The sequence below is a fragment of the Stegostoma tigrinum genome, chromosome 1 (assembly GCF_030684315.1).
Source record: "Stegostoma tigrinum isolate sSteTig4 chromosome 1, sSteTig4.hap1, whole genome shotgun sequence".
NCBI classification, from domain to species: domain Eukaryota; kingdom Metazoa; phylum Chordata; class Chondrichthyes; order Orectolobiformes; family Stegostomatidae; genus Stegostoma; species Stegostoma tigrinum.
The window spans coordinates 179,448,256-179,592,434 of NC_081354.1; the positions used below are offsets into that span (position 1 = coordinate 179,448,256).

At 45.9% G+C, this 144,179-nt stretch overlaps 1 protein-coding gene across 1 annotated transcript; it reads left to right on the plus strand.

The window, feature by feature from the left end:
• The first annotated feature begins 5,977 nt into the window (after positions 1–5,977).
• On the plus strand, positions 5,978–104,359 carry adissp (adipose secreted signaling protein). Its single transcript, XM_048544455.2, has 5 exons — positions 5,978–6,208; positions 33,070–33,212; positions 49,138–49,276; positions 71,930–72,052; positions 103,879–104,359. The coding sequence occupies exons 1-5, from the start codon at positions 6,127–6,129 to the stop codon at positions 103,977–103,979; spliced, it is 588 nt and encodes a 195-aa protein (XP_048400412.1). The 5' UTR covers positions 5,978–6,126; the 3' UTR covers positions 103,980–104,359.
• The last annotated feature ends 39,820 nt before the right edge of the window (positions 104,360–144,179 follow it).

A 144,179-nucleotide genomic window follows, 5' to 3' on the forward strand; every position in this document is an offset into this window, starting at 1 on the left:
TGGTAAGCCTCCTTTGCACCCTCTCCAAAGCCTCCACATCTTTCCTATAATAGGGTGACCAGAACTGGACACAATATTCCAAGTGTGGTCTCACCAGGGTTTTGTAGAGCTGCAGCATAACCTCACAGCTCTTAAACTCGAACCCCCGTTAATGAAAGCCAAAACACCATATGCTTTCTTAACAACCTTATCCATTTGGGTGGTAACTTTGAGGGAGCTGTGCACTTGAACACCAAGGTCCCGCTGTTCCTCCACACTGCCGAGAATCCTGCCTTTAATCCCATATTCAGCATTTAAGTTCAACCTTCCAAAATGCATCACTTCGCATTTATCCAGGTTGAACTCCATCTGCCATTTCTCAGCCCAGCTCTGCATTCTGTCAATGTCTCGCTGAGGCTTGCAATAGCCCTCGACACTATCAACGACACCTCCATTTTTGTATCATCAGCAAACATACGAACCCACCCCTCAACCTCCTCATCCAAGTCATTTATAAAAACTACAAAGAGCAGAGGCCCAAGAACAGAGCCCTGCGGGACACCACTCAGCACTGACCTCCAGGCAGAATACTTACATACAACCACTCTCTGCCTCCTGTCAGCCAACCAATTCTGAATCCAGACAGCCAAATCACCCTGTATCCCAAACCTCCTGACTTTATGAATGAGCCTACCATGGGGAACCTTATCAAATGCCTTGCTGAAGTCCATGTACGCCACATCCACTGCTCAACCCTCGTCAACCTGTCTCATGTGCTCCTCAAAGAACTCAATAAGGTTTGTGAGGCATGACATGCCCCTCACAAAGCCATGTTGACTCCCTTTAATCACGCTATGCTTTTCCAAATAGTCATAAACCCTATCCCTCAGAATTCTTTCCAAAACCTTGCTGACCACAGACGTAAGACTGACTGGTCTGTAGTTTCCAGGGATTTCCCTATTCCCTTTCTTGAAAAGAGAAACAACATTTGCCTCCCTCCAATCTTCCAGTATGACTCCCGTGGAGAGTGAGGAAGCAAAGATCTTCGCCAGCAGCTTAGCAACCTCCTTTCTTGCTTCCCGGAGCAACCTAGGATAAATCTGGTCTGGCCCTGGGGACTTATCAATCTTAACGTTTGCCAAAATTTCCAGCACATCAACTTCCTCAATCTTGATCTGTTCAAGCCTATTTCCCTGCTCCTCAAAGTTCTCATTCACAACAAGGTCCCTTACCTTAGTGAAAACCGAAGCAAAAAACTCATTTAGGGCTTCCCCTATCTGCTCAGACTCCACGCACAAGTTCTCTACGCTATCCCTGATCGGCCCTACCTTCTCCCTGATCATTCTCTTATTCCTCACGTATGAGTAACTTACTTACTAAGAAATCTCCCGGACATTCAAATACTGAACAATAATTTAAACTTTATTGCACAGTAAGACCCCTCAAGTTAAGCAAGTTACATCACAAATCAACTGGCTATTTCCTGATTAATGGTGGAATTTAGCTACTATTCCAACCAATAGTGTCTGTCTGTGGAAGTGACCAGGGTTCAATCCTAATGCAGTGTTGATCTTTGAAGTAACAAAGTGTGAAGCTGGATGAACACAGCAGGCCAAGCAGCATCTTAGGACCACAAAAGCTGATGTTTCGGGTCTAGGCCCGAAACGTCAGCTTTTGTGGGAAGGGTCTAGGTCCGAAACATCAGCTTTTGTGCTCCTACGATGCTGCTTGGCGCGCTGTGTTCATCCAGCTTCACACTTTGTTATCTTGGATTCTCCAGCGTCTGCAGTTCCCATTATCTTTGATCTTTGAAGTTCTGCTGCTGTATTGTTCCAGTGTTGGTTTCTAGCAGAGTTTTTATTTGTCCTTTAGGTCTTTGGTATGATGTTATTATTGACTCCTTAGATTCTTTCATCCAAACTATTACAATTCTGCGGCTTTCCCTATCTTCTGAAGTAGCTTCCTTGTTCCTTAACAGCTTATCCTAGGCATTGCTGCTTCTTCCCATGTGTAACAGTTTAACTTAATTGACTCTTTCAATCCATCAGCAGTTATTGAAGTTCTGAAGTTTACAGTATCACATTTGGGGAGATGAGGACTGTGTGGAGCTGTCAGGTGAGAGGAGTTGAGGCCTGGGCCAGATCAGTAATGACTTATTGGAATATGGATAATGTAGATGCAAAAGGGTTTTAGTTGAGAAAGGCATCACGTGTCCGTGCAGGGTTGGTGGATCGAAAGCCCTGTTCCTGTGGCAGTACTGTTCTTTGTCATTTGTGTTCATGATTATGAACAATTTTGATAGGGTGAAGAAGGATATTCTGTTTCCACTACTTGGTACGTCAGCAACTAGAGGTCATAATTTCAAGATTTGCCAGCAAGAGAGCTAGGTGTGAGATGAGGAGAAACTCCTTTATTGAGACAGTTGTTAAGATTTGGAACGTGCTGCCTGGGAAAGTGTTGGAGATGGACTCCATAGGAAGTTTTCAGAGAGCTATGTGTAATTTTAAAAGGAATGAAGCTACAAGGCTATGGAGATCGTGTTAGAGAATGGGACGAGCTGGGTAGAACAGACACAGTGGGTTGAATGACCTCTTTTATGTCCTGTAAAATTCTATGATTCTGTGTAAAGTGCTTTGAAATGTGACATGGCACTTTATGAAATGAAGGTTATCTTTGGTTTGGTTAACCTGGGTCTATACGCCAAGGATGTGGGTAATTAGGGTATATCTTTGCAGGGCACAGAATGCACTCAAGAGTTACCCTACAGACACATTTCTGGTACTTTGACCAGGAAGCTGTGAAGGTTGGTGATAATCTTCTGCTTATGCCAGATGCCCTGGTACAGGACGTGTCCCTTGTGTGTCAAAACACCTTGATTCTGTAACTTTCTCGTCTGTCATGCTTCACAGTAATTAGATCCGATCCATTTCCCAGCCTGCTAGCAAGTGGCCTGGGAATAATATGAGGTCCTGGGCTGGTTTAGCACAGGCTTTGTTCTCTGCCCCTCTGCTATGTGCTGATAAGAAATGAACATTTTGGGAAGTTTAAACAACCTTATCGGAACCAAACAAATATTTTGTAACGTATTTGCATTAGAAGAGTGTAGTAACGTAGTAAGCAGCTGAGTCATACAGACTCACTTTTGTCCCAGCTGAAATCCATAGGAGATCCGAACTTGCCATTTGAACAGCAGAGTTCAACAGGATTCACATGCATTTGGAAAGGCAAGGACTGATTGTGGATAGTCAGCATGGTTTGTCTGTGGGAAATTATGTCTCACCAACTTGATTTAGTTCTTCAATGGGGTAACAAAGAAGCAATAAAGGCAATAAAGTGTTAGATATTGCCCTTATGGACTCAAATTGTTTGACAAGGTTCTGCATAGTAAACTGGTTAGTAAGGTTAGATCATGTGGGATCCTGGGAGAACTAGCCAATTGGATGCAAAATTGCCGTAAAGGTTCTCTGATGGGAGGCCTTTGACCAGTGGTGTGCCACATGAATAGGCGCTGGGCCCACTGCTGTTTGTCAAGCCAACAATCTTAATTATCCTCCGAAATGGTCAAGCAGGTCACATTCATCCACAAACAATTAGGAATGGCTGACAATTGGCTCTGTTTATAAATTTCATGTTCTCTTAAAAACATTTTCTTTCTCTGTTCTTGTCATCAAAGTGAATAACTTCACACCTCCCACACATTAATTTCCATCTACCACCTTGTTAACCTGCACATTATGGCTTTGCAACCTCTTTGTGTCCTCCTCACAGCTTACACACCCACCCAATGTTGTTTTATCAGCAAAGCTAGATACATTACTCCCAGGGAAGGTGATGATTTCATGATATTATCACTGGCCTGTGAATCCAGAGACCCACATGACACAAAAGCTGACGTTTCGGGCCTAGACCCTTCATCAGAACAGGGTCTAGGCCCGAAACGTCAGCTTTTGTGCTCCTAAGATGCTGCTTGGCCTGCGAACAAATAGAAAAAAGACTCTTGCAAATAGGTGAGATGACACTTGCCTTTATCGGTCAGCGCACTGACTATAGGAGTTCGGAGGTTATGATGCAGCTGAACAGGACATTGGTTAGGCCACTTTTGGAATATCACATTTGTTCCTGGTCTCCCTGCTTCCCTGGGAATTGGGAATTAATTCCCAAAATGTAAGCTTTGCCAATATTTGTTGCCCACCCTAATTGGTGAGCTGTCAGCTTGAATCACTTCAGTCCATGTTGTATACACACAGCCACAGTGCTGTTAGGGAGGGAGTTCCAGGATTTTGACCAAGCCGCAATGAAGGTCCAGTTACATAGTGGAGGCTGTGGAGCTTGGTGGGGAAATTGTAGACAGTGGCACTTCTGTTTTTCTGCTACACATGTTCCTTTGGGTAGTAGAGGTCACAAATTGAGAAGATACTATCAAAGGAGCCTTAGCAAGCCCTATGAACAGGGGATGAGGATGGGACAGTTGAGACAAGGTCAGGACAAAATGGACATTTTCAAATTGGAAGGTTGCGACTTCTGGTGTGGATTTGGAAAAATGCATTATGTTTAAATAATTTATTAAAGTTCTTTGAAGAAGTAACTTCAAGTAACTACTGGAGAATAAGCCAATATGGTTCTTTTAGTGGTTGGCAAGCTGTAGGCAATGGAGTCCCACCGTGGCTATTACTGGGACCCCAACTAGTTACAATCGTTATCAATGACTTGGATGAAGGGACTGATATTTTGATTTGATTTTTTTTATTGTCATATGTACCTAGGTACATTAAAAAAAAGTTTTGTTTTGCATGCAGTCCAGGCAATGTTTGCTAAGTTTGCTGATGACTCAACAATAAGTGGGACAGAAACTTGTTAAGATGATGTAGAATTGGCAAACATTTGGAAGGTGAAGTGTAACGTGGATCTATGCGAACAGGAAGAATAGGAAAACCATTTACATAGCAAGAGATTGCAGGACTTATTGGGATCTGGGTGCCCCTGGTAAATGGATCATAAAATGTTAGGTGCAATAGATGATTAAGAAGGCAAGTATAATGGAAAGGAGGAATGGAAGGACTAGAAAGCGTATTGAAGCAGGAAATACAGCAATGTAGAGCTTAGTGAAATCACATAGAACATAGAACAATACAGCGCAGAACAGGCCCTTCGGCCCTCAATGTTGCGCCAACCTGTGAACTAATCTAAGCGCCTCCACCTACAGACTCCACATGGTTGCCCAAAGTTAGAGTCAAACTCAGGTCCCTGGTGCTGTGAGGCAGCAATACTGAGCGCTGAGCTGCCATGCTGCCATCTGTAGCCGTCGATTAGGAAGTGCATTAGAAAGCACATGTTACCAAAGCAACCTGGACTCCTTGAGTGAAGTATAACTGAATAAAATAAAGGCACCACTCTCAATGGTGAAGCGACACGCTGGTGGTGCCCTAACTTCAGGCCAGGAAGCTGGAAGTTGGGACATTTATGGTAATCTCCGCCAGCGTGGGAATTGAACCTACATTGTTACATTCAGAAATGGTCATTTCCTGAAGAAGGGTCTAGGCCCAAAATGTCAGCCTTCCCGCTCCTCTGATGCTGCTGTGTTCATCCAGCTCTACACCTTATCTCATTACCGAACCAGATGGACTTTCCCCAGACAATTGATTCACAATCATCATTAGACTCTTAATTCCAGGTACTTATTGGATTCAAATACCACTGTCTGCTATGAGTGGGATTTGAGCCCAGGTCCCCGGAACATTACTTCGGTCTGGATGAATGGTTCAGTGATAATACCACTAGGCTATTGCCCCTTCATTCTTAAGTCAGGCTTGTGAGACGTCAGATAATAATCAGTACCTGAGGACAGTCGTTCAATTAAAGATTAAAAATAAGAGGTCGATGTAAATTACAGGGGGAGGGGATGGGATTGAAAGGGGTTGGTGGTTAGGGAGGAATCATCCAGGCTTTGCAACGGCGCTAAGACCCAGAGGGAGCGCTTGGAACTGTTATAAACTGAGAGCGACCTGAAGCGGGATTTGCTAGAGTGATTACTCGCTCCTCAGTGTCCACGTTGTGCAGGTTTCTCCTCCTCCTCCTGGTGCTGTTGACACCCCAGCTCGATTCCTCCAGCCCCAGGCGAGCTCCTGACCCATCAAGCCCCATGGCTACATGCTGATGACTAGGGACTCCAAGTTGCAGACCGAGGATTGTAGCAAAAGTAGCAGGAATATGATGGATTCGGCTCGGAAGGGTGAGTGCAGTATAGCGGGGCTGTTTTGTGTGTGTGTGAGAGAGAGAGAGACAGTGCGGAAAGAGGAAGCACTTGTATAAGCAGGACTGTGTTACTGCTCCTTTTGCATGGCGCATTTTACAAAGGGCGTTTCTTTGTGTCTAAAAATAATCAATATTTTTTATGACATTGCATTTTTTTTGTTTCAGTTGTGTTTTTTTCGGGGTTTGGGGGGGGGGGGCGGTGGACACCTCGGGAACGTCCCAGAGCGCTTCACAGGCAACGAGTTACTTTTTGGATTGTTGTCACTGTGGCGAGTGTTGGAAACCAGTTTTTTTTTTGCAAACACACTCCACACAGCAGCCTGGATGGTTACTGCTGGAGGGGGGCTGACTGAAAAGTATGCATTGACCAGGGACTTCAGCGAGAACTCCACTTCACTGGCATCTTATTTTTAAAATACTGTGTGTTGCCTCTGTCACTGCAGCACTCAGCAGCTGAGAGTGGTGACCTAGATTGGGAGGTCCAGCCTGTGGATTGGAGTTGGTGTTCAAGGCTGGAGCTGCTGTCCCATGGCACTGTTTTCACCCTTGGGTGGATGAGAAAGATTCTGTTGTGCGGTGTTGAAAGGAAGAGGTGACCCTGTCATTTTTTCTTTTGAAGTTTCATGGTGGGGGGGGGCGGCGGGATTGTGGCTATGCAAATACCAAACAGGGTTGGACATAACATCCCCTTGTGCATTTGTGTGGCTGCCTTAAAAACGTCACGCTGTGCTCAGCCCAGGTCTCACAATGACTGTACATTGCAGAGAGCTGCGGACTCGGTCATGACCTGCATTTCTGGCCATTAGAGGTTGGGGATGGTGCCGGAAAGTGAAATTGAGGTAGAAGGTCATCTGTGAGGAACAAGGGGTTATGGTGATAGGGCAGGAAAGTGGATGTGCGAAATATCCAATGATCCACGATTTTGTTGAGGAGCCTTCTAGCCTACTCCTGGTCCTGTCTCTCATAGTCTTGTAATGTAGTCAAATAGTGGATCAGACTTGATGGGCTGAATGGCCAGTTGCTGCCCCTGTTTTTGTTCCCCTCCCCATTTACTTATGAACAACATGGTCAAGCAAGTTATCTGGTCATTTGAGCATGTGACTGTTAGTGGGATCTTGCCGTGCGCATGTTGTGTTTGCTATATCACGACAGCCAGCACCTGTTCAGAAATCCTCCTATCGGCTGGAAAGAGATTCAGACCAAGCTGAGATAACAGTGGAGCTGGAGGAACGCAGCAGGCTGGGCAGCATCAGAGGAGCAGGAAAGCTGATGTTTCGGGTCAGGACCCTTCTTCAGAAATTCTCAAACATCAACTTTCCTGCTCCTCTGATGCTCCTGACCTGCTCTGTTCCATCAGCTCTGCACTGTTATCTCAGACTCCAGCATCGGCATTTCTTACTATGTCTTCAGACCAAGCTGAGTTTGTTAAAGCCTCGGATAATAAAGTGCAAAGCTGGATGAACACAGCAGGCCAAGCAGCATCTCAGGAGCACAAAAGCTGACATTTTGGGCCTAGACCCTCAACCCGAAACGTCAGCTTTTGTGCTCCTGAGATGCTGTTTGGCCTGCTGTGTTCATCCAGCTTTACACTTTATTATCTTGGATTCTCCAGCATCTGCAGTTCCCACTATCTTTGTTAAAGCCTCAGTTGCTTCTATCAGGAGTCCCTTTGATATCCTGGGCTGGTATTTCTGAGTTGGTAATCGGGCTGAATGTCCTTTTGAGGGGACAACTGGGCCTTATGCCCTGTACTGTCTCATTCATTAACCGTTGACTCAGCAGATCTGGCAATGTCTGTGGAGAGAAAAATTTGAGATGATGTTTCAAGGCCAATGTGACTCTTCTTCAGAGCCCTCTTTGTTACCCAGTGCCTGGGAGCATGATTCGCTAGAGGCTGATACTGACTGGACCCAAGTCCAAGCTGTAACTATCTGCAGCTGTCTTGACTGACTTGGATGAAATCTGAGGCCTTGCTGTCTTAGATCCTTCAAGATGCTGACTCTGAGCCCCAGGCTGTAGGGGAAACAAAACCCCAAGGGCTAAAAATACTTCGGAGGACAGGCAGGAATCAATCACACTGCTGTGGGTCTGGAGTCGTATGTAGGTCAGATCACATTTCCTTCCCTAAAAGACACCACTGAACCAGATGTCTAACCCCAGTACTCGACGATGTTTACCATTAGACTAGTTTTTAAAATTTCCAGATATTTTCTGATTTGTTGTAAAGACTGTTGCAACGATAATTCACCACAACTGAAACTATTTCATATTCCAGATTTATTAATTGAAAGGCTTGGAGTCTTTTAACACTTGTAAGATTGTGGAAAGTGGGAAACACGTGGAGATTGCAAATGATTTTTTTCGAGGGAATCAGACACTTAATGTGTCAGAAGTCAGGATTTGAGTCTTGCTTTTAAGATGAAGGTGTTGTCAAGTGGAGATGTACGTTAGAAGGTGAGCATATGCAAGGAACAATAATTGCAGTTCTGCAGATTATAATAAACCACAACAACTTAGTCTTGCATAGTGTTTCTTAAATGTAAAAGAATGTTACAAAGTGGAAGGGAGGTGATGACCTTGTGGTATACTTGCTAGGGTATTAATCTGGAGACCCAGGTAGGGCTCTGGAAACCTGGATTTGAATCCTGTCGTGGCAGATGGTGAAATCTGAATTCATTGAAAATTTAGAATTAAGGGTTTAATGAAACCATTATCAATTATCAGAAAAGCCCTAGGCCCACAGCAATGTAGTTGCCTGTCTTTAAATGCCCTTTGGGTAATTAGGGATGGGACAATAAATGGTAGCCTAACCAGGGCTGCCCTCATCCCACGAATAAGAAAATGACAGAATGGTGTAAAGAGATTTAGAATTCACAAGAGGGTACAGTGGATTGAAACAAAAACAGAAACTGCTGGAAAAGCTCAGCAGGTCTGGCAGCGTCTAGAACATAGAACACAGAACATGGGTCTGTACTGTTCTTTCGGCCCACAATGTTGTGCCGAACTTTTAACCTAATCCTAAGGTCTATCTAACCTCCACCTTATACTGTCATCCATATGCCTCTCTAATAGCTGCTTAAATGCCCCTAATGAGGCCGATTCCACTATCTCCTCCGGCAATGAGTTCCATGCCCTGACCACTCTGAGTAAAGAACCGACCTCTGACGTCTTCCCGATAACTACTTCCTGTCACTTTAAAACGATGTCTCCTCGTAAGACCTACCTCCACCCGAGGAAAAATTTCCAGATATTTTCTGATTGTTGTAAAGACTGTCACAACAATAATTCACCGCAGCTGAAACTATTTTATATTCCAGATTTATTAATTGAAAGGCTTGGGGCCTCTTAACACTTGAGATTGTGGAAAGTGGGAAACAGATGTGGAGATTGCAAATGATTTTTTTTCTGACTGTCCATTCTATCTATATCTCTGATCATTTTGTATACCTCAATCAAGTCACCTCTCCTCTTCTTTGTTGTAAAGAGAAAAGCCCGAGCTCTCTCAACCTTTCATCATAAGACCTCCCCTCCATTCCAGGCAACATTCTGGTAAATCTCCTCAGCACCTTTTCCAATGCTTCCACATCTTTCTGATAACGAGATGACCAGAACTGGACACTATACCCCAAATGTGGCCGAAGCAGGCTTTTGTATAGCTGTGAAGGATATTTCAGGCCCAACATTAACTCTGATTTTTATGTTTGCCTCAGAGATGCTGCCAGAGCTGAGCTTTTCCAGCAACTTCTGTTTTTGTTCCTGATTTATAGCATCTGCTGTTCTTTCGCAGTTTTTCAATCCACTGTATAAAAGCTGAATCCGATGCCATCTTTAAAGAAAGGAGGGAGACAGAATACAAGAAACTGTAGGCCAGTTAGCCTGACATTTTGTCAATGGGAAATTCTGGATCCCTTTCTTTAGGAAGAAATCTCAGGACATTTAAAAACACCCTTAAACTGAGTCGAAAGCGTGGTTTTGTTAAAGGAGGATTGTGTCTGATAATTTGATAGAGACCTTTGAGGACATAAAAGCAGAGTTGTTTAAAGGAGAACCAATAGATTTAGTGTATTTGGATTTCCAGAAAGCATTTAATCAGGTGCCATATAAAATGTTTGTGGTTCTGTGTCCAATTTGGTCCCTGCATTATGATGGGAGGTACTAGCATTGGAGGCATTTCAAAAAAGACTCACCAGGCTAATTTTTAAAAAGTTTTGTTGTAGTCATGTGTACCTAACTACGGTGAAAAACTTTGTTTTGCGAGCAGTACAGGCAGCTCATAGCAAACAAGGATCGTACGGAGTACAGGACGCTTACACAGAACAAGACATGCAGGTTACAGCTACACAAAGCAAGATCAACGTTATTTGAAGTTGGAGAGATCCATTCAGCAGTCTGATAACAGCAGGGATTTGAAGGATCATGGAATTCTTACAGCGTGACACCCCTGTTTAAAAAGGGAATAAGGCAAAAGATGGAAAATTACAGCCAATTAGCCTAACCTTGGTCATGGGTAAGAGTTTGGAGCCCATTGTAAAGGATGAGGTTTCTGAATATTTGGAAGTGTATAGTAAAATAGGACAAAGTCAGCATGGTTTCATCGATAATACCACTGGACCATTGCCTCCCCTCTGACAAAGGTTGAGAAGTTCAATTTGCAAATTGGAGCTTTATGATGAGAGGAAGATCACTGATGGCTTTGATTAGTGTTGTGCTCCCTCTCTGTCTCGACCTCTTGGTCTCCTGTTAACCTCTCTCTATTTTTTTTGTTGCTGGCTCTCTTGCTCTTGCTGTCTCCTGATTACAAGGTCACCTTGTTTTAATGATTTGACAGATGAGAAGGGCCGGTACTGGGATAGGACAAACAATTTGATCGACTGTCAGTGTGTAGCTCTTGGGGAGTAATGTAACAGTTGCTGTTTTATCCAGTAGCTTGTGCTGTTCTGGACAGCTCCCAGTCTTCCCTTCCAAGAGGAACTGAGCTTCTGCTTTGTAATGCTGAGGCAAGGCACATGCCTGGGCGGAGTTCCTGCTCGTGGTTCGGAGCAGTGTTTGAACCCCTGACATCCACGAGTCACAGCTGATAGTGAGTCAAACTTGCTCCTTTTTATTTTTGTACCTTTTTAATTGTGGTCGTGTTTCTATTGTGTGTTTTTGAATGTCACTTGGAACTCCTCATGGGCAGCTCCTGTGGTTTGCGAAGTGACGCCCTATTTATAAAATCCTGAAATAACCTTTGTCTGTAAGGCTGCACTGCAGATTTCTGCTTTATTTCTTCACTGCATCCTCTTGGGGGCTCAGTCAAGCTCTGGTTTCCAGCCACGAGGGCCCACCCTATTGAAAATCCCTCACTCCAATTCGCTTTTGAGATGTTTTAAGAGACTAGGAACTGAAATGAGGAGCAATGAAAAGTTACCAACTCTTGTGCTGAGGCAAAAAGGATCTCTTGCCCGTGCCTTACAGCAACTTCAGAAAGAAACCAGTTTGTACTAACTGTTCTCGGCGTGGTTCTGTTGACTGGACGTGAGGAGCCAAACCCCACCTCTCTCTCTCGCCCCCATCCTGTAACATTTTGATTCTTCTGAAATTGGTTCAAGAAGAAATGAATTAAAATATGATTTTTTTTTCTTTGAAACCTAGATGGTTTGCCCATGGATTTGTAATCTGTTGCCCTGAACCAGTTTGTGCCACCACCTCTGCTTACCCGCCCCTGGTGGCTTTTCGTTTAAAATGTTTACTGGCACAAATCCCCTTTTCTGAGTTGATCCTTAAAGGTCTATTATCAGTCATAGAGGAGACACCAGGATGGAACTTGCCTTGCATAATATGGTGTGATTTATTGAATGATAGCAATGGGTACAATTAATGCAAAGGTATTAGGATCTTACGCAAGATTGGCTGTTTTGCCACCCAAGTGTATTTAGAACGTGGAACGTAGAACATAGAAAAGTACAGCACAGTACAGGCCCTTCAACCCACAATGTTATGCCGTGGATTAATTCTAATCCAAAAACAAAATAACCTAACCTACGATCCCCTCAATTCCCTGCTGTCCATGTGCATGTCCAGCAGTCGCTTAAATGTCACTAATGATTCCGCTTCCACGACTACCACTGGCAAACTATTCCATGCGCTCACAACTGTCTGGGTGAAAAACCTCCCTCTGACGTCTCCTCTATACCTTCCTCCTAACACCTTAAAGCTATGACCCCTCGTGGCAGTCAATCCTGCTCTGGGGAAAAGTCTCTGGCTGTCAACTCTATCCACGCCTCTCATTACCTTGTACACCTCGATCAGGTCACCTCTCTTCCTCCTTCTCTCCAGAGAGAAAGGTCCGAGCTCAGTCAACCTCTCCTTGTAAGACAAGCCCTCCAGTCCAGGCAGCATCCTGGTAAATCTCCTTTGCACCCTCTCCAAAGCCTCCACATCTTTCCTATAACAAGGTGACCAGAACTGGATGCAATATTCCAAGTGTGGTCTCACCAGGGCTTTTTAGAGCTGCAGCATAACATCGCGGCTCTTAAACTCGATCCCCCTGTAATGAAAGCCAAAACACCATATGCTTTCTTAACAACCTTATCCACCCGAGTGGCAACTTTGAGGGAGCTATGCACTTGAACACCAAGATCCCGCTGTTCCTCCACACTGCCGAGAATCCTACCTTGAATCCTATATTCAGCATTTAAGTTCGACCTTCCAAAATGCATCACTTCGCATTTAATCCAGGTTGAACTCCATCTGCCATTTCTCAGCCCAGCTCTGCATTCCGTCAATGTCTCACCGAAGCCTGCAATAGCCCTCGATACTATCAACGACACCTCCAACCTTTGTGTCATCAGCAAACATACTAACCCACCCCTCAACCTCCTCATCCAAGTCATTTATAAAAACTACAAAGAGCAGAGGCCCACGAACAGGGCCCTGCGGGACACCACTCAGCACTGACCTCCAGGCAGAATACTTACCATCTACAACCACTCTCTGCCTCCTTTCAGCCAAACAATTCTGAATCCAGACAGCCAAATCACCCTGTATCCCATACCTCCTGACTTTATGAATGAGCCTGCCGTGGGGAACCTTATCAAATGCCTTGCTGAAGTCCATGCACACCACATCCACTGCTCAACCCTCGTCAACCTGTCTCGTGACCTCCTCAAAGAACTCAGTAAGATTTGTGAGGCATGACCTGCCCCTCACAAAGCCATGCTGACTCCCTTTAATCACGCTATGCTTTTCCAAATAGTAATAAATCCTATCCCTCAGAATTCTTTCCAAAACCTTGCTGACCACAGACACAAGAGTGACTGGTCTGTAATTTCCAGGCATTTCCCTATTCCCTTTCTTGAAAAGAGGAACAACATTTGCCTCTCCCCAATCTTCCGGTACGACTCCCATGGAGAGTTAGGAAGCAAAGATCTTGGCCAGCGGCTTAGCAACCTCCTTTCTCGCTTCCCAGAGCAACCTAGGATAAATCTGGTCTTGTCCTGGGGACTTACCAATCTTAATGTTTGCCAACTTCCTCAATCTCGATCTGTTCAAGCCTGTTTCCCTGCTCCTCAAAGTTCTCATTCACAACAAGGGCCACCCTATTACAGTGGAGTCTTCGGTAAACTTGTAAATGGATTGGGGGTGGAATTTGTCTGGCTGCTCTGGGCAGACTTGAAGCAAAATTATTAAGATGTTCAAGATGAAAAATCTATCTTTTTAATTAATATTTCTATTTACTGTATATAGATGCTGGGGAGAAAATGAAAAAAGCCTTTTTGACAGTCATTCTGTTAAATAATTCTATTTTCTTTTTTGTTTTTGCCCTTACTTTGCGTAGGAAGGTAGATCTTTCTAAGGATGGATGTCAGGTAGTTGGTTGGTGCTCAAGGGATTGAGTAATGCTGCAAAAATATGCATTTTGTCAAAGCTTTTCCTCTCCAATTCATCGCATAATCTGCAAGATATATAAAGGCAGCACCAGCATTTATACTGTATGATGGGTCTGGACAGTGACCCCAGCTGAGCACTCAGATCCTGTGCGGACTGACTGGCAGAGGTATTCACTGACATCTTCAACCTGTTCCTGCTACAAGCCAATGTATTCACCTGCTTCAGAAAGCCCACCACTATCTCCCTTCCTTACAACAGGTTTCTCTCCATATAGCAGTCTAGAATCCTGAGCTTTTCTGCCGAGCAGCCAATGTAGAGAGAAATCAGAAACCTGTTCTGAGGAAGGGTCACTGGACCCAAAACGTTAACTTTGATTTCTCTCTACAGATGCCACCAGACCTTCTGAGCCTTTCCAGGAATTTCTTCTGTTTTATTTATTTGTTGCAGAGTGCATTTCTGTTCTTTCAGTCTGCAAAGAACAAAACAGATGGAAGCTATCACTTGCTGTCATTCTCTCTCCTCACTTGAGTTTGCCAGTGGCATTTTATAATATTCGGTGTGTTACATTGTCAGATATACTGCCTTTCAACTGAGATGATTTTGGCGTAAAATTTTGTTTGCTTCCAAGTCTGATGCTATGGAGAATGAATGAGAAGAAAAAAAAGTCCATTTATTGTGGCTTTTGAGGATCTCCTGAGTATCACAATCCAAACAGATGATTGATTTCTTTATTTCTTATACTATAATTATGATTGCTTTCTCTGTTTTTTTTAAGTTAATGTGCCTACACAAGTTTCCACAAAAGACAATGATCAGAGATTCAGTTCCTTCAGTAACGTTAGAGAATAACATTCTGAGGAATCGCTCTTAGCTGTGTCCAAATTGTTGTGCCATATTCTACTTTATTTGATCCTACAATGGGACGCAGACACTCGAATGAATCCAGCATTTATTGCTTGTCCAGAATTGCCTCTGACAAGGTGGGAGACCTAGCTCCCTGTACTGCTGCAATCCATGATGTAGCTGTGGCCACAGTGTTAGGAAAGACATTGTATAATGGTCATGCAGTGACACTCCAGGAACAATGATATATTCCCAAATTGGGATGATGAATGTCTTGGAGAGGAATCTGCAGGTCATGTTCTGATGCATCTTTTAGATGGTTCTGGTTATGGGTTTTGAATGTGCTATCCAAGTTGTGGTGAATATCTGCCATGTATCTTGTGCATTATAGACATTGCCATCACCGATGTAGTAAAGTGATTGCCACTCTATTCACCATCTTTGAATATTCAATCACGTAGGCTATCATGTGGCCAATTTATTGAGTATCATTAAAGTTGCTCTCAACCAGGTGAGGGGGTATTCCATCACATTTCCAGCTTGTGCCTTTTGGACAAGCTCTGGGGAGTCAGGAGCTCAGCTGTGTGCTGCAGAATTCCCCAATTCTGATTTGCTCTTGTAGCCACAATTTTATATGGCTGATCCAGTTCAACTTGTGGGCCACATTCCCACTGTTGGGAGCAGATAGGATTTCACTTTGACGTTGCTTCTGACATCAACAGAATTACAGCTCTAGTAATAACTGAGGTATCTCTCATTTAGTTATGCGGTGGTGGTGCTACAGCTTCAAGAGGTAAATTTTTAGTCTTGGTTCCTTTTTTGTCAGAAAAATGAGCAGTCTGCTCCAAAGCCAATAAAAATGGACAGCCTGTGAGGTCATGTGTTTTTCACCAAGTTAGAACAGTAGAAGCAGCCTGAATGGGAGGAGTCAAGCTCCCACAGAACCAGGATTTTCAGTTTTAGCTTTCTCTAGTTACTGGGGTCTTGAAGCTGGGTGTGGAAGCTGTTATTCCTCAGTTGCAGCAAAAAGCTGGGGTTCCCTTCCCACTGTTAGAATTGCATGTGAGACAATCTGTTTTACTGATTTGCCTTGGCCAAGGCTGTGTTTATGGCATGTTACTATGTTGGAACAGTTAATTAGTAGTTAATACATTATTTTGTTACACATTTTGGTAGCATTACATTTAAGCAGATTCTTTATTTTAATTTTACCTGTATTTTAACTGTGTTGTGAAAAAATAATGTTATGCTTAACATTGACCAATTGAATTGCATTTGGAACGCAATGTTTTACACTTACATTTAAAATAAGAACAAATTGGAGTCCCACACTATCATCTTCATATATTTTGAGGAGGGTTTGGTCTGGTCCGTGAAGTTAAGATGCAACTCATGCTGTGATCAAACCACATCTTACTTATGCCTAGCAGATATCCTGTACTGCATCTTTCCTATGTCAATTCTCTCTTCATATCGGAGCAAGATTAATTCATCGGGAATGCAAAGACTGAATTTAGAGTTGGTGGATTGACTCTGTAATGGGATTGATCCCTGTGGGGCAGGAATTGAAGGGTCAAATGCAAGGAGCTAAGCTTGCTAAATCATTGGAGTCTAACTGTAAGTTGCAGACTGTTTGGTCCTCATGTCAACTTTCTCTTGAGCACAGTATTCCCACTTAGTCACTGATTTCAAAGGAGCTGGTCAAGGCCGTGTGAGTGCAGAGCTATGACTGTGATCCCTAGCATCAGAAGGTTGAATTGTAGACCACATTTTAAAATTGGATGAGGAATTGTGGGGATGAGATTTCAGACTTTTTTCTTTGCAAATGCCCTATTGGACAGCAATTAAAGACTGCACTGCACAAAATTGAGGCAGAGTAATTGGGTTCTGCTTCAAGTCCTGATCAATATTTGTGCTTCTTCAAACTTCACAAAAAGAGCAGATTATTCGTTTGGTCACATGCAGATGTTGGTGGGATGTTTTCACAATGAGAGCAGATTACTGAAATATCTCCACCAAAGGCTGGTATCCCGTCACCAAGTCACCCTTTATTCAAGATAATGGGAACTGCAGATGCTGGAGAATCCACGATAACAAAGTGTGAAGCTGGAAGAACACAGCAGGCCAAGCAGCATCTCAGGAGCACAAAAGCTGACATTTTGGGCCAAGACCCTTCTTCAGAGGGGGGGAGGTGGACCGAAGATGGAGAGAAAAGAGGATAGGCCAGTCCAGGGAAGACTGACAGGTCAAGGGGGTGGGATGAGGTTAGTAGGTAGGAAATGGAGGTGCGGCTTGAGGTGGAAGGAAGGGTTGGATGAGAGGAAGAACAGGTTAGGGAGGCAGAGACAGGCTGGGCTGGTTTTGGGATGCAGTGGGGGGAGGGGATGAGCTGGGCTGGTTCAGGGATGCGGTGGGGGAAGGGGAGATTTTGAAACTGGTGAAGTCCACATTGATACCATTGGGCTGCAGGGTTCCCAAGCGGAATATGAGTTGCTGTTCTGCAACCTTCGGGTGGCATCATTGTGGCACTGCAGGAGGCCCATGATGGACATGTCATCTAAAGAATGGGAGGGGGAGTTGAAATGGTTTGCGACTGGGAGGTGCAGTTGTTTATTGTGAACCGAGCGGAGGTGTTCTGCAAAGTGGTCCCCAAACCTCCGCTTGGTTTCCCCAATGTAGAGCAAGGCACACCGGGTACAATGGATACAGTATACCACATTGGCAGATGTGCAAGTGAACCTCTGCTTAATATGAAAAGCCATCTTGGGCCCTGGGATGGGGGTGAGGGAGGAGGCTGGGGGCAAGTGTAGCACTTCCTGTGGTTGCAAAGGAAGGTGCTGGGTGTGGTGGGGTTGGAGGGCAGTGTGGAGCGAAAAAGGGAGTCACAGAGAGAGTGGTCTCTCCGGAATGGAAAAAATGTCTTGGGTGGTGGGGTCGTATTGTAGATGGCGGAAGTGTCGGAGGAGATGCGTTACACATGCATAGTAATTGACAGACGCCTGCCTTCCTCCGAAACAGCTGAGTGAACAGAACCTCTGAGACTCCTGTCAGCCAGGGCTCCCTGATTGGACCAGATTAACAGCCCCAATCAGGTAACTCATTCTGAGGTCCAGCTGGCTGAACTCATTAGTTATTAGACTATTCATCAATGAGAGGGTGTCTATGGTATCAATTCAGTCATGAGGTGCTGTTGATTGGTCCCCATTGTCTGTTGGACCTTTATAACATTGTTACATTATCAAATAGAACTAAGGTGTGGATCTGCCATGTGATTAAATAGAGAGCAGGTGATTGGGTTGAATGACCTCCATTCAAGTGAAAAATTCCCTTAATCTGGATTGGGTTGTTGAATCAGCAAATGGAGGCGTGATCCTCCAGCACAATTTTAAGTGACCTTTCCACAAGTAAACAAGAGGTTTTTCTCTGCATGCACTTCATCCCTATCCTGCATTGGGATGGACTGACAGTTTGTACTTTCTGGGAATGTGATTTTACAGGACTCTGATTAATTTAAAAAATATATATATTCTGGTCTAATTCTTGAATGCATCCAAAAATCGATATTTGTTTATTTTTCCAATTTCCCCTGTTCATGAAAGAATAAGCGTGTGTCTGGCACCAGTTTGTTAGGCACCTTCTAATGGCTACAGGTTATTGAATGTTCCATGGTCAGGGGTATTGCACATTCACTGTCTCAGCAGATCTCAAACACTTCTTCACAACCAAAGTACAGTCACTGTTGTAATGTCCTTCAGCCTTGGCACTGTTGTTTTCGTCTTGCACATTTTCAATGCTTTCTGGTAGCAGATTGAAACAGAAAAGCAACAAGGGCATAAGATCTCTCCAATTCAGTCTTGTCTTGCTCAATGGCTAGGTGATTTTCTTTTAAACTTAAGAGTATCAGCGGGGAGTTCTGACAGCAGGACTGCTACGTGTTGGAGCAGGCTTGGCCAACTATATCTGTGATACTTAATTTCTGCTGCAGGCAGTGGGAGTGTGTGGATATTCCAATATGTAGAACAAAGAAAATTACAGCACAAGAACAAGCCCTTCAGCCCTCTGAGCCTGCACTGACATGCTGGCCGTCACAACTAAAACCCCCAGGCCTTTCAGGGACCGTATTCTCCTCTTCCCATCCTACTCGTGTATTGTCAAGGTGCCCTTTTTAGAAGTATCTGTCACTACCCCCCCCCCCCCCCCCCCCCCAAACGGCAGTTGGTTCCAGGCACCCATTACCCTCAGTGTAAAACAAAAAACAAACTTGCCTCATGCATCACCTTTTAAACATTGCCCCTTGTGCCTTAAACCCATGGCCCCTGGTAACTGACTCTTCCACCCTGGGAAAAAGCTTCTCACTGTCCAGTCTGTCCATGCCCTTCATAATCTTGTAGACCTCTATCGGGTCGCCCCTCGACCTCAGTCATTCCAGCGAGAACAACCCAAGTTTCTCCAACCTCTTCTCATCGCTCATGTTCTCCATTCCAGGTAGCATCCTGGTGAATCTTTTCTGTACCCTCTCCAAAGCCACCACATCCTTCTGGTAATGTGGTGACCAGAATTGACTGCCGTATTTCGAGTGCGACCTAACAAAGGCTCTGTAAAACTGCGACATTACCTGCCAATTTTTAAATTCTGTGCCCTGGCCGATGAAGACAAACGTGTTGTTGTGTCTTGTGGCAACACGGGTGGAGAAGGTAGTCAACTTTCAGTGACCTGTGTACCTGTACACCCAGATCCCTCTGCCTATCAGTACTCTTAAGGGTTCTGCATTTACCTGGATTAAATCTTCCAAAATGCATCACCTCCCATTTTTTCCGGATTGAACTCCATCTGCCATCTCTGCGCAAACCACCAACCTATCTGTATCCTGCTGTATTTTTTTTGACGGTCCTCATCGCTATCAGCAATTCCACTAATCTTTGCTTCTTGATGAGCATTGTATATTTCTTTTAATCAGCTGCCACCTCTTCAGAGCGGTATGGTGGCTCAGTGGTTAGCGCTGCTGCCTCACGGCACCAGGACCCAGGTTCAATTCCATCCTCTGGCTGATGACTGTGTGGAGTTTGCACATTCTCCCCATGTCTGCATGGGTTTCCTCCGGGTCCTTTGATTTCCTCCAACAGTAACCAAGATGTGTACGCTAGGTGGCTTGGCCATGGGGAAATGCAGGGTTAGAGGGATTGGTAAGGAGGGGTGCGTCTGGGCTGGATGCTCCTTGCTTTGGGGCGAGGGGGGGGGGGGGGCGGTTGGTGAGAACTCAATGGGCCAAATGGCCTGCTCCCACACAGTAGGCATGCTAGGTTTCTAATCTAATATAGAATCCCTATAGTGCAGGTAGATCCAATCCAGTCTGTTGAGTGATAATGTGAACTGCAGATGCTGGAGAATCCAAGATGCTGAGATGCTGCTTGGCCTGCTGTGTTCATCCAGTTTCACACTTTGTTATCCAGTCCGAGTCTCAACTTTCAGTACTGAAGGGGTGCTGCTCTTTCAAATTAGACATGGAGGAGACCTATCTGCCCCTGTGGGCTGATGTTAAAAGTCCCATAATGCTTTTGGAGGGGATGAGTCTGAGGGTTCAAGGACTGCATCAATTTAGTTTGAGAAGAGGTGCAATTACGTTGCTTATCATATTCAGTGCACCACTGTCTAGTCAGAATGATCTGGGAAATCAGAGCAATGCCATCTTCATAGATTAATTACTTATGATAGGAGCCTTTTCTTAAATGTAGACCAGAACAATGGGAAAATAAAGGGTGCATTGGTCGGGGGGAGGGGGGAGGAATCATTCCTGTATTGTTTCCGAAAATTTTTTCCAGCAGTATGTGCCCAATCCAACACAAAAGAATACACTGTTCGCCCTAGTTAAATCTGTCAACTCGATCAAGTATCATTAGGATGGGTGTGTCGTTTTAAGAGACTGTGATTGTTTGTATTGTAAGGTTTAGAATGGATTGCCTAGTGTCATTTTTAATCAGGGCAAGATGACTGAACTAGAGAGAGCCGACTTCAATGGGATAGGAGCAGAGCAGTGCCAGATTGACTGACTGGAGCGAGAGATTGAGCCACTTTCCAAAAAGCATTATTCATCTTGTTTTTTTCCCAACACCTTCAAGGCCTCCCCATTCACGAGGGAACAGAAGGGCGAACAAATCCAAAGCCTCTTGGGTGCCAAAGGAGATAGAAATGAAGATTAAAAAGTAAAGGAGTGTTTGTGACCGCTGTCAGGTGGAAAGTGAGTGAAAGCCAAGAGGAATACAGTAGATTCAGAGGGGAGGTGATGAAGTATGTTTACAGATGCAAGGAGAAACTGAGAAACTGGGGGGCAACTTGAAGGGAAATAGTTTTTTTTTCCATAGGTGTATAACTTAGTAAGAGTGGTTTCAAAGGAGTGGTTCCAATTTAGGAACCAAAAAGGGGATATATCTATGGAGGCAGGGCACTTAGTTGATGTATTAAGTGAATACTCTGCATCTGCCTTTACCCAGGGAGCCATTGACAATGGAAGAGGAAACTGTCTCTAGGTGGGATCAACACTGATCAGAAGGAAGTGTTGGATAGACTCAGTGCTTAAAGTTTCCAAGGCATTGGGACTAGGTGAGGTGTATCCAAGGATTCTGAAGGGAATGAGAGTGGGAACTGCAGGGGCACTGGCTATAATCTTTCAGTCTTCTCTATACTCTAGCTAGGTGCTGGAGAATTTGGGAATTGCAAACTATTCCAGCCCATTCAAAAAAAGTGACAAGGAAACACCCAGTAATTACAGACCAGTCGGTTCGACCTCAGCAGGGAGGAGGCTTCAAGAAACAATTTTATTTGATGTCGGATTTGTAGTCACGTAGAGATAAGTAGGCATATCAGCATGAATTTGTAGAAGGGAAAATAGCATTTGACTAAATTGCTGTGTGCATGCACTTCAAAAGGTATTTGATATTGTGCCATACAAACAGAATTTTGAGAAATATAAAGAGTTCTTCGGACAAAAGGGACAGTAGCAAGCTGAATGGAAAATTGTCTGGGTGATAGGAAGCAGGGAATAATGGTCAATGAACCATCTACCTGGGGCTGTGGATTTTTTGTGTGGAATCCCCCCTGTTTGGTCTTGGGACAAAGCTTCCCCTGATAAAAGGTGTTCTGGTGTAACATCATAGTTGAATTCCAGTGCAACATTGCATTGCAGAAAATATCACTATATAAGTAATGGGACCTTTGGGGAAAAGCGAGAATGGGTGCGGGCCTTCATCCAATCTTCAGCGATAGCATCATCCAACCACAAGTAGCATTATTGACTGCCTCACTTCTATTGAATTAATGAAGTGCAAGCGTTCAGATTACAGCTAAAAGCATCATGGTTTGAAGAAGCTGAAAGTAATGAGCAGATTTAGATTCCTCTCCACTGCAGCCACACACCAACAACAGTGTGTACGTTAGCACCCAAACTCCAATGACACACCTCACCCGGTCACGATCACTAATAGCAAACACTCAGCCACATTCTGCCACCATCGGCAGCATTAATCACCAAATAGTTGTAACCCTGACCGACCACAGGCAGCATCGTTTCCACAGTGAAATAGAACCTGCGGCAACAACAGCATCCTGCTTCCAACAGGAATACTAGGGCATCAGCAGTATCCAGCAATTCCTGGAATAACACCATCCAGTGCCCATCACCAACACTATTCAGCAGCATCAAACCCCAGCAGCAAAACCAGTTGCTGAGAATAATTATCTCCACTCCAGCGGCATCACTTGGTGGTTGGGATTTTCTCCCAGTGACCTAACTTCACAAACACCAGCAACAGCAAAGCCCAGTTAGAAACAATATCAAGCCACTTGCCAACAGCGTCGCCCAGATGCCAGTAACATGGTTAGGACCATTAAGCTGCCAGAAACGTCAACAACACTTTGGCCACTGGCAATCACGTCACCTGCCTGCTGGCAGCGTCTCTTACAGTTGTGTTTCTGCTTTACTGTCACAGCTCTCTAATGTTAAACATTGCAGGGATCATGTTTGTGGCCAACACAAAGTTCGCGTTTGACAAATGCTGTTCCCCTATTCATCAATCACGTTATAGCCAATTTGTGTTGCCGGAACATGCATTATAGGAGAAACCCCCTGTACCTATTAATGGCCCTTAACAACAGAAGTTGCTGGTAAAGCTAAGCAGGCCTGGCAGCATTTGCGGAGAGAAAACCGAATTAATGTTTCGGGTTCATTGACCCTTCCTCAGAGCTGATCTTGATCTGTAGTGTGCTGGAGACTGTTTCAGTGTTTGTGGATGTTACAAAACTTCGAAGTGTAGTCAAGGAGGAAAATGTAAAACAAAAAATGGACTTGGATAAGTTGGTGAAGTGAACAGATGAAGTTCAGTGAAGTGGAGTGTGAGGATACGTTTTGGCATGAAGAACATGAACAGTATGAAATCAGGGACATAATTCTAGTAGGAGTGCAGGGACAGAGGGGCTGAGCACCTGGGTGTATATGTGCATAAATCGTTGATAGCAGGACAATGAGAGAGAGCAGTGGAAAACCTATTCGGTATTCTAGGTTTCACTTAATAGGGGACAGTACGAGAGCGGGGGGCTTTATACTGAACTTGTATAAGACACTAGTCAGACCTCAGCTGGAGCATTGTGTCCAGTTGTGGACCGAACACAGGAAGGATGTGAATGCATTGGGGAGTCTGCAGAAGAAGTTTACAAGAATGGGTTTCAGTGAAGAGAAACTTCAGTTTATGAAGGTAGGTCAGGACTATCCTCCTGAGAGGAGAAGGTTATGTGAAGGTCTGATGGAGACAACACATCTGGACAGAGCATGTAAAAGGAAGATTTGTCCTGTAAAACAATCGAGCAAGAGTGTGTAACTTGGAACTAATTTTTCAAAAAGGCAAATGTGATGTCAGGAACGTATTGATGCAGTAAGTGATCCTGGTATGGAGTGCGCAGCCTGGAAATGTGGGGGCGGGTTCAGATGAGCCCATCTCATTGGGAGGATACTTTGAAATAATGTGTGTGGCAACAGCAGACAGGAGGAGAAAAGATGGCCTGAATGGCCATTTCTTGCTTTGTCTTGTTTCCCTTAGACCCTTATGGTGCATAGTGATTCAATCATTGACACTACTACCTCACGATGCCTGGGACCTGGCTTTGAATCCACCCTTGGTGACTCTGTGCAAACTCCACCCAGGTAGATGTTTTCCTTGTGTCTGCCCAGGTTTCCTCCAGCCGCTCCAGTTTCCGCCTCCAGTCCACCAATGTGTGTGGGTTAGGCGATTGACTGGGAAATGCAGGGTTATAGGGATAGGTTATATGGGTTTGGGTGGGATGCTGTCCAGAAGGTCAGTGTGGACTTGATGGGCTGAATAGCCTGTTTCCACACTGTAGGGTTTCAATAATTCTATTGCTGAAGGAGGTCTCTTGCCAGCATGTGACTAGAGTCTTGCACCGTTTTATTTTGCAGCTGCATTTCTGTCATGGGAAGCTCTCAGACTGAGACCTGAACCCATGGAGCTTTTTCTGGGCTGGGGGATTGTGGTTGGGGGTGGGGGGGGGGTGCCGTACTGAAAACAGTGAATGGAAATTCAGCCCTGTTGCTTTGGGTAACGAAATTCGTTTTATTTGTTCTCTTTTCCCTTGGAGAGGCGTAAAATGAGATTTCATGTGGTAGGGGTGTTTGCTGTCTAGTTCTGGTCTGTTTTACACAGGGAAATGTTGTGTGCATTGCTGTTGGGTGTGCCCTAGAACCGGGGTAGCTCTAATCAGATCAGTGAGGCCCTGCCTAGCTGAGAGGAGAGGCAGGGGGCTGATTATTAAGTGAAGGAAGAAAATGTAGGTTTAAAAGAAGGTGGGGGAGCTTGGCAGGGAGGTGCGATTATGTGAGGGGACATTGCTGCTGTGGGCACCTGGCACACCCACAATAGGCCAAATGGCCTCTTGCTGCTCCCTGATGAGGCTTGGTTCACAATGTGTGCCTGGAACCTGACTGTAGCTGTGCCCTGAGGTCCAGGTGGTGGAGATGCCTGGCGAGGTGTTTCCAATACTGCTGGCATGGCCAGGCTGAAGGCGCACCAACTGGCGAAGGTGAGGAGAGGGATTGATGATAACACAGCAGTCAGCTGGTGAATGGCAGAGTGGTTTGTCTGAAATGGTCCTCCCCACAAGAGCTAGTGTGTTGAATCTCATTTGAGGGGAAAACGAGGGATGTGTGGTGAAGTATTTACCAGCTACGTTTGGGAAACGGTAGAGTTACCATTCAACTGGAAAGAAGCTAAAACAGTTCAAGGTGAAGTTCACTGGGTCAGGCAGCTCTGAGTAAATCCCACGCCTTTAATAGGAAGCTAATCGTTTTTTTTAATTAGTCGGTGTTTCCTTTTTTCTGATATGTTGTCCAAATTTAATATAGGAAAGATGGGAAGTTGTGTTACACTTGTACAGGACATTGGTGAGGCCGCAGTTGGAGTATTGTGTTCAGTTTTGGTTACCTTGCTATAGGAAGGACGTTATTAAAACTGGAAAGAGAGCAGAAGAAATTTACAATATGTTGCCAGGACTGAACGGACTGAGATATAGGGAGAGACTGGACAAGCTCAGACTTTCTTCTTTTAGAGTGTAGGAGATTGAGGTGGGGGAAGGTGCGGATCTTACAGAAGTATATGAGATCATGAGGCATGGATAGGGTCAGTGTGCTTTTTATTCCCAGGCTTGGGGAATTCTACTAGAGGGCATATGTTTAAAGTAAGAGGGGAAAGAATACATGGGAACTTGAGGGGCAACATTTTTACGCAGGTGTGTATGCATATGCAGTGAGCAGCCAAAAGAAATGATTGAGGCATATATATGAAAAACAACACTTAAAAGACACTTGGATGAACACATGGATAGCAAAGGTTTAGAAGGATACGGGCAAAGTGTAGGGCAATGGGGTTAGTGTGGATGGACATTTTGGTCAGCACCGACCAGTTTGGGCCAAAGGGCCTGTCTCCGTGCTGTTAGGCCTCTACGATTCTATGCCCCCAATTTTGGACTCCCCTACCCTGAAGAAAGAGACCTTGGCTATCCGTGCCTGTCATGATTTTCCTAATCCCCCTTCAGCCTTTTTCATTCCAGGGAAAATAGCCCCAGCCTTTTTTCTTCATAACTCAAACCTTCCAGTGTTGAAAAAATGCTTTGCAATCAGTTTTGTTTCTGTACCCAGTGCGAATCCCCAGTTGTCCTCTATTCTTAACTCTTCTATAGCACAACAAGTCTCTCAGCTTGAATTGTTGCAGTCGGCTCATGGAGAGTTAGTGCCATATTCTACGGCAATAAACCCTGGCCTGATTAGCATTTAACTTAAAAAAAAATCTTGCCTGACCCTAGACTCCCAAAGCAAGCTGCTCGACTTGGGGGTGGGCCACCAGCAGGAGACTTTATGAAAGACAGTAGAACGCTTCAGGGATGTACTTAAAACCGCAGTAACCTTGAACCTCTGACCAATTCAAGTTGGTTCATTTTAGAAGGCCCCGAGCACATTGAGGGACTGAATGAATGATTTTATTGTCTCCTGTATTTTGCAATGAAGAAAAACTGTAAAACACAGTGAAAAGCTTTTTCACTGCTACCACAATTCAGTGCCATTTTGAATAGTCTCAAGAATAAGGAAAATATTGGAAGATATACCACTTTTTTAAATGAGAGCCCATCAGTCCTGAGCCAGTTCGTCATCTGCACCACCTCACTGCCATCCACACCAACATCAAAGACCCCCATCCTCTGGAGCTATCTTTTGATGCTGGCCTGATTCTCTGCTGTTCACGCCAGCTTCCCCACCCCAAACATCCGGGAATCGCATCTCCCATTGCTGGGCTCACCTCATCGATGTCACTGTGATGCTCGTCCTCTGCCTTTTCGCCAGATCCAACTAGTGATGCACTTCAAGGGCAGCATGCGAGCTTAGTTGGTTTGTGATGCCAATAGCGTGTACTCAATTCCTGCTGAAGTTACCATGAAGGACTCTCCTTGACCTCTTGTCTGAGATTCCTTAATGAGAGAGCAGCCCTGGTAAGACTATGGAAGCCTTTTTTCTGATGCTGGGATGGACTAACTGATTTGTCACTGTCTGTCCTGTGTGAGTGTGTTTGCAGAGTGCCCAAGGAAGTCTCTGCAAAGGTGTTGGCTCCATCTACCTGTTTCAGCACCTGCCTCCACTTGAGGAGGTGGTTCCAATCGTGAATGGCTCATCCGATTCTCCCAGCCCTTTTTGCCTTACTTTGCCACTTGGGTGGGTGTAGATGGAGTGATCCAAGAGGATTGTGGTATCCACCAGGGAGCCACCTCCAGTGCCAGCTGACCAGAGACAGTCAGACAACAGCAACAAATGTCACCCTGTCACAGTAACAACCAAATCTTTATATTGTAGGAGCACTCCCAGACTCCAGTGAAGGAGATTCACACAGAACATCACAGTGCAGTACAGGCCCTTTGGCCCTCAATGTTGCGCCAACCTGTGAAACCAATCTGAAGCCTATCTAACCTACCATTCCATTATCATCCATATGTTTATCCAGTGACCATTTAAATGCCCTTAAAGTTGGCGAGTCTAATATGGCTTGGCTGTCTGTTGAACTGGGCTGGTGGGGGCAAAGGAAGAGATGAAATTTCATTTTTTATTTTCTGCTGTTTTGTTGTGAAATGGTGCAGGAAATTCTCCAGATCGTAACTGTTTGGAGCATAGTTGACGGGCAGAGTGTTATCGAGAAGGTGTTCACTCCAAGAATGGCAATATTTCTCTGCCCTTGTTATGGCATATTGTTTCCTGTGTGACCTTTCTCTTTAAAATAAAATCCGACCGCAAGCGGTTCCTGTGGGCTGAGGTTAGATCCACTCTTGCCGGCGTTCTCCATCACTTTGACGTATGGCCCACCTTGTGTTGGAGAGGTTTTTTGTTTTTATTATGCACTCAAGACCCCCTGGTCTGGAATCCTTGCAGGATGCTGGGTGAGGCTGCAAAGGGTAAGAGACAATGGAACAGCTGCTGAAAATAATGATTTGAAGTGACATGCTACGTTTGACTTTTGAAACTCTGTGAAAGGAAGATTTTTTTTTGGCAAGTTCAGTGTTCCTGCTTCCTCAACCTGCTAGCTCTCAGCCTGTGAGGCAGCTCTCTGCTCGAGACCGCACTGTCATTCAAACAAAGAACAGGAAATGATACCTTGTGCCTAATTGCGTCAATGACGAAATCATTTTAGAAGCCGGATTTTGGAGTTCAGGAGCAATAACATGAAGGAAGTTTGCAAGGTTGAAGTAGAGAGGATTTGCAAGTGTGAAGTAAGGGAAGGATTTTTTAAATCAGTGGATTGACTTTGTTGATTTGTGCCCAAACCCTGGAATGTGGTTTTGGTGGTGATGGCCTCTCGTTGAGTTATAAGAAACAGTATTTATGGGTCTGAAAAGAGCTAATACCGAGGAGTGCATTAATGCTACCCACAATGACAGTGTGTCACTTGGAATTACAGGCAGAACAGTTTTTAGGACCTTTTTTGAAGGCCGAACATCTAGGCCTCCTCAAAATCGCTGTAACAATGTTATGTCCATATAACCTGCGACCAACTGTTAATATGCAATAAACTATATCTTGATGGCAAGAGACTCTTCTTCTAAGTGGGCCAGGTAGTGGTTTTCCATGACCTGACCTGACCAAGTAGGGCCCTACACTTAGTGGATGGTGGCAGCAATGTCTTAGCATGAGCAGTTTCAGTTTCACATCACTTACCACAGACTTGGCCCTCTGTGGATTGCTTTCTTACAGATCTGTCCCCCAGCATTTCTGCTCTTGCATTCACCTACTCTGCTATCTGACTGCCACCTTGGTTTCGACCATTTTCTCCTCTCAGCTTTGTCTCTGCCCCAAGGCTTGCTTGTAGCCTGGTGAGCATGTTGATTTACCTTAACACGCTGACCAGTGCTGTGAGATCTCCACATTCTCTCTCTCTCCACTTTAAAGTTGCCTGCTGAAAATAATAGCACCATCAGCTGCAGGGATAGCTGAAGAGTGAGGAATGCTACGATGAAATCTTTGTGGCAATCTTCAATGAGAAAGAACGCTCCAGTGAAAGGTAAAAGCATTTCCAACCCAGTTAGAGAGACGCACTGCACCAGGAGAGTTAACAATCCCACTGGAAAGGACAGCATTAGACCCTGAGCCTAGAGGCCATGCTTTTTGAGAGCAGTTTAGATTCTGAGCTCTACAGTGAGCGAAAAGACACTGGACTCATGAGTGAAGCACAAAAGCACTAGTAGATCAGGAGAACAGAATTCAAGGCTGTAAAAATGAAGTTTTAAAAGAAGTCACTTAAAACTCAAATCAAACTTTGCCTTTTAATAGTAGGCACCGGCTACAGAGACTGAGGGATGGAGAAACATAGAATAAATATTGTTCTGAGAACACAGAAGTGGGAGTGTCGCAAAGCTAATAATTAAAGCGATTTAATGTTTTGTACATTTTATAAACCTAGGGAAGGAAGTATGGGAGACTGATTTCAGGCTGAGAAAAGGTAGGTGATAGTCCAGAATACCCCAGATTAAAGATGGGAATGTTTTTATTTAAACCATGGTGAGTGCACACCATTCTGTATTTAAAATCAGAATCATTTTGCTTAGATCCCTGAAACATGGGATTTGTGCATTGAGCCTGTTGATAAGTAACAATATGCGGGGAAACCCTTTGGCATGGCAGTGAAGAGAAGCAGAACCACAGTCGTACACTGCTCTATTTCTTTGTTAAATTCGTTCAGGCAAAATAAAATTTTTAAATTGCGCCTGGAATAAGTGGCAGCCGAAGTAGCATTTCCAATGAAACGGGAGCTAGTTGGTCGTGTCCTGAGGAGTATGGCTGGACTTTCCGAAGTTAGGGAGAGGGAGTTTCAAGAGAGGAAGGCATAGGGAGGGGAGTGGAAATAAAATCCTGACAAAATGACCATGAGCCTGACATGTGTTCTTTACAGAGATGTGAGAAATCTTTCAAAATTATTTTTACTTGGCAGTCTAGCAACCTGATGATTATGTTTGTTTGAGTTTCCAGGCCAGTCAACAGACAGAGGGAGGGGGAGAGAGAGAGAGGCGCAGTTTGTTTGCATTCAGATAAAATATGCCCCTACCCCTTTTCCCCTTGTCGGGGGCGACCTGCTTTTCCAAATCTAGAACATGACAAAAATGAGGAGGAGGAATAGGCCATTCAGCCCCTCCGGTGTGCTCGTTATATGATAGTTATGGCTGTCTTCATCTTGGCCTCAACTCTGCTTTCTTTTCCACTCTGCCTATAAATCTTTAGCCCATTACTAATTAATAATCTGTCTATCTCACCTTCTAATTTACTCCATGTCCCAGCACCTTTGGGAAGTAAATTCCACAGATACACAAACCTTTTGAGAGAAGTCGTTTCTTCCATCTGTTTTTAAACTCAGGAGCGAGAGGTAATATTTTGAGTCCGGTGACCCTTCTTCACTAGTCTCAAAGTTAACTCTCTCTTCTGTCCTCAGATGCTGTAGGAAAGATTTACCAGGATGTTGCCAGGACTGGAGGGTGTGAACTATAGGGAGAAGCTGCGATAGGCTGGGGCTGTCCTCCCTGGAGTGTTGGAGGCTGAGGGGTTACCTTTTCTATAGGGGTTTATAAAACTGTGAAGGCCATGATAGGGTAAATATTTCCCCCCAACTTAGGGGAGTCCAAAACCAGAGGGTATAGGTTTAAAGTGAGAAGGGAAAGATTTGAAAGGGACCTAAGGAGCAACTTTTTCATGTCCAGGGTAGTGTGTGTATGGACTGGACAGATGAGTTCTCTGAGCGCTAAACACACCATCTCACTCTAGAAACAAAAACCAAACGGACTGCCAACCCTGGAAATCAGAAATCAAAAGTGAAAATTGCAGGGAAAACTCAAAGATCAATGGATTCAGAATGTCAACTCTGCTTTCTCTCCACACAACTCCGCAGCTGTGGAGTACTGAGTTAATGGTGGTACCCTGGAGGTACAAGGGATCAGAAGGTGTGCATGCCTATATATCTGTGAGGGCAGCAAGGTTGATAGGGTGGTTACAAAGACATATTGAATACACGCCTTTATTTGCCAAAGCATTAAATACAAGAGGATTATGTTAGAGTGACAATGGGAACTGCAGATGCTGGAGAATCCAAGATAAGAAAATGTGAGGCTGGATGAACACAGCAGGCCCAGCAGCATCTCAGGAGCACAAAAGCTGACGTTTCGGGCCTAGACCCTTCATCAGAGAGGATTACGTTGGAGATGGCCTGACCACAGATATATCCACAGCTGGAGTGTGTTGTTCAGATCAACACTACAGGAAGGATGTCATTGCTGCAGAGGGAATGCAAGATTCACCAGGATGTTGCCTGGGATGGAGTTAGTCAGCAATTAAGGCAGGCAAGACAGCTGGGGTTTGTCTTTAGAGGGGAGGATGTGATTGATGTTTAAAAGATCAAGGGGCTTTGGCAAAGTTGCAAAGACGAAACCTTTCTGCTTAGAGGATTTGACGACCAGGGTAGATAGCTTTGAAATGACGAACAGGAGCTTTAGAGGGAATTTGAAAAAAGTTTATCTTCCTCCAGGGGTCTTGGTATCTGGAACTCACTGCTTGAAAGGCTGACAGATGCTACAACCCTCGGCATTTAACAATTATTTAGACAGACATTTAACATGCCAATGCATACAGGGCTTTGCACTAGTGCTAGAAAACGGGATTAGAATGGAGGAACTGAAAATAAAATAGAGAAAAATCTGCTGGAGATCACAGTGGGGTCGGGCAGCCATCCACTGAGCGAGAGCAAGCTCATGTTTCGAGTCTAGATGACTCCTCTTCAGAGCTGAAGTAAAGGTTTGAGGGGACCGCATTTGTGATAGTGGAGGAGAGGGTGGAATGGTGGGGGAGAAAAGGTGTTGATATTGCAGGTTAGTGATTGGAATGCGAGAAAGGCACACCATTCTTCTGCCAAACAGCTGGATTGGAAAGAACAGACAGTCCCACCTGGGTGGGGGGTTAGTGATAGGGAGGGGGAAGAGGACATGGTAACAGAGAATGTAACAAGTAAAGCTAAAAGAAAGGGAAGCAATGGGTTCACAATCTGAAGATGTTAAACTAGATATTGAACCCAGAAGGCTGTAAAGTGCCTAATCTAAAGATGAGATGTTGTTCCTCCAGTTCTTGTTTTTAGTTCATTCATTGTTTGAGGGTGTTGCTGGCCAGTGGCATTTGTTGCCCAGAGGGCAGTTGAGAGGGAATCACATCACTGTGGGTCCAGAGTCACGTGTAGGGCAGTAGTGAACCAGATGAGTTATTTTTCCAAGACAATTGACAATTGATTCACAGTCACTGTTAGACTCTTAATTCCAGGTATTTTATTGAATTCAATATCTGCCGTGGCAGGACTTGAACCTGGGCTCCCAGAACATTACCTGGGACTCTGGATTAACAGCCCAATGATAATGCCAGTAGGCAATTGCCTCCCCTGCACTGAGATTCTGCGGAGCTGTAACTGCTAAATAGGCATTTGCAGAAATTTGCTTCCACTGCGAGTAGAATGATGTTTGACCAGCGTGAACACAGTGGGCCAAAGCGTCTCTGTCTGTGTTGTAAAATGTCAATGACTTTATTGCTTCACATCCCTTTCCACTAAAGAACAAGTCTGTGTGTCTGGTGTTTGTGTGTGATCTGAAATCAGTTTCATATTTTATGTGCAATTTGTCTAATGCTCAGTTGATTTTTGCATCCTGTTTCTCAACTATTCCTTTGTAACTGTTCCATGCTTGTGCTTGTCTTGGGGGAGATTTGGTGAACTCCCATTGAAGTACTCTTCATTCCACACTATTTAGCTTGGAATGGACTAAAACTTTTTTTTTTCAAAAGTATTTTGCAATGCAGCAGAACCTAAGATGGTGATGTGATTGTTTTTCAGTCTTTCCTGGAAAGGGGTTGTGCAGGGGGAAAGCTATTGTGCTTCCCCCACAGCGGTGGTGCTCTCAGCTTGGTGCTAGAGGGGGTTGGGGGTGAGGTTAATGGTTAATTTTTCTTCCCCCTCCCCTTGCTGTACGTAACATAATAAACGTTTCTGTGCATTTTTGTTTCTTCAGGTACAAGGCCCAAAGCTGGGGCTGTTCGCTTTGGGCCTGAGAGCCATGAGGAGGGAGCAGCCAATCACGTTCACTTTGAAGAGAAATTGCACGATTCTGTTGTCATGGTAACCCAAGAGGACGATGGCAGCTTCTTAGTGAAGGTGAGATCTTGGTGATTTAAACACCTGACGTGTTAATTTGTAAAATACAGTCTTGGATTGTGGGTGTTGCTTACGAGGTTAGCATTCATTGATTTAGCTGTTGGTTTGGTGTTTGTAGCCTTTTTTTAATCTCCTGGATTTCTTCCCAACTATCTACTTCCCAATTCTTCTTCCCTTCATCAGGACCATGTTAGTATTGTTCCGTGGTACTGTGAAAATTTCATCACTGTCATTTACAGTTCTGTGGCTTCAGATAAGCCCCCACGGTTTTCTGTTTACTATCCTGATCTCTCCAAATCTCTCCACTTTCAGCAGTGACGTAGGGGTGTTGTTTGCTCTAGCTGAGGACATGTGATACAGCAGAACCACAACATCTTGCACTGATAAGCCCTTTCATGCCTTGCTCTCTCCCTTCACCAACCCCCATCTCTCTCTTCTTTGCTCTTCTTCTTCTGTTTTACTCTTTCTTTTAAAAAAAAATTTCTCGCCTCTATTGTTTTTCTCAATTTCTCTCTCTTGTTCTGTCTGCCTCTTTTTCACTCTCTCTCTCTCTCCTCTTTTTTTTTCTCCTCAGTTTTCTCTTTTCCCTCTCCCTCACACCTACCTTTTTACACTTTTTTTGCGCGCTCTCTCCCCTCACTCTGTTCCAATATCCTGCTTCTGTGCTGGGACAGTGCTTGAATGCACCACTTTCTGACCCAAGACACTGCACAAGCCATTTGGCACTGAAACACCCATTTTCATGCCTTTTGTATCTCCTGACTGGACACTTCCAATTCACTGCAGGCCTTTAGAATCCTTCCAAAACCCCTTCCTTGTGCCAAGTCTTATTCACGCAGCATCCCTGTTCTCCTTGACTTGCATTTGCGTCCTGGTTATGTTGCAACTTGATTTTAAAAGCTCCCTTCTTGTTCCTCTGACCTCTCAGGACCTTGGCCCAGCTCTGAAATCTCTTCCAGGCCGACAATGCACCAACATATCTGCACATATCGATTTTCATCCTCAATTATTAGTTGACGAGCCCTTCAGTTCTGGAATTTTCTCTCCTAATCTCTCAGGCTCCCCTCTTTATTGTGATGCTCCTTAAAACCTCTCTTTGACTTAGGTTTTTTTTCCCCTAGTCTTCTGTCCCAATAGCTCTTTCTTTGCTCAGTGTCAGATTTTGCAGGTTTACCTCTCAGTGCAGTGTCTTGATGTTTGCCCACCTTTTAAGAGTGCAATATTAATGAAGGTGGCTGTTATTATGAATGTGAGTTTGCTCACTGAGCTGGAAGGTTAGTTTTCAGACGTTTCGTCACCGTTCTAGGTAACATCAGTGAGCCTCCGACGTGCTGGTGTTAGGTCCTGCTTTCTATTTATCTGTTTAGGTTTCCTTGGGTTGGCGATGAACAGATAAATAGAAAGCGGGACCTAACACCAGTGCTTCGTTGGAGGCTCACTGATGATGTTACCTAGAATGGTGACGAAATGTCTGAAAACTAACCTTCCAGCTCAGCGAGCAAACTCTCATCCAGAACCTCAACCTGACCTACAAAGCTACAAATCTTCTCAAAACTCGCCAGCAGTTATTATATTTGGCATGTTTTGTTGTTCTTCCATCTCCAACATTCTGTCGGACAGTGAGCTAAATAATTGCTCAGCGGTTTTATGTGACAAAATACGCATTGTAATGTGGGAGGAGAGTGGATTCATCATCAAAGCCTTTCCTGTAGAACATCTTAACGATATATCACAAGAGACGTCAGTTATCCCTCTCTCACCGTGAAAAATGTTGCTGAACTTTGATTTTGAAAGCCTGCAGAAAAGATTTACAAGAGTGTTGCTAGGGTTTGGAAGGTTTAAGCTATGGGGAGAGGCTGAATAGGCTGGGGCTATTTTCCCTGGAGCATGGGAGGTAACCTTTACTTTGGAGTTTTTATTAAAACCATGAGGGACATGGGTAGGGTGAATAGTCAAAGTCTTTTCCCAGGGCAGTGGAGCTCCAATCTAGAGGGCAAAGGTTGAAGCTGAGAGGGGTGACATATAAAAGGAACCTGAGGGCCATCGTTTTCACGCCGAGGCTGGTGTGTGTATGGAGTGAGTTGCCAGAGGAGGTGGTAGAGGCTGGTCCAATCGTACCACTTAAAAGGCATCTGGGTGGGTATGTGAATAGGAAGGGTTTGGAGGGATATGGGCCAAATGCTAGCAAATGGGACTAGATTCATTTGAGATATCTGGTTGGCATGGATGAGTTTGAGTTAGACCAATGTTTTGGGCCTGGTGGCTGTTCCTCAGAACTGCTCTGAGAAAAGGATCACTGGACTTGAAACGCTAACTCTGATTTTCTCTTCAGAAGATGCCAGACCTGCTGAACTTTTCAAGCAGCTTCTACTGTTTGTTTTCTGACTTAAAGCATCTGCAGTTCTTTTTGGCTTCCCCTCTGTGTTGTGGTTAGTTTCACATGTTTGTTGATTTATGCCCAGCTCTGCCTCTCCAGGAGCTCTCCTGACCCCTCTACTGTCACTAACTTATCAGACTACAGACTCCACAACCAGGGCTAGGTGTGGCGGATTCTCCTTCAGTTAAACATTGGGAACTCTGTAAATATTTATTCCAGTTCTCGGTCACTACCAATTTTGATCTCCACCTAGAAACTATATTTTAAGACCGGATCGGATTGTTTGCAAGCTGATGGATTGGAGCAGTCATAGGCCATTGGCCCCTTGATTCTACTGCATCATTCCATACTATATTCACTGATCTGTTTGTTTTGAATCCCACACTTTCCATTTACCCCGAATTAACCTCTGATTCCCTTGACTGACAAGTATCTTGAACTCTCAATGAGCTGAGTGGCCTACTAATGGTTCTGCATACCTCTTAGTTCTTTTGAGAAGGTGACCAAACAGGTAGATGAGAGTAAACCGGTTGTGGTGATGTGGATTTCAGCAAGGTGTTCGATAAGGTTCCCCACAGTAGGCTATTGTACAAAATGCGGAGGAATGGGATTGTGGGAGATATAGCAGTTTGGATCGGAAATTGGCTTGCTGAAAGAAGACAGGGTGGTAGTTGATGGGAAATGTTCATCCTGGAGACCAGTTACTAGTGGTGTACCGCAAGGGTCGGTGTTGGGTCCACTGCTGTTTGTCATTTTTATAAATGACCTGGATGAGGGTGTAGAAGGATGGGTTATAAAGTTGTAGACGACACTAAGGTCGGTGGAGTTGTGGGTAGTGACGAAGGATGCTGTAGGTTGCAGAGAGACATAGATAAGCCGCAGAGCTGGGCCAAGAGGTGGCAAATGGAGTTTAATGCAGACAAGTGTGAGGTGATGCACTTTGGTAGGAGTAACCGGAAGGCAAAGTACAGGGCTAATGGTAAGATTCTTAGTAGTGTAGATGAGCAGAGAGATCTCGGTGTCCACGTACACAGATCCTTGAAAGTTGCCACCCAGGTTGACAGGGCGGTTAAGAAGGCATACAGTGTTTTAGCTTTTGTTAATAGAGGGATCGAGTTCCGGAACCAAGAGGTTATGTTGAAGCTGTACAAAACTTTGGTGCGGCCGCACTTGGAGTATTACGTACAGTTCTGGTCATCGCATTATAAGAAGGATGTGGAAACTTTGGAAAGGGTGCAGAGGAGATTTACTAGGATGTTGCCTGGTATGGAGGGAAGGTCTTGCGAGGAAAGGCTGAGGAACTTGAGGCTGTTTTCATTAGAGAGAAGAAGGTTGAGAGGTGACTTAATTGAAACATATAAAATAATCAGAGGGTTGGATAGGGAGAGCCTTTTTCCTAGGATGGTGACGGTGAGCACGAGGGGGCATAGCTTTAAATTGTGGGGTGAAAGATATAGGACAGATGTCAAAGGTAGTTTCTTTATTCAGAGAGTAGTAAGGGAATGGAACGCTTTGCCAGCAACAGTAGTAGATTCCCCAACTCTAGGTACATTTAAGTCGTCATTGGATAAGCATATGGACGTACATGGAATAGTGTCAGTTAGATGGGCTTCAGATTGGTATGACAGGTCGGCACAACATCGAGGGCCGAAGGGCCTGTACTGTGCTGTTATGTCCTATGTTCTAATATTCAATAATCGCAACTCCACTGCCGTGGGCTTGGGAGTTCCGAAGTCATACAGCACTCTGAAGGGGGAGAAATGAAATCTCCTCCGCTATGCGATTAGTAAGAATTGCTGATGCTGGAATCTGATAACACAACGTAGAGCTGGAGGAACACAGCAGGCCAGGCAGCATCAGTGGAGCAGGAAAACTGACGTTTTGGTTCAGGACCCATCTTCAGAAATGGGGGAGGGAGTAGGGAGCTCTGGAATAAATAGAGAGGGGGGGTGGGGCGCCGTCAGGCTGGGGAGGGTAGGAAGATGGTGCTAGGTGAGTGCAGGTAGGCAGTGGTGAGGATTGGTCAGTGAGTTGGGATGTGTGGATAGGTGAGAGAGAAGACCGACGGGTCAAGGAGGTGGGGATGAGAGGGAGGGTTGGTCATGGGATGAGGCTGGGGATGGGAGATTCTGAAAGTAGTGAAGTCCACTGTTGAGACCATTGGGTTGTAGGCTCCCAAGGTGGAATATGAGGTGCTCCTCCTCCAGTTTCTGGGTGGTGTCGTTGTGGCACTGGAGGAGGCCCAGGATGGACATGTCGTCCAGGGAGTGGGAGGGGGATTGTTTGTGACTGGAAGGTGTTGTTGATTTGTAGTGAGCTGAGCGCAGGTGTTCTACAAAGCAGTCTCCAAGCCTGTGCTTGATCTCCCAATGTAGAAGAGGCCACATTGGAGCAGCAGATGCAATGTACCATGTTAGTGGATGTGCCAGTGAGCATCTGTTTAATGTGGAATGTTTTCTTGGGGTCTGGGATGGAGGTGAGGAGGGAGGTGTAGGGGCAGGTGTAGCACTTCCTGCGGCTGCAGGGAAAGGTGCTGGGGGCTGGTGTGGAGTGTGGGGAGTGCTTCCCCAGCCCTGCCCCTCCTCCCTGTCTTTGTTTCTCAGCTCACTTCCCCCTCCCCGTTTCTGCAGAAGGGTCCCGACCCCAAAACATCAGCTTTCCTACACCTCCGCTACCTGGCCTGCTGAGTTCCTGCAGCTCCACACAGTATTATCTCCTTCTCTCTGCCTTTGTAAAAGAGGCCCCTAATTCTGAGTTATTCGTGAGAAGAAATGTCCTTCCCACATTTGACCTTTTGAGATCCATTCGAGGTCTCTTCTCCGTATCACCACTCAGCCTCTAAACTCCGGCCTGTCAAACCCGTGTTCTTAATCATGGAATCCCTCCATGTGTAAAGGTGTATATATTTAACCCATCATGTCCACACCGGCCCTCTGAAGATCATCTCACCCAGACACAGCGCCCCCCCACCCCAGTTCATCACTACCCCTGCATTTCATATGGTTAATCTGAGTAGCTTGCACAGTCCTGGATGCTATGAGCAACTTAGCATGACCAGTCCACCAGTGCAAACTCCACACCTACAGTCACCCGAGGGTGGAATCGAACTCCGGTCCCTGGTGCTGTGAGGCAGCAGTGCTGACCACTGAGCCACCGTGATGCTCATTCAGTCTAGCAAAGCCTCCTTTTAAACTGTCTCCAAAGCATTGCAGATAACAAAGTGCGGGGCTGGATGAACACAGCAGACCAAGCAGAATCTCAGGAGCACAAAAGCTGACGTCTCGGGCCTAGACACCCCTCCAGAGAGGGGGATGGGGTGAGGGAACTGGAATAACTAGGGAGAGAGGGGGAGGCGGACTGAAGATGGGTAGAGGAGAAGATAGGTAGAGAGGAGAGTGGGGAGGGGATAGGTCAGTCTGGGGAGGACGGACAGGTCAAGGAAGCGGGATGAGGTTAGTAGGTGGGAAATGGAGGTGTGGCTTGAGGTGGGAGGAGGGGATAGGTGAGAGGAAGAACAGGTTAGGGAGGCGAGGTCGAGCTGGGCTGGTTTTGGGATGCAGTGGCCCTCTCCCCATCCCCCTTTTCTGATGAAGGGTCTGGGCCTGAAACGTCAGCTTTTGTGCTCCTGAGATGCTGCTTGGCCAGCTGTATCCATCCAGCTCCACACTTTATCTTGGATTCTCCAGCATCTGCAGTTCCCATTATCGCTGATCCACAGCATTGCAACCTTCTTAGGGGCATCACAGTGGCTGAGGTTAGCACTGCTGCCTCACAGCACCAGGGCCCTGGGTTTGATTCCACCCTTCAATGACTGCCTGTGTGGCGTTTGCACATGTCTGTGTGGGTTCTCTCTGGTGCTCTGCTTTCCTTCCACAGTCTAAAAAGATGTGCAGGCTAGGTGGATTGGCCATCCTAAACTGCCACTGGTGTTCAGGTAGATTAAGTGGGTTATAGGGGAATGGGTCTGGGTGGGATGTTCCTGAGGGTCAGTGTGGACTTGTTGGGCTGAAGGGCCTGTTTCCATGCTGGGAGGATTCTATGAATTTTTAAGTAAGGAGACCAAAACTATACACCATATTCAAGACATGAAGCATGACACTGCCTTTATGTTTTCATTATGGTAATGAAAAACGGTAGCCTCAGCATTAGCTGCCTTCAGTGTGTACTCCATGTGAATACTAATGTCCTGTGACTTATCCATTGGAACACCTGGAACCCTTTGCATTTCGATTCTCTACTCGTCTGTTTGTTTAATGCTCTTCTTTAATTCTTTCTGGCTGAATAAACAATTTTTACATTTTTTGCAAATCACATTCCAGCTGAGATTTTATTTAGCCCGTTCTGTCTTAACCTTGGAGCAAGTTTGTGGATGTTCTTTTCATGACACACCATCGTGCCTGTTTTTGTGAGATCTGCACACTAGCTCCTGTGCCTTCATGCCACTTAGCTAAGTCATTTGTAGGTGTAAATTGCAACCCCAATGAGACTCCACCCATCAAACAAGGACCTATTTATTCATAATCAAAAACAGAAATTGTTGGAAAAGCTGTGTAGGTCTGGCAGCATCTATGGAGAGAAAGCAGAGTTAACAATTCGGGTTGAGTGACCCTTGCTCAGAAGAGTAAATGTTAAACCACTATCAGTTTTTTTTTGGTTTTTTTTGCACTCTCGCTCGCCCTTCCGAAGAGTGTCAGGAGTTTAATTTGGATAAATGCAAGGTATTGCATTTTGGTATAGCAAACAAGGGCAGGACTTGTTCAATTAAAAGTAGGGCCCTGGACAGTGCTGTAGAACAGAGACCTAGGGGTTCAGCTACATAATTCTTTGAAGTTTGTGTCACATGTAGAGAGTGTGTTTGAGAAGGCATTTGGCACACTTGCCTTCATTGTTCCAATCATTTTGAATAAAGGAGTTGAGACTTCATGTCGAGGTTGCACAGGAAGTTAGTGAGGCCCCTTCTAGAGTAGTGTGCAGTTTTCATTGCCCTGTGAGAGGAAGGTATTTTTCAAACTAGAGAATTCAGTAAAGATTTACCAAAGTGATGCCAGAGATGGAGTGTTTGAGTTATAAGGAGGTGCTGGATAGACTGGGGTGTTTTCTCCTGGAGTGTAGGAGGCTAAGGCGTGACCTCTTGTAAAGGTTTATACAATCATGAGGAGCAAAGTGAAGTTAAATAGCAAAGCTGTTTTCCCCAGGGCTGTGGGTTTCAAGACTTAGGAGGTAACGAGAGAAATATTTTAAAGAAGTGAGGATTAACTGTCTAACAGCTCAGTGTGGCTTGTGTGTGGAATGAACTGTCAGAGAAAGTGATGGATGCAGGTATAAATACAATGTTTAAAACACATTTTAAATGTATCAATAAGAAATGTTTTGGAGGGGTAGGGGCCAAGTGCAAGCACATGGTACTAGCTCAGTTGGGAACATAATTGGCAGGCACTGATTGGACTGGAGGGTCTGTTTCCATGCTGTATGACTGTCTCATGCGCTGTCTGTCTTGCGTGCTCTCTCTCGCACTCTTATCTGGCAAGATCATTAAATACAGTTGAGAACTCTAAAGAAAACACACCATGCTTAGAATGCGCACCATGGTCCTGTAGCTTTGCTGCCTAAAGGAAACAGCATGCCTACACAAGATGAAAATAAATATGTTAAAAATATCAAGTGTAGTAAGCTGACTGGAATGAGAGGAAACCTACGTATACTGGTTAGCTGTGCTGAATGACCTGCTTTCTGTCCTGTATGATCTGCCTCTTTCTGGGAGAGGTTTAGCAAGTTTTTCCAGTGTTCTGATCAGTTGCCTTTGAAAGGTGTACTGGATCCAAATTATTACCGAGCAAAAGCTGGCCCATAGTGCGTGCACCAGCTCAATTACGGAGTGCCAACGTCCCTGCACACCACTTCTATCCAAAAAAAATCTGATGCTTTCTCCAATGCCTCCGTTGAACCTGCGTCCATGTGTTCCAGACAGTGAGCTCCACACTCTAATGGAATGGGCTGCCCATGGAGGCTGGTACAAATCATGTTTAAAAGACATCTGGCTGGGTATATGAATAGGAAGGGTTTAGATGGATATGGGCCAAATGCTGGCAAATGGGACTAGATTACTTTTAGGATACCTGGTCATCGTGGACAAGTTGGACTGAAGGGTCTGTTTCCGTGCTGTATATCTGTATGACTGTACTCACTGTGTGAAAAGGGGGTTTTGTTTTTCCCCTCTCTAATCACTCTTTCTTCATTTGCACATCAGTTTAAATCTCTGATGTCTTGTTCCTGTTTCTTTTACTTGTGGGAACAGCTCCACCCTATCTACTCTGTCCAGCCTGTGCGTGATTTTGAAGGCGAGCCACTTTGGCGTCCTCTCCTTCATTGTTGCCTGCAGAATGATTTTAAGACTTGCAAAATAATACAGACTGATCATGTCTGTCCACTAATAATGTATTCCAGCTGAGCCTCATTGGATCGCTCAGCAGGGAGCCAGCATTGCCTGATAGGGCCAATTGGCATCCCTGTATGCTGTCTGTGGAGAGATTGAATGAAGTATAGTGTAAATTTGTTGATTTGGTTATGGAAAGCCAGGTCTGCATGATTTTGAAGTGATTTGATTTTAGTAAGAAGTGCTGACTTAATGGTACCTTGCTTGGGCCGACACCTCAGAACTGCTGTTTCAAGAAGGCAAATCACCACCTCAAGGGTAATTAGGGACGGCCAATAGGTACTGGCTCAGCCAGTGACACCCACATCCAAAGAGAATTAGTAAAGAGTAGAATTCCAAAGGAGAGGAGAGCAAGAGTAGAGGGACAAAAACAGAAATTTGCTGGAAAAGCTCAGCAGGTCTGGCAGCATCTGAAGAAAACAACAAAATCACAGTTAACATTTCGGTGCCGGTGACCCTTCCTCAGAACCAGACCCGAAATGTTAACCCTAATTTTTTTTCTGTTTTTTTTCTTCTTCACAGATGCTGCCAGACCTGCTGAGTTTTTCCAGCAAATTTGTTTTTGTTTCCGATTTGCATCTGCAGTTCTTCTGGTTTTTATTCAGGATTAGAGGAGAATGCGTACAAAAATAGTTAAAGGTGTGAGAGTGTGCTTAAAACTGCACGTGCATCCTGGACTTCATAAATAGGGTGCAGAGGTTTTTTAAATTTAAAAAAAAATGGGGTTAGTACGTAATCTGTTTGTTAATCTCACTGATCTGGCCTTAATTGGAGCATTGTCCCATGCACCACTCATGGATATTGAAGGCCTGAGAGATGCGCAGGAAGGAATGTCTGTGGGAATGAGGAACTTCCAGTGGTTCAGATTGTAGAAGTTCTTGCTCATCTAAAAGAAGGCAGGGTCAAGTGCAGGCCTAAGTGAGGCGTTTTGGCAGGAGGTGGGGAGACACCGTTCCATGTGGTAGAATGATCAGTGATAATATGATAATTTTAAAGTGATTCACTTTTTTTGCTAAATTAGCATTCTGTTTTGTGTCACATGGTTAGGATCTGGAATGCAGTGCCCGAGTATGCAGTGGAGGCAGTTTATCCTGGATTTTAAAACCAATATTCAATTGCTATCTGAAGAGGGATAATGATCAGGGCTTGGGGTGGTGAGGCAAGGCAGAGTAGCGGAATAAGATCAGTTGCTCTTGTGTTGTCAATGCTCTACAAGTGAAGAAAGGCTGAGAGTAAGCAGATCTTGAGCTCAAGGGGGATAATGACTGAAGGTAGGAGACTGACTGACTGATTTTGATATAATTTATTTATTGCCAGGGCACCTTGTCACAAAATACATATTTTTTTATGGTGTTGCCACACGCTGGTGCTTTCTTTAAAATACAAGACTATACTAATACATAGAATATAAAGGCAGAAAAATGAAGAAATAACGAAGTGTCCAACTTTACAGTCGTTCTTCTTGTCTACTTAACAAAGATTGGAATGGAAATCCTGTCAGAGGCGCAAAACTTCTTCGAGGTGGGCATACCTAGAAGAGATGCAGCAGTGAGTTACTACTAAATGCCTTCAAGGCAGAGATCGACAAATTCTTGATCTCACAAGGAATCGAGGGCTATGGGGAGAGTGCAGGAAGTGGAGTTGAAATGCCCATCAGCCATGATTTAAATGGTGGAGTGGAGTGGAGTGGACTGGATGGGCCGAATGGCCTTCCTTTCACTCCGTATGTCTTATGGTTTTTTTAAAAAAAAAACCAAAAGAACTGCAGATGCTATAAATCAGGAACACAAACAGAGGTTGCTGGGAAAGTGCAGCAGTCTGGCAGCATCTGTGAAGGAAAAATCAGTTAATGGAACTGTCACTGGACCTGAAACATTAACAAGCATATTATCGAGATGATGAGGTCTCAAGATGCAGAGGGATCTGGGAGTGCTAATACATGAATTATAAAGGTTGGGAAGTAACTAATTAGGAGAGCTAATTGGTTATCATTTATCATGAGAGGGTTGAATATAAATCTGAAGAGGTTATGCTCCTGTTATTTAGGGCACTGGTGAGGCTGCATTTTTGGCACAGTGGAACAAAAGCAGAAGTTGCTGGAAAAGCTCAGCAGGTCTGGCAGCATCTCCTGAAGGAAAATAAAATCAGAGTTAACGGTCGCTGGACCTGAAACATTAATTCTGATTTTTCTTTTCTTCACAGATGCAGCCAGACCTGCTGAGCTGTTCCAGCAACTTCTGCTTTTGCTGATTTGCAGCATCCGCAGTTCTTGTTTTTATTTGGAGGCACAGTGTGTAAAACGCTACATTTGACAAACTGGAAGGAAATTACCGACAAAGGTATATGAACATCAATTGGCTACAAAAAGACATGACCAATACTTGCACAATTCTATCCACGTGGATAAGAAGAACAACCAATTCGACTGGGACAGCACCAAGATCCTTGGACAAGCAAAGCCGAGACACACGGGAGTTCCTAGAAGCGTGGTACTCCATGAAGAAAGCCTTTTAATGAACACAGAGCTCGACCCCATATACCCTCCACTGCGAAGGAAAACTGGAAGTGAGGTAATCCAACTCGATGGACTCCAGATGTCAAATAACAGGTGGGAAACACAACTGTGCTTGATCGGAGGCTGCACTGATGATGTTGACCAGACAAGCTAGTGAAACATCTGCGGGAAAAACAACGAACCAGCTCAGCAAGCCAACTAACAACAATGTTGTGCTTCTCAGTGATGCCCATCTTCCTAATTTGAAGAGTGAAGAATAAAACCTGGAGTGTTGGCCTTACTGCTTGAAAGAAGGCTGTAAAATCGGTGGAGCGATCTAGAGAAGGTGTATTAGACGAATGGAAATGGAAGTGCTATCTAATGAAAGAATGTTGCTGGGGCAGCCTTGTATCTGCTCTAGTTTAAAGGAGGAAGTGATGACTTGAATGAAATGTAAGATGCAAGAGACCTTTGTCAATGTGGATGTGGACAGGATTTCTTCTGTTCTGAGAGAATTTGGAACTAGGGAGTTGCCCATTTAAAACCAAGAAGAGGCTTTTTTAAGATATCAAAGTGTGAAGCTGGATGAACATAGCAGGCCATGCAGCATCTCAGGAGCACAAAAGCTGATGTTTCGGGCCCAGACCCCCCTCCAGAGAGGGGGATGGGGTGAGGGTTCTGGAATAAAGAGGGGGAGGTGGACCGAAGGTGGAGAGGAGAGTATAGGTGGGGAGGTAGGGGATAGGTCAGTCCAAGGAAGACGGACAGGTCAAGGAGGTGGGATGAGGTTAGTAGGTAGGAAATGGAGGTGCGGCTTGGGTTGGGAGGAAGGGATGGGTGAGAGAACGGGTTAGGGAGGCAGAGACAAGTTGGGCTGTTTTTGGGATGCAGTGGGGGGGGGTGCGGTGGTGGGGAGGGGAAGAACTGGGCTGGTTTTGGGATGTGGTGGGGGAAGGGGAGATTTTGAAGCTGGTGACGTCCACATTGATACCATTGGGCTGCAGGGTTCCCAAGCGGAATATGAGTTTTGTGGCGCTGCAGGAGGCCCATGATGGACATGTCATCTAAAGAATAGGAGGGGGAGTTGAAATGGTTCGCGACTGGGAGGTGTAGTTGTTTATTGCGAACTGAGCGGAGGTGTTCTGCAAAGCGGTCCCAAAGCCTCCGCTTGGTTTCCCCAATGTAGAGGATGCCACACAGGGTACAATGGATACAGTATACCACATTGGCAGATGTGCAGGTGAACCTCTGCTTAATATGGAAAGTCATCTTGGGGCCTGGGCTGGGGGTGAGGGAGGTGGTGTGGGGGCAAGTGTAGCACTTCCTGCGGTTGCAGGGGAAGGTGCCGGGTATGGTGGGGTTGGAGGGCAGTGTGGAGCAAACAAGGGAGTCACGGAGAGAGAGTGGTCTCTCCGGAAGGCAGACAAGTTGGGGATGGAAAAATGTCTTTAGTGGTGGGATTGGATTGTAGATGGCGGAAGTGTCGGAGGATGATGCGTTGTATCCGGAGGTTGGTGGGGTGGTGTGTGAGAACGAGGGGGATCCTCTTTGGGCGGCTGTGGCCGGGGTGGGTTGTGAGGGATGTGTTGCTTTTAACTTTTTTTTTCAGTCTTTCAAACCGTTTTAGCAGAAAGGCAGTGGAAACGTTGAGAGTTGAGAAGGCATGTATAGAGGGCCATTCTTGGGAAGTCGAGGAATTTCTGAGAACATCCAGCCCTAACAGAGTCTTGCTGAACACGTCTCATAATAGTCGCACCTTGCAGTGTAATGTGTAAACTGGGAATTAAGCAGCCTACGAACTTCATAATCATTAAAACAAAAGATCCTGAAATAACTCACTCTATATTTCTGGAATCTTAGGTTTCTGCATTCTGATGTGAAACAAAAAAGCTCACGTATGCCTTCTAAAAGTTAGCTGTTCCTTTTTTAATTTTAAAATAAAACATAATTCATTTTATAATTAGATTGCAAGTGAAGGGTGTGATGTTCTGAACTGCTGCCCGTGTGAATGCTTAGAGATTGGCTCCTTCTCAAATAGCATCACTGTTGCTGCACGCCAAGAGATCCTGTTGACCAGGTGCTTGATTTAAACTTTGTAAACGATATCCGAGAGATCACGAGATCGTTGCAGGCAGCTTTCTCTGAGATCAGATTAAACCTCCGTCCTGCTCTTCCAACTGTAATATCCAGGTTTAGTTGCTTCAGACTTGCGAGAGAGTCTGGGATGAGAGGGTGCAATCTCAGAATAAGGGGCTGACTATTTAAGAGATGAGAAGATTTCTTATTACCCCGAGAGTCATGAATCTGAGGAATTCTTTACTCTTTAAAGGGCTGTCAAGGTGACCTATTCAGTGCTGCGATAGACAGCTCATAATCAGTCAGGAAACCCAGGGCCAAAAGCAGAAGTCGCTGGTAAAGCCCAGCAGGTCTGACAGCATCTGTGAGGAGAAAAAAATACAAGTTAACAGTAGGGTCACCAAATCTGAAATGCTAACTGAGTGGTATTATCAAGGGACTGTCAACCCAGAGACGTAGGTAGATTCTGGCACCCAACGTTCAAAGCCTGCCACAGCAGATGGAATTTGAATTCAATAAAAATCAGGAAATAAGAGTCTCATGATTGGGGCAAAATCCTTTTGGTTTGCTAATGCCTATTTGTGGAAGGAAATCTGCTGGCCTCCATGTGACTTTTTTGGTTTAATGTTCTGGGGATATGGGTTCAAAGCCCAGCATGGCAGATGGTGGATTTTGAATTCAGTAAAACAAAATTGTAATAAACGAGCCAAATATTAGCCATGGTCTGACCATGATTGTCGAGTCAACCCATTTGGTAATGTAGTAAGACATAAGATTGACAAGTCGCCAGGCCCGGATCAGATTTGTCCTCGGCTGCTTTGGGAAGCGAGAAATGCAATTGCTTCGCCACTTGCGAAGATCTTTGCATCCTCGCTCTCCACTGGAGTCGTACCTGAGGACTGGAGAGAGGCAAATGTAATTCCTCTCTTCAAGAAAGGAAATCGGGAAATCCCCGGCAATTATAGACCGGTAAGTCTCACGTCTGTCGTCTGCAAGGTGTTAGAAAGGATTCTGAGGGATAAGATTTATGACCATCTGGAAGAGCATGGCTTGATCAAATACAGTCAACACGGCTTTGTGAGGGGTAGGTCATGCCTTACAAACCTTATCGAGTTTTTTGAGGATGTGACTAGAAAGGTTGATGAGGGTCGAGCTGTGGATGTGGTGTATATGGACTTCAGTAAGGCATTTGATAAGGTTCCCCATGGAAGGCTCATTCAGAAGGTCAGGAGGAATGGGATACAGGGGAACTTAGCTGCTTGGATACAGAATTGGCTGGCCAACAGAAGACAGCGAGTGGTAGTAGAAGGAAAATATTCTGCCTGGAAGTCAGTGGTGAGTGGGGTTCCACAGGGCTCTGTCCTTGGGCCTCTACTGTTTGTAATTTTTATTAATGACTTGGACGAGGGAATTGAAGGATGGGTCAGCAAGTTTGCAGACGACACAAAGGTCGGAGTTGTCGTTGACAGTGTAGAGGGCTGTTGTAGGCTGCAGCGGGACATTGACAGGATGCAGAGATGGGCTGAGAGGTGGCAGATGGAGTTCAACCTGGATAAATGCGAGGTATGCATTTTGGAAGGTGGAATTTGAAAGCTGAGTACAGGATTAAGGATAGGATTCTTGGCAGCATGGAGGAACAGAGGGATCTTGGTGTGCAGATACACAGATCCCTTAAAATGGCCACCCAAGTGGACAGGGTTGTTAAGAAAGCATATGGTGTTTTGGCTTTCATTAACAGGGGGATTGAGTTTAAGAGTCGTGAGATCTTGTTGCAGCTCTATAAAACTTTGGTTAGACCGCACTTGGAATACTGCGTCCAGTTCTGGGCGCCCTATTATAGGAAAGATGTGGATGCTTTGGAGAGGGTTCAGAGGAGGTTTACCAGGATGCTGCCTGGACTGGAGGGCTTATCTTATGAAGAGAGGTTGACTGAGCTCGGTCTCTTTTCATTGGAGAAAAGGAGGAGGAGAGGTGACCTAATTGAGGTATACAAGATAATGAGAGGCATGGATAGAGTTGATAGCCAGAGACTATTTCCCAGGGCAGAAATGGCTAGCACGAGGGGTCATAGTTTTAAGCTGGTTGGTGGAAAGTATAGAGGGGATGTCAGAGGCGGGTTCTTTACGCAGAGAGTTGTGAGAGCATGGAATGCGTTGCCAGCAGCAGTTGTGGAAGCAAGGTCATTGGGGACATTTAAGAGACTGCTGGACATGCATATGGTCACAGAAATTTGAGGGTGCATACATGAGGATCAATGGTCGGCACAACATTGTGGGCTGAAGGGCCTGTTCTGTGCTGTACTGTTCTATGTTCTATAAATCTGGTCTGCATGTGACTCCAGACCCACCACAATGGGTTGACACTTATCTGCCCGATGGGCAATAAATGCTGGCTTAGCCTGCAGCACCTGTGATTTAAATTTTTAAAAATTGTTTCTAGAACGCGTAGGGACTAGGAGTCAAGAGGTTTGTGGTATATATCAGGCTGAGAATGGGCTGGTTTTTTTATTTGTTCTGAAACTCTTCCTGTTTCTCTGTCGTTCCAGGTTGGTTTCTTGAAGATCAGTCACAAATATGAAATCACGTTTCTGCTGCCAGTTTCCCAGAACCTGCGGCAAGAGACCCACTCTGTCCCCCTGGCTAACCTTTACCTGAAGCTGATTGACATTGCTCCAGTAGCAGAAGGTGAGAGCCCTTTCCAAGTCATTGGGAAATGGGAGAGATTAGCAAAAGGACTCTGGGCAACATGAGGGAAAGCTTTTGCATTGTAGGGTTATTGTTTGTAAAATCTCTGGTGGAAACCCAGATTAATAGTGGCTTACGGAAAGTAATCGGATACGTACTTCAGAGGCAATCTTGTTAAATTAATCAACAGCACCAAATTGCTGTTTCCTGTTTGTGGGACTGTGCTGTGCGTAAAATGGATAAGATATTTCTACCGAGTGGCACATTGGATTCCAAAAGTGCCAGGCATGCTTGCTTTCATTTGGTCAGAAGCATTGGATATAGGAGTTGGGGTGACATGTTTGCAGCTGTACTGGACTTTGGTGAGGTCACTTCTAGAACATTGCATACAATTCTGGTCACCCTTCTATCGAAAAGATGTTATTAAACATGAGAGGTTGCAAAAAGGATTTACAAGGGTGTTGCCAGGACTGGAGGGTTTGAGCTATAGGTGAGGCTGATTAGGCTGGGGCTTTTTTCACCTGGAGCTTTGCAAGTTGAGAAGTGACTTTTATATATACTCTTATAAGATCATGAGTTGTGTAGATAGGGTGAGGGTCTTTTTCCTGGGTGGGTGAGTCCAAAATTAGAGAGCATAGAGAAGAAAGATTTAAAAGGGATCTAAGGGGCAACCTTTTCACACAGAGCGACTCGGTGGCTCAGTGGTTAGCACTGTTGCCTCAGTGCCAGGGACCCAGGTTCAATTCCACCCTCGGGCCACTATCTGTGTGGAGTTTGCACGTTCTCCCCATGTCTGTGTGGGTTCCCTCTGGGCGCTCCGGTTTCCTCCCACAGCCCAAAGATGTGCAAGGTAGGTGGATTGGCCATGCTAAATTGCCCAGTGTTGAGGGATACGTAGATTGGGTTGGTTTATAGGGGATTGGTCTGGGTGGGATCCTCTGTGGGTTGGTTTGGACTTGTTGGGCCAAAGGGCCTGCTCCCACCCTGTGTAGGAATTCTGAGGGTGGTGTGTGTATGGAATGAGCTGCCAGAGAAAGTGGAGGAGGCTGCTACAATTACAACACTTAAAAGGCATCTGGATAGGTACATGAATAGGAAGGGTTTAGAGGAAAATGGGCCAAATGTTGGCAAACGGGACTTGGTCAGTTTAGAATATTTGGTTGGCATAGATGTAGTCTGTTTCCATACTGTACAGCTCGGTGATTCACTGTGAAATTGTTTGGGACCATCAAAGATCATGATCAGTGGTAAGGTTTTGAAAACGAGAGCAAGGAGCTTATGGTGGTGCTGTGTATATAACGTTAATTTGGTAGCAACAGGCGTACTAGTCTGTTCTCTAAAGGAAGGATGTGATTGCACTGGAGAGGGGAGCAGAGCTGATTCACCAGGTTGTTGCCTGGGCTGGAGTACGTCGGTAATGAAGAGAGATTCAATAGTCTGAAATTACTTTCCTCAAGCAGAAAAGGCTGAGGGAGAATCTCATTAAAGGGCACTAAGGTGTGAACATATGAATGTAAGGAACAATGTAGGCCACTTGGCCCTCCGAGCCTGGCCCACCATTCAGTAAGATCATGGCTGGACCTGATTTTTAACCTCAACTCAACATTCCTGTATACCCCTGATTTAATTCTGGTTGTCAAGAGTCTAAATTCTGAGGGGTGTAGACAGACAGGATAAATCAGGAGAAACTTCTCTCCTTAGTAGAGCAGCCAGTAATAATGGGAGCTATGTTTTTAAGGCAAGGTACAAAAGATTTAGAAGGAATTTAAGGAAAGAAAAATTTGGCCAGTGGATACCTGGAACTCACTTGAAGGCTACAGTCCAAGGATGGAAAATAGGATTGAAGTAGAGAGATGTTTGACTAGTGTAGAGAGTGGGCTGAAAGGCCTCATTTTTGTGCTGTAAAGTTCTCCACTCTTCAGAAAAAGCTGGAGAGGAATTGACAAGGTGGGTACTTAATAGAAGTCCCTACTGGGTAGAGAGACTAGAACTAGGGGACATGGCTCAACAATACGACATATTTAAGGAAAATTAATTTTCCTTAAGGTCTGTGGAACTTTCTACCCCATCAGCAATGGAGACAGGATTGTTGAACATTCTTTTAATGCAGATGTTGATTGTTCCTTGACTTACAAAGGAGTCGGAGTATCCTGGAGTGTAAGCAAGTGTGTTCAGGCCACTATTAGATAAGCCACGATCTTACTGAAGCAGGCTATCTCCAGCCGCCCCCCCCCCCCCCCCCCCCCCCCCCCCCGCCCTGCGCACACACACACCTGCGCTACGTATTCTGTGATTCGACGTAAACTGTAACGGATGCCAGTTTAGTTCCTGGTCCCAGCCACAGAGCTTCTGCCTGGCTTTTGAAAACACAGCCTGCATATTTTTATGGGGCCATCTTGGGGCTGAGGTTTTAATGTTTCATCTGACTGAGGCTTGAGGACTGGGGTTTTAATGCCTCTACTTCCTCCTGGGAGGGTGAGGAAATTTGGCATATCCACAAAGACACTTACCAATTTTTGTAGGTCGCTTTCTGTGGTGTGTCAACAGCTCTTATGACCGCAAGAAATTAGAGTCGTGAACACAGCCCAGCCCATCACACAAACCAGCCTCCCATCCATTGACTCCAACTGTTGGATACCTTTTTTTGCTTCTTAGAATAAGCAGTCATCGATAGGTAAAAATTGAGGATGTTTATTAAGGAGCATTCTGATTGCCAAGAATAAACATGTAACTGCGTTGATTCAAGATTTGGCTTACGTTTTTGAAATATTAAAACACTGATAGCTTTTTCTAATTTTACATTTTGACTTCAAGCCTTAGCAACACAATAAGCCAGTTACAACATGGTATTCCATGAGTAAGTCACTTGACTTGAACCTTTGTGACATCAGTTAGGTTTGGTTTGTGGTAGTTGTATAGTGCTTAGATAAGCTGTTCAACACTGTGTTTGTGACATAATCGTATTAGCAGCAGAAACAGACTTAACTGTTACATGATATTAACTCCATCAGATAAGCTATTTTCTTGTAACTCCACCTCATCTATACTTCCCATTGCCTCAAAAGCAACCAACATAAGCAAAGACCCCTCCCACCCCAGTTATACTCTCTCAACCTTCTTCTGATGGGCAGCAGATATAAACTTTTATACACAAGTATGAGTAGATTCATGATCAGCTTTTCCCCCTGCTGTTATCAGACTTTTGAACGGATCTCTCAAATGTTAATTCTGGTCTTTTTTTCTTTGCGGATGTATCACTGTATTCTGCACTCTGTTCTATTACTCTAATGCACTTTGTATAGTACGATCTGCCTGTTTTGCATGCAAAACCATACTTTTCACTGTATCTTTGTGCATGTAACAACAATAAATCAATCAATTGATCGATTGATTGATGTCTGTGAGCCCAGAGTGGCAGGAAGGGAGTTAGGAGAAGAAATGGTGCTGCAATAAGCTCAGTCTCCCCAGATCACCCACATCCTCAGTGATCCTGCAGTTGAGATCTAATCCACGGGAGATCAGCAGTCCTGGTACGTCCACACATAGTAACAGAGAGAGAGAGACACACCACATGCACACACAGCCACGCACACGCAGAAGCTTATTCTCAGTTTGTGTTTGCAGCTTGTCTGATTTATGATATTATCCAGGCTTCAGCCTTGTTCCACTGGCATGGTAATGGCCCAAAGCTGTTTTGTATGAGACCCATGGGAGATAGAGATTTCATTCCACTGACTCTACTCTACTCTACTCTATTTGGGAGTTTTACTTATGTATCTGCTATTCTTAGGATTTAGCCAAGTTGGTCCCTATTGCTCTCTTAAACAAGGCAGCCTTTGAATTTCGTCTGCTGACCGCTGCGTTTGCCACATGTCTGAAACACGCAGGATTAGAATTTGCCATTTTATATTTGCTAAACGCTCATAAATCATACCTGAGATTTTATCTTCTCTTTCTTTCTCTCTCTCTTCGTCTTCTAAAAATGCGCAGCCGTTATTCTGCCATGCCTCCAGCCCGAACACAATAGGTTCGGAATTAATTAAAAAATTAAACCATGTTGAGGCAGCTTCCAATAAATCAGGCAATGTATCAGGCAGCAAGTGAAGTCTCTGGGGGTGACCTTCGATACTGCACTGCAGTTAGAGAATTATTTCACAGGCTGATTCCTGTACCGGGCACTGGGATAAATCGTAATGTCCTTGGGGGCCCTGAGGTTAAATTCTGAGGGCAGCTGGCAACAAATTGTGGGTCGGACCAGCTCAAGTGTCCAACAGGCATTCCAAGTGAGGTGTTTAAAACTCGATAAATGATTTGGTCAGGTTGACGTGGAGACAGTATTCCCTCTGGGAGGGGTCGGCAACAAGGGGACGTCCCCATCCTATTGGAGCCAGGCTGTTTGGGATTTACACCAAAAAATGCAGTGCCATGTTTCCAGAAGCCTCCCTGAATTCCAAGGTAGAGATTAGCAGACTTTTAGCTTGAGGGATAAAGAGTAACAGTAGGCAAAGATAGTTGAGGTTTTCATTTAAGTTATTGGTTCGTTCAGAGGCCTGGTGGAGACCCAGGTAATGTTCTGGGGACCCGGGTTCAAATCCCGCCACAGCACCTGGTGAAATTTGAAGTAATCAAAAACCTGGATAACAGACTATTTGATGGCCATGAATCCAGTGTCGATTTGTCAGGAAAAACCCATCTGGTTCACTCATTCCCTTTTTAGGGAAGGAAACTGCCATCCTTACCTGGTCTGGCCTACATGTAACTCCCAGACCCACAGCAATGTTGTTGACTCTCAACTGCCTCTGGGTGGCTAATAAATACTGACCTGGCTGTGATATCCACGTCCTGTGGCTGAAGCAAAAAAAGACTGGTGTCACTGGCTGGTCAACACTTATTCTCCCAGTGACAGTGGCTGTAGTTTTCTGAAGGGTCTAGGCCCAAAACGTCAGCCTTCCTTGCTCCTCTGATGCTGCTTGGCCTGCTGCGTTCATCCAGCTGTACACCTTTGTTATCACTTTTATTCCCCAGTCCCTAGTTGGCCTTGAGAAGATGGTGGTGAGCTATCTCTTGAACCGATGCATGCTAGGTGCTATAGGTGTAGTCGCAATGGTGTTAGGGAAGGAGTCCCTGGATTTTGACCCAACAACACTGAAGGAAGAAGGGTATATTTCGGTGTTTGTTTCTTTTCTGATGCCTTAGTCAACGTCTGGTGCCCCTTCCAGTTTCATTCTTCTCTAGTGGCTGATATGTTTGAATGGCTTGCAAGGCCATTTCAAAGAGCAATCAAGGCATTGCTGTGGGTCTGGAGTCACATAGGCTGACCAGGTAAGAATGGCAGCTTCCTTCCCTGAAGGATATTAGTAAACCATATTATGACACTGGACAATGATTATCGTGAAACTAGGCCTTAATTACAGAATTTTAGTTATTGAATTTACCAGAACATTGGCCAATGTATCTAGATTACTAGTTTAGTGACCCCTTCAATGCCGTCATCTCCTCCAAAAATGTGACTTTGTCAGTGCTCTGTAAACCTGATAGGATTTTACAACAATTAATGATGGTTTCATTTTGGTCATTGTTAGGTTTTGTTTCTTTTACATACCACTTTTTAAAAATTGAATTCAAATGCCCCCATCTGCTGTGTTGAGTTTTTTGAGCCCAGGTCCTCAAAACTCTCTGGATTACTAGTCTGGTGACAACATCACAAGGCCAGTGTCTTCTCTATTTAGTGTAAACTTGTATCAACCGTGATTTAATTGAATGATGAGGAAGCTTGAGGGGCCGAATGGCTGTCTCCTTTACCTAGTCTCCTAAACAATTCACCAATATTTTAGAAAATGTATAAAATATAAAAAAAACACTCGCTGCTTGAATTTCTGGTTTATGTACATTGGAGTGAAGTACAGCCGTGCGTTTGAGAAACAGTTGGCGTAGTTCCGAAGCTCATCGTGTAGGGGATGCTCGAGAAAGGAAGCCAGCTGAGAAAAACAGACTTTTACAAAGCCTGCTGAGTTTGGGAGGAATAGGAATGACTGAGGAATGTGATGGGTAAGGAGGGAGTGGATTTGGTGCCAGCCAAGTGGACTGGAGCAGTTGAAGAAAGCAGTTTGAACATAGAACAGTACAGCACAGAACAGGCCCTTCAGCCCACGATGTTGTGCCGACCATTGATCCTCATGTATGCACCCTCAAATTTCTGTGACCATATGCATGTCCAGCAGTCTCTTTAAATGACCGCAATGACCTTGCTTCCACAACTGCTGCTGGCAATGCATTCCATGCTCTCTCAACTCTGTGTAAAGAACCCGCCTCTGACATCCCCTCTATACTTTCCTCCAACCAGCTTAAAACTATGACCCCTCATGTTAGCCTTTTCTGCCCTGGGAAATAGTCTCTGGCTATCAACTCTATCTATGCCTCTCATTATCTTGTATACCTCAGTTAGGTCCCCTCTCCTCCTCCTTTTCTCCAATGAAAAAAGTCCGAGCTCAGTCAACCTCTCTTCATAAGATAAGCCCTCCAGTCCAGGCAGCATCCTGGTAAACCTCTGAATCCTCTCCAAAGCATCCACATCTTTCCTATAATGGGGTGACCAGAACTGGACACAGTATTCCAAATGCGGTCTAACCAAAGTTTTATAGAGCTGCAACAAGATCTCACAACTCTTAAACTCAATCCCCCTGTTAATGAAAGCCAAAACACCATATGCTTTCTTAACAACCCTGTCCACTTGGGTGGCCATTTTAAGGGATCTGTGTATCTGCACACCAAGATCCCTCTGTTCCTCCATGCTGCCAAGAATCCTATCCTTAATCCTGTACTCAGCTTTCAAATTCCACCTTCCAAAATGCATACCTCGCATTTATCCAGGTTGAACTCCATCTGCCACCTCTCAGCCCATCTCTGCATCCTGTCAATGTCCCGCTGCAGCCTACAACAGTCCTCTATACTGTCAACGACACCTCCAACCTTTGTGTCGTCTGCAAACTTGCTGACCCATCCTTCAATCCCCTCATCCAAGTCATTAATAAAAATTACAAACAGTAGAGGCCCAAGGACAGAGCCCTGTGGAACACCACTCACCACTCACCACTGACTTCCAGGCAGAATATTTTCCTTCTACTACCACTCGCTGCCTTCTGTTGGCCAGCCAATTCTGTATCCAGACAGCTAAGTTCCCCTGTATTCCATTCCTCCTGACCTTCTGAATGAGCCTTCCATGGGGAACCTTATCAAATGCCTTACTAAAGTCCATATACACCACATCCACAGCTCGACCCTCATCAACTTTTCTAGTCACATCCTCAAAGAACTCGATAAGGTTTGTGAGGCATGACCTGCCCCCCTCAAAGCCGTGTTGACTGCATTTGATCCAGCCATGCTCTTCCAGATGGTCATAAATCCTATCCCTCAGAATCCTTTCTAACACCTTGCAGACGACAGACGTCAGACGTCAGACTTACTGGTCTGTAATTGCTGGGGGTTTCCCTATTTCCTTTCTTGAAGAGAGGAATTGCATTTGCCTCTCTCCAGTCCTCAGGTACGACTCCAGTGGAGAGTGAGGATGCAAGGATCCTCGCAAGTGGCGAGTCAATTGCATTTCTTGCTTCCCAAAGCAGCCGAGGACAAATCTGGTCCGGGCCTGGCGACTTGTCAATCTTAATGTTTGACAAAATTTTCAGCACATAGAAAATTACCACCTTCATTACCACCTTCTCAAGGCCAATAAAGGCTTGCCCTGCACATGGCGCCATGTCCCATAAATTAACAAAAAAATGTCTTGCCAACCTTTCATTGCGAAGGCCTCGGGAAGAAATGTTCCCCCAATGACTGAGTGACATGATGGAGATCGGTGAACTAACCTCAGGCCAGCCATTCAAACTAAGGGCCTTCTTCCAGCTGTACTACTAATTCCTACAGGTTTGCAAAATTCAGAGAAGCTTTCATTTTCTTCAAAACATAAGTGTCTTTCTGGAAAAACACAAGTCACGGATTGAGCTGATGTTAATAAGCTGATGTTAATAATCTGACTCACCGAGGATCTGTAGTTTTGATCCAATCACAGACAGGTGGCCTAGTGAACAGCTCCAGCCCTGATAAATTGCCCTAACAGCTTAGTGGTCCCATCTGTAAACAGTTATGTGCCGGAACATTGTGGGCAGCAGCTGCAGAAATCTTTACTCGTTAGATTGTTTGCATGTTGAGGGATTTCTTTGATTTAAAGACTCAGCACGACAACAAGCATTAAAACTTTTACGAGAGGTTCCAAGACCAGTCATAACAGCAACATTATCTAATATGAAAAACGATGAAAAGGGGCCAGAGTCAGGATGGGGAAAGCTTGGTCAGAGAGGACAGTCTTGACACAGCCTTGTGGAGCATGGGTCAGAGGCAGATTGGATTGAGGAAGAAATTTATATCCCTGAGGGCTTTGGCACTTGAAGACACAGGTTCGGAGGGAGCAGTGAAATCCCGAATCCGGGGCTGGGGGAATGTGAACGCCCTTGGGAGGTAGTAGGCTAGAAGGCAATTCATATAGAATGTCCAACGCTTTACAAAGTATTCGGAATGGGTGAAATAAAACTGATCTCCATGGAGAGAGAAACATGTTGAATGTTTCAATTCAGTGTTTTTGTCATTCGAGTATTTTCAGTACTTGGTTTTTGTTTTGACTCGGATTTCGAGCCATGCTTCACTTTTGTCCCCTCAGAGGGTGCTGTGTCAATGACAGTAAGAAGATAAAAGGACATGCTCAGTTAGCTGAAGTATTCCAGACAGCCTATAGTGAGACCAAAACTGGCTTCAGTTAATTTGAGGGGAACTGGTTGTGTCCAGGGTAAGGGGGAAACAAAATCATCTATCAAATTCTCGATTATTTAATAGTGACCTCTTCTTTTTACTAAATATTCACCCATGTTGTGTGATGGGTTAGAAGAAAGAAGGACTTAGAGCTGTAGAGTCATAGTTGTACATGACAGCAGACCCTTTGATCCAAATTGTTTATGCCAACCAGATATCCCAAATTAATCTAGTCCCATTTGCCAACATTTGGCCCTTGCCTCTCTCTTAAACCCTTCCTATTCATTTACCCATCAGATGCCTATTTAAATGTTGTAATTGTACCAGCCTGCCCCACCCAGTTACCAGTTTGTGTGCAGGATAGCAAATGTTGTCCCCTCCTTCAAGAAGGGAAGGAGGGGGAATCCTGGTAATTACAGACCAGTGAGCCTTACTTCAGTTGTGGGTAAAGTGTTGGAGAGGATTATAAGAGGATTGAGAATCATCTAGAAAGGAATAATTTGATTAGGGATGGTCAACATGCTTTTGTGAAGGGTAGGTTGTGCCTCACAAACCTAAGAGTTCTTTTGAGAAAGTGACTAAGGAGGTGGATGAGGGTAAAGTGGTTGATGTGGTGTGTATGGATTTCAGTAAAGTGTTTGATAAGGTTCCCCATGGTAGGCTATTGCAGAAAATATGGAGGCATGTGATTGAGGGTGATTTAGCAGTTGGGATCAGAAATTGGCTAGCTGTAGGAAGACAGCGGGTGGTGGCTGATGGGAAATGTTCATCCTGGAGTTCAGTTCCTGGTGGTGTACTGCAAGGGTCGGTGTTGGGTCCACTGCTGTTTGTCATTTTTATAAAATGACCTGGATGAGGGCGTAGAAGGATGGGTTGGTAAATTTGCAGACGACACTAAGGTCGGTGGAGTTGTGGACAGTGTGGAAGGATGTTGCCGGTTACAGAGGTACACAGATAAGCTGCAGAGATGGGCTGAGAGATGGCAAATGGAGTTAATGCGGAAAAGTGGGAAGTGATTCACTTTGGAAGGAGTAACAGGAATACAGAGTATTGGGCTAATGGTAAGATTCTTGGTAGTGTGGATAAGCAAAAAGATCTCGGTGTCCACGTACATAGATCCCTGAAAGTTGCCACCCAGGTTGATAGAGTTGTTAAGAAGGCATACGGTGTGTTAGGTTTTATTGGTGGAGGGATTGAGTTTCGGAGCCATGAGGTCATGTTGCAGCTGTACAAAACTATGGTGCGGCTGCACTTGGAGTATTGCGTACAGTTCTGGTCGCCACATTATAGGAAGGATGTGGAAGCACTGGAAAGGGTACAGAGGAGGTTTACCAGGATTTTGCCTGGTATGGAGGGAAGGTCTTATGAGGAAAGGCCGAGAGACTAGAGGCTGTTTTCGTTAGAGAGGTTAAGAGGTGACCTAATAGAGACGTACAAGATAAACAGAGAACATTACAGCACAGTACAAGCCCTTCAGCCCTCTGTTGTGTCGACCTGCCATACCAATCTGAAGCCCATCTAACCTACACTATTCCATGTACATCCGTATGCTTATCCAATGACGACTTAAATGTACTTTAAAGTTGGTGAATCTACTACCGTTGCTGGCAAAGTGTTCCATACCCTCACTACTCTGAGTAAAGAAACCACCTCTGACATCTGTCCTATATCTTTCACCCCTCAATTTAAAGCTATGCCCCCTCGTGCTTGCCGTCACCATCCTAGGAAAAAGGCTCTCCCTAGCCACCCTATCTAACCCTCTGATTATTTTATATGTTTCAATTAAGTCTCCTCTCAACCGTCTTCTCTATAATGAAAACAGCCTCAAGTCCCTCAGCCTTTCCTCGTAAGACCTTCCCTCCATACCAGGCAACATCCTAGTAAATCGCCTCTGCACCCTTTCCAAAGCTTCCACATCCTTCTTATAATGCGGTGACCAGAACTGTATACTCCAAGTGCGGCTGCACCAGAGTTTTGTACAGCTGCAGCATAACCTCTTGGTTCTGGAACTTGATCCCTCTATTAATAAAAGCTAAAACACTGTGTATGCCTTCTTAACCGCCCTGTCAACCTGGGTGGCAACTTTCAAGGATCTGTGTACATGGACACCGAGTTCTCTCTGCTCATCTACACTGCCAAGAATCTTACCATTAGCCCAGTACTTTGCCTTCCGGTTACTCCTACCAAAGTGCATCACCTCACACTTGTCTGCATTAAACTCCATTTGCCACCTCTCAGCCCAGCTCTGCAGCTTATCTATGTCTCTCTGCAACCTACAGCATCCTTCGTCACTATCCACAACTCCACTGACTTTAGTGTCATCTGCAAATTTACCAACCCATCCTTCTATGCCCTCATCCAGGTCGTTTTATAAAAATGACAAACAGCAGTGGACCCAACACCGACCCTTGCGGTACACCACTAGTAACTGGTCTCCAGGATGAACATTTCCCATCAACTACCACCCTCTGTCTTCTTTCAGCAAGCCAATTTCTGATCCAAACTGCTATATCTCCCACAATTCCATTCCTCCGCATTTTGTACAATAGCCTACTGTGGGGAACGTTATCGAACGCCTTGCTGAAATCCATATACACCACATCAACCGGTTTACTCTCATCTACCTGTTTGGTCACCTTCTCAAAGAATTCAAGATGATCAGATAGGGTGGGGCAGTGAGAGCCTTCTTCCTCTGGCGTTGGCTAGCATAAGGGGACATAGCTTTAAATTGATGGGTGGTAGATATAGGACAGATGTCAGAGGTAGGTTCTTTCCTCAGAGAGCAGTAAGGGCGTGGAATGCCCTGCCTGCAACAGTAGTAGACTTGCCAAATTTAAGGGCATTTAAATTGTCATTAGATAAACATATGGATGATAACGCAATAGTGTAGGTTAGATGGGCTTCAGATTGGTTTCACAGGTCGGTGCATCATTGAGGGCCGAAGGGCCTGTACTGCGCTGTAATGTTCTGTGTTCTATCAAGCTCCCAAAAGCAGCAATGTGACAATGACCAGATTTTCCATTTACAGTATGTGGGATAGATATTGGCCACCTGGGCCTCTGTCACTTGCTGTTCTTTATCTCGTGCGATTAGCGTCTTCTTTAAATCCCAACCCCCCCCCCCCCCCCCTGCAAACCGAACAATCTAACACCCAGCTAGGAACTCACTAAGGCTCCTCAGATAGCACCTTCCAAACCCACAACTACTTCCATGTAGAAGGACAAGGGAACTCCAACCCCTGCAAGATGCACACATGGAAATATTTGGCTGTTCCTTCACAGTGAATGGGTCGCAATACTGGAACTCCCTTTGTAAAAGCTGTGTGTGGGTTTTCTGCACCCCAAGGACTGGAAAGGCTTGAGAAGGAAGCTCGCCACTGCCTTCTGTAGGGCAGTTAGGACGGGCAATAAATTCTGGCCTCACCAGCAGTGCTTACATCCTATCAACAAATTTATAAAAGCTCCTCTTGGGTGTTTCTTCGCTGCTGCTGTGAAATACCCACTTTTGTGTTAGCAAGCTCCAGATTCTGGCAATGTTCCAGACAATTCTGCCGAATTCTCTATGGAATTTAATCATGATGATCTTTTCATTTGTGTTGCTTCAGCTTTGGGCTCCCCTCATAAGTGGATTTCCTTTTTATTATACTTGCGCTTTCAAAAGTCTTTCATCATTGTGGCAATCGTAGTTAGCTTCCAACCCCCCCCCCCCCCCCCCCCCAACCTTGTGCTAATTATCAATTTTGGGTATCCTGCTTGTAAGCCTTGGGTTTTTTTCCCCAAAAGGATACATTTTGCACTTGGCGGGGCGGGAGGAGTGGAGATATCCCCTCCCGTCGACTTTCTTCCCACACAGTGTGGGAGAGTTGTTTGCATGTTTGTGTCTGCATGTTTGTCACAGCCATGCCACCAGCCAGTGAAGCATAATAAAAATAACAGACAAATAGTCTTGCCAAATATCTTTCTTTCCATGCAGGCTGCTGCTTTTGAGTGTTCGCCTGAGACAAAACGCCCTCTGGTTGCAGCTGCCCTGCCTCTATGTTGATAGTATAGTTTTTAACATTTAAAAACAATACTAAGCGATTGTATTCAAGATAATGGGAACTGCAGATACTAGGTCTCGGCCCAAAACGTCAGCTTTTGTGCTCCTCTGATGCTGCTTGGCCTGCTGTGTTCATCCAGCTCCACACTTTGTTATCTGGGATTGTATTCATGTTGTGTCCCTCACAGCTGTTGGATATCTCAAAGCATTTTTGCAGGAATTGCAGGAGTTTTTAATTTTTCCATGTAGGACACATAGTAGCCTATTTATACACAGCAATCTCCCAGAAACAGCCCAAAACGTCAGCGTTTGTGCTCCCATGATGCTGCTTGGCCTGCCGTGTTCAGCCAGCTGTACATCTTGTTATCTCAGATCCTCCAGCATCAGCAGTTCCTACTAGCTCTAATGCAAAATGTTTTATAGCCAGGACATCAGGGAGTGATTGTCCTTCCTCTCAGTGTCATGGAAGCCTACATCACAGACAGACCGTTCAGCCCAAATCCAGGTTTCCTGGATTGACCTGGCCCTACTTGCTTGCATTTGGCCCATATCCCTCTAAATGTTTCTTGTTGATGTACCTGTCCAAATGTCTTTTAAATGTTGCAACTGTACCTGGGCCTCTGCTTAACCCTTTTTGTGTGTAGAAGGGTGCCTCTGACAGTGTGGCACTTCCTCGGAGCTGCAGTGGAGTGCCGCCTTTAGTTCTGAAGAAATTACTGGGCTGAAAGTGAACTCCGTTTCTCTCCCCAGAGATGCTGCCGGACCTGCTGACTTTCTCCGGCATTTTCTGTTTCGTTGGCAGCATCGGTTTGCTGGCTATCACGTTTTGCAGTCTTCGGGGGAAATTGTGGCAACCAATTTGCACATAGTAAGATCCCACAAGGTGCAGTGTACATAATGGCCAGTTGATCTGCTTTAGTGACGTCGGTTAATAGCTTGGAAACATTCGGCATCGTCCAGGCTGCTTACACTGCCTGACGTTGGACGCCTTGTGGGCTTTATCTCGGTGAGTCGGCGGAGGACAATCTATCAGGGGAGCGGGGGTGGCTAGGCAGGGATGGTGGGGATTTGTAAATCCGTTCCTGTCACCACGGCTTGAGCAGAGATTGAAAACTGTTCAGAAATACTGAGTTAAATCTGACAAAGCTGACTGCTCTCTCGGGCCATGGTCAGTTCCCCTGGCAGGGCAGCTAGTAAATGGACCAGCTGATAATCCGTGAAAACATGATCACCCATTGAGCAGGATTACTGGACGGTGTGTCAATGTCAGTCTGACCGACTGCGTCTGTTCAGATTGTGGTTCGTTCTCATCAATTACTTTTCTCTGCTGCCGGTGATCCCAGGGTTTTTGATTCATCAGACTTTTTTTAAAGTCTGAAATGGACCTTCTTCAAGTGTAATTCAGAGGTGATCAAGACACTCGGCTACAGGGTCCATCATTACAACTATGCATGGCCCACTCTCTCTCCCTCCCACAAATGGCAGAGGTGGACCATTCAGCCCATTGAGAGATAATGGGAACTGCAGATGCTGGAGAATTCCAAGATAATAAAATGTGAGGCTGGATGAACACAGCAGGCCAAGCAACATCTCAGGAGCACAAAAGCTGACGTTTCGGGCCTAGACCCTTCATCAGAGAGGGGGATGGGGAGAGGGAACTGGAATAAATAGGGAGAGAGGGGGAGGCGGACCGAAGATGGAGAGTAAAGAAGATAGGTGGAGAGAGTGTAGGTAGGGAGGGGATAGGTCAGTCCAGAGAAGACGGACAGGTCAAGGAGGTGGGATGAGGTTAGTAGGTAGCTGGGGGTGTGGCTTGGGGTGGGAGGAAGGGATGGGTGAGAGGAAGAACCGGTTAGGGAGGCAGAGACAGGTTGGACTGGTTTTGGGATGCAGTGGGTGGGGGGGGGGAAGAGGAAAGAGCTGGGCTGGTTGTGTGGTGCAGTGGGGGGAGGGGATGAACTGGGCTGGTTTAGGGATGCAGTAGGGGAAGGGGAGATTTTGAAATTGGTGAAGTCCACATTGATACCATATGGCTGCAGGGTTCCCAGGCAGAATATTAGTTGCTGTTCCTGCAACCTTCGGGTGGCATCATTGTGGCAGTGCAGGAGGCCCATGATGGACATGTCATCTAGAGAATGGGAGGGGGAGTGGAAATGGCTTGCGACTGGGAGGTGCAGTTGTTTGTTGCGAACTGAGCGGAGGTGTTCTGCAAAGCAGTCCCCAAGCCTCCGCTTGGTTTCCCCAATGTAGAGGAAGCCGCACCGGTACAGTGGATGCAGTATACCACGTTGGCAGATGTGCAGGTGAACCTCTGCTTAATGTGGAATGTCATCTTGGGGCCTGGGATAGGGGTGAGGGAGGAGGTGTGGGGGCAAGCGTAGCATTTCCTGCGGTTGCAGGGGAAGGTGCCGGGTGTGGTGGGGTTGGAGGGCAGTGTGGAGCGAACAAGGGAGTCACGGAGAGAGTGGTCTCTCCGGAAAGCAGACAGGGGTGGGGATGGAAAAATGTCTTGGGTGGTGGGGTCGGATTGTAAATGGCGCAAGTGTCGGAGGATAATGCGTTGTATCCGGAGGTTGGTGGGGTGGTGTGTGAGAACGAGGGGGATCCTCTTGGGGCGGTTGTGGCAGGGGCGGGGTGTGAGGGATGTGTTGCGGGAAATGCGGGAGACGCGGTCAAGGGCGTTCTCGACCACTGTGGGGGGAAAGTTGCGGTCCTTAAAGAACTTGGGCATCTGGGATGTGCGGGAGTGGAATGTCTTATCGTGGGAGCAGATGCGGCGGAGGAATTGGGAATAGGGGATGGAATCAGCCCATTGAGCCTGTTTGACTATTCAGTGAGATCGTGGCTGATCTGATAATCCCCAGCTCCACTTTACTGCCGTTTCCCTACACTCCTCCTTGATTCTCTTCCTCATTTCAGAATTAGTCTGACTCAGGCTTGAATATATTTTTGCGAACTCCTCTCCCCCCACCCCCCACCCACCTCTTCTTTCATTATCATCAGCATTACACTCTTTTGTTCGTTTCTAATTCAGTTTTCTATTTTTAAGAGCTATGGTAATCATGCAGGTTAAAAGTGATTTCCCGTGGCAGTTTAAAAACTGTTCCTGTCATGCTCAGCTGTTTTCAGTTGTCAGGAGAGCTGGCTTTCAGTATGAAGCACACCACATCCTGCAGAACTGCCGTCTCTGAGACAGGAGGATGTCACTTTAGAAGCTTGAGCCTAAACTCCCGCCTGACTATCTGAATGCAGCCCTGAGGGACATACTGGTCTATTGGTACTGTTACTGAGTTAGTAATCTAGCAAATCCCATTTTGGCAACTTGTGGAATTAAAATTTAAGTGCAGTCGATGTTAACCATGAAGTCACAATCACTTGTTGGGAAACCTGTCTGGTTCGCTAGTAATATTATAGCGAAGGAAATCTCCATCCTTACCTAATACCGTGAGATAGATGTATGTGTGTATATATAGAAGCAAAAGTGGTGCATAGAGTTTGCTGTGCCATTCAGTGATATGACTGACCTGAAAATCCTCAGCACTGTCTTTGTGCCTCGCCCCCTATTACTCAATCTGGCCTACATGTGACTCCAGGTGCAACGAAATGTGGTTGATCTTCACTCCCTCTGCAGTGGCTGAGCACGTCCTTGTGTTTAAAGAAATTTAGTGACAGCAACAAATGTTGACCTTGGTAGTGAGCAAGCCAAGGAGCGAATTTAAAACGAGTGTTAAATCTCACCCCCATCTTCCCTGTCGGACCTCACAATCCCATGATGCCTTTTAGAGGTGATTTTTGCTGGCATCCTGACCATTGTTTATCCATCAGCCAATGTATTGAAACAGATTGTTCTCACTCTGTCCATGATGTATATTCTGCTCTCTTTCTTGATCATGTGTCTATTGAGCACAGGGTTGTCAAAGCAAGAAATGTTGTGAGAATCGTAAATAATAACTGCCATTTCTGCTGTTGACCACCCTGAGGCTATAAACAAAAATAAAGCCCGCACACACTAGAAATCGGAAACAAAACCAGAAATGGTTGGAAAACCTCAACAGGTCTGGCAGCATCTGTGGGAAGAAAAGTTTTTTTTGGATCCAGTGACCGTTCAGAACCCTTTCTAACTGTTTTGAAGAAGGGTCGTTGGACATGAAAATGTTAAATCTGTCCACAGATGCTGCCAGACCTGCTGAGCTTTTCCAGTCATTTCTGTTTTTGACCCTGAGATCGTGACCGGAGCCCTTTATGTCACTTCTCCCGAACACTTAGCTGAAGTTAACTGATATTTTACTATCGTCGAAGCCCCTCACAATACTTGCTTAGGGTGATTGGCAAGGGACAGTGGTAATATTTTCAAGTAATAGGACACAAATGAATGTTGGCCTGGCAGTTGGATAGCCATTGATCTTTACTGTAGTTACCATAGGGTCTTTTATATTGACCTGACAGGAATGACGCGGCCTCAGTTAATGTTTCAGTCAAACAGCACTTGTGACTGAGATAGTAGGAACTGCAGATGGTGGAGAATCCGGGATAACGAGGCATGGAGCTGGATGAACACAGCAGCCCAAGCAGCATCTGGCTCCTAAGCTGTGTTCACCCAGCTCCACACCTTGTTATAGAACATAGAACAATACAGTGCAGAACAGGCCCTTTGGCCCTTGATGTTGTGGTGACCTGTGAACTAATCGAAGCCCCTCCCCCCTACACTATCCCATCTAGTACTTGTGACTGTTCTGCACTTAGAGCACTTCTTTTGGTGTATTGCATTGTTGGAAGCTAACACCTTTCTCATGAGACCATGTCTCTGCTAAGATGGCAATCAAAGGCCCCATTTTGGGAAAGAGCAGCTATCTGGGTCAAACCTTCAAAGCCACCAAAGAATAACCAGTGTTGGTGGGAGCTTGCTGTGTACAAAATGGCTGCCACACTGTCAGGCCCAGGGCCCACATCCGATGTCAATATTTGGATCCAGACCCCTGATGGAAAGTCCTGAACTCTGTTTTGAAATGTGGGCCTATCCTGAGAGAGAATAACAACCCCTCTGATAACTCTAACATCGTACCACATGCTCACGCACACACGCCTGAAATAACCTTACATTTTCTGTTGGACATGGTCTGTGTTTTTTTCTTCCAATGACATTGAGCATTAAGGGATTTGAAGCCATGCCTGTTAAGTTGCAAAGCAATTTAACATAGACGGTTTTCTATTCTTTCAAGATACAATGGTATTTTTTAAATGAATAATTTTTCTAAAAAATCCTTGAAACATGTATTCCAAGCGAAAATGTAAGACGTGCCTAGTATGTTTTTTGTTCCTTTATTTTTCCAATTGCCCCCTTATGCCCTTTGTCGTCTTCACTTTTTTCTTCTGCTCAATGTCTGTCTGTGTCTCTCTCTGCAACCAACCCCACCTCTATTATTCCCCTTCTTCCTTCAATTTCTTTCCTCAATGTGTGTCTGACGATGTCACCCTGTTCTCTTACTGTTATCCTGTCTCCTCCATCTCCTCACCCTACTTCTCTCTCTCTTTTTCTCTCTCTGCTCTCTGCACAACCCCCTCCATTGCCTTCCTTGGCCACCCTCACTCTACCACTGAGACGTTCTCCACCTTATTGCAAACTGGAGGAGTTCCAGCCTTCAGCCTGTAGAACATAGAACATCACAGCGCAGTACAGGCCCTTCGGCCCTCTGTCGCGCTGACCTGAGACCAATCTGAAGCCCAAATAACCTACACTATTCCATTATTATGCATATGTTTTTCCAATGACCATTTAAATGCCCTTAAACTTGGCGAGTCTACTACTGTTGCAGGCAGGCATTCCACGTCCTTGCTACTGAGTAAAGATTCTATATCTATCACCCTTCCAATTTAAAGCTATGTCTCCTTGTGCTAGCCGTCACCATCTGAGGAAAAAGGCTCTCGTTGTCCACTCTATCTAATCTATCTCTGTCTGTTCAGTAACTATTTTCAAGGGTATGAGGGAAAGAGTATATAAACTCTAGAACCAGAAGGAAGGGCACTGGCTGGGGTGTTGGGAGGTACCAAGCCCAATGCTGACCCTCTGAGTGACGTGGATTGACTCGGCTTTGTCTGGGCCACGGACCTTGGGTTCCTCTTCATGTCGAAGGATCCCACCCACCCACCAGTGCTGGGCTCACTGTTGTCAAGTGATTCTTTGGGAGATGGGGTGCTTGCTTTACAAGGGCACAGTGGGTGATTGTGTCACAATTCATTGCAAAACAGAATTAAAGTCCCTCGGAAAGAGCTAGTCGCTAAGCAACAGAGGCTTTGGCATATCTTGTATGGTTTGCAGTACTTAATTTTGCCCATTAGCTTTTCGAGAACACTCGTGGCAGTGTTTTCAACCGCTGACACAAATTATGCCTTTTTTTCCACAAACAAAGGATCATACAAGTTCAGGGGCAATTAGGAGTAATCTTTGAGGTGTTTACCGTGTTAGCCAGCAATGATTAATGGAAAGACTTGCCATCAGTACAGGGTGAATGCTTGTGCGGTCAAGATGAGATTAAGAGTGAAATTAAAGGATTTCTGTTTGTGGCTGCAGGGCCACCTGGAGTGTATTACAGCTAGTGAAGTGTAGTTGGCTGTGTATTGCCATGATTGTGCAAGGCCAGCTTACAAGCTGAGCTCAACAGGAAGCAATGAGATAATGACCAGCCAATCTGTCTGTGGTATTGCTGGTTGAGCAAGGAATATAGGCCAACACACTGGGAGGAATGGCCCTGCTCTTGAGTGTCGCTGAAGCAAGAGACGTGATGTGGGGTGGCTCAGTGGTTAGCACTGCTGCCTCACGGCGCCAGGGACAAGAGTTCGATTTCGGCCTCAGGTGACTGCCCCTGTGGAGTTTGCGTGTTCTCCCCGTGTCTGTGCGGGTTTCCCCTGGGTGCTCCGGTTTCCCCTCTCCGTCCAAAGATGGGCACAATTTACGGGAGGTGATGGTCCAGTGGTATTATCGCCGGACTGTTTAATCCCAGAGACCCAGGTAATGTTCTGGGGACGTGGATTTGAATCCTGCCACGGCATATGGTGGAATTTGAATTCCAGAAAAATATCTGGAATTAAGAGTCTATTGACGACCATAAATCCACTGATTGTCAGGAAAAACCCATCTGGTTCACTAATGCCTTTTTAGGGAAGGAATCTGCCATCCTTACCTGGTCTGGCCTACATGTGACTCCAGACCCACAGCAATGTTGTTGACTCTGAACTGCCCTCTGGGCAATTAGGGATGGGCAATAAGTGCTGGCCCAACCAGCAACACCCTCATTCCCCTGAAGGAATAAATCCACTGAATTGCTGCGAAAGCAGTGTTGTCACATCACTTCACCAAATGCCGAATCAGTTACAAAGTGGTAATCGACTTTAATCCAGATGAATGACCCTGCAGAGGTGCGGTCAGTCCTTGATGGTGCAACTCTGCACGTTGCACTGGAGGCGGCTGCAGAGGAGGTTCACCAGGATGTTGTCTATGTGGACTTCAGCTCTGGAGAGAGGCTGGATAAGCTTGGGTTATTTTGTTCGGAGCAGTGTGGGGTTGAGGGGGAAACCTGACAGAAGTGCATAAGGCTTTATGAGGGGCATGGACAAGGCAGATAGAAAGCAGCTGAGAGATAATGGGAACTGCAGATGCTGGAGAATTCCAAGATAATAAAATGTGAGGCTGGATGAACACAGCAGGCCAAGCAGCATCTCAGGAGCACAAAAGCTGACGTTTCGGGCCTGGACCCTTCTTCAGAGAGGGGGATGGGGAGAGGGAACTGGAATAAATAGGGAGAGGGGGAGGCGGACTGAAGATGGAGAGTAAAGAAGATAGGTGGAGAGAGTATAGGTGGGGAGGTAGGGAGGGGATAGGTCAGTCCAGGGAAGACGGACAGGTCAAGGAGGTGGGATGAGGTTAGTAGGTAGATGGGGGTGCGGCTTGGGGTGGGAGGAAGGGATGGGTGAGAGGAAGAACCGGTTAGGGAGGCAGAGACAGGTTGGACTGGTTTTGGGATGCAGTGGGTGGGGGGGGAAGAGCTGGGCTGGTTGTGTGGTGCAGTGGGGGGAGGGGACGAACTGGGCTGGTTTAGGGATGCAGTAGGGGAAGGGGAGATTTTGAAACTGGTGAAGTCCACATTGATACCATTAGGCTGCAGGGTTCCCAGGCGGAATATGAGTTGCTGTTCCTGCAACCTTCGGGTGGCATCATTGTGGCAGTGCAGGAGGCCCATGATGGCCATGTCGTCTAGAGAATGGGAGGGGGAGTGGAAATGGTTTGCGACTGGGAGGTGCAGTTGTTTGTTGCGAACTGAGCGGAGGTGTTCTGCAAAGCGGTCTCCAAGCCTCCGCTTGGTTTCCCCAATGTAGAGGAAGCCACACCGGGTACAGTGGATGCAGTATACCACATTGGCAGATGTGCAGGTGAACCTCTGCTTAATGTGGAATGTCATCTTGGGGCCTGGGATAGGGGTGAGGGAGGAGGTGTGGGGGCAAGCGTAGCATTTCCTGCGGTTGCAGGGGAAGGTGCCGGGTGTGGTGGGGTTGGAGGGCAGTGTGGAGCGAACAAGGGAGTCACGGAGAGACTGGTCTCTCTGGAAAGCAGACAGGGGTGGGGATGGAAAAATGTCTTGGGTGGTGGGGTCGGATTGTAAATGGCGGAAGTGTCGGAGGATGATGCGTTGTATCCGGAGGTTGGTGGGGTGGTGTGTGAGAACGAGGGGGATCCTCTTAGGGCGGTTGTGGCGGGGGCGGGGTGTGAGGGATGTGTTGCGGGAAATACGGGAGACACGGTCAAGGTCGTTCTCGACCACTGTGGGGGGAAGGTTGCGGTCCTTAAAGAACTTGGACATCTGGGATGTGCGGGAGTGGAATGTCTTATCGTGGGAGCAGATGTGGCGGAGGCGGAGGAATTGGGAATAGGAGATGGAATTTTTGCAGGAGGGTGGGTGGGAGGAGGTGTATTTTAGGTAGCTGTGGGAGTCGGTGGGCTTGAAATGGACATCAGTTATAAGCTGGTTGCCTGAGATGGAGACTGAGAGGTCCAGGAAGGTGAGGGATGTGCTGGAGATGGCCCAGGTGAACTGAAGGTTGGGGTGGAAGGTGTTGAAGTGGATGAACTGTTCGAGCTCCTCTGGGGAGCAAGAGGCGGCGCCGATACAGTCATCAATGTACCGGAGGAAGAGGTGGGGTTTGGGGCCTGTGTAGGTGCGGAAGAGGGACTGTTCCACGTAACCTACAAAGAGGCAGGCATAGCTGGGGCCCACGCGTGCCCATGGCCACCCCCTTAGTCTGTAGGACGTCTGTGCTCACCAGCTTACATTGGCTATTGCTCCCGAAATGCAAGTTTTCCAAGTTCACGCCCTTTTGAAATTCTCTGGTGCACTCCTCTCTGTATCCCAGTGACCCCTGTAGCCCTACAGCCCTCCAAGATATATGCAGTTCTCCAACACTTGGTCTTCTGCACATCCCCACCTTTGCATGGTGCCCAGTGTTGACAGGTGTTTGCTCATGTGCTCGGGTCACAGCCTTTGATATTCCTTCTGTCAAACCTCCCTCTACCCCTCTCCTCCTGTTCAGCCAACCTTTAAAATCTACCACATGGACTAGGTCTTCAGCTCTGCGTAGCTCAGTGCTAAAACCTGTTTGATAATGCTCCAACGAAGCGCCCTGGGATATCCTAGCTGCACCCATACAAAACTGCAAGTTGTTATTGAGAGCTTGGATATTGCTGAGGGCCCAGGCTGCTTGGAATTTTTTCTTAACCTTCCTATTGTCTTTTTTTAAGAAAAAGACCTTCTCCCTTCCGTGTTGCAGGTTATCGAGTCAAATGCGAGTACATTGCCCACAAGGAAGGCGTAATCAGAGAAGAAATGGTCATGGCCAGCAAGATCAGTGATTGTCCCCCTGTAAAAGTTACGTTGCAGGCCCGAGTCCTGGGTAAGTGCAGTGTTTTTCCCTCTTTGAGACAGCGTGCCCTGCACTGTGCCAGGTATCTGGGGGAAGAGCTTTGAGATAGTATCCTTGCTGTGCTGGCTGAGCTCTGTGTGATTTTTTTTTTTCCGGCTGGAAAATGAGCTGAAATTGAGCAAACCTTTTCAGAAGCAAATTCAGGTAGCCTGGAAAACCTCACTGAGCCGGCCAGCTTTTAATACCAAGAAAGTTACCCCCTTATTGGTGATCAATGCCGACCTGTGATGGTTGACAGAAGAGCAGGAACGCACAGCTCATCAATATGTGAGATCGTGGTCATAGAAACTTTTGAGGGGTGACCTTTTTATAGAGGTTTATAAAATCATGAGGACTGTGGATAAAGTGAATAGCCAAGGTCTTTACCCCAGGGTGGGGGAGTCCAAAGCTAGAGGGCATAAGTTTAAGGTGAGAGGGGAAAGATTTAAAAGGGTCCTAAGGGCACAGAGTTGTGTGTGTGTATGGAATGAGCTGCCAGAGGAAATGGTGGAGGCTGGTACATTTATGTAATTTAAAAGGCATCTGAATGGGTACATGAATAGGAAGGATTTAGAAGGATATGGGCCAAATGCTGGCAAATGGGCCTAGATTAATTCATGATACAGGTATTTCTCCTTTTACATGCTAGTTGCATTCTTGTGTGACCTCGTGCTGTAGAAAATTGCTGTATAGGGAAACAAAGTTCACATTATCCTAACAGTGTCCACTATTGATCAATTGTGTTACAGCCAATTTGTGTTTAAAGAAAAAGGCATTATTGCAGAACTGTGTGCATCTGATCAGCATGAACGAGTTAGGCAGAGGGTCCGTTTGCATGCTGTACAGCTGTATACCTCTGAGAGCCTAAACTTAGGAAATAGGAGCAGGCCTCAGCTATATGGTCCATTCAGCTTGCTGTCACCAGTCGCTTTAATACGGCTGATCATCCAACTCTGCACCCGGTGTTTCCTCTTTCTCCCAGTACCCTTTAATCCCACAAGAGCCATGTCCATCAGAAATTGCAGGAGAAACTCAGCAGGTCTGGCAGCACCTTGCAAAGCAAAGTTAATGTTTCGAATCAAATGACCCTTCTTTAGAATGGCCTGCCCAGAGGACGGAACAGCACCGATGCTGCCAGACCTGAGTTTTTCCAGCAATTTCTACTTTAGTTTCAGATCTTCAGCATGCACACTTCATTGTTTTGTTTGGTCAAATCTAACTCCTCCTTGAAACTATTCAATGTTTTGGTCTCAATTATTTTCTGTGGTCGAGAATTCCACAGACTCACCACTCCGAGTGAAGAAATATCTTCTCATTACAGTCCTAAATGACCTACCCTGTACACTTAAACTGTGACCACTGGTTCCGGACTCACTGGTCATCAGGAATGTCATTCCCTGCATTCTCACTGAGTAGTGCAGTTGCAATTTGAGATATCGACTGGGTCTACCTTCATTCTTGTAACCTCCAGTGAATACAGTGTTTAACTGATCTGGTCTGTCCTCAAACATCAGTCTTGCCATTCCCAGGAATTAGCCTGGTCGAGGGAACCCTCGTGCAAATGCTGCTAGTTTTAACGTGTTTCTTGTTTGTGTCGCATGTCGCATTGTTGTCAAATTGATGTAGATGTGTCTGCCCAATGGGTGCTTACTGTAAGCCAGTGTATTTTGTCACGAATAGAGCTTGATGGTTGGCAAAGCAGGTACAAGCTCTAAAAGAAGGCATTCTTACTGAAAATTTGGGTCTGAGCCCATCTTGGACCGTTTGCACAGCAGATGACGTTTTTTTGACACCCCCCCCCCCCCCCCCCCCCAGTCGCGTAGTTGACCCCTGTTGCGTAGTTGAACACTTCAGCCTGCCAAGTCCTGGGTGTACTGCTGAATTTCTTGTCATATGACAAAAACAAAGAAACATTCTTCTCCCCCCCCCCCCCCCCCGCCATTCAAAATTGCAGCCACTCCACATTCGGAATGTGGTTACATTCCATGTGATCCAGTCTCAAAGTATTCCCTGGCTTTGGCCTGTTCTGTCCTGAGGTTTCACTTCTGTAGAATGGGTCCAAGCTACTTGATTCACAACCTGAGCAGCCTGATGTAGTTAGAGTTCCCTAACCACTGAGCATTGCGGGAGAGGAGTCGCTGTTCAGGTACAGTATTCCTTTGCATGCACGTCTGGTCTCTCTACCTGGGAGAGGATATACTTGCCGTAGAAGAAGTGTACTGGAGGTTCACTGAACTGATGACCAGGATGGCAAGACTGACATACCGAGAGAGATTAGTGAATCCACCCCAGTTGAACCAAAGTTTAGAAAGATAATAGTAAATCTGATTGAAATGCATAAAATTTGAACTGGGCCAGTAGACTGCGTGCAGGGAGGATGTTTAGGAAGGCTTACCAATTAATTGCCAGATTATACTTTTCTTAATTTAGTGAATTCAAATTCCACTGTCTGCTGTGGTGGGACTTGAACCCGGGTCCCCAGAACACTCTGGGTCAGCAGCCCAGCGATAATACCACTAGGCCATTACCTCCTCCCTGAATAGAGGAGCCAAATGTTTAGTTGGAGAAAAGTTACAGAAAGACGATTTGGGAGACCTCATCCACGAATCACAAAAATCTGTAATCCATGTTCAGCAAGCAATAGGGAAGGCAGAATGTTAGCCTTTATTTCAAAGGATAGGAAGGTTTTGCTAAAACTACACAGGGCATGAGTCAGATCACCACTGGAATACTGAACTGTTTTGGGCTCCCTGTCTAAGGAAGGATGCTTTGGCATTGGAGACAGCCCTGAGACTCTTCACTAGGCTGGTAATTGGTATGAAGAGACTGGCTTGAGAGAGTTAAAGTAGTTTGGATTTGTACTCTTTGCCTCCCATTCTTCTATATTACAATCTTATTGAAACCAACAAGATTCTTAGGGGACCGGACAAGGTAGATGCGAAAAGTCTCGGACCATGGGGTATGAACTGAGAATAAGGAATCTCCTGTTTCAGACAGAGATGACGGGGGATTTCTTCCCTAAAAGAGTAGTGAATCTGTGGAACATCCTTTATTGCAGTGAGTTGTTGAGGCTAGGTCACTACATATAATCAAGTTTGAGATAGATATTTGAATAGTAAAGAGATCAAGGACTGTGGAGAAAAGGCAGAAAAGTGGAGTTGAGGATTATGAAATCAGCCATCATATCATTTGATGATGAGGCAGACTTGATGGGCTGAATGGCCTTCGTATCATGAGCTTATGCCACTTCTGGTTCTTCTGTAAATCGCTTTGACAGTGTCCTGTAGTTACTGGCCCTCTGCCACAGGGGACAGTCATAGCTTGCTTACTGATTTCAAAAACTCTCAAATGTTGAAGACCTCAATCAAATCTCTTCTTAACTTGCACCTCGCTCTGAGGAGAACAGCCTGGTTATTCTAGTCTTTCAACTAAATCCCTCATTCTGTACCCCATGGGTAAACCTCCTCTGCATTCCCCTCTGTACTGAAGTAGCACCTGTCCTAAAGACAAGCAGCCTTTTTCTGATTCCGAGATGTGAAGGTAGAGTGATAGGCAGAGTTCTTCATTCCAGGCTAGAACTTTCTTTTATATTTACTCATGAGATCATAGAATCCCTACAGTGTGGAAACAGCCCCTATGGCCCAACAAGTCCACGCCGACCCACAGTGCATCCTGCCCAGACCCATCCCTCTATAACCCACCTATGTAGGTGTTGCTCAGAGATAACGGGAACTGCAGATGCTGGAGAATCCGAGATGACAAAGTATGGAGCTGGATGAACACAGCAGGCCAAGCAGCATCTCGGGAGCACAAATGCTGACGTTTCGGGCCTAGACCCTTCATCAGAAAAGGGGGATGGGGAGAGGATTCTGAAATAAGTAGGGAGAGAGGGGTAGACAGACCGAAGATGGGTGGAGAGGAGAGTAGAGGTGGGGAGGGGATAGGTCAGTCTGGGGAGGACGGACAGGTCAAGGGAGGTTAGTAGGTAGGAAATGAGGTGCGGCTTGAGGTGGGAGGAGGGGATAGGTGAGAGGAAGAACGGGTTAGGGAGGCGGGGACAAGCTGGGCTAGTTTTGGGATGCAGCGGGGGAGAGGGGAGATTTTGAAGCTGGTGAAATCCACATTGATACCATTGGGCTGCAGGGTTCCCAAGTGGAATATGAGTTGCTGTTCTTGCAACCTATGGGTGGGTGGCATCGTTGTGGCACTGCAGGAGGCCCATGGTGGACATATCGTCTGAGGAATCGGAGGGGGAGTTGAAATGGTTTGCGACTGGGTGGTGCAGTTGTTTGTTGCACACCGAGTGGAGGTGTTCTGCAAAGCGGTCCCCAAGCCTCTGCTTGATTTCCCCAATGTAGAGGAAGCCACAACGGGTACAGTGGATACAGTACACCACATTGGCAGATGTGCAGGTGAACATCTGCTTAATATGGAAAGTCATCTTGGGGCCTGGGCTGGGGGTGAGGGATGAGGTGTGGGGGCAGGTGTAGCGCTTCCTGTGTTTGCAGGGGAAAGTGCCAGGTGTGGTGGGTTTGGAGGGCAGTGTGGAGCGAACAAGGGAGTCACGGAGAGAGTGGTCTCTCCGGAAAGCAGACAGGGGTGGGGATAGAAAAATGTCTTGGGTGGTGGGGTTGGATTGTAGATGGCAGAAGTGTCGGAGGATGATGCGTTGTATCCGGAAGTTGATTGGGTGGTGTGCGAGGACTACATGGGGGTTTATGTGGGTGTTGCTGGCTAGACCAGCATTTATTGCTCGTCCCTAATTGCCCAGGGGGACAGTTAAAAGTCATCCATTTTGATATGGGTCTTGAGTGTAGGCCAGACTTGGTAAGCGTGGCAGTTTCCTTCCCTAAAGAACATTAGTAGTGAACCAGATGGAATTAAAAAACAGAAGTTGCTGGAAAAGCTTAGCATCTGTGAAGAAAATAAAAATCAGTTAACAGTTTGGGTCCGTTGACCCTTCCTCAGAACGGCCCAAATTTACAGCATCCACAGTTCTTATTTAGTGAACCAGATGGGTTTTTTCCACTGAATCCTGAACAATAGTTTCATGGTCATTACTAGACTCTTAATTCCAGATTATTATTGGATTCAAACGCCACCACCTGCCATGGCAGGACTTGAACCAAGGCCCTCCAGAACATTACTTGGGTCTCTAGATTAATTGTCTCGCGATAGCACCACTAGGATGTCATCTACTGATCAACACTTGCTCTGTCAAAATATTGTGCTTTGAAGTTCAGTTTGTGCATGGAAGCCGATCTAGCTGGTTGTCATGTATGGTACACTGTTTCTACATCACCCTGAATAGTTTCCTGGACAGCTGCTACAAGCAAAGGGCAGCCACACTCATCAGCCTGGCTGTGAGATTTTAATTCATCGCTGCATCTCTCTTAGCAAGTCAGCAGTGTGCGTCATGTCACTGGAGCATCATTTTTCCTGCTGTGTGAAGCACTAAGCACACTGTCAACTTGTAACAGAGCTATTGACAGATGACCATGAGAGGCCCATTGGGTAAACAGTGGGAGAGGCAGGACTGCATTAGATTAGTGTAACCCTGGTGCCCTGTCTCTCTGCCACGAGGTACTAATCACCGCAGTCCTTACTGTTACACAATGACTTTCTCTGAGCGTGAGAAGAAAGAAGAGAGATAATAACCTGCTCTTATAGAGAATCCTTGATAGTGAAACACCTCAAGGCGCAGAGTGCATATATTGTAAAATGAAAAATTGAGAGCCAGCAGGAATCAGGAAAGCTCATAGAATATTACAAGTGTTAAAAGCAAGACCAGACACCCCACAAAGTATATTACGGAGATAGCCTAGACCCAAACCTTTTATTAAAAAGGCAAGTGTAAGGTGTTTGAATTCCAGACATAATTTAATTGGTCCACCAGTAAGCTTTCATTCTCATACTTCGTTCTCATAATACAGTTATTGTGAGGGGAATGCAACAGCAAGGAAGCTATGCTTCAGTTTTTACAAAGCAATGTGAGACCACATCTGGAGTATTGTATACAGTACTAGTGGCTGTATTTACAGACAGATGTTAATGTGTTGGGAAGAAGTTCAGCAAATGTTTACTAGCCTAATATCAAGAATGCTTACCCTGTGTACTTTGCAGTGTAAAACAATCAAAGGTGGCTTAATTAAAACATTTAAGGTCCTGAGGGGCTTGACCAAGCTGGATTTTTGAAGGGATGTTCCCTCATGTGGGAGAATCTAGAGTTAGGGATCATAGTTTTAAAATGTGGGGTCACCCATTTAAGGTGGAGAGTCTTCAGAATTCCCTTATCCACAAAGGGATGCAGAATCTTTAAAATATTTTAACACCACGGGGATGAAAGGTTATCAGGGATGTGCAGGAATGTAGATTTGAGTATTAAATGGCGGAGCCAGCCTGAAGGGCCGAGTAGCCTGATTCCGTTTCTTCTTTGCATGCTGAAGAGGCATCCGAACTAGTGAGCCAGGGCTTGAACACAGAGGCTTGAGGGAGCAGAGAGAGAGCGAGAGATGGAGGAAGTTTCAGAGCTGTTGGATAATGAGACCTGACGGCCATTCATGAACTAATTGAAGTTAGCGATGTTTCCAAGGCTAGAATTAGAGGGCCACAGATATCTTGGAGGATTGCAGGCCTGGAGGAGGTTACTGAAGAAGGGACAAAGCCATGAAGGGTTTAGGTTTTTAATTGGGGAGGTGTTTAACAGGAAGCTAATGTAGATTGGCGCAGGGTGAACAGGACTTAGTGCAAGCTCAGTGGCTGGAGCATTTTGAATGTGCTCATGTTTAATGGCTAGTTTGTTTCCAAATACAAGGCCACCTTTTAAGCTGCTCTCTTCAATGCCTCTTCGTCCATTGTCCTCAACTCATCACTAGCCCTCTCCAAATCTAGCTTAAACTGCCCGCTTCCTACCAGGTACTCTATAAAGCCAGCCCTACAGTTTACAATTGTATCAGTGATGATGGGAACTGCAGGTGCTGTAGAATCCAAGACAACGTGTGTAGCTGGATGAACACAGCAGGCCAAGCAGCATCTCAGGAGCACTCTCTGATGAAGGGTCTAGGCCCGAAACGTCAGCTTTTGTGCTCCTGAGATGCTGCTTGGCCTGCTGTGTTCATCCAGCTACACACTTTGTTGTCCTACAGTTTACAATGTGGTCAAGCACTGACTTGAATCCATGTCTCCTGCCCAGGCTCAACTTTTCAGTGTCATTTTTATTGCCAAACATTACCTACATCTAGTTGCCCTCAACCCTTGTTATTGACCATGGCTGGGTGGCTAGCTTGTCTTGCCTCGAAGTCAGATTTTTGTGGGTTCATGTTCTTTCATTCTAAAATATGAGAATGAAAATCTACATTGACAGTCCATTACAATTCTGAGGACTTTCTGTATTGTTGGATGCAGTGCCTTCCTCAGGTGGATACAAGAGATCCCATGACATTTCTGTTCCGAAATAGAGCAAGAAGATGATCCCTATGAGTGTGGTCTATATTGTTCCCTTGACCAATGACACAAAAACACATTATTTGCACAGTGCTCCTTGTGTCTTTGTTAGCGTTTGCTTTGCATAGATGGGGCTGCTATATTTCCTGCAATGCAACAGGGATACATTTCAGAAGTATTCCATGGGTTACAGAGTGCTTTGAGATGCTGGAGAGTTGTGAAAGAGGCTACATAAATGCCAGTTGCCATAACTCTCAACCCATTATGATGCATAAAGAGTGCAGGGGAGCATGCCAAGGCTGGCACCAGACACCATTAAAGGTGATAATGGGAACTGCAGATGCTGAAGAATCCAAGATAACAAAGTGTGGAGCTGGATGGTCCAGCTTCACACTTTGTTACCATTAAAGGTGAAGTGTCAGCTTGGTGAAGCTATAGCTGAGGACTACTTGCAGAAGAAGCAAGTGGTAGATAGGGATAAATGATCTCATAACCTTAAACTCTGCATTCCAGCCACATACAAATGGTAGTGGACAACTCTCTGGAGGAGGAAGTGTCGTAAATGTCCTCAGCATCAATGATGGAAGAGCCCAGAACATCAGTGCAAAAGATAAGGCTGAAGCATTTGCAAGTCTTCAGCCAAACATGTTGAGTGCATGATCCATCTCAGCCTCCTGATGCTCCCCAGCATCACAAAGCCCACATCTCGGCCAATTTGATTCCCTCAACATCATGTCAAGAAACAGCAGAAGCACTGGATACTGCAAAGACTTTGGGCGGCACGGTGGCTCAGTGGTTACCGTTGCAGCCTCACAGCACCAGGGAGCCAGGTTCGATTCCAGCCACAAAGACGGTCTGTGTGGCGTTTGCACGTTCTCCCCGTGTCTGTGTGGGTTTCCTCCCGGTGCTCTAGTTTCCTCTCAGTCCGAAGATGTGCCAGCTAGGTGGATTGGCCATGCTAAATTGCCCGTAGTGTTCAGGGGTGTGTGGATTATAGGGGATGGGTCTGGGTGGGATGCTTCAAGGGGCGGTGTGGACTTGTTGGGCCGAAGGGCCTGTTTCCACACTGTAGGGAATCTAATCTAATCTTGACAACGTTCCAGCGAGCAAAAACTTCAGTGCCGAAGATTTACTCTCCAGAATGAGCCGTTCATTAGACAAGCTCTTCCACTGCAGCTAGAACACTGATCTGCCCCATATGTGGGCAAGTGTCCTGGCCGCAAAAATCCAGTGGCTCAGTGATTAGCACTGCTGCCTCACAGCACCAAGGGACCTGGGTTCAATTCCAGCCTCAGGAGACTGTGCAAACCGCACACAGACTGTCTGCGTTTGTTTCCTGCAGGTGCAGTGGTTTCCTCCCATAGTCGAAAGGTGTCCAGGCTAGGTGGATTGGCCATGCTAAATTGCCCATAGTATCCAGGGATGTGTAGATGGATTGCCATGGGAAGTGCACTGTTACACAGATAGGGTTTGGGTCTGGATAGGATGCTGTTCGGAGGATTGATGTGGACTGAATGGCCTGTTTCCACGCTGTAGGGATTCTGACCTCTAAATCTGTGCCCCTTCAGTCTAATCTTAGTCATCAACAAACTGATGGTGTCTTCAATAACCTGCTCTCTGACACTCGATTTGAATTCTGCTGGGGTCCCTCAGCTTACAATTTTTCTGGCACTTCCAAAGTTTGTGCCAAAGCAGAGAAATTGCATTGTCGCTATTTTCAGTTTGTCTGATTTTTGAATTGCTTGCAGACATGCTTGAGCCCACTTCTAGTAATCGCCAAAAGCTGGGTTTGATGGTAATCTACATGGATTACTGGAATAAGTTTGAAAATGGGAATGTTTTATTCTGAAATAACCCTATTAATGTCCACACCCCATATAGCATTACAGATTAATCAGCCACGTTTTAACCTGGGTAAATGTTTTCTAAGGCAGACTGGAACTAGGGAACACAGTTTAAGAGAAACGGGCCACCTTTTTAAACCGTGAACATGGTAGATTTTTTTCCTTAAGACGTCATTGACCTGTTTAATTCTGTTCCCCAAATACATTCAGCCATTGAGTTTATTCAAGATGTCTATCAAAAAAATCTGATTCTAAGGGAGTTAGGGGTTAGACAGAAAAAGTAAAGCCTTAATAAATATGATTGATCTTCATAGTCCTTGTCATAAAAGGAGCGTGGTTAAATGTATGTAGGAACTAGTTTTAAATGAGATTCAGAGATGTTGGAAAATAACTCCCGCAAACTAAAGTGGCGATTAAAGCGGAAAAAAGATATGAAGGATTATTTTCTCAGCCTTGGACATTAGGGAAGGTTTGGCAGCAATTCAAACATGTGCGCACCATCACGCTTAGCCTTGAAAGCACTTTCTGAATGCTGTTCATGTACATAAATAGTGAAGAGCGTTATTGCTTTACAAACAGTTCAATGTGGGCTGTTTGGCTACAGGGTTAATCTGACTTTCAGCTGGTGCAACAATGCAAGGCTGTACTGAGCTCTCAGTTTCGCATTGAGGCAGAGGTGGGGGTTTGTGATTTAATGATAAAGCGTCAGGTCATATTGCAATCCAGCTGTGTTCCACGGAGGAAAAGAGCTGAGAACACAAAGGATAACCAGGTGTAGAGCTGGAGGAACGCAGCATCAGAGGAGCAGGAAAGTTGATGTTTCGGTTCGAGAACCTTCTTTAGCACAAAATGTAGGCCAAAGCCTCTGCCTGCCTCAGAGCTGAGGAAATACTGCCCTGCTGGAGATGTCATCTCTTGTACAAGGTGCCCAAGTGGGGCACTGTTTATATGGAAATATTATAGTCTTTAGGCCTTAAGTAGGACAAAATTCTACCATGGGAATGAAAAGGTTTGCATTTATATAGGTCCCGTCACAACCTCCAGGATCTGTTACACTTGAAGCCAGCCAGTGCAGTGGGAAATACAACAGCAATGGCAAGTTTCTACAAGGCAACAATAACAATAATATTTTGTGATTTTGGTTGAAGGATAAATATTGACCACAGCACAGTGGAAAACTTTTTTTTTGCTGTCCTTCAGCCTAATGCCATGGGATCTTTTACATACACCTGAGGAGGGGTGTATGCCTGCACTGAGAGTATGTGGATTCCATGACCACCAGAATCCAGTGTAAGCCCAATCCTGTTGTAGTTACTTGTGACTTCTGAGCTCAGTAGCCCAACATAGCCCCGAGTTCATTTCTTGACCTGTGTTGAGTTCAGCCTTGGGAAGTGCGAAGGAAGAAAATGGTGCGTTGTTGTTGCGAAGCATCCGGTATTCTGGCTCCCAACCTCCAAGCACTGACCCTGAATGAGTGTCATGTGGATGAACATTGGGATGCGGGAGCAGAGGGCACTGGGCATTGCTGTGGATGGATCACTGAAGGTGGCAGGACCAGTAGAGCCGTAGCGAGTCATAGAGTGCAGTAAAGGCCCTTCGATCCATCGAGTCTGAGCCGATAATGACTACTATTAAATGCGTGCTAATCCTAATTTCCTGCACTTGCCCCATCTCCTTGAATGTTTTGATATTTGATTTCCTCATCCAAGATTTTTAAATGTTTGCAGTTTCTAGCGTCCACTACCTTCCCAAGCGGTGCATTCCAGATTCCCACTGACTGCTGAATGAAAACGTTCTTTTCCTGAAAGCCCCTCTGAATCTCCTGTCCCTTACCCTAATTCTATACTCCTCTCGTGATTGACCCGTCAGCAAGGGGAGCAGCTACTCTCTATTTCACCCTGTCCATATCCCTCGTAACTTTACATAAGTCAATCATGTCTCCTCCAGCCTTCTCTGCTCTAAAGAAAACAGTCCAAGCCTGTCTAGTCTCTCCTTTAAAGCTCCGTCTCTTTGCCCCTGGACAAATGCTGCTGAACCTCCTCTGTATCCCCTCCAGTCCTATCACATCCCTCCTGTGGTGAGGCTGACCAGAGCAGCACACCGTACTCTTTACCTGGGGCCCGACCAATGTTCCGTACAACTCCAACATTATCCCCTTGCTGTTATACCCTGTACCATGACTGATGAAAGCAAGCATCCCATATGCCTTGTTAACTATCCCAATCACATGCTTGGCCAACTTCAGGAATCTGTGAATGAATTACCCCAAGATCCCTCTGTTCCAGTGATTAATGGGAACTGCAGATGCTGAAGAACCTCCTCCCTAACCTGTTCTTCCCCTCACCAACCCCAAGCCGCACCTCCATCTCCTACCTACTAACCTCATCCCACCTCCCTTGACCTGTCCATCTTCCCTGGACTGACCTATCCCTCCCTACCTCCCCACCTATACTCTCCTCTCCACCTATCATCTTTTCTCTCCATCTTCGGTCCAATTCCCCCCCCCCCCCCCCCCCCATTTATTCCAGAACCCTCACCCCATGCCCCCCTCTGATGAAGGGCCTCGGCCCGAAACGTCAGCTTTTGTGCTCCTGAAACGCTGCTGGGCCTGCTGTGTTCATCCAGCCTCACATTTTATTATCCCTCTGTTCCTGTAAGCTTTCTAGTGTCCTGCCATTCATTACATACTCCCTCATCTTGTTTCTTCTTCCAAAGTGCATCATCTCCACTTATCAGGGTTAAATACCGTCTGCCCATCTGACCAACCCATGTATATCTTCCTTCAACCTACAGCCATCTTCTTCACTATTAACCACTGTACCAATCTTAGTGTGGTCTGCAACCCTGCTTAGCATTCTCCCCACATTTTCATTTATGTATATAACAAATGATAAGGGGCCCAGTGCTGATCCTTGTGGTACATGGCTGGACACTGGCCTCCAGTCACTTGAACAGCCTTCCAACACAACCCTTTGTGTCCTATTACTAAGCCAGTTTCTGATCCATCTCGCCAAGTTTCCCTCAATAACATCTGTTTTAAATTTCAGTCAGTCTCCCATGAGAGACCTTGTCAAAAGTTTTGCTAAAATCCATTAAAACTACATCAACTGAACTTCACCCATCTGCAAACTTGATCACATTTCCAAAAAAATTCGAACCAATTCATTAGGCATGACCTCCCTCTGACAAAGCTATGCTAACTATCCCTAATTAACCCATGCTTTCCCAAGTGAATATTAATTCTCCCGTTCAGAATTTTCTCCAATAGTTTCCCTACCGCTGACAGAGTCACGGGTCTATAATCTCCTGGTTCATCTCTACCACTATTCCTGAAAAGTGGAACCACGTTAGCCCTCCTCCAGTCCTCTGGAATGGACCCTCGTGGCCAGAGAGGAATTAAAAATTTGTGTCCGAGCCTCTGCGCTTTCTTGCCTCACCTCTCGCAGTAACCTGGGATGCAGTTCATCCAGGTCAGGGGAATTTCCTAGTTTTTAAGCCTGACAGAGCCTCCAGTGCCTTCCCAATTCCTAAGTCAAATTGTGCAAGTTCCTGAGAGCCTCTCTTCCTGAACTCTGTATCTATATTCTCAATTTCCAGAGTGAAAACCGAATAGAAGTGTTCACTTAATACCCTTCCAATATCTTTTGTGCTCACACATCGATTGTCCCAGGGTCCCTTGCTCCTGAGATGCTGCTTGGCCTGCTGTGTTCATCCAGCTTCGCACTTTGTTATCTTGGATCCTCCAGCATCTGCAGTTCCCATTATCACTTTATTGATCCTAATCGTTCCCTGGCTAACCTCTTCCCTTGTAATGCATTCATACAATATTCTAGGATCCTGCTCGCAAACAATTTTTCATTCCCCTTTTTTGAGGAGAATAGGGACAGTATGAGAGCAAGGAGGTGATAGTTAACTTGCTGAAGACATTTGCCAGACCTCAGCAGGAAAATTATGTGCAGTTGTGGGTGCCACGTTATAAGCAAGATGTGAACTTATTAGAGAGTGCGCAGAAGTAGTTGACAAGGATAGTTTTAGGAATAAAAGACTTCAGATATGGGGATAGATTGAAGTAATTGAAGCTGTTCTCCTTGGAGAGATAAAGGGCGAGTTGAGATTTGATAGAGATTTTCAAAATCATGAGCGGGCTTTGTCAGGTACCATGAAATTCTTGCCTCTTGTAAAAATAAATAAGAATGAGAGGGCATGGTTTTGAAATGGCGTTCAAACCAATAGTGTGAGATAGTAACATTTTCAAGCAGCTAGTAGTTAGGGTCTGGAATGCATTGCCTGGAAACATGGTGGAAGCAGGTTTAATTGGTAGGATTGTTGGATAGTAATGGTGTGCAGGGATATGGAGAACCAATCAAAGATTGGCACAAGGTTGTAGAGCCAGGACGGGCCTAATAGGCTGAATGACCTCCTTCTGCACCATAGCAATTCTATGATTCTGAAGAATCAAGCTGTGATTTCCCTCCTCATTTTCAGTTTAAAAGGAAGATTTGTTATTCCTTAACTCCCTGTTCCCTACTTCTATTCTGCCCCTAAACTGGAACATCCTCCCACTATCCATCTTGCCGAGTCCACTTGCGATCTTCCATTTTAATAAGATTACCTCTCAGTCTTCTAAACTCCGATAGCTGCAGATCCAACGTTCCTTCCTAGGAAATCCCCTCATCCCAGGAATAAGTGAAGTGAATTTTCTCTGAACTGTTTCTAATGCAATTATTTTGGAGATAATAAGAACTGCAGATGCCGGAGAATCTGAGATAACGAAATGTAGAGGTGGATGAACACAGCAGGCCAAGAAGCTTCAGAGGAGCAGGAAGGCTGACCTTTCGGGCCTAGACCCTTCTTCAGAAATTCTAGGCCCGAAACGTCAGCTTTCCTGCACCTCTGCTGCTTGGCCAGCTGCATTCATCCAGCTCACCTTGTTAACTCTAATGCAATTAGGTTCTTTTTCAAATAAGGAAACTAAAGCTGTACACATTACTCCAGAGGCAGTCTCACCATGGCCTCCTTTTATATCCCATGCTCCTTTCAATAAATGCAAATTGGGTAATCCAGTGTGTGGTTGAGAATTATTGCGTTGATTGTGAAGGGGCAAGACCAGCTTCTGTGTAGTGTACATCCCTCTGTCAGAAGGCCATGGGGTCAAGTCTCACTCCAGAGGCTACAGGACAAAGATCTTGACTGTCACTCCAGTGTAACCTACAGTGGTGACATCTCGCAGTTGGGATGAGGCCCCGCCTACTTTGGGATATTATAGAGTCGTATACCACAGAAAAACAGACCCTTTGGACCAACTCGTCCATGTTGACCTAGTCAGCATGGATGATGATTCTCATCTGGTTGTGTCTAGCCCACATCCCTCTCAACCTTTTTTCCTTTTTCCCTTTTTCATGTACCTGTCAAAATGTCTTTTAAATGTTGTAATTGTACCAGTCTCCACCACTTCCTCCTCTGGCATATCATTCCACATAAGCACTGCTGTCTGTGTGAAAAAGCTGTCCTTCAAGTTCCTTTCAAATCTCTTCACTTGCACCTTAAACCTATGCCCTCTAGCTTTAGAATCCACCACCCCCCCCCCCCCCCAACCCCAATCCCGTCCTACCTTGGGGGGGGGAAAAAGGACCTTGCTTGTTCTCCGTATCTATACTTCTCATGATTTTACACATTTCCATAAGGTGACCAGTCAGCTTCCTGTGTTCCAGTGACTTGTGCAGGCTAAGAGTGTGCGCAAAGAAGTGTGAGATGGAGTACAATGTGGGAAAGTGTGAGGTTATGCGCTTTACCAAGAAGAATAGACCATTTTATAAATGTGGAATGGCTTCGGAAATCTGAAATACGCAATGCCTTGGGAGTCTCAGGTTCAGGATTCTCTTAACCTTAACCTGCAAGTTTGGCTGGCAGTTAGAAAGCAAAATGCAACGTTAACATTCATTTCAAGAGGGCTAGAATTTCAGAGCAGGGGTATATTAGCTAGACTGTATGTGGTCCTGGTCCGGTAACATTTGGAATATTGTGAGCAGTTTTGGGCCTTATGTTTAAGGAAGGATATGCTGGCATTGGATGGTGTCCAGAGGAGTTTACAATACTGATTCTCGGGATGAAGGACTTGTCATTTGAGGAGTGATTAGGGACTCTGGGCCTGTACTTAATGGAATTTAGAAGGATGAATAAGGAATCTGATTGAAACTTACGGTCTACTGAGAGACCTGGATAGAGTGGGCTTGGAGGAGATGTTTCCAACCAGTGGGAGAGATTAGGACCCCAGGGCACACGCTCAGAGTGAAGGGATGACCCTTTAGAACTGAAATGAGGTGGAATTTCTTCAGCTAGAGGTCAGTGAATCTCCTTGCTGGAGAAGACTGTGGAGACCAGGTTTTTAAGACAAAGATAGGTTCTTAAGATCATAAGACATAGGAGTGGAAGTAAGGCCATTTGTCCCATCGAGTCCACTCCGCCATTTAAATCATGGCTGATGGGCATTTCAACTCCACTTCCCTGCACTCTCCCCGTAGCCCTAGGTTCCTTGTGAGATCAAGAATTTGTCGATCTCTGCCTTTGAAGGCATCCAACGTCCTGGCCTCCGCGGCAATGAATTCCACAAGCCCACCACTCTCTGGCTGAAGAAATGTCATCTCATTTCAGTTTTAAATTTACCCCCTCTAATTTTAAGGCTGTGCCCACGGAAGGAGATTAGCAAGGAGATTAAAAGTTATGTGGGGGAAGGCAGGAGAGTGGAGTCGAGAATCTTGTCAGCCATAATCGAATGGCAGAGCAGGCTCAATGGAGCAAAAGTGTAGTTCTGTTCCCACCTCTTATGGTCAGTGAAGGCAAACCATCAAACACAACAAGCTGTTAGGAGGTACAAGGGTGTGCTGGCCTTCATTGGAAAAGGGTTTGAGTCCAAAAGCAGGGAAGTCTTACTGCATCCTTGGCAAGCCCATACTTGGAGTATTGTATCCATCTCTGATCTCCTTGCCCAAGAAGAGATCTATTTGCTATACAGCGAGGGCAGTGAAGGGCCACCAGAGTGAGTCCTGGATGACAGGTTTGTTGTATGAGGAGAGAAACAGTCAACGTGATGTGCGTTCACTGGAGTTTAGAAGAATGAGAGTGAATCTCATCGAAGTACACAAAGTTCTAACAGACAGGATACAAGGATTAATTTTCCCAATACTCAGGATGAGGCCTAGGGGTGTGGCAGAAGGTAGTCATCTGTCAAGATTATGGTAGGCTCTTTCAGACTGAGATGAGACATTTCTTCACTCAGTGGGTAGTGAGCCCGCAAAATTCTTTAGCACAGAAAGCTCTGGAGATAGAGTCACTAAATAGGTTTAAAGAAGAAGACAGATTTTTTTGTGATGCTGATGATACTGAGGAGTATGGGGGGGGTAGTGTGAGTATATTATCTTGAGATAGAGAGTCAGCTATGACTGCGTTGAATGGTGGAGCAGTCTCAAGGGGTCAAATATACCTGTTCCCATTTTCAACAATTCTATATTTCTATCATAAAGGCCGCAATAGAATGATGGAAGATCACGAAACCATCCGCAGGATCTGTCTCTGTATCTTGTAGATAGTAGCAGCAGTGTGTACTGAGTGTCAGTGGTGGAGGGAGTGGATGCTTGTGGGTGTAGTGCCAATCAAACAGGCTGCTTTGTCCTGGATGGTGTCAAGCTTCTTGAGCGTTGAATAGGAGTGAGGTATAGAATTTAGAATATCCTTTTATTGTTGTGTGTACTCAACATAACATAAAATACTGTGAAAAGTGTGTACCATTGCTGTACATAGGCATCATTCCCATTAACATTGAATACATTTTGTTTTAAAACCTTTTAAAGAGAGAACAAACTTTCCTTCTCCACTACTACATCATGTTATCACTACCGAGACTCCTGCTCCAGCCTTCCCAGCCCACTCCAAGCCGCTGCCAGGGCCCACTCCACTCGGAAACAAGTGTCCCACTACAGGCTTCACAGGTCGACCAGCTGATCGACTCATGGTTTTGCCACCACCACCAGCCTGGAGACTATCAAAGTCACTTCATGCTGAAGAGCTCTCTTGATCAGGAAAGTGTGAGAAAAAGAAGGACAAAGAGAAAGAAAACGCATGCTGATGAAGAGGACAAGCCCCAGTGAATGCCGGAAGGATTTAGCCCCAGGACCTGGTTGGATGAGGGCCCCCAAGGACTTGTACCGAGCCCCAGGAGTGTAGAAATTGGGAGAGGGCCCAAGGATTCACACAGCACCTTGAGTGTTCAATGGAAGGCTAAGATGGGATCTGATTGAAACGGATAAAATTCTAAAAGGGATGGACAGACTGGACACCGTGAAGATGCTGCCGTGGCTGGGGAGTCTACAGCCAGGGGTCACTGTCTCAGGAAATGGCGTAGGCCATTTGGCCCTGATATGAGAGAAATTTCTTCACTCAGAGGGTACTGAGCCTGTGGAATTCACTGTCACCGAAGCCAAGTCACTGAACATATTCAAGAAAGATAAATAAATTTTTTTCAAAGGCATCATGGCGAGGAAAGCAGGGATATGGCATTGAGAGATTCTCAACCGTTGATCCTGTTGAACAAGAGAGAAGGGCCGAATGGCCTGCTCCTGCTCTTGCTCTGTTTTGTGCTGTGGGGGCCCAGATGGTGTGGTGTGCAAACAGAACAGGGAACACTGTGACATATTCCTTTTGTGGCCTGGTGCAGGAAACAGCCATGAGCTGGCAAATGGCTCAGCTCCATTCAGAGTCAGGCAGACGTGGGAAAGAGGCTGTGTAGCCTATCGTGGTCTCTTCTTATGAGCTATCCAATTCAGCCTGCTCCAATGTTCTTTCTTAACTTTTATCGTGTTTTAGCTTTTTCTGTTTCATATAAACGGTTTGGAGATGGGCATTGAGGTCAAAGTCTCTAAATTTGAAGCTTGGTAGATTAATGAATTGTGAGGATGGCACTGAGTGGCTTCAGAGGGACATTGACAAGTTGGTCAAACTGGCATAACAAAGTGTGGAGCTGGATGAACACAGCAGGCCAAGCAGCATCTTAGGAGCACAAAAGCTGACGTTTCGGGCATAGACCCTTCATCAGAGAAGCTTCATCAGATGCTCTCTGATGAAGGGCCTAGGCCCGAAATGTCAGCTTTTGTGCTCCTGAGATGCTGCTTGGCCTGCTGTGTTCATCCAGCTTCACACTTTGTTATCTCGGATTCTCCAGCATCTGCAGTTCCCATTATCTCTGGTCAAACTGGCAGATGGATTTCAATGTGGAGATATGTGAAGTAATGCATTTTGGCAGAAGAAACAATGCAGGCTCAATGGTACAAATTTGAGGGGTGCCGAGGGAGCTTGGCATTCATGCGCATGATTCTCCAAAGGTGACAAGGCAAGTTGAAACCGTTGTTAAGAGACTTATAGGATCCTTCTGTTTATAAACAGAAGCATAGAGCATAAACGCAAGGAAGTAATGCTGTGCCTCTACAAGACATTGGTCAGACACATTTGGAGAACTGCGTTCAGCCCTGAACACCTTACTTAAGGAAGGATGTTAAATCCCTGGGGAGTGTTACTAGAATACCAGGAATGAAGGATTTTAGATACAAAGAAAGATTAGGGAAATTGGGCTTATTCCCCATGGAGTAAAGATTAAGAGGTGACCTTATTGAGGTGTTCATAATTTTAAACTATGTTGACACAGGGCAAAGTAAGATGTTCTGTTTCCGTGAGTTGTCATGTCAATAACTAGGGGTCATAATTTTATGATTGTCAGCAACAGAGTGAGATGAGGAGAAGCTGTAATCTGAGTTAGGATTTGGGATGTGTTGCCTGGGAGAGTGATAGGGACAGATTCCATAGGAAGATTCAAAAGAGAACTGAATATATATTTGAAAGTGATGAAGTTAGAGGGTGACAGAGATTGGGCTGGACTAGCTGGGAAGCTCTTTCAGGAGCTGGTACAGTCTGGCTTTCTTCTGTACTGTGAAATTATATACTTTTAAGAACTGAATCTCCTTCCACCACCCTGTTTAGACAGCACATTCCTGATGGCAACACAAAAAAAACTCTTTATTTGCTTATTTTCTTAAAGATCTTAATTCTGTGTCCTCCAGTTACCAACATCCGTATCTATTCAACCCATTTCTACTGTGTTGAAACTGCTCAGTTTTGGACATCTCTATTAAATCTCCCCTTTCCCTCTTTGCTCTCCTTCTGGCTTCTCTAGCTTTTCCAGACATCTTTCTGGTGCCCTTCTTGTAAATCTCATCTGCACCCTCAACAAAACCTTAGCTTCCTGTTAACAAGGACTTTGTCGAGTGTTTGCAAAGAGCGATCAGCAATTAGGAAATCTGCAGTGAATTATTCACAAGGGGTGGTGATGGCGTAGTGGTATTCTCATTGGACATTAATCCAGAGACCTCAGGAATGTTATGGGGATCTGGGTTCGAATCCTGCCTTGCAATTGGAACTCCATAAAAATTTGGAATTAACGATCAAATAATGAGCATGGGGTCTTTGTCAATTGTCAGGAGGCAGAAAATCCCATCTAGTTCACTGATGTCCTTTAGGGAAGGAAACTGCCATCCTTACCTTGTCTGGCCTACATGTGACTCCATACCGACAGCAATGTGTTTGACTCTGAACTGCCCTCTGGGTAATTATGAATGGGCAATAAATGCTGGCCCTGTCAGCGACACCCGCATCCTTTTAAATGAATGGGGAACAAAAAGCCTCCTGTCTCTCCCACACTTATCTACCATCTCCAAGTTCGGAGAGCAATGTCAGTGATTGATGGAATTACAATGGGCATCGTTAGTACTGAAATTGAGATTAAATTGAATCACTCCCTACTTGCTTGGATGGGTGCAGTTCAAACAATGAACTCAACACCATCCTGGACAAAGTAGCCTGCCTGCGTGAAACCAACCTCCAACGTTCACCCCCTCCTCCACTAGCACAAAGTGACTGTGGTGTGTACTATCCGTAAGATGCACTCGATTCACTGTGACCACTATCACGTAGGAGGACAAAGAGACCAGATAAGTGCAAACACCAGCGCTGGCAAGTTCCCCTATAAAGCCACTCTTGATGCTAACTTGGAAATAAATTGCCCCTTCTCTTCCTGCTGGGTCAAAATTCTGGAGGTCCTAACCCCACATAGCTTTGTGGGTGCCCTGTACCTCAAGAAAGCACCATTACCTACTGAAGGACAGCTTACCTTATGTGAGAAACAGCTGAGGGGCTTAGCCAAGATCTCGCAAAAGCTTAACATAATTTTCTATATTTATAAATCCAAAAATCCTTGCCATGGAGTGTGACAGTGCAACACTGACTGCTTCTGTATGTAACAGACGCCCATTTAATTTGGAGTTTCTTAACTTCAAGCTGTTTAGAACACATTAGCTGATGCTTCCTATGTTTTCTTTTTATACTGTGTCTCTAATTGCCAGGCTGCTGTGTTAATTATGTGTCTTAACACAAATTATTGAGCAATTTCATTATTTTTAGTGCAGCAAATGACTTTGATTTATCAACAGACTAATTTTCTGCTTCTAGCTAAAACAGAGTTGCTGTGGTGACGATATTCTTGCAAAAACCGAAGGCTGCATTTAATGCAACCCAAAGGATTGATGTAGATTGCTGTAATTTGGAAAGGTTCAGATTCAATCTCAGCACTAACGATGTCCATCGGAGTAGTCCGACTGTGTAATTCAATCACTGAAATTGATGTTTAAGGCCATGAGGCTGCAGGCACCGAGAGCTGAGCTGGTTTCAGGGCTGAGTCACTTTATCAGAGCAGGAAATAAGTTACAGCGCAGCATTCGCACAAGTTGCCTGTAAATAACAGTCAGACCGGTGAGCGAGCAGGCCCTGCGAATGTGTTATTGCTTTGGTCAGTGCCTGCTTTAGTGCATTTACAGAATTGCTGAGTTGTTAACAACGCAGATGGAAGCCATTTGGCCTATCGTGTCTGCACAATCCGAAATGTCAGCTGTCCTGCTCCTCAGATGCTGTTTGGCCTGCTGTGTTCATCGACCTCCACACTTTGTTATCTGTATTATGCAGGCTAAGTGGATTGGCCATACTAAATTACCCGTAATGTTCAAGGGTGTGTAAATTAGGTGGAATGGATCTGGGCGGGATGCTCCGAGGGCCCGTGTGGACTTGTTGGGCCAAAGGGCCTGTTTCCACACCATAGGAATTCTCTGAACTGTTTGCAGCTCCCGGGAAAGGGGCATCTGGTTCCCAAGTGGGGGTCAACTGCCTGTGATCCATTCTGAGTGGGAACTTAAGAGTAGAACGTTGAGGAGGTCACTGCCTTGTGGCAAGGGAGTGAGAGTGGGGTCCCGGAGGTGAGGGAGAGCAGCAGGCCCTTTCACATCAAGCTCCAATTTCTCCACCTTCCCTTTTAATTCTCGCCTTTTACACATTTCAGATTTATACTCACCGCACCATTGGTGGCTATGCTATCAGATCTTATGGTCTGACTGACTGGAATTCCCTCCCTTATTGTCCTTCCTTAATTTTCCTATCAATCCAATTCTTGGCCTGAGCTTCTAGGCTCCTGTTACCGACTTCTGCTCATTCGAGCTGCAAAAGTGACAGGTTTGTGGTCAATGCACTCAGTCTGTTTCCCAGGGTTAGAGAATCGAGGACGAGAGGGCATCAGTTTAAGGTAAGAGGGGAAAGAATACATGGGAACCTGAGGGACAGCTTTTTTACACAGAGGGTGGCACACATATGGAATGAGCTGCCAGCAGAAGTGGTTGAGGCAGAACACAAACAACATTTAAAAGGCACATGGATAGGAAAGCTTTAAAAAGATACGGGGCTAGCGCGATGGATGTTTTTGGTCGGCGCGGACCAGTTTGGGCCGAAGGGCCTGTCTCCGTACTGCGGGACTCTGACTCCATGACAGAGCAATGTACAAAAGCATTTGAAAAAGTAAAATGGGAGACCAAGCCTTATCGATAAAAGCAAAGGAATCCTGATGAACCATGGTCCATGCAACAGTGGTCTGTGCTCAGTTGGAGATTTGCGTCCTTGTCTGAGTACCACACAAGAAGGAAAAATGTGAAGCCCATGAGACCCATGGGAATGGTTCAAGGGATGAGGAACTTCAATTTGATGTGGCTGGACTGGAGAAACCGGGACTATTTTCCTCAGTGATAAGGTCGTGGATATGATTTTGAAAGAGTTGTTCAAAATCATGACGGACCTGGAGGGTATAGGTTGACCCGTAAAACCAGAAGATGTAGGAGCAGAAGTAGGCCATTCAGCCCTTCGAGTCAGCTGCACCATTCTGAGCGATTTATGGCTGATCTGATAATTCTGAACCCCATTTTCTGAGATTAGGCCCACTGGTCCTGCCCTCTCCCAGAGGGGAATCAACCTTTCTGCATCTACACTGTCAAATCCCTTAAAAAATCTTGTATGTTTCAACAGGATCACTGCTGATTCTTCCGTATTCTAATGAACAGAGGCCCAGTTTTTTTTTTAACTCTTTCACGGGATGAGAGCATCACTGGTTGGATCAGCATTTATTGTCCATCACTAATTGCCCAGAACACAATCAAGTGTCAATCAGATACTTCTGAAGAAGGGTCCTGATCCAAAACGTCAGCTTTCCTGCTCCTCTGCTGCGTTCCTCCAGCTCCACACTGTATTATCTCAATCACATTGCTGTGGGTCTGGAGTCACATGTAGGCCAGACCAGGGAAGGATGGCATTTTCTGTCCCTAAGGGACATGAGTGAACCAGATGGGTTTTTCTTCCTGAAAATCAATTCATGGTCATTATTTGACTCCCAATTCCAGAATTTTTTTTTGTGTGGCTCCTAAGATGCTGCTTTGCCTTCTGTGTTCATCCAGCTCCACACTGTTTTACAGAATTTTTTTTGTTTTAATTGAATTTAAATTTTACTATCTGCCATGGCAGGAATCGAAACCAGGCCCCTAGAGCATTATCGGAGTGGCTGTATTCATAGCCCAGTAGTAATGCCACCAGATCACTGCTTCCTGCTAATCTCCTCACACACTGTCCTCATAAGATGATCCCTCCATTCCTCGGATCAGTCCACTGAACCTTCTTTGGGCTACGTCCAATGGAGAAGTTGTTCCCTTTGCCTGGAAGAATCAAGAAGAAATTACCTTAAATCTGCCATCAGCCAAAGAAGCAGAGGCGACTTGAGGAAACCTGTTCTTTCGCAGTGAGTGCCTAGGATCTGGAATGCACTCCCTGGGAGTATGCTGGAAGTCAAATCAACTGCAGCTTTCAGATACGAGGACACAAGCTTGGGGAGGTGATGGCCTCGTGGTATTATCTCTGCACTGTTAATCAGAGACCTTAATAACATCCTCGTGGCCTGTGTTTGAATCCTGCCACTACAGAGGGTGGAATTTGAATTCATTAAAATATTTGGAATTAAGAGCCTAATAATGACAATGAATCCGTTGTCCATTGTTAGAGGATCCCATCTTGTTCACTAATGTCCTTTGGGGAAGGGAGCTGCCATCCTTGCCTGGTCTGGCCTACATGTGACTCCAGACCCACAGCAATGTGGTTGACTCTGAACAGCCCTCTGGGCAATTAGGGACGGGCAATAAATGCTGCCGAGCCAATGACTCCCTCATCCTGCAAATGAATTTTAAAAAGTAGACATAATGTCCCATTTTGTGGGCCAGCCTAGAGCTTGGTATACAGTATAAAAATAAATGGCCTCCACTTTAAGATGGAGGCAAAGAAGAACGTCTTGGAAGATCATTTGGTGTTTGGAGTCTGTATCCTGGCTGGGTCATGGATTGTATTCAGGCCTGAGATAGACAGGTTTTTGGTTTACAATGGAGCTGAGGGTTAAAAGGGGAGAGAACGGGCAGGGGAAGGTGGAGTTTTGAGGTACACATGGATGCACCATGATCCTATTGAATGGCCAAGTAAGTTCAATAGAACATTACAGCATAATGTGTCAGGGAAATCCTACTCCTGCTCCTCCTTTCTCATGTTCGCCACCTCTGGCCAGCCTATTCCTGAAGGCTTACTCTCTGACCCTGTCCTTTATCACCTTTGCATTCCAGAGCTGTGAATTATATGGGAATAATGCTGGAGACAAACCCTGCGTTTTATGTCTTGCCTATATTTGATTGAGCTGTTTCTTAGTTATTTTTGAAACAAATTTTATCACATATGTTCAGGGGTGCCACTGGCAGGGCTACTGCTTGTGACCCAGTGATGGGTATGGGTTACATGTTTAAGCTTCCAGGAATGTATTTAACCAGTGCTGGCAACACTAATTCTCTCCACATCACCCTGTCAGCAACATTGCAACCTCTTGAATATTCCCCAAAAGGAATTCAACATCACTGGGAGAAAGTAAATGAATACAAAACAAATGATTTACAAATATTTTGTGTGTGTGTCTCGAGTGTATTTCAGTGTCTCTATCTCAGCCCACACTGCCACCTGCTGGACACAATGTGAAGTCACCAGCCTTTGTTTAGAGATAATGGGAACTGCAGATGCTGGAGAATTCCAAGATAATAGTGTGAGACTGAATGAACACAGCAGGCCAAGCAGCATCTCAGGAGCACAAAAGCTGACGTTTCGGGCCTAGACCCTTCTTCAGAGGGTCTAGGCCCGAAACGTCAGCTTTTGTGCTCCTGAGATGCTGCTTGGCCTGCTGTGTTCATCCAGCTTCACACTTTATTATCTTGGATTCTTCAGCATCTGTAGTTCCCATTATCTCTGACAAATGGCACAGTCAGCCCAGGCAAAAATGGCAAGTGTGCTCCTCATAACCATTTAACCTGTTACTATGTAATAATCCAACTCAATGTTTACTCAATGTCCCAGCATTGACTGCACTTTGGGGTACTGAATTTCAGATTAGTAACCCTTTTGAGAGAAGAAATTTCTTCTCATTTCTGTTTTGAATTTTCTACCCCATATCTTAACGATGACCTCTCATTCTAGGTTACTCCACATGAGGAAACTTCCTCTCTACATCTCCCTTGTCAATCACTACTTAGCATCTTTTTATACCTCAATTCGATCTCGTCTCATTCTTCGAAACTCCAGAGAGTATAGGCCTAAACTGTACAAACTCTCTTCATAAGACAAGCCTTGAATCTCTGAAATCAATCTAGTCAACCTTCTGTGAATTGCCTCCAATACACTTGCATCCCACTGCAAAATTGTGTGCTGTATTCCAAATGCAGTCTCCACTCCAATTCTTCAGCAATAATCCCAAAAGTCAATTTCCCTTCCTTACTCCCCGCTTTACCTGCGTACTAGTTTTCTGCAACTTATGTACAAAGACACCCAGATCCCTCTGCACGAAAACATCTTCAAATTTCTATCCATTTTGATAATCAGTTGCCTCTTTATTCTTTCAAAATGGATAACCTCACACTTACTCATGTTAAACACCTCCATCTGCCACATTTTGACCCATTCGCCTAATCATTTGCACATTCATTATTTCTTAATTGCAATTTTAGTGTCACCTGCGTGTTTGGCCACGGAATTTTCTATCCCTCAATCCAAGTCATTTGATATAGACTATAAGTAGTTGGAAGACCAGTGGTACCCTATATAAACCTGCCTGCCCTGGTCGACCCATCGTCTCAGCCTGCTCCTGCCCCACCGAACTCATCTCCACCTATCTGGACTCCATTTTCTCCCCTTTGGTCCAGGAACTCCCCACCTACGTCCGTGACACCACCCACGCCGTCCAACTCCTCCAGGACTTCCAATTCCCTGGCCCCCAACCCCTCATATTCACCATGGACGTCCAGTCCCTGTACACCCGCATTCCGCATGGAGATGGCCTCAAGGCCCTCCACTTCTTCCTGTCCCGCAGGCCCGACCAGTCCCCCTCCACTGACACTCTCATCCGCCTAGCTGAACTCGTTCTCACACTCAACAACTTCTCTTTTGACTCCTCCCACTTCCTACAGACTAATGGGGTGGCCATGGGCCCCAGCTATGCCAGCCTCTTTGTAGGCTACGTGGAGCAGTCCCTCTTCCGCACCTACACAGGCCCCAAACCCCACCTCTTCCTCCGGTACATTGATGACTGTATCGGCGCCGCCTCTTGCTCCCCAGAGGAGCTCGAACAGTTCATCCACTTCACCAACACCTTCCACCCCAACCTTCAGTTCACCTGGGCCATCTCCAGCACATCCCTCACCTTCCTGGACCTCTGTCTCCATCTCAGGCAACCAGCTTGCAACTGATGTCCATTTCAAGCCCACCGACTCCCACAGCTGCCTAGAATACACCTCCTCCCACCCACCCTCCTGCAAAAATTCCATCCCCTATTCCCAATTCTTCCGCCTCCGCCGCATCTGCTCCCACGATAAGACATTCCACTCCCGCACATCCCAGATGTCCAAGTTCTTTAAGGACCACAACTTTCCCCCCACAGTGATCGAGAATGCACTTGACCGCGTCTCCCGTATTTCCCGCAACACATCCCTCACACCCTGCCCCCACCACAACCGCCCCAAGAGGATCCCCCTCGTTCTCACACACCACCCTACCAACCTCCGGATACAACGCATTATCCTCCGACACTTCCGCCATTTACAATCCGACCCCACCACCCAAGACATTTTTCTATCCCCTCCCCTGTCTGCTTTCCGGAGAGACCACTCTCTCCGTGACTCCCTTGTTCGCTCCACACTGCCCTCCAACCCCACCACACCCGGCACCTTCCCCTGCAACCGCAGGAAATGCTACACTTGTCCCCACACCTCCTCCCTCACTCCCATCCCAGGCCCCAAGATGACATTCCACATTAAGCAGAGGTTCACCTGCACATCTGCCAATGTGGTATACTGCATCCACTGTACCCGGTGCGGCTTCCTCTACATTGGGGGAACCAAGCGGAGGCTTGGGGACCGCTTTGCAGAACACCTCCGCTCAGTTCGCAACAAACAACTGCACCTCCCAGTCGCAAACCATTTCCACTCCCCCTCCCATTCTCTAGATGACATGTCCATCATGGGCCTTCTGCACTGCCACAATGATGCCACCCGAAGGTTGCAGGAACAGCAACTCATATTCTGCCTGGGAACCCTGCAGCCATATGGTATCAATGTGGACTTCTCCAGTTTCAAAATCTCCCCTTCCCCCACTGCATCCCTAAACCAGCCCAGTTCATCCCCTCCCCCCACTGCACCGCACAACCAGCCCAGCTCTTTCCCCCCCACCCATTGCATCCCAAAACCAGTCCAACCTGTCTCTGCCTCCCTAACCGGTTGTTCCTCTCACCCGTCCCTTCCTCCCACCCCAAGCCGCACCCCCCGCTACCTACTAACCTCATCCCACCTCCTTGACCTGTCCGTCTTCCCTGGATTGACCTATCCCCTCCCTACCTCCCCACCTACACTCTCTCCACCTATCTTCTTTACTCTCCATCTTCGGTCCGCCTCCCCCTCTCTCCCTATTTATTCCAGTTCCCTCTCCCCATCCCCCTCTCTGATGAAGGGTCTAGGCCCGAAATGTCAGCTTTTGTGCTCCTGAGATGCTGCTTGGCCTGCTGTGTTCATCCAGCCTCACATTTTATTATCTTGGTACCCTATTAGTTACTTGTTTCCAACCAGAAAAAGACACACTCATCCTGGTTGTCTGCTTCTTGTTGGTTAGCCAACCCTCCATCCAAGTTTAGAACATAGAACATAGATAGAACATAGAACAGTACAGCACAGAACAGGCCCTTCAGCCCACAATGTTGTGCCGACCTTGATCCTCATGTATGCACCCTCAAATTTCTGTGACCATATACATGTCCAGCAGTCTCTTAAATGACCCCAATGACCTTGCTTCCACAACTGCTGCTGGCAACGCATTCCATGCTCTCACAACTCTCTGCGTAAAGAGTAGTAAGTTATCCCTAACCCCACATGATCCTACTTTGTGTTTTAAGCTTTTGTGTAAGCACCTTATCAAATTGGCCTCAAGGTAGGAGACAGGGTGTTGGTGAAGAGTTGCTTTTTGGACTGGAAGCCTGTGACCAGCTATATGTTGCAAGAATTGGTGCCAGGATCTGCTGCTTTTCGTTTGTATAAATGACTTGGATGTGAACATAGGGGATATGGTTAGTACGACTGCAGATGACACCAAAATTGATGGAGCAGTGGACGGTGAAAAAAGGTTACCTCAGCATACAGTGAGACCTTGATCAGATGGACCATTGGGCCAAAGAGTTGCAGATGGAGTTTAATTTAGATAAATGTGAGATGTTGCATTTTGGTAAGTCAGAGCAGGACTTCTACACTTGATGGTAGGGACCTGGGGAGTGTTGCCCAATAAGGAGACCTTGGGGTGCAGGTTCATAGTTTCTTGAAAGTGGAGCCACAGGTAGGGAGGATAGTGAAGAAGGTGTTTGGTACGCTTGCCTTTATTGGTTAGTGCTTCAAGTATAGGAGTTGGGAGATCACGTTGCGGCTGTACAGGACATTGGTTCAGGTACTTATAGAATACTGCGTTCAATTCTGGTCTCCCTGCTATAAGAGAGATGTTGTGAAGCTCAAGGGTTTAGAAAATATTTATAAGGATGTTGCCAAGGTTGCAGTGTTTGAGCTATAGGGAGGCATTGAGTAGGCTGGGGCTATTTTCCCTGAAGCATCTGAGGCTGAGGGATGACCTTCGAGTTTAGGAACTCATGAGAGGCATGGATAGGGTGAATAGCCAAGGTTTTTTTACCCTGTGTAGGAGATCCCATTACTACAGTATGTAGGTCTATGGTAAGAGGGAAAATATTTAAAAGGGACGTAAGAGACAACCTTTTCATGCCAAAGGTGGTGCATGTACAGAATGAGCTAACACAGGAAGTGGTGGAGGCTGGTACAATTACAACATTTCAAATGCATCTGGATGTGTACATGAATAGGAAGAGTTTTGAGGGATATGGGACAAATACTGGCAAATGGGACTTAATTCATTTAGGATATCTGGTCAGCGTGGGCGAGTTGGACCAAAGGGTCTGTTTCCACACTGTATAAATCTATGACAAAAAATTGCCTTCTGGAAGCCCAGATAGATTATACCTATGGGGCACCCATTATCTACTTTTTGCTTGTTACAACTTTGAACAACTCTAGCAAATCCATCAAACACAACTTGCCTTTCCATAAAACCATTCTGACTCTGGATTGTGTTTTGACTTTCCAAATGTCTCGCTAATAATTTTCTGAAAATGGATCCTGGGGATTTTTGGGCCTTTAATTCCAGTTGTTTGCTCTGTATCATAGAATCGCACAGAACAGAAAAAGCACTTTGGCCCATCAGCTCTGTACTGCCGAGAATACACCACTATGATACTAGCTCCACTTTCCCGTACTAGGTCCATACACTTGAATGTCATGACATTTCAAATGCTTATCCAAGTTTTTTTTTAAAGGTTGAGGTTTCCTGCCTCAACCACCCTCCCAGGCAGTGCATTCCAGACCCCCACAATTCTTTGGGTGAAAATGTTTTTCCTCAAATCGCCTCTGAAATTCCTGCCTTTCACTTAAAAGTTACACAGCCTTGTTATTGACCCTTCGACTAAGGGTGCATTCTGTTCAGTACTACTTTCCCCAGTGATGCCAATTGCTCTGAGATCTTCCTTTTCTCTAACCTATGCATGGCCTGTTACTGTCAGGATAGTTTCAATGCCCTCCACTATGAAAACTGAGGTAAAATATTGACTTAGTGTCTCTGCCATTTCTTTGAGTTCCCCCTTATTATCTACCGAGGTTTGTCATCTAAAGCTGCTTAGTTCCACTTCACCATGTGGATGGCACTGTGGCTCTGTGGTTAGCACGCTGTCTCACAGCGCCAGATTCAGTTCCAGCCTCAGCTAACTTGTGTGGAGTTTGCAAATTCTCTTTCTGTATGGGTTTCCTCCAGGTGCTCTGACTTCCTCCCACAGTCCAAAGATGTGTGGGCTAGGTGGAATGACCATAGTGTCCAGGGACGTGTAAATTGGGTGGATTAACCATGGGAAATGCAGGAATACAGGGATGGGGCGGGATACACTTCAGAGGGTCATGTGGACTTGCTGGGCTGAATGGCCTGCTTCCACACTGCAGGGATTCTGTGATTCTAAGTGAGTGCAGTTTGCAGATCTGCAGCAGATTGCCAGGCAGTGTCACAACATTGTATACACAGGGCATGTGAAATTCTGAGGCGCAAACTCTCTTCAAAATGAGGTACACAAATACCTGAAGCACCTTTTTCAAACTGTCAAATCCTTTTGTATGTTAGAGACCTCCCTGAGGATATTTGTGTCTTCCCTTTTCTCAAGCATGGCCCAATTTTGTAACTCAGGATTCCACTGGTCTCCAGCCTATATATAATTTTTTTGTTTGAAGCACGCAGAAGTACTGTGTGTGGCATTGTCCACGTTCAATATGCGTCTTTGCTTTAGAGTAGTGTTATGTTTCGTAATGCACTCCACTGCTTTGTGTGCGTTTCCTTGTGGCCTTTTAAGGCCCATTTTGTTGCTGTGACTGGTTTGCAGATTGGAGCTTTGAAAAGTCAATCTTCCATTTATTTCCAAGATTTTTTTGTGGAGAAGGAAATCTGCTTTCAAATCCTGTGACCAGAAACCTATTGATGTTTATCAGGGAAGTTTATCTACCATGGGGGTTAAGAATGATCAAATAGGATTCAAAACAAAAGGATTGATACCTGGGGCAAAATCTTCAAGAGATTTATAAAGCCATAAGACTATTTTATAATCAGACAAGTTTAACAGTGCTAGTCTGAAATGCATAATGGCTTCTTTTGTTTGGGGGGAAAAAAATGTTTAAGAACTTATAAAAAGTAAAGAACAGGTGGATGTTATAAATCAGGAACAAAAACAGAAGTTGCTGGAAAAGCTGAGCAGGTCTGGCAGCATCTGTGAAGAAAAGGTCAGAGCTAATTGCTTCCTTTCACAGAACCAGCAGAAAAATGATGCAGAACAATCCTGAGGAAGGGTCACCGGACCCAAAATATTAACTGAGTATTTTTCAAAGCTGCCATTACATTTTAAGAGTCTCGCCACCAAATTTGTTTGTCCAGTTCAGCACAGAGGGAGTGCAGCACTCTCCGAGGTACTGTCTTACAGCTGAGACATCAGGGCGCTTTCGGTACTCAAAGGGGGAATGCAAAAGACCCCATGTGAATTACCACGTTGTTACAGATTGGCTGACCCGTTTCTACATTACCAACAGTGACCACATTTCAAAAATACCCAATTGGCTGCATCATGCTTGGAGACATCCCTAAGTTGCAACTGAGCATGAGACAGGAATGCAGGTGTTTCCTTTCACAGAACCAGCAGAAAGATGATGGGCAGAAAGGCCTTCCTCAACAGGGCCCAGACCCAAAACATCAGTGTTCCTGCTCCTCTGCTGCCTGGCCTGCTGTATTCCTCCAGCTCCACACTGTTATCTCAACACGTGTTATGATATTTCTCCAGGTATATGTGGCAGGATGCAGGGTCATGACCAGTTTGTGCAAATGTTTGTGAATCTCCTGTTGTCCTCTTGCCTTGTATTTCAGACCGTCTGCATGGAACCCCGATGCTGCTGGAAGGTGTCAAATGCGTAGGCTCAGAACCAGAGTACGATTCCGAGCAAAGTGACTGGCAGGGATTCGATTAGCTGACGCCAGAACACTGTGCTCCTTTCGACCACAACAGCCAGGCTGTGTTCCCACACGAAGCTGTGCTCGCTAAGCTGTGAAGTGACTCGCAAAGTTTATTTCAACTGAAGATCAGTCTTTCTCGCTCTCCCTCTTTATTTTAGTACTCCAGTTTTCTGCTTGTAAATGTTATACTCCTCTGGGAGCTAAACTTTTTTAAAAAAAAGTGAAGGAAACTTCCACAATGTCTGTCCTCTTAATTTTGACTGGTTCTCTCCTATGTTGCCATTTATGGAATTAATCAGAGGATATACCCGTAGAATGTACAGTGGAGTACCATTCAGAATGTGTTTATTTTGTCATATTGGAAAATAAATAAATGAAATCCATTCTTAATTTACTTGTGTATATTTTTAAAAGCTAGACCCACATTCATTCTTGCTTTTTCACCCCATTTCTTAATGCAAAACTTTAAAAAATACAAGGAATAGGTTTCCATCACCTTTCCAGGAAGAGACTTGTAAAGTATTCAACCCTCTGAAAATATTTCTCCTTATCTCTGCTTCAAAGAAGTGTCTCCTGAGTTTTAAACAGTGACCATTAGTTCTAGATCCTCCCATGAGGAGAAACATCCTCTCTATTTCTACACTGGGAAGGCTCGTCAATATCTTATGTTTCAGTCATGTCACCTCTTTAGTCGTTAAACTCCAAATGCTACAAGCCTAGCCTGTCCAATCTTACTTCAAAAGGGGACCTCCTCATTGAGATATAAGACTGGTAATTCTACTCTGAACTGCCAACAAGGCAATTACATCGTTCCTTAAGTAGGGAGAACAATAGTCCCAACGCAGTACTCCAGATGTAACCTAAACCAGAACCTCATACCCAAAGCATAACATCCCTTCTTCCACCACAAGGAATAACCCCAAAGACCTGTAGAGGTTGGTAATTCGAAACAGAAGCAGAAACTCAGCAGGCCTGGCAGCATCTGTGGCAAGAAATCGGAGTTAATGTTTTAGGTCCGGTGGCCCTTCTTCAGAACTGATGGTAGCTGGGGAAAGTTTGATACATATCCAGTGACAGTCACGAGGAATGGAAACAAACCCTTCGGTCCAACTCATTCGCGTTGACATAAACATCCAAATCTGACCCAATCCCATTTGCCGGCATTTGGCTCATATCCTTCTAAACCTTACCTACTCATATACCCATCCAGATGCCTCTTAAATGTTGTACTTGTAGAGGCCTTGACTACTTTATCTGCCAGCCCCTTCCATATACACACCACCCTCTGCATGAAAAAGTTACCCCTCAGGTCTTTTTTAGAATCTTTCCCCTCTCACCTTTAAACCTGTGCCCTGTATGTTTGGACCCCCCCCCCCCCCCCACCCCATCCCAGGAAAAATACCTTCGCTATTCACCCTGTCCGTGATTTTATAAACTTCTATAAGGCAACCCCCTCAACATCCGACACTCCAGGGGGAAAAAATAGTCCCAGCCTGTTCCTAAAGCTCAAACCCTCCAACCCCAGCAATGTCCCTGTAAACCTTTTCAACATGAATGGCTAAATATTGTGGTGGGGGGATAGAGTAAATGAGAGGTGAAGATGGAGCCGACATAGAGAGGAAAAACAAGCAGACACAGGAACGGTTAAAGGCCAGCCGGGAGAGCGAATAACTTCTAATTAGGACCGTTAGTGGCTGATAATGTTTGGGATGGAGCCCATGTGGTGACACGGCCTGATGTGTACAGGGTTTGTGGTAAGGACGTGCAGAAAGGTGCTCTTCCCTTAAAATTATTGAATCGATATTGAGTACTATAGGCTGCAAGGTCCCAAGTGAGATGCTGCTCTTCCAGTTTACACTGAGCTTCGCTGGAGCGGTGCCGCATGCTTGAAACAGATGTCGGCCAGGGTACAGGGTGGTGTGCTGAAGTAGCAGGCTACTAAAAGCTCAGGGTCATTTCTACGGGCAGAATGTAAATGTTTCGCTACGTGGCTGTGTTTTGTCTCCTCGTTCTTGATCTCACAAGGAATCGAGGGCTACAGGGGGAGTGCAGGGAAGTGGAGTTGAAATGTCCATCAGCCATGATTTAAATGGCGGAGTGGACTGGATGGGCCAAATGGCCTTACTTTCCACCCCTATGTCTTATGGTCTTATGGAGACCACATTGTGAGCAGCGAATAGGGTCGTGCAGATTGAGTGACATCCAGGTAAATTATTGCTTCGCCTGGAAGGTGTGCCTGGGGCCTTGGATAGTGAGGAGGGAGGAAGTAAACAGGCATATATTACATCTTCATCTTCAAATCAAAGGGGTTGCCATGAGTACCCACGTGGGTACAAATTGTGCCCATCTCTCTGTGGTGTAAGGATATTCCGAGTTCCAGTCCAACTCTGGCCCCCACCCTGGACACACTCTCTGGGAAGTTGATGACATCATTTATGCTGCTACCCCGTCTCGTCTGGGAGTTTGTCAATTTTACTTACAATTTCCAACCTTCAGCTTACTCCCTTTCTCAGTTTGTTCTTGTATCCCGCCTCAGTTCATGTATTGATTTGAGATGTTTTTCTTCACGTCAGTGTGCAGTCCATATTGGTCAGTGTGCCAATGTGATGACAGGATAAAATCATTATATTTCTCTATCAGAAAAAGGAAGGGAGACAATGGAAGTGTAGTCGATTGCATCATTACATTTTGTACCCTCGTATTTCACTGTTGTGAGAGTCTGACTAGCCTCTCCTTCTGCTGTATTGTGCAGCCCCACTGTAGATGGTTTTCAACAGGTCCTTTATCTCTCTCACTATGTCGGGATATCACTGTATCATTTTGGGCCTAGTTCCAATATAAAGGCCATTCGCATAATGTGAAGGACTTCACAACTACCCCATAAGCATGCTTGTAATTCTTGATTGATGTGGGTACCATTGAAATGGGGAGAGATAATACAACAGAGACAGACGGCAGTTTCAGTTGCAAGTCCCTCAAAAAAATTCCAAATCCCTTGCTTCCCCTTACTTGTTGAAGCACTGTTCTCTTTTCACTTGTAAAGCAATTAAAATTCAACACAACAAAATGTGAGGTTGGACGAACACAGCAGGCCAAGCAGCATCTCAGGAGCACAAAAGCTGACGTTTCGGGCCTAGACCCTTCATCAGAGAGGGGGATGGGGTGAGGGTTCTGGAATAAATAGGGAGAGAGGGGGAGGCAGACCGAAGATGGAGAGAAAAGAAGATAGGTGCAGAGAGCATAGGTGGGGAGGTAGGGAGGGGATAGGTCAGTCCAGGGAAGACGGACAGGTCAAGGAGGTGGGATGAGGTTAATAGGTAGATGGGGGCGCGGCTTGGGGTGGGAGGAAGGGATGGGTGAGAGGAAGAACAGGTTAGGGAGGTGAAGACAGGTTGGACTGGTTTTGGGATGCAGTGGGTGGAGAGGAAGAGCTGGGCTGGTTGTGTGGTGCAGTGGGGGGAGGGGACGAACTGGGCTGGTTTAGGGATGCAGTTGGGGAAGGGAAGATTTTGAAACTGGTGAAGTCCACATTGATACCATTAGGCTGCAGGGTTCCCAGGCGGAATATGAGTTGCTGTTCCTGCAACCTACAGGTGGCATCACTGTGGCACTGCAGGAGGCCCATGATGGACATGTCATCTAAAGAATGGGAGGGGGAGTGGAAATGGTTTGCGACTGGGAGGTGCAGTTGTTTGTTGCGAACTGAGCGGAGGTGTTCTGCAAAGCGGTCTCCAAGCCTCCGCTTGGTTTCCCCAATGTAGAAGAAGCCACACCGGGTACAGTGGATGCAGTATACCACATTGGCAGATGTGCAGGTGAACCTCTGCTTAATATGGAATGTCATCTTGGGGCCTGGGATAGGGGTGAGGGAGGAGGTGTGGGGGCAAGTGTAGCATTTCCTGCGGTTGCAGGGGAAGGTGCCGGGTGTGGTGGGGTTGGAGGGCAGTGTGGAGCGAACAAGGGAGTCACGGAGAGAGTGGTCTCTCCGGAAAGCAGACAGGGGTGGGGATGGAAAAATGTCTTGGGTGGTGGGGTCGGATTGTAGATGGCGGAAGTGTCGGAGGATGATGCGTTGTATCCGGAGGTTGGTGGGGTGGTGTGTGAGAACGAGGGGGATCCTCTTGGGGCAGTTGTGGCGGGGGCGGGGTGTGAGGGATGTGTTGCGGGAAATGCGGGAGACGCGGTCAAGGGCGTTCTCGATCACTGTGGGGGGAAAGTTGCGGTCCTTGAAGAACTTGGACATCTGGGATGTGCGGGAGTGGAATGTCTTATCGTGGGAGCAGATGCGGCGGAGGCGGAGGAATTGGGAATAGGGGATGGAATTTTTGCAGGAGGGTGGGTGGGAGGAGGTGTATTCTAGGTAGCTGTGGGAGTCGGGGGGCTTGAAATGGACATCAGTTACAAGGTAGTTGCCTGAGATGGAGACTGAGAGGTCCAGGAAGGTGAGGGATGTGCTGGAGATGGCCCAGGTGAACTGAAGGTTGGGGTGGAAGGTGTTGGTGAAGTGAATGAACTGTTCGAGCTCCTCTGGGGAGCAAGAGGTGGCGCCGATACAGTCATCAATGTACCGGAGGAAGAGGTGGGGTTTAGGGCCTGTGTAGGTGCGGAAGAGGGACTGTTGCACGTAACCTACAAAGAGGCAGGCATAGCTGGGGCCCATGCGGGTGCCCATGGCCACCCCATTAGGGGCCATCTGCATGCGGAATGCAGGTGTATAGGGATTGGACGTCCATGGTGAAGATGAAGTGTTGGGGGCCAGGGAATTGGAAGTCCTGGAGGAGGTGGAGGGCGTGGGTGGTGTCACGGATGTCGGTGGGGAGTTCCTGGACCAAAGGGGAGAAAATGGAGTCCAGATTGGTGGAGATGAGTTCGGTGGGGCAGGAGCAGGCTGAGACAATGGGTCGACCAGGGCAGGCGGGTTTGTGGATTTTGGGAAGGAGATAGAAACGGGCCGTGCGGGGTTGGGGAACAATGAGGTTGGAGGCTGTGGGTGGGAGGTCCCCTGAGGTGATGAGGTCGTGAATGGTGTTGGAGATGATGGTTTGGTGCTCGGGTGTGGGGTCATGATCGAGGGGGCGGTAGGAGGTGGTGTCGGAGAGTTGGCGTCTGGCCTCGGCGATGGAGAGATCAGTGCGCCATACTACCACTGCGCCACCCTTGTCTGCGGGTTTGATGGTGAGGTTGAGGTTGGAGCGGAGGGCTGCCCGTTCTGCGGGGGAGAGGTTGGAGTGGGTGAGAGGGGTGGAGAGGTTGAGACGGTTAATGTCTCGACGGCAGTTGGAGGTGAAGAGGTCGAGGGAGGGTAGGAGGCATGGGGGTGGTGTCCAGGAGGAGGACTTGTGTTGGAAGCGGGTGAAGGGGTCAGTGGAGGGAGGGTTAGGCTCCCGGTTGAAGAAGTAGGCGTGGAGGCGAAGACGGCGGAAAAACTGCTCTATGTCCAATCGTGACTGGTATTCGTTGATGTGTGGTTGTAGGGGGACAAAGGTGAGCCCCTTGCTTAGGACTGACCATTCGTCCTCAGTCAGTGGGAGGTCTGGGGGGATGGTGAAGATGCGGCAGGGCTCAGTGCGGCTGTCTTCCAAGCGGAGGCTTGGAGACCGCTTTGCAGAACACCTCCGCTCAGTTCGCAACAAACAACTGCACCTCTCAGTCGCAAACCATTTCCACTCCCCCTCCCATTCTTTAGTTGACATGTCCATCATGGGCCTCCTGCAGTGCCACAATGATGCCACCCGAAGGTTGCAGGAACAGCAACTCATATTCCGCTTGGGAACCCTGCAGCCCAATGGTATCAATGTGGACTTCACCAGCTTCAAAATCTCCCCTTTCCCCACCGCATCCCAAAACCAGCCCAGTTCATCCCCTCCCCCCACTGCATCCCAAAACCAGCCCAGCTCTTCCCCCCCACCCACTGCATCACAAAATCAGTCCAACCTGTCTCCGCCTCCCTGACCTGTTCTTCCTCTCACCTATCCCTTCCTCCCACCCCAAGCCGCACCTCCATCTCCTACCTACTAATCTCATCCAACCTCCTTGACCTGTCCGTCTTCCCTGGACTGACCTATCCCCTCCCTACCTCCCCACCTATACTCTCCTCTCCACCTATCTTCTTTTCTCTCCATCTTCGGTCTCCCTCCCCCCCTCTCCCTATTTATTCCAGAACCCTCACCCCATCCCCCTCTCTGATGAAGGGTCTAGGCCCGAAACGTCAGCTTTTGTGCTCCTGAGATGCTGCTGGGCCTGCTGTGTTCATCCAGCCTCACATTTTATGATCTCGGATTCTCCAGCTTCTGCAGTTCCCATTATCAATGGAAATCTGTCCTTATCTGGGGTTGCAGGCTGTGGAGGTTGTGGGCGGAGCGATGAGGTCGTCGGCCGTGGGCGGGGTTCCGTCGGCGTCGGCCGTGGGCGGGGTCCGTCGGCGTCGGCCATGGGCGGGGCGGTTGGAGCATCGGGGTGGGCGGCAGCAGCTGCGGGGAGGGTGGTGTGTGAGGCGTTGTAACTGGAAGTGGAGGTGGTGAGGCCGGCGGAGGCGGATGTGACGTCATCGGTGGGGTCTCCGGCCGTGTCCTCATGGTCAATGGCGGCGGGTACATGGTGGGGGAGGGGCAGGGACAGACTCGGGATTTGGGAGGCGCAGGAATCCTCTTGTGGGTGGCAGGGGCCAGTGAGTTTGTTGTACTTACGATTTTTGGTGTCCAGTAAAGCTGAGTGGAACTGGGTGTTCAGTCTGTGGAACCTGCGGAGGATAAAAAACAGCAGAGGTCCTTTGCAGGTCTGGGAGAGGGAGGCTCTGAGCTGGGGCAGGCTGGATTGCAGTGTGTGGAGGTGCCGGCGCATGGCTGCGAGTGTCTGTTTCAGGACGCGCAGGGAGAAACGCTTCTGAAGGGTCTGAATAAGCTGGGTGTAGAGGTGGTCATGGTTGGGGCCGAATTGGGAAGGCTGAAATGTGGACTGTAGTCCCTTGGGGATGATCCGGTTCTGTAGGCAGGTGCTGAGGAAGGTGATGTGGCTGTGGTACCTGGTTTGCTTCAGGACATGGTCGAGCAGTTTCAAGCCCGAAGAGATTACAAGAGAGTTGCAATGGGAGAGAGATTCCCTGAGGTTGGTCCGGAGGGAGGAGGATAACTTCTTCAGGTTAGGCATCCCTGGAAGAGGCTTCGCAGTGAGGTTAAAATAGTATCAGAGATAATGGGAACTGCAGATGCTGGAGAATCCAAGATAACAAAGTGTGAGGCTGGACGAACACAGCAGGCCAAGCAGCATCTCAGGAGCACAAAAGCTGACGTTTCGGGCCTAGACCCTTCATCAGAGAGGGGGATAGGGAGAGGGTTCTGGAATAAATAGGGAGAGAGGGGGAGGCGGACCGAAGATGGAGAGAAAAGAAGACAGGTGGAGAGAGTATAGGTGGGGAGGTAGGGAGGGGATAGGTCAGTCCAGGGGAGACGGACAGGTTAAGGAGGTGGGATGAGGTTAGTAGGTGGATGGGGGTGTGGCTTGGGGTGGGAGGAATGGATGGGTGAGAGGAAGAACAGGTTAGGGAGGCAGAGACAGGTTGGACTGGTTTTGGGATGCAGTGGGTGGAGAGGAAGAGCTGGGCTGGTTGTGTGGTGCAGTGGGGGGAGGGGACGAACTGGGCTGGTTTAGGGAGTACATTTGTCTTTAAACTAAAAGCAAAATGCTGCAGGATGCTGGGAATCCGAAAAAAAACACAGTAAGTGCTGGAGAAACTCGGTAGGTCTGGCAGCATCTGCGAGAGAGAAAGCAGAGTTTATGTTTGTGGCTCCATGCGACTATCCAGAAGGAATGTCATATCAGACTTAAAATGTTAACTGTTTCTCTCTCCACAAATGCTGCATTTTGCTGATATATTCCAGCACTTTCCATTGCCTTGTCTATGAACTAGTTCCCTTAGTCCTTGATTTCTTTCATACGTCTAACTAAAGTCTTCTTAAGCTCTTTAATTTCTAAAATGTGCCAAGAGACTCTTCAGTCAACTATTTCCATGAAAACAAAACTTCCTAAAATGGGATCAGGACCCCACACGGAAATGCAAAGATTAAAGATTGGGGTTGTGATCTCTGAGACTATAATGACATGGGACTCTGATAGCGCTATAACAACTGTATAACTATTCTCCAGCTCTCTCAAGTTTCATTGAGGGTCCATGCAAATGTCCAAGCATTGAAATAGGATCACAGAGAATGTAAGTTTGGGAAGCACTGCGCTAAAAACTGACAAATCTATAAGTTTCTTGCAACTTTCTGCAGAATTAAAGGTTTTTCTCTTCAACACTCATGCCAAACTTTATTTCTGACCTCTGATTGCCCTGAGCGGATGTGGTGAGCTGCCCTCTTGAACCACTGCAGTCTAACTTTTAAAAGTATGCCCACAGGGGTTTGTTCTTTTTCACCTGGCAACAGTGCAGGGACAACAGTGTAGTTCAAAGTTATCTCGGGGGCTTACATATAACCAGAAACTGAATTGGACTCGCCATATAAAAACTGCATCTACAATACTGCAGGAATACCGCAGTGAGTAACTTCCCACCTGACTCCCGAAAGCCCATCTACCATCATCGAAGCACAAGTCAGGACTGTGGTGGAATACTGCCTGCTCACCTGAATGAGTGCAGCTCCAACAACATTGAAGAAGATCAACACCATCCAGGTCAAAGCAACCTCCTTGATTGGCACCACATGCATAAACAAACGCTCACAAACGATGCTCAGTAGCAGCAGCAGGTACCATTCTATAAGATGCACTGCAATAGCTCAGCCATGCTCCTTAAACAGCACTTTCGAAACCCATGACCACTATCATCAAAAAGGACAAGGGCAGCAGATACACAGGGACACCACTACCCTGCAAGCTCCTCTCCAAGTCACACATCATCCCGACTTGTAAATAAACTTTCATTCATTGACAATGGCATAAAATCCTGATATTCCGTCCCTAATGGCATTGTTTTTTTCTCCTGTTCACTTGTGGGAAGTGTGGCAAGTAACATTCATGCCACACAAATGCCAGGCTATGACCATCACCAATAAGAGACAATTTAACTACCACCCCTTGACATTCAATGGTGTTACCATCACTGAAACCCCCACTATCAAAATCCTGGGGTTATCATTGACCAGAAACTCAACTGGATTCACCACATTAACACAGTGGCTACAAAAGCAGGTCAGAAGCTAGGAATACTGCGGCTAGTAACTCCTCTCCTGACTCCTCAAAGCCTGTCTGCCATCTGGCCAGCATTTATTGCCCATCCCTAGTTGCCCTTGAGAAGGTGGTGGTGAGCTGCCTTCTTGAACCGCTGCAGTCCTCCTGCTGTGGGTCAACCCGGAATGCTATTAGGGAGGGAATTCCAGGACTTTGACCAGTGACAGTGAAGGAGCGCCAATCTATTTCTATGTCAGGATGGGGAGTGGCTTAGAGAACTTAGAGATGTTGGTGTTCCCATATGTCTGCTGCCCTTGTCCTTCTAGATGAAAGTGGTCATGGCTTTCGAAGGTGCTAGTTGATGATTTTTGGTGAATTTCTGTAGTGTATCTTGTAGATAGTACACACTGCTGCTACTGAACGTCAGTGGTGGAGGGAGTGGATGCAGTGCCAATCAAGCGGGCTGCTTTGTCCTGGATCGTGTCAAGCCCCATGAGTGTTGTTGGGGCTGCACCTCTCTGGGCAAGTGGGGAGTATTCCATCACACTCCTGACTTGTGCCTCGCAGATGGTTGTCCAGGTTTGGGGAGTCAGGAACAGAGTTACTCACCACAGTATTCCCAGCTTCTGACCTGGTCTTGTAGCCGCTGTGTTAATGTGGTGAATCCAGTTGAGTTTCAGTTCAATGATAACCCCCAGGATGTTGGTAGTGGGGGAATTCAGTGACAGTAACACCATTGAATGTCAAGGGGCAGTGATTAGATTGTCTCTTATTGGTGAATATCATAGCCTGGCATTTGTGTGGCATGAACGTCACTTGCCACTTATCAGCCCAAACCTGGATATTGCCCAGATTTTGTTGCACTTGGACATGGACTGTTGCAGTATCTGAGGAGTCATGATGGTATTGGTCATTGTGCAATCATCGGTGAATATCTTCACTTTTGACCTTATGATGGAGGGCAAGTCATTGATGAAGCAGCTGAAGATGGTTGAGCCGGAGACACTACTCTTATGAACTCCAGCAGAGATGTCTGGATTGGGATGATTGATCTCCAACAACCACAACCATCTCCCTATGTGTCAGGTGTGATTCCAACCACTGCAGAGGTCTCCCCCAATGCCTATTGATTCCAGTTTTGCTTGGGCTCATTGATGCCACACTCAGTCAAATGCAGCCTAGCTGTAAAGGGCTGTTGCTGTCACCCCTGGAATTCAGCTCTTTTGTCCATGTTTGAGCCAAGGCTGTAATGAGGTCAGGAGCTGGGTGGCCCCGGTGGAACCCAAACTGAGCGTCACTGAGCAGGTTATTGTTGAGCAGTGTGCTGCTTTCTAGCACTGTTAGTGACATCTTCCATCACTTTACTGATGATCGAGAGGAGGTTGATGGGGCGGTAATTGGCTGGTTTGGATTTGACCTGCTTTTTGTTACAGCACCTATTTAGGCAATCTTCCACGTTGTTGGGTAGATACCAGTGTTATAACTGTACTGGAACCGCTTGGCTCGGGGAATGGCAAGTTCTGGAGCACAAGTCTTCAGTACTGTTGCTGTAATGTTGTCAGGGCCGGTAGCCTTTGCAATATCCAGTGGTTCCAACCATTTCTCAATATCACGTGGAGTGAATCGAATTGGCTGAAGACTGGTATCTGTAATGCTGGGGACCACTGGAGGAGGTGGATATGGATCATCCACTCGGCATTTCTGGCTGAAGATTGCTGCGAATGCTTCAGCCTTACCTTAACACTGATGTGCTGGCCTCTTCCGTCTTTGAGGATGGGGATATTTGTGGAGCCTCCTCCTCCAGTGAGTTGTTTAATTGTCCACCACTATTCACCACTGGATGTGGGGGGACTGCAGAGCTTAGATCTGATTGGTTGGCTGTGGGATTGCTTAGCTTTGTCTATCACTTGCTGTTTTCACTGTTTGGTGTGCTAGTAGTCCTGTTTGGTGGTTTCACCAGGTTGACATCTCATCTTCAGCCTAATGCTGCTTGTGGCATGCCCTCCTGCACTCTCCATTGAACCAGGGCCAATCCCCTGGCTTGATGGTAAGGGTTGAGTGGGGGTATGCCAGGCCATGAGGTTACAGACTGTGCTGGAGTACAGTTCTGCTGCTGTTGATGGCCCACAGCGCCTCATGGATGGCCAGTTCTCAGTTGCTACATCTGTTCAAACTGTGTCCCATTTAGCATGGTGATAGTGCCATACAACACAATGGAGGTTATTGTCAATGTGAAGGCGGGGCCTTCATCTCTACAAGGCCTGTGCGATGGTCACTCTTACTGATACTGTCATAGACAGATGCATCTGCAATTGGGAGAGTAGTAAGGATGAGGTCAAGTATGTTTTTCCTTCTTGTTGGTTCCCTCATCACCTTCCACAGACCCAGACTAGTAGCTATGTCCTTTAGGACCCGACCAGCTCGATCAGTAGTACTGCTGCCGAGCCACTCTTGGTGGCGGGCATTGAAATCAATATTGGCCAGCTCCCATAAATTAAGATGTCAGGATGGTATGTGGCTAGAACGGAGCTGGCAGGAAGTGAGATTGACATGCACATGCTTCCCTTGTTGTTCTAGGTGGTTGAGGGTGGATTAGGAAAGTGTCTTTAAATGATTCTTGGTAAATTGCTGCCATGCATCTTTAGATAGAAGACACCATATGTCTGCAGCGTGTTAGTTACCTCATTCGTTTCTGCAGAGAGTTTCAAAATCATAGCTAAATATACCCTTTCCAGCCTTCAATAGGAGAACGTTTTCATGGTTCCTAAAATAAATGGGGTGGTGGTGACCCCATGGACTTATCGCTGGACTGTTAAATCAGAGACCCGCCTAATGTTCTGGGGACCTGTGTTCGAATCCCACCACAGCAGATGATAGAATTTGAATTGAATAAAATATCTAGAATTAAGAATCGAAAGATGACCATGAATCCGTTGTCAATTGTTGGGAAAAACTCATCTGGTTCATTAATGATCTATAGGGGAGGAAACTGCCATCCTTACCTGGTCTGGTCTACATGTGACTCCAGACCCACTGCAAAGTGGTTGACTCTTAACTGCCCTCTGGCAGTTAGCAAACCTTAGCAAACAGGGTTATGGAAAATCCCAAAGCCTTTTATTTGTACGTAAGGAGAAATACGGTAACTACAGAAAGTGGTGGCCCACTCCAGGACAAAGGAGGGAAGGTATGCAAGAAGTCAGAGAAAATGCGTGAGATTCTTAATGTATACTTTGCGTCAGAATTCACCGAGGAGAGGGACATGATGGATGTTGAGGTCAGGGATAGATGTTTGATTAGTCTAGGTCAGGTTGGCATAATGAGGGGGGGAAGTATTGAATATTCTAAAAGGCATTAGGGTGGACAAGTCCCCAGGTCCGGATGGGATCTATCCCAGGTTTCTGAGGGAAGCGAGAGAGGAAATATCTGGGGCCTTAACAGATATCTTTGCAGCATTCTTGAGCATAGGTGAGGTCTCAGAGGACTGGAGAATTGCTAATGTTGTCCCTTTGTTTAAGAAAGGTAGCAAGGATAATCCAGGTAATTATAGACCGGTGAACCTGATGTCAGTGGTGGGGAAGCTGCTGGAGAAGATAATGAGGGTGAGGATTTATTTATAGTTGGAAGAAAATGGGCTTATTAATGATAGGCAGCATGGTTTTGTGCAGGGAAGTTCATGTCTTACCAACTTGATAGAATTCTTTGAGGAAGTGACAAAGTTGATAGATGAGGGAAGGGCTGTAGATGTCATATACATGAACTTCAGTAAGGCATTTGATAAGGTTCCCCATGGTAGGCTGATGGAGAAAGTGACGTCGCATGGGGTCCAGAGTGTACTGGCTAAATGGTTAGAGAACAGGCTGGGCAACAGGAGACAGAGAGTCGTAGTGGAAGGGAGTTTATCAAAATGGAAAACTGTGACCAGCGGTATTCCACAGGGATCTGTGTTGGGGCCACTGTTGTTTGTATTATACATAAAATGATCTGGAGGATGGTATAGAGGGTCTGATTAGCAAGTTTGCAGATGACACTAAGATTGGTGGAGTAGCAGATAGTGAAGCGGACTGTCGGAGAATGCAGCCGAATATAGATAGATTGGAGAGTTGTGCGGGGAAATGGCAGATGGATTTCAATCCAGGAAAATGCGAGGTGATGCATTTTGGAAGATCCAATTCAAGAGTGAGCTATACAGTAAATGAGAAAGCCCTGGGGAAAATTGATACATGAAGAGATCTGGGTGTTCAGGTCCATTGTACCCTGAAGGTGGCAACGCAGGTTGATAGAGTGGTCAAGAGGGCATATGGCATGCTTTCATTCATCGGACGGGGCATTGAGTACAAGCGTTGGCAGGTCATGTTACAGTTGTATAGGACTTTGATTCGACCACATTGGGAATACTGGGTACAGTTTTGGTCACCACATTACCAAAAGGATGTGGATGCTTTGGAGTGGGTGCTGAGGAGGTTCACCAGGATGTTTCCTGGTATGGAGGGCACTAGATATGAAGAAAGGTTGAGTAGATTAGAATTATTTACATTAGAAAGACAGAGGTTGAGGGGGGTCGTGATTGAGGTCTACAAAATCATGAGAGGTATAGACAGGCTGGATAGCAAGAAGTGATAATGGGAACTGCAGATGCTGGAGAATCCAAAATAATGAAATGTGAGGCTGGATGAACACAGCAGGCTAAGCAGCATCTCAGGAGCACAAAAGCTGACGCTTCAGGCCTAGACTCTTCATCAGAGAGGGGGATGGGGTGAGGGTTCTGGAATAAATAGGGTGAGAGGGGGAGGTGGCCGAAGATGGAGAGAAAAGAAGATAGGTGGAGAGGAGAGTATAGGTGGGGAGGTAGGGAGGGGATAGGTCAGTCCAGGGAAGACGGACAGGTCAAGGAGGTGGGATGAGGTTAGTAGGTAGGAGATGGAGGTGCGGCTTGGGGTGGGAGGAAGGGATGGGTGAGAGGAAGAACAGGTTAGGGAAGCAGAGACAGGTTGGACTGGTTTTGGGATGCAGTGGGTGGAGGGGAAGAGCTGGGCTGGTTGTGTGGTGCAGTGGGGGGAGGGGATGAACTGGGGTGGTTTTGGGATGCGGGGGGGGAAGGGGAAATTTTGAAGCTGGTGAAGTCCACATTGATACCATTGGGCTGCAGGGTTCCCAAGCGGAATATGAGTTGCTGTTTCTGCAACCTTCGGGTGGCATCATTGTGGCACTGCAGGAGGCCCATGATGGACATGTCATCTAAAGAATGGGAGGGGGAGTGGAAATGGTTTGCGACTGGGAGGTGCAGTTGTTTATTGCGAACCGAGCGGAGGTGTTCTGCAAAGCGGTCCCCAAGCCTCCCCGCCTATACTTTCCTCTCCACCTATCTTCTTTTCTCTCCATTTTCGGTCCGCCTCCCCCCGCTCCCTATTTATTCCAGAGCCCTCACCCCATCCCCCTCTCTGATGAAGGGTCTAGGCCCGAAACGTCAGCTTTTGTGCTCCTGAGATGCTGCTGGGCCTGCTGTGTTCATCCAGCTTCACATTTCATTATCTTGGATAGCAAGAAGCTTTTTTTCCCAGAGTGGGGGACTCAGTTACTGGGGGTCATGATTTCAAGTTGAGAGGGGAAAAGTTTAAGGGACATATGTGTGGAATGTTCTTTACGCGGAGGGTGGTGGGTGCCTGGAATGTGCTGCCAGCGGAGGTGGTAGAGGCGGGCATCATAGCATCATTTAAGATGTATCAAGACAGATATATGAATGGACAGGGAGCAGAGCAATACAGATCCTTGGAAAATAGGTGACAGGTTTAGTTAGAGAATCTGGATTAGCGCAGGCTTGGAGGGCCGAAGTGCCTGTTCCTGTGCTGTAATTTTCTTTGTTCTTTGTTCTTTGACACCCTCATCCCGCGAATGAATAAAGGAAAATAACATTGCCAACGATCTGAAGGAGTCAGTTCTGGCACAGATAGAGTACAAGTGTGCTGTGGTATAGTGGTTTCCTAGTTTTACTAAATCTTACTGGGTCGTTTTTTGTAACTCAGTATTTTATATGAACACAGGTTTCTTATCTTAGAGACCAACCTACATCTTTGACCTTGCATTGTCTGGGCTATGATATCAGATTTCCGATAATGGCCTTTCGATAATAAACAGGAAATTACTCAAAACGACTGCAGTTAGTGTCACAGCAGATCCTGTTACACAATTTGTAGATGGGTAGAGGATTTCTCCAAGATCAGAGTCAAATTTGGTCATTTGTAGATTGTCAGTGTAGACATGTCATGTTTATGTAGGAGTGGAGGTTTGATCTTGTTTTCTGACTCTCATCTGTGTCACATTGATGGAAGATTTGACATGGCATGTAGAGTACAAAATGATAAATATCAGCTGTTAACCACTGACTGGATTGCCTTGAACCAGGGCCTCACTGCCTTAGGATAAGGTATGAGCCATTTAAGATTGTAAAGTCATCATAGCCCCAGAAGACCATCGGGCTGCTCTCTCAGTAGACACAAATGACTGTTGGTGAGTTTAACCTGAGGGTCACCATACCTCAGGCAAGGGGTGAGGTTGAAAAAGTCGGACCTTCATCATAACCATCAGTAGAGAAATTAAACTTGCACTGCTAGGTGCCCCTACTTCATTACAAACCAGCCATCCACCCAACTAAACTAATCTACTCTCTTTTAAGAGGTAGTGGGAACTGCAGATGCTGGAGAATCCGAGATAACAAAGTGTGGAGCTGGATGAACACAGCAGGCCAAGCAGCATCTTAGGAGCACAAAAGCTGACGTTTCGGGCCTAGACCCTTCTTCAGAAAATGAAAATGACTTTCTGATGACCCTGGGATGCATTTCATTAGGGCCAGGAGACTTGTCTACCTTTAGCCCCATTAGCTTGCCCAGCACTGCCTCCTTAGTGATAATGATAGTTTTTAGGTCCTCACCTGCTATAACCTTCTTGCCATTAGTTTTTGGCACGTTATTTATGTGTTCCCTGTGAAGACCAACACAAAATAACTATTTAATGCCTCGGCTATTTCCTTATTCCCAGTTATTAAATTGACCTTCTCATCCTTTAAAGGACCAATGTTTACCTTTACCACGCTTTTACGATTTACGTATTTGTAGAAACCTTTGCTGCCCGTTCTTATATTTTGAGCTAGTTTACTGTCATAATCTATTTTACTTTTCTTTATAACCTTTTTGTGGCTTTCTGTTGGCGTTTAAAGATTTCCCAGTCTACTAGTTTCCCACTAATCTTTGCTTTTTTGTATGTACAATGTTTTAATCTCATACTTTCCTTTATTTCCTTAGACATCCATGGCTGTCTCTCTCTTTTCCTACAGTTCTTCCTTATCATTGGAATATACTTCCGCTGAGCACTGTGAAAAATTGTTTTGAAAGTCCTCCACTGTTCCTCAATTGACCTACCAAAAAACTTTTTGTGATACAGGCCAAGCAGCATCAGAGGAGCAGGAAGTCTGATGTTTTCTACCTTAGCTAACTCCTCCTTCATCCCCTCATAGTCTCCTTTGTTTAAGCACAGGACATAGGTACTGGATTTAAACTTCTCACGCTCCATCTGTATTTTAAATTCGACCATACTGCGATCGCTCCTTCCGAGAGGATCCCTAACTGTGAGATCATTAATTATTCCTGTCGCATTACACAGGACTAGACCTAGGATAGTTTGCTCTCTTGTAGTTCCATTACATATTGTTCCAGGAAATTATTGCGGATGCATTCTGTGAACCCTTCCTCAAGGCTGCCATAACTGACCTGGTTTGACTAATCGATATGTAGATTAAAATCCCCCATGATAATTGCTGCACCATTTTTACCTGCATTCGCTATTTCTATGTTTATTGCTCGCCCCACCACGATGTCATTACTTGGTGGCCTATAGACCACACCTATCGGTGACTTCTTCTCCCTGCTATTCCTAATTTCCACCCAAATGGATTCAACGTTTTGTTCGGTGGAACCTATATCATCTCTCACTACTGCCCTGATATCATCCTTAAAAATCAGAGCGACACCACCTCCCTTACCTTCCTATCTGTCCTTCCGAACAGTTTGGTACCCCTGGATATTTAACTCCCAGTCATGACCATCCTGTAACCATGTCTCTGTAATGGCCACTAAATCATACCCATTTTCCATGATTTACGCCATCAACTCATCCACCTTGTTCCTTATGCTCCAAGCATTCAGTATCAACATAAGTTAGCCCAGTCTCCTAATGACTGTTTTTCTTTAAAGAAAAAAAAATACAGATTCCCTGGTCATTCCTCTCATTTGCTGTGTGTAGGAACTTGCTGTGTGAAAGTTGACTGTAAACTACCAGTAACTGATGTAACCATTGAAACTTCAGAAAGCAACAGTGCGACAGCAAAACAACTTTGTAACATGCTGAGGATGTGTAATAGGCCAGTTCGTCATGTGTGGGACAACCTGAGGTAAATGTCAAGCAGAGAATGCACAACCCAGCCGCCTTCAGCTGCTTCATCAATGACCTTTCCTCCATCATAAGGTCAGAAGTGAGGATGCTCACCAATGATTGCACAATGTTCAGTACCATCCCCGACTCCACAGATACTGAAGTAGTCCAAGCAGCAAGATCTGACCCATATCCAGGCTCGGGCTGAAAAACATCAAGTTACATTTGTGCCGCACAAATGCCAGGCAATGACCATCTCCAACAAAAGTAAATCCACCCACCCACCTCCCCATGACATTCAATGACAATACTATCACTAAATCCCTTCCTATCAACATCCTGAGGGCTTCCATTAACTTGAAACCGAATTGGAGTAGCCGTATAAATGCAGTGGCACCAAAAATAGGAGTTTTTGACTCCCCAGGATCTCTTTGTTATCTACAAGGCACAATTCAGGAGTGTGGTGAAATATTGGATGAATGGATGAATGTAACACCAACAACACTCAAGAAGCTTGACACCATTTAGGACAAAGCATCCCACCTGTTTGGCACCACAAAGGTCCATTACCTGTGCAACCGATGCTCGGTAATAATGGTTTATATGATCTACAAGATGCACAGCAGAAATTCATAAAATCATAGAATCCCCATAGTGCAGAAAGAGCCCAATTGGCCCATTGAGTTTGCACTGACCCTCTGAAGAGCATCCCACCCAAGATCCTCAGACAGAACCTTCCAAACCCCTGTCCATTTCTATCTAGAAGGACAAGGGAAGAAGATACATGGGAACACCACCACCTGTAAGTTCCCTTCTAAGCCACTCATCATCCAGACTTGGAAATGTATTGGTGTTCCTGCAGTGTCGCTGCGTCAAAATCCTGAAATTCTTTCCCTGAGGGCATTGTAAGTCAACCCACAGCAGGAGGACTGCAGCAGTTCTAAAGGCAGCTCACCACCACCTTCTCAAGGGCAAATAGGGATGGGCCAATAAATGCTGGCCAGCCTAGCGACGCCGACATTCTGTGCGTAATTTTCCCTCTAATTTTCTTAACGGCCGCACGAGCATCTGGGAGCGGGAAGGAATTCCAGAAGTGGAAGCCAATGCTGCAGTCCCTAGGCCAACGCTGAACCCTTCTGATGCCAATGTCCATGTGTGAAATTTAGAAGGAACATTCCATGTGAGTGAGCTAAAAAAAAGGCGCATCGATTGGTGCTCAGCTTTGTCATGGTTCACACTCTACTGACTTGGCATCCGGCCTGGCCATATTACCAGATGCGGTTGAAGAGGAAAACCACTTCTGCTGTCTGTAACAATGCTTTTGTGAACAAAAGAAAGCCCCAAAAGGTCGGCAGCAGCAGAGAATACTGGAATCTATGTAAAAACAATGCGGTATCTTTCATGTTGACATGGCAAAGAATCATCAAAACCTCAGTAAGAGCGTCTTTGTGTCATCACCCTGTGCTAGTGTCAACCACAACTTCCTGTATCTCTTTGTGTGCTTACTTGAAGGATTAGCTGTTTGCTTAACTCCAGGAATCAGAATAAACACTTTCAAGTTTTCCCCTTTGGCCATCAGCTAAGGCTGCTGTATCTCAATATCAACCACCTCATTTCACCAACTTCACCAACACCATCCTATGGGTCTTACCAATGGCCTCTGTTTCAACAATAACTTGTTTTCACATGGTGCCTTTAATGCAGTAAACTGCATCCCGCGATGTTTCTCAAGCAACACAGATGGACAGTGAATGAGGCTCACTACCCTTCAGGATTCATCCGACATTTCCAGGTGATTAAAGATGAATTTCCAGGTTCCGACTCCTTAATCCTCAAAACCAGGACAAAAACAAAGACTGGTTTTTCAGAAAGAGTCCCACCTGGATTTCCTTTACTGCCGTTGACTGGCTGTAACAAGATTGGACACAGAAAACTCAGCTGTTTGACAGACAGCTAAGGATCAAATGAGCAAGGAACAAAAATGTCTGTTCGCAAGAGAGGGAAGGGAGGAACTGCAACAGCCAGTTTGCACTGACCACGATTCCACAAACAGAAATGTCAAATGATAAGCCTCTGCAGGTGAGCAAGGATGTTAGATGGGAGTAAAATGATGCTGCACTCACACCAGTTTTGATCTCTCTGCCCTTGATTTCTCTGCCTTTTTTACCTGGATCTGTGTGCTCTGTTCTCTCACTACACCTAACAAAGGGGCTGTTCTCCAAAAGCTTGCCTAGGTGAAGATGGTCGTGGATTTGGAAGGTACTGTTTGGAGATCTTTGGAAAATTTCTGAAGTGCCTCTTGTGGATAGTACACACTGATGCCACTGAACATTGGCAGTAGAGGGAGTAAATGTTTATGGATGTAATGCCAATCATGTAGGCTGCTTTGTGTTGTGTGATGTCAAGCTTCTTGCATGTTGTTGGAGCTGAACTCAACTAGATAAGTGGGGGAGTATTAGAAAGTGGCTTTGAGGAGATTTAAACAGGTGAGCCATTGAGCAAGAGAACAGCGGATGGGATATAACATGGATAACACTGAGATTATCCACTTAGCTGCGAGGCGTATTGGTACAAAATATTTCTTCAATCGCGAGAGATTAGAAAGTAATGATATCTAAAAGGATCCAGGGGACGCCGTTCATTACTTACTGAAAACTAGCATGCAGATCCAGCAAGCAATTAGTAAGACATATCCTATATTAATCTTTGTGTCAGGAAGGTTTGAGGATGAAAAAATAAATCCTTCAATTGCACAAAACAGCAGTGAGACTGGTCGTGGAATATTATGAGCAGTTTTGGTGGCTTTGCCATTGAAGAAGTGCAGAGAAGATTCACCAGCCTGATTTCTGGGATGCTGGGATTGTAATATGAGGGAGAGATTGAGGAGACTATGCCTGTATTGTCTGGATTTCAGAAGAATAAGAGGTGATTCCACAGCAACTTACACAATTTTAAACGAGATAGAATAGATGATGATTGGATATTTCCTCTGGCTGTGAGATCCAAAAAAAGGAGACACAGTCACAGAACAAAAGTTGTGATTTATGAGATGAGCGAGGAATTTCTTCATCACAGGATGCATTCTCTGCATTGTAGAGCTGTGGAAGCATTCTAAAGTTCAAGACAGAAATTAATAGATTTCTAGTAGCTAATGAGCTCAGGGCTATGGGAAAGGGGTGAAAATATGGTGTTGAAGTGTATGATCAGTCGTGATTTAGAATGGCAGAGCAGAGTGGAAGACCTGAATGGCATCCTGCTTCTTATGTTTCTGGAATGGGACATGAACTCAATTGTTCTGACTGAGGGGCGAAGGGTATAAGTTGTTGCAAAAAACAAATTTCAGGATGTTCCAAAGCTCTTTACAATCAATTAAATGCTTTTGAAGCCCAGTCTTTTTTTTTCGTGTAGTAAATGCTGTAGCCCACTTGTACACAGAATGTTCCTAAAACCGGTGATATGATAAATTGGCAGATAACCAGACATTTGACACACCAATGCTCTTTCGATAACATGGACCAACCCATGACCTCTGACTCCTAGAAACATAAGGGTAGCCAATGCATGATAAGACCACCACCTGGATTTCCCCTCCAAGTCGGAACTATTCACCCTTCCTTCATTGTTGCTGGGTCAGAATGCTGGCATACCCACACTACACTGGGTGTCACTACAGACCAAAGACTGCAATTGGTCAAGAAGGTGGCTCACAACCATCTTCTCCGGGGCAATTAGGTATGGACAATAAATGGTGATTTAGCCAGTCCACATCTTGGATTCATAGAGTCATGGAGTAATATAGTTTGGGAAGAGGCCCTTCGGCACAAACTGGTCCATACTGACCATGGTGCCCATTCAACTGGTTCCGAATGCCCACATTTGGCCCATATCACTCTCAACCCTTCCCATCCATGTGCCTATCCAATTTTTTTTTAAGTGTTGTTATTGTACCTGTCTCAATCACTCTCTCAGGCAGCCCATTCCATTTACGCACCACTCTCTGTGTGAAGAAGTTGCCCCTCAAGTCCATCTTAAATCTTTTCCCTCTCACCGTATACCTACTCCCCCAAGTTTTCCATTCCCCATGCCTGGGTAAAAGACTATATGCATTCATCCTATCTATGCCGCTCATGACTTTGTATACTTCAAAAAGGTTACCTCTCATTCTCCTAAATTCCGAGGTATAAACTCCCATCCTGGCCAACCCCTCCCTATAACTCAGGCCTACTAGTCCTGGCAACATCCTCTTAAATCTTCTTTCCAGTTTAACTACGCCTTTCCTATAACAGGGTGACCAAAACTGTACAGAATATCCCAAGTGCGGCCTCACCAATAATTTGTACAACTGTAACATAACGTTCCAACTCCTATACTCAATGCCTTGATGAGTGAAGGCCAGTATGCTAAATACCTTCTTCACCACCCTGTCGACCTGTGATGCCACTTTCAATGAACTATGTAATTGAATTCCTAAGTCCCTAGTGCTCACTGCCATTTGACTACTCATGTCCTGTCATAGGTTCATTTCCTGCCTGCTTCTTTTATCCAGCTCAGTATTTGTTTAAAAACAGTCTTCCAACAACTGAGTTACCGAATGGAAACAAATTTCTATCTCTACTGATACTATCGATGGGCCAAATGTCTTCTTCTGTACAGTATGACTATGACTGACTGCCCTGCAGGCTGTTTCAGGAATTTTCTGATTTAATTTGAGATGCTGCAATACCTTTTCTTCTGTTTTTTTTTGGAGTTAGAGATTGAGGGATAAAACGTTAGTCAGAGCAATGTTGTAGAGCTTCAAAAGGGATCTGCCTGAGAGAAGAGACTGAGCCGTCATTTAATGTTTCATCTGAGAGACAGAACCTCTTACGCTCAAATTTCAGTGAGATTTGAGTCCATAAACATCACAATTTGGAGTCAAAGAGATGACCAGTAAACGAAACTGTTTGTTTTGGCTATTTGGGCAGAACTGAAATTACCTTTAACATGATAAAATGTGAGGCTGGATTACCTTTAACATTACCTTTAACATGCTTGCCTTTACTGCTCAGACCATTGAGGAGAAGAATTGGGATGTCATGTTAAGGTTATACGGGATATTGGTGAGGTGACTTTTGGAGCATTGTGTACAGTTCTGGTCACCCTGTTACAGGAAGGATATTATTAAATTGGAGAGGGTTCAGAAAAGGTTGACCAGCACATTGCTGGAAATGGAAAGCTTGAGTTTTAAGGAGATGCTGGGACATTTTTCACTGGATCATAGGAGGTTGAGGAGTGACCTTACAGAGATTTATAAAATCATGAGGAGCATAGATAAGGCGAATAGCAAAGGTCTTTTTCCAAGAGTGGAGAAGTTCAAAACTAGAGGGTAATTTTTTTTAAGGTGAGAGGAGAAAGATTTAAAAGGGTCCTAAGAGGCAATGTTTTCACACAGACGGTGTTTCATGTGTGGAATGATATGCCAGATGAAGTGGCAGATGCAGTTACAACATTTAAAAGACATTTGGACAGGTACATAGAACATAGAACAATACAGCGCAGAACAGGCCCTTCAGCCCTCGATATTGCGCCGACCCATGGAGTAATCTAAGCCCCTCCCCCTACACTATCCCATCATCATCCATATGCTTATCCAAGGACTGTTTAAATGCCCCTAATGTGGCTGAGTTAACTACATTGGCAGGCAGGACGTTCCACGCTCTCTGAGTATAGAACCTGCCTCTGACATCTGTCTTAAATCTATCACCCCTCAATTTGTAGCTATGCCTCCTTGTACAAGCAGAAGTCATCATCCTCAGAAAAAGACTCACTGTCCACCCATCTAAGATATTTATCTTCATCTCACTCTTAAATGGCCTACCCCTGTTGTAAATTTGTATTGCTATACAGCGCAGGAATGGGCCCTTTGGCCCTCCAAACCTGCACTGATGCAGTTTTCCCTTTCACACTAAAACTGTCTTCACTTACAGGATCCACATCCCTCTATTCCCTTCCTGTTCATGCATTCATCCAGGTGCTTCTTGAATGCTGCTCTTGTATCTGCTTTTACCACCTCCTCTGGCAGCTCGTTCCATGCACTCACAACCTTTTGTGTGAAAAACTTGCCTTGCACATCTGTTTTAAACTTGCCCCGCCTGCAACTTGAACCTCTGTCCCCTAGCAATTCACCTGTTGACCTTGGGGAAAAGCCTCATAGTTTCCACTCTATCCATGCAATTCACAGTTTTATAAATGTCTATCAGGTGTCGCCCCTCAACTCCCTGTGTTCCAGTGAAAACATACCCTGTCTTTCCAATCTTTCTTCATATCTAACATCCCTCATGCCAGGCAACATCCTGATAAACCTTTTCTGTACACTCTTCAAAGTATCCATATCCTTCAGATATTGTGGTGACCAGAACTGTATGCAATATTCCAAGTGTGGCCCACCTATAGTTATATATACAGAAGATGTTCAGCATGATAACAGACCCTTCGGTCCAACTCGTCCATGCCAACCAGATGTCCTAAATTAATCCAGTCTATTCTAATTGAATTTGCTAGCATTTGGACCATATCCTCTAAACCCCTTCTATTCATATACCCATCCAGATACCTTTTAAATGTTGTAATTGTACCAGGGTCCATCACTTCATCTGGCAGCTCATTACACACACACGCCACCCTCTGCATAGACGAAGTTGCCCCATAGGCCCCTTTTAAATCTTTCCCCTCTCACCTTAAGCCTATGTTCTTTAAAGCTGCAACATAACTTGCCTACCATTATACCCTTTCCAATGAAGGTAAGCATAGAATAGTCCTTGTTTTACTACCTTATCTACCGGTGGTGCTACCTTCAGTGATCTACGGACCTGCACACCAGTTCCCTCTGCATATCAATACTCTAGTACACAAATCGTCATGTAATAAAGGCCAGTATATCATTCCTTCACTTAATTGCATGCTAGCTTTCAATTACGTATGACATTCAGATCCCTATGGACATCGACATTTTTCAACCTCTGACCATTCAAGAAATATTTTGTATTACTTGTTTTCATATCAAAGTGGGTAATTTCAATTTTTTTTTTCAAATTATATTTCAAATGCCACTCTTAACCATTCAATTGACCTGTCTGAACACCCTTGAGGCCTCTTTGCACCTCCTCACAACCCAAATTCTCACCTGGGGATGTACTGCTGAGGTTGTATAAGGCTCTGATCAGATCACAATTAGAATATTGTTAGCAATTTTCAGCCTCAATTTGAATGAAGGTTGCATTGACCTTTGAGGGGGTTCAGAACAGCTTTACAAGAATGATCCTGGGAATGAAGGGCTTGTCATATGAGAAGCAGCTGAGCACTCTGGGTCTGCACTCTAAGGATGAGGGGAATCTCATAGAATACTGAGAAGCTTGGACAGAGTGAACATGGAGAAGATATTTCCAGTAGTAGGAGGATTAGGATCTGGAGGTACAGCCTCAAAGTTAAGGGGTACCCGGTACATGAATAGTAAACATTTAGAGGGATATGGGCCAAACACAAGTGGGACTAGCTTAGTTTGGGAAACTTGGTCAGCATGGACAAGTTGGATCAAAGAGTCTGTCTCCATATTGTATGAATCAATGACTCGAAGTGAACCACAGAACCAGAAACATGGGCTGTAACAATAATCGAGATTGAGGTAATAAGCCAAAAAGAGTCTCCTTTCAGGTTCCTTTTTAGACGTGCAATCTTCTACTACTAGCAGTTCCCAGTTGAGCTCAGTAAACCACATGACAGCTCGGTTGTGTTGCGGAATACAACAAGAAAACCACAGAGGACAGTGAATGTCAGAGAGTTCAATTCGTTTATGGGAGAGGTTACTGTACAATATCTGGATTATTCATGCAGCAGACATATTGACTAACTACAGACAGGAACAAGGGGAATCCCTGCACGAAATTTAAAGTTTGAAATGGTTCTCTGAGCGATCAAAGATACTGCAGGTTGTAATTAATTCAAGAAATACCTACTCTTGGTTAGCAAGAGAAATTCCATTTATATAGCACCTTTATCATACAATAATTCACACCCTGACCAATTAATTGTGTTTCAACTGTGATTTCTGTTCTTTTCCAGGGAAAATTAGCAACTCGGTATGCACAGCACAATCCCAAAAATGGTGAGAGGAACAATGTCAGAGCCGTAGTCTGTTTTGCAATGTTCCAGGTTCCATATAAATGCAAGTTCAATGCACCTGCTTTGGGTGTGGCCTGAGGGATGAATGTTTGCTGTAACTCTGAGAGAAACTCCCCTCTCTTCATAAATCCTATCATGAAATCTTTCAGCCGAACAGACTCCGCAAATGAAAATTTAAGCCTGTGTTGACATACGTTCAAATCCCATTAGCACAGCTGGTGGAAATTCAAAGTATTTAAAAAAAAACATGGAATTAGAAGTTAGTCTTAGGAGTGGTGCTGATAGTTCAATCAGCAATTGTAACAAAGAAATTCCATCTGGTTCACTAATATCTGCCTGTGCTTACTACGTATTCTACATATAAATGCCCAAGTCATCAGGAATGTTTGGGAGTCTACTGAAATTGGCTTCAATCTCCCAGTGGCCAAATAAAAGCACTCTGGGAAATCTTTAAACAATAATTTACAGTGATTCCACCGAGCGAGTCCAGCCAGTTTGCACACATGAACCAATCAGCAGGAACCAGCTATCGGGGTCGCCCAGTGCTGGCTGGGAATTGTTGCCTCTCTTTCCCTATTCCTGAATGAAGGAGAATGAGTAGATGGTCAGACCAGTGTATGATGTCCAGAGGATGTGTGAGCGGTAAGCATATTGTCACAACTATGGCTAACACTACTGCCTCACAGCGCTAGGGACCTGGGATGGATTCCATCCTCGGATGACTATCTGGGTGGAGCTTTCATGTTTTACTCCCGTGTCTGCATGGATTTCCTCCCACAATCCAAAGATGTGCAGGTTAGGTGGATTGGCCATGGGAACTGCAGGGATAGGGTACTGGGGTGGGATGCTGTTCAGAGGGTTGATGTTTAGTCGATGGGCTGAATGGCTGGGTTCCACACTGTGGGCATTCTATGATACTGTGAAGTGATATGCCAGAGATTGAGGTAAGGTCCCTGCAGAGGAAGAGGATACGTTCAGAGACAGCTTGGTGGTTTAGACTGGAATAAGGATTGTTTGCAGGTTGTATAGAGCCTGTTGTTGAGTCCATCAGGAAGGATGCAAGCCTGAGAGGGGTGACTATTCCAGACAGAAGAGGCCTGCAGGTCAAAGCCTCCCGGTACATGGATGCCGTCCCCATTTTCTGCTTGGATCCACCGTCCGTGCACAGGATCATAAGCACCTGCGCTCAGTTTAGAGCCATACATAGTTTTCACTTAGCCCTCAGGAATGACCCAGTCAGCTGCGAGGTTCAAGGGCAAATAGGAATAGGCAGCAGCCACATCTCATCAAATAGCTTTGTGGCAGTGTTGGTAGTACCCTTACCTCTGGGGTACAAGGTCCAGTGGAAAGTCCCACCTTGAGATCTGAGGTTCTGGAGGTCATATCAGTAGGTTGGTTAATAAGTTTTTTAAAAAGCCTCTGCTGAATATAGCTGAGTGCATGCTTGGCTTTAGTCATTGGCTTAAAGGACCATAAGATATAGGAGGAGAATTAGGCCATTCAGCCCATCAAGTCTGCTCCACCATTCTAACTTGCTGACAAACAGGAGGCTGGAAGAACACAGCAGGCCAGGCAGCATCTGTTCGAAAGGAGCAGTCAACGTTTCGGGTGTTACCCTTCTTCAGGACTGGATGTGGGGGTAGTGGGAGCTGCAGATAAAACTGAGGTGGTGCTGGTGGGGGGGGGGGGGGCGGGTGATGGAGGTGGAAAGGTGGTGATAGGTGGACACTGGTGGTAGGTGTGACCTGGTTGGTTGATGGGAAGGATGAATCCGCTTGGTGGTTGGAAGGGAGGGTCAGAAGAAAGAATGGAAAGGAGGAGGTGAGGCTGGAAAGGGAGCTGGGGAGTGGGTGGGAAGGTTATTTGAAATTGGAGAACTCAATGGTGAGTCGTCCAGGCTGTAAGGGGGTGCACAGGCAGAAGATAAAGTGCTCTTCAAAAGATGCGTTCTGAGTCACTGCGAAACTGGAGGAGGCCGAGGGGATGTGGGGTGGGGAGTTGAAATGTGCCGTGAATGGAAGGTTAGGTTGGCTGTTACAGTCCAGATGGAGACGCTCTGCGAAACAGTCGCCTAGCCTACGTTTGGTCTCACAACATAGGGGAGACCACATGGGGATCACCAGATGCAAAAGTCTAGATTGGAGGAGATGCAGTTGAAGCTCTGCCTCACCTGGAAGGGCTGTTTAGGGCCCTGGATGGAGGTGAGAGAGGTGGTGTGTGGGCACGTGTTGCATCTTTTACGGTTACAGGGGAAGGTACGGGGGTGGGGTAGTGGTAAGAGTGGTTGGTGGGGAGTGTGACTCAAACCAAGGAGTGGTGAAGGGAATGGTCCTTGCGGAAGGCAGAGCAGGTTGGGGAGTGAAGATGTTCTGGATGGTGGTATACATTTGAAGTTGGTGGAAGTGTTTGAGGATAATATATCGGACGTGGAGGATGGTGGTGTGGAAAGGGGTCCCTTTCTTTATTATGTTTGGATGGGGATTAGTTTAGAGCTGTGGAGCAGGGAATAGAAGAGGCACAGTGGAGGGCTGTCTGGATGATGGGGTTGGGGGGAGAAAGAGCATTGTTTGACAAAGGGATGTTTGTGAGTGGAACGCTTCTCCATCAGGATCAGATGCGATGGAGATGCAAGAATTGGGAAAAAGGTTTGCAGTGTTTGCAGGATACGGGGTGGGAGAAGGTACTGTCCAGGTAGCTGTGGGAGTCTGTGGTTTAATAACAAATGTCGGTCTGTAAGCTGTCACTGGAAATGGAAATGGAGAGGTCAAGTAAGGGAAGGGACGTGTCTCAGATCGACCAAATGAATTTGAGGAGGTGTGGATGGAGGGGTTATGTTCCTCAACCCCATTCTCTTGCCTTCTCTCCATAACCTTTGAATCCTTCACTAAGCAAGAACATATCTATCTCTGTCTTAAAAACACTCAATGACTTGCCCTCCACTGCATTCTGCAGCAATAGTTCCCCAGATTCGCCACATTTGCTGTCTCTCCTACTGGTGGAAACATCTTCTCCACATCCACTCTATCTCAGTATTCTGTAAGTTTCAATGAAATCTGCCCTCATCCTTCAAAACTTCATCAAGCACCCTCACGCACCCCTGATAATCATTAACCCCTCCTAGTTCTTTCATCATGCTCTACCCTGATGATTAGGTAAGGGCAAGGTTAAGAAGGCAAACTCAGCTGGTGTGGAGATTGAACTCATGCTGTTGGTATGCGCTCTTCATTCTACACTCAACATCCAACTATCCTGAGTAACTTAGTTCCACATCCAATTATCACCAAACATGTGAGATTTTTCCAAGAGTGAAAGCAGTGAACATGTTCTCTCATGAATTGTTATATACTCAATGGCACAGTGTCAATAAGGTTTCTAATATCAGACTCCATTATATCTGATTGATTTATTATTATCACATGTACCGAGATACAATGAAAAGTATTGTGTTGTGCATGCTAAACAGATAAATCATGCTTTGCACAAGTATATCAGGGTAATAGAGCAGATTGCAGAATACAGCTACAGAGAAATTACAGAGAAACATCAACTCGAATATATGAGTGACCCATTCCTAACTGTAATAACAGTGCGAAAAACGCTGCTTCTAATGTGTTGTTTTCAAACTTTTGTATTTTCTGCCCGTTGGAAGAGTGTGGAAGTCAGCATAACTGGGGTGGGCGGGGTTTTTGATTGTGTCGGTTGCATTCCCAAAGCAGCAGGAAGTGTAGACAGAGTCAATGAATAGAAGGCTGGATTTCATGACGGACTGGGCTGTGTTCACAACTCTCTGTAGTATCTTACGTCTTGGTCTGAGCAGTTGCCATACCAAGCTGTGATGCATCTGGATAGGATGATTTCTATGGTGTAGCTATAAAAATTGGTGAGAGTCATTGTGGACATGCTGAATTTCCTTCACCTTCTGAGGAAGTAGCGACATTGCCATGCTTTCTTGGCTGTAGCACTGACATAGGTGGACCAAGATGGATTGTTGGTGATCGCCACTCCCAGGAACATGAAGCGCTCGACCATCTCCATGTCAGCACCATTGATGCAGATGGGGTGGGGGTGGGGGTGGCCTCCACTCTGCTTCCTGAAGCCAATGACAAGCTCCTTCGTTTTGCTGACGTTGAGGGAGAGATTGTTGTTTTTACATTGTGCCGCTAAGCTCTCTATCTCCTTTCTGTACTCTATCTTGTCTTTGTTTGAGATCTGATCCATGACTGTGGTGCCATCGGCAAATTTGTAAAAGAAGTCAGAGCTGAATGTGGCCATAGTCCTGTGTGTATAAGGAGCATAGTAAGGGGCTGAGTACGCACCCTTGCAGGGCACCAGTGTTGAGGATTATCCTGAACAGAAGGTGGTGTTGCCTGTCCTTACTGATATAGGACCTTTAATGCTGTAAAACACCTTAAAATCCTTCACCAGTTAATCAGAAATTAAAATAAATACCAAGCCAAATATAGATGACTGGGGAAAAAAGTCAAATGTTTGTTCAAAGACCAAGCTTTTATCATTAAAGGGATAAATGGAAAAACAGCAAGGTTAATTACTTTTTCCTTTATTCATTCACAGGATGAAGACGTCACTGACAACATTTATTGCCCATCCCTAATTGCCCAGACGGCAGTTAAGAGTCAACCACATTGCCGTGGGCCTGGCGTCACATGTAGGCCAGACTGGGTAAGGACGGCATATTTGATTCCCTAAACGGCATGATTGAACCAGATGGGTTTTTCCCCCAACAATCGACAATGGATTCATGGTCATCATTAGACCCTTAATTCCAGATTTTTTTATTGAATTCAAATTCTATCATCTGCCATGGCGGGATTTGAACCCAGGCCCCCAGAATGCCATGTGGGTCTCTGGATTAATAGTCCAGCGATAATACACGAGGCCATCACCTCTCCAGATGTAATGTGCCTAATTACACAGCTTAAATACGACATAACTAAAGAGCTGCCCACTGATTATGGATTGTCATAGAAAAAATGAGCAAAAGTAAGCCATCCAACCTTCAAACCTGCCATGGAACACGATAACGGCTGATCTTCCACCTTAGTGCCATTTTTCTGCATTATTCTCACAGTTTCAGAGGCAATGGTATAGTGGCAACATCGCAATCCTGAGCCCTAGTCTAATGTTCTGAAGGTATCAGTTAAAATCCCATCATGGCACATGGTAAACCTTGAATTCAATTTAAAATCATGTAGCTGCAGTGATTGTTAACAACAGCCATGTGGTCCTCATAGAATGTGAGTTCCTTGATTGGGGCTATTAATCTAGTCCAACCAGAGAGCCCTGGCTGACAGATATGAACAGGAGGGTCAGAGGTTCTGTTCTCTCTGAGAGCTGACTCTGAGGGAGCTGGATCAGTTTCAAGTACTTTCCATATGTAAATAAAGGGTGACTTGGTGATGAGGTACTGGTTCCAGCAGAGTTATTTCAGTACCCGTTGTCGACTGTTGTAAAAATCAAACTGGTTCACCATTGTCCTTTAAGGAAGGAAAACTGTCATCCTTTCCTGGGCTACACGTAACCCCAGAGCCACGGTAATGTGTTTGGCTCTTAAACAGTGACAGATAATAAATGTTGGGCTATCCAGTGACAAATACCAGGAAAAAATACAACGAAAGTCTTGTGCTATCAAAAATACCCATCAAAATGGGGTCTCTGCAAATGAGTTGAAGGTGGCTAGAGATTGTTTAAATAAATTCAAGTTTAAAGACCAGTCTCTTTACTGCTAATTATTGCAGAGTGTTACCTGGACTGGAGGGTCTCAGTTACAAGGAGAAGCTGGATAACCTGAGGCCATTTTCACTGGAGCGTGGGGGCTTGAAGGGTGACCTTATAGAAGTTTATTAAATCATGAAGAGCAAAGAGAAGGTGGATTGCAAATGTCCTATCCCAAGGGTGAGGGAGCTCCAAACTAGACAGCATAATTTTAAGTGAGAGGAGAAAGATTTAAAAGGTATCTGAGGGGCAACTCTTTCATGCAGAGTGTGATTTTCTATGTGGAATGAATTGCTAGATGAAGTTTTAGATATACTGACAGTTACAACATTTAAAAGACATTTGGACAAGTACATGAATAATAAAGGTTGAGAGGGATATGGGGTAAATGCAGGCGAATGGGACTATTTAGTTTGGGAATCTTGGTTGGAATGGACAAGTTGGACTGAAGGGTCTGTTTCTGTGCTGTATGATTCTATGACTCTGTAATCATTTCAATGTATGATGAAATTATCAGTGTGATACTTTCTATAAAGTATTCTCACACCTTGAAAGGCCTAGAGTGATGTGTTTAGATTTGACAACTGTGGAGATATGGAAGGCACCCATGAGGGTTTCCACAGGAGATGAGCTGAGGCAGGGGGAATTGATTTTGTACTGTTGGAAGATAATTTGGGGATCAGGTTAACACCCAAGCTTCTGATTAATCTAGTTTCATGCCAGACTGTTGCCAAGAAGAGGGATAGCATCTGTAGTTAGCACAATTTTGGGCCCCACACCTCAGGAAGGACATACCAGCCCTGGAGCATGTCCAGCGGAGATTCACACGGATAATCCCTGGAATGGTAAGTTTAATGTATGATGAATGGCTAAGGATCCTGGGATTGTACTCATTAGAGTTTAGAAGGTTGAGGGGAGATCTAATAGAAATTTACAAGATAATGTGTGGTTTAGAAGGGGTGGATGCTAGGAAGTTGTTTCCGTTAGGGGGGACACTAGGACCTGTGGGCACAGAGAGGGTAAATTTGAAACTGAAATGAGACGACATTTCTTCAGCCAGAGAGTGGTGGGCTTGTGGAATTCATTGCTGCAGAGTGCAGTGGAGGCTGGGACATCGGATGCCTCCAAGGCAGAGATCGACAAATTCTTGATCTCAAAAGGAATCAAGAGCTACAGGGAGAGTCCAGGGAAGTGGAGTTGAAATGCCCATCAGCCACGATTTAAATGGCGGAGTGGATTTGATGGGCCGAATGGCCTTACTTCCACTCCTATGTCTTATGGTCTTATGGTCTTATGTTGTTTTGCTTGCAGAAGGAAGACATCCCAAGATTGAAGCTTATGAGGTCAGCACCCTCTCCCCAAGACCTGCAACTGCCTCTCTACAACCTCCCTATCTTACTCCTCTTTTAAGATGCTCTGTAAATAGTGATGCTTTGGACTAATATTCACTTCCATGTCTTGCCTCAAATTTTATCTGAACACACTGCTGGGACATATTTTGTAATGGTCTCATTACAGTAATGAGTTATATAGGTACCTGTTGCTCTTCACTGATCTTATCCAGCTATACGAATAGGAAGTGTTCAGAGGGATATGGGCCAAATGCTGGAAATTGGGACAAGATTAATTTAGGATGGATGAGTTGGGCTGAAGGGTCTGTTTCCATGCTGGACATCTCCATGACTCCATAACGTCACACAGAGTGGTGGGTGTGTGGAATGCACTGCTGGCAGTGGTAGTGAGGTCAGATATTTTAGAGACTTTTAAGCGACTCTTGGATAGGCATATGGAGGATAATAAAATGTAAGGTATGCAGGGTAGATTGATCTTAGTAGGATAATAGGTCAGCAGAACATCTTGGGCCGAAGGGCCTGTACTGTGCTCTACTGTTCTATGTTCTATGTTCTATGACTCTCGTTTATCACTTCTCATCACTAAACACTTGCAGCCAGCTATTTTGTTTAAAATTGTCTTGAAAAGATTGTTTTCTGTGTCCTTGTTTTGTTGATTTCTTTTGCCAAATCTGGAAAGTTTATTCTATTTTAAGAATTTTGTTGTTGCTTGGGGTGTTTTCCAAACTGGACAGCTGACATAGTCCATACTAAAAGTCCCTGTGGTACTCATGATGATCACACAACATCTTCAGGTTCTATTGTCTCTTTTGAACTTGCATTTATACAGTGCCTTTAGCAGCTACAGGACATTGCATTACTAACTACTGTGATGCAGCAACTAATTTTGTTTTTATTCATTCACAGAATGTGTGTGGTGCATTTATTGCCCATCCATCAGTGAAGAGTCAACCACATTACTGTCAGTCTGGAGTCACATGTAGGCCAGACCAAGTAAGGATGGCACTTTCCTTCCCTAAAGTGAGACAGTTGGCAACATCTCACAGTCATTATTAGAATATCTAGGACAGCTTGCTTCCCAACCCAGCAATAATACCACTGGGCCATTGCTTTCCCCAAGCTTTTAGATAGCAAACTCTCATGCAAACAAGAATGAGCTAATGACTGGCTAATCAACTTGCAGTTGTTTTGGCAAAATGATGCAAATTGACCATGATACTGGGAGAAGTCCCCAGCTTCTTTCCAAAGTAATTCCAGGGGAATCTTTTACATTCAATCAAGAAGACAGCTAAAACTTTGGCTCTACATCTCATCTGAAAAGTAGCACCCACTATAAAAAGTGCTGCTCTGCCACAATTTTTGCAAATGCAATTTTGGGGCTGAAATTTCTTCTCAGATCCTATGTTCTTTCTAATATTGTGTGTGGACCTCCGAGACCCGAGCATGCTGAAACCGGAATTCAATGATAAGAATGGTGTCAGCCCACCAGTCGGCATGCACAGGGCAATTGTGCAGCTGCACTAGGGAACATTGGACACAGGGACATAGGAACGAGAGTGGTTCATTCTGTCTCTCAAGTCTGTTCTGCCATTAAGTGAGATCATAGCTGTTGCCAAACTCCATTTGCCTGCCTTTGGCTCATATCCCTCAATATCTTTTCTAACAAAACTCTATGTCAGATCTAGCATCAACTGCCATTTGTGGAAGACAGTTCCAAACCACCCTTTGCGTGTAGAAATGTTTCCTAACATCTGTTCTGAAAGGTCTTGTCCTAATTCTTAGACTATGCCCCTTAGCCCTAAATCTTCAACCAGTGGAAATCATTTATTGACCCTGTCTTTTCTTATTAATATGTTGAAGATTTTGATCAGATTCCCCCTTTAACCTTCTAAATTATGGAGAAAACAGGCGTCATTTGTACAATCTCTCCTCATAATTTAATCCCAGAAGTCCAGGTATTGTCTTTGCAAACCTACATTGTACATTGGTATAGACAGGGTGGATAGCAAGAAGCTTTTTCCCAGAGTGGGGGACTCAATTACTAGGGGTCACAATTTCAAGGTGAGAGAGGAAAAGCATAAGGGAGGGCTGCATGGAAAGTTCTTTACGCAGAGGGTGGTGGCTGCCTGGAACGCATTGCCAGCGGAGGTGGTAGAAGCAGGCCTATGGCATCATTTAAGATGTATCTAGACAGACACGTGAATGGGAAGGGAGCAGAGGGATACAGATCCTTGGAAAATAGGCAACAGGTTTAGATAGAGGATCTGGATCAGCGCAGGCTTGGAGGGCAGAAGGGCCTGTTCCTGTGCTGTAATTTTCTTTGTTCTCTGTTTCCTTTGAGGTCAATCTATCCTTCCTAAGGTGCAGTGCCCAGATCTGCTCACCATACTCCAAGTGAGGCCTGACTAGAATTTTGTATAAATGCAACATGATTCAAGCATCCTTGTACTCCAGTCCTCGCAATATAAAGGCCATGTTTGTGGTGTTTTAAAAATTATGATCCTAAACCCCCACGTCTCTTGGATACCCACTGTATTTAACTTCATACTGTGAGAAACAGTCCCTGCTCACAAATTCAGCCTGAGACAAAGCCTTGGAAACAAAACAATTTTATTCTGGACGATCTTGCAAGAAAGGGTGTCTGCTAGACAGGCACATACTACAAAGCATGTTAAACATTCTTATACAGTTTACGAGTTGCAGAATCACGCCTCCCTGCTCCCATTGGTCTTATCCTATCATTCCCGTCCTTTCGGACAGCCCTTGTTTACTGTTCCCTTTACTGCCGGCCGAAGGCCCCATTCCCTTGTTTACTGCCATCCTTATTTGCTACCCTAAAGAGCACCAGACATGCTGTACGTGTGAATCGTCAGGTTTGCAGAAATAAGCCTCTGCTACAACACCCTTATCTCGACCATGTCCTTGTCTGCAGAAAGAATGTTTCTGGTCGTGCTAACTGCCACCTTTGCAGAACCTAATCTCTGGTTAATGATAAACTTCTGCTACAAAATCTTGTGAATTTCTGCTCCTGCAAGACCCCATCATTCATCCTTACCTGCAGAAACGACATGTTTAATCTCTCACAATTCCCCCTTTTTCTTTTTCTCAAACTGTTGTTTCTGCACTAATTAAGCCCCATTTTTTAAAATTCATTTTCCCATTCTCTGCCTTCTTCCACTTGCTGACGTTGAGGTTCACAATCTTGTACACGGTTACCCCTTAAATCACTCTTTGTGATGTTCGTTTTTCAAACTCGAGAAGCATTCTTTGACTTTCTCTTTGTTGCATACCATCTGCTGATTGTAAAAGCATCTGGTGATGTACTAGGGTTCGTTCCCCGAGAGACGTCATTAATTGGCTCAGTATCCATTTGAGGACATTAAACCCCACCACCAGACTCACTAATATCAATAATCCATAAATGGCCAAATTAACCAATCACTCTCCCCAACCAGGTAATCCCCAACTCCCCCATTCCCAAGATAATAAAATGTGAGGCTGGATGAACACAGCAGGCCCAGCAGCATCTCAGGAGCACAAAAGCTGATGTTTCGGGCCTAGACCCTTCATCAGAGAGGGGGATGGGGTGAGGGTTCTGGAATAAATAGGGAGAGAGGGGGAGGCGGACCGAAGATGGAGAGAAAAGAAGATAGGTGGAGAGGAGAGTATAGGTGGGGAGGTAGGGAGGGGATAGGTCAGTCCAGGGAAGATGGACAGGTCAAGGAGGCGGGATGAGGTTAGTAGGTAGGAGATGGAGGTGTGGCTTGGGGTGGGAGGAAGGAACGGGTGAGAGGAAGAACAGGTTATGGGGGCAGAGACAGGTTGGACTGGTTTTGGGATGCAGTGGGTGGAGGGGAAGAGCTGGGCTGGTTGTGTGGTGCAGTGGCGGGAGGGGACGAACTGGGCTGGTTTTGGGATGCGGGGGGGGAAGGGGAGATTTTGAAGCTGGTGAAGTCCACATTGATACCATTGGGCTGCAGGGTTCCCAAGCGGAATATCCCTCACCTTCCTGGATCTCTCAGTCTCCATCTCAGGCAACCAGCTTGTAACTGATGTCCATTTCAAGCCCACCGACTCCCACCGCTACCTAGAATACAGCTCCTCCCACCCACCCTCCTGCAAAAATTCCATCCCCTATTCCCAATTCCTCCGCCTCCGCCGCATCTGCTCCCACGATGAGGCATTCCACTCCCGCACATCCCAGATGTCCAAGTTCTTCAAGAACCCCGCCCACGGCCGACGACCTCATCACTCCGCCCACAACCTCCACAGCCAGCAACCCCAGTGAAGACAGCCACACTGAACCCTGCCGCATCTTCACCATCCCCCCAGACCTCCCACTACCTGAGGACGAACGGTCAGTCCTTAGTAAAGGGCTCACCTTTGTCCCCCTACAACCACACATCAACGAATACCAGTCACAATTGGACATAGAGCAGTTTTTCCACCGCCTTCGCCGCCACGCCTACTTCTTCAACCGGGAGCCTAACCCTCCCTCCACTGACCCCTTCACCCACCTCCAACACAAGTCCTCCTCCTGGACACCACCCCCAGGCCTCCTACCCTCCCTCGACCTCTTCATCTCTAACTGCCGTCGAGACATTAACCGCCTCAACCTCTCCACCCCTCTCACCCAGTCCAACCTCTCCCCCGCAGAACGGGCAGCCCTCCGCTCCCTCCGCCCCAACCCCAACCTCACCATCAAACCCGCAGACAAGGGTGGCGCAGTGGTAGTATGGCGCACTGACCTCTACATCGCCGAAGCCAGACGCCAACTCTCCGACACCACCTCCTACCGCCCCCTCGATCATGACCCCACGCCCGAGCACCAAACCATCATCTCCAACACCATTCATGACCTCATCACCTCAGGGGACCTCCCACCCACAGCCTCCAACCTCATTGTTCCCCAACCCCGCACAGCCCGTTTCTATCTCCTTCCCATAATCCACAAACCTGCCTGCCCTGGTCGACCCATCGTCTCGGCCTGCTCCTGCCCCACCGAACTCATCTCCACCTATCTGGACTCCATTTTCTCCCCTTTGATCCAGGAACTCCCCACCTACGTCCGTGACACCACCCATGCCCTCCACCTCCTCCAGGACTTCCAATTCCCTGGCCCCCAAGACCTCATTTTCACCATGGACGTCCAGTCCCTATACACCTGCATTCCGCATGCAGATGGCCTCAAGGCCCTCTGCTTCTTCCTGTCCTGCAGGCCCGACCAGTCCCCCTCCACCGACACCCACATCCGCCTAGCCGAACTCGTCCTCACCCTTAACAACTTCTCTTTTGACTCCTCCCACTTCCTACAGACTAATGGGGTGGCCATGGGCACCCGCATGGACCCCAGCTATGCCTGCCTCTTTGTAGGTTACGTGGAACAGTCCCTCTTCCGCACCTACACAGGCCCCAAACCCCACCTCTTCCTCCGGTACATTGATGGCTGTATCGGCGCTGCCTCTTGCTCTCCAGAGGAGCTCAAACAGTTCATCCACTTCACCAACACCTTCCACCCCAACCTTCAGTTCACCTGGGCCATCTCCAGCACATCCCTCACCTTCCTGGACCTCTCAGTCTCCATCTCAGGCAACCAGCTTGTAACTGATGTCCATTTCAAGCCCACCGACTCCCACAGCAACCTAGAATTCACCACCTCCCACCCACCCTCCTGCAAAAATTCCATCCCCTATTCCCAATTCCTCCGCCTTCTCCGCATCTGCTCCCATGATAAGACATTCCACTCCCGCACATCCCAGATGTCCAAGTTCTTCAAGGACCGCAACTTTCCCCCCGCAGTGGTCGAGAACGCCCTTGACCGCGTCTCCCACACTTCCCACAACACATCCCTCACACCCCGCCCGCGCCACAACCGCCCTAAGAGGATCCCCCTCGTTCTCACACACCACCCCACCAACCTCCGGATACAACGCATCATCTTCCGACACTTCCGCCATCTACAATCCGACCCCACCACCCAAGACATTTTTCCATCCCCACCCCTGTCTGCTTTCCGGAGAGACCACTCTCTCCGTGACTCCCTTGTTCGCTCCACACTGCCCTCCAACCCCACCACACCCAGCACCTTCCTCTGCAACCGCAGGACATGCTACACTTGCCCCACACCTCCTCCCTCACCCCTATCCCAGGCCCCAAGATGACTTTCCACATTAAGCAGAGGTTCACCTGCACATCTGCCAATGTGGTATACTGCATCCACCGTACCCGGTCTGGCTCCCTCTACATTGGGGAAACCAAGCAGAGGCTTGGGGACCGCTTTGCAGAACACCTCCGCTCGGTTCGCAATAAACAACTGCTCCTCCCAGTCGCAAACCATTTCCACTCCCCCTCCCATTCTTTAGATGACATGTCCATCATGGGCCTCCTGCACTGCCACAATGATGCCACCCGAAGGTTGCAGGAACAGTAACTCATATTCCGCTTGGGAATCCTGCAGCCCAATGGTATCAATGTGGACTTCACCAGTTTCAAAATCTCCCCTTCCCCCACCACATCTCAAAACCAGCCCAGTTCATCCCCTCCCCCCACTGCACCACACAACCAGCCCAACTCTTCCCCTCCACCCACTGCACTGAGTCCAACTTGTCTCTGCCTCCCTAACCTGTTCTTCCTCTCACCCATCCCTTCCTCCCACCCCAAGCCGCACCTCATTCTCCTATCTACTAACCTCATCCCACCTCCTTGACCTGTCCGTCTTCCCTGGACTGACCTATCCCCTCCCTACCTCCCCACCTATACTCTCCTCTCCACCTATCTTCTTTTCTCTCCATCTTCGGTCCGCCTCCCCCTCTTTCCCTATTTATTCCAGAAACCTCAGCCCATCCCCCTCTCTGATGAAGGGTCTAGGCCCGAAAAGTCAGCTTTTGTGCTCCTGAGATGCTGCTGGGCCTGCTGTGTTCATCCAGCCTCACATTTTATTATCTTGGATTCTCCAGCATCTGCAGTTCCCATTATCACTCCCCCATTCCCAGCCTTTTTCATTCCGGTACCGGTTACTGGCCTCCCTTATTTTGGCGATTTTGTCTCGTACGTGTTGGGAGATATCAGTAACATTATGGGAAACGTCAGGTATGTATGTACAACATTCTTCCCCAATTGGGACACAGGTACCACATTTCTCTGCCAAAATGTAATCTAGAGCCATCCTATTCTTGAGAATCGTTAGTCGGGCGGCCATAACGACTGAAATGATTGCCACTTGGGATTGAGTCTTGGCCAACGCATTGGCAGTATTGTTGGTCAACTCCTCCAGGGAAGCTATCAGAGATAATGGGAACTGCAGATGCTGGAGAATTCCAAGATAATAAAATGTGAGGCTGGATGAACACAGCAGGCCAAGCAGCATCTCAGGAGCACAAAAGCTGA

Coding starts and splice junctions, on each gene's coding strand:
- adissp (XM_048544455.2), top strand. CDS start 6,127: ATGCTGATGACTAGGGACTCCAAGTTGCAGACCGAGGATTGTAGCAAA. Junction 6,209..33,069: donor GATGGATTCGGCTCGGAAGG/GTGAGTGCAGTA, acceptor TTGTTTCTTCAG/GTACAAGGCCCAAAGCTGGG. Junction 49,277..71,929: donor CATTGCTCCAGTAGCAGAAG/GTGAGAGCCCTT, acceptor TCCGTGTTGCAG/GTTATCGAGTCAAATGCGAG.